This window comes from Phyllostomus discolor, chromosome 5 (genome assembly GCF_004126475.2).
Source record: "Phyllostomus discolor isolate MPI-MPIP mPhyDis1 chromosome 5, mPhyDis1.pri.v3, whole genome shotgun sequence".
NCBI classification, from domain to species: Eukaryota; Metazoa; Chordata; class Mammalia; order Chiroptera; family Phyllostomidae; genus Phyllostomus; species Phyllostomus discolor.
Window position 1 is genome coordinate 4791792 of NC_040907.2, and position 139150 is coordinate 4930941.

General features: G+C 55.5%; 4 protein-coding genes and 2 long non-coding RNA genes across 10 annotated transcripts in view; 2 read left to right on the plus strand and 4 right to left on the minus strand.

The window, feature by feature from the left end:
* Nucleotides 1–26130: 26130 nt before the first annotated feature.
* Nucleotides 26131–39999, minus strand: ENO1 (enolase 1). Its single transcript, XM_028513472.2, has 12 exons — nt 39553–39999; nt 37301–37394; nt 34705–34800; nt 33385–33443; nt 31705–31774; nt 31090–31223; nt 30516–30738; nt 29636–29833; nt 28736–28937; nt 27964–28072; nt 27681–27739; nt 26131–26566 (listed from the first exon to the last, which is right to left on the minus strand). Exons 2-12 carry the CDS (start codon nt 37383–37385, stop codon nt 26497–26499), a joined length of 1305 nt encoding a protein of 434 aa, XP_028369273.1. The 5' UTR covers nt 37386–37394; nt 39553–39999; the 3' UTR covers nt 26131–26496.
* Nucleotides 40000–51777: 11778 nt separating this feature from the next.
* On the minus strand, nt 51778–64057 carry LOC118500499. Its single transcript, XR_004903049.1, has 2 exons — nt 63706–64057; nt 51778–52533 (listed from the first exon to the last, which is right to left on the minus strand). It is a non-coding gene; the product is annotated as an uncharacterized LOC118500499 (long non-coding RNA).
* A 3664-nt stretch (nt 64058–67721) lies between these two features.
* Nucleotides 67722–86824, plus strand: CA6 (carbonic anhydrase 6). Of its 3 annotated transcripts, none has more exons than XM_036025263.1 (8): nt 67722–67891; nt 70087–70266; nt 74563–74711; nt 75360–75452; nt 79399–79468; nt 82714–82871; nt 84582–84705; nt 84789–84910. In XM_036025263.1, exons 1-8 carry the CDS (start codon nt 67816–67818, stop codon nt 84893–84895), a joined length of 957 nt encoding a protein of 318 aa, XP_035881156.1. In that variant the 5' UTR covers nt 67722–67815; the 3' UTR covers nt 84896–84910. The 3 variants fall into 3 exon arrangements, with proteins under 3 accessions (XP_035881156.1, XP_028369589.2, XP_035881157.1); XM_028513788.2 differs by lacking the exon at nt 84789–84910 and adding an exon at nt 86738–86824 and having other exon boundaries at nt 67725–67891; XM_036025264.1 differs by lacking the exon at nt 84789–84910 and adding an exon at nt 86738–86824 and having other exon boundaries at nt 67725–67891; nt 84582–84702.
* Nucleotides 86825–96955: 10131 nt separating this feature from the next.
* On the minus strand, nt 96956–112245 carry SLC2A7 (solute carrier family 2 member 7). Its single transcript, XM_036025109.1, is given in 13 exon segments — nt 96956–97528; nt 98147–98274; nt 100124–100199; nt 101377–101478; nt 103507–103617; nt 105047–105234; nt 105699–105794; nt 105797–105823; nt 107177–107329; nt 108321–108445; nt 110757–110917; nt 111017–111133; nt 112216–112245. Coding segments are annotated over 13 exon segments (1533 nt in total). The 3' UTR covers nt 96956–97309.
* Nucleotides 112246–119708: 7463 nt separating this feature from the next.
* SLC2A5 (solute carrier family 2 member 5) overlaps nt 119709–139150 on the minus strand; it is a 19501-nt gene continuing 59 nt past the window's right edge. Inside the window, exons 1-13 of one of the 3 annotated variants that reach the window (XM_036025266.1) lie at nt 138800–139150; nt 133091–133189; nt 132372–132532; nt 129507–129631; nt 125617–125762; nt 125401–125405; nt 122534–122661; nt 122230–122417; nt 122033–122143; nt 121465–121566; nt 121165–121240; nt 120609–120736; nt 119709–120506 (exon numbers count right to left, since the gene is read on the minus strand). The exon at nt 138800–139150 is cut by the window's right edge and continues 59 nt beyond it. In XM_036025266.1, coding sequence (XP_035881159.1) covers nt 120303–120506; nt 120609–120736; nt 121165–121240; nt 121465–121566; nt 122033–122143; nt 122230–122417; nt 122534–122661; nt 125401–125405; nt 125617–125762; nt 129507–129631; nt 132372–132532; nt 133091–133189; nt 138800–138832 — 1506 coding nt within the window. In that variant the 5' untranslated portion in view covers nt 138833–139150 and the 3' untranslated portion in view covers nt 119709–120302. Of the gene's footprint in view, nt 120507–120608; nt 120737–121164; nt 121241–121464; nt 121567–122032; nt 122144–122229; nt 122418–122533; nt 122662–123582; nt 123588–125400; nt 125406–125609; nt 125763–129506; nt 129632–132371; nt 132533–133090; nt 133190–138799 lie in introns of all 3 variants that reach the window. The other 2 variants (XM_036025265.1, XM_028513211.2) reach the window with 2 other exon arrangements.
* LOC118500500 overlaps nt 124896–139150 on the plus strand; it is a 17646-nt gene continuing 3391 nt past the window's right edge. The window contains exons 1-2 of the long non-coding RNA XR_004903050.1: nt 124896–125151; nt 138594–138597. This is a non-coding gene — a long non-coding RNA (uncharacterized LOC118500500). The remainder of the gene's footprint in view (nt 125152–138593; nt 138598–139150) is intronic.

The window sequence follows — 139150 nt, forward strand, 5'->3', positions numbered from 1 at the left end:
CCCAGAACAAACAGCGAACTTCACCCCCGGGGGTGTTGGACGTGTCTGGGGCACACACTTTAATGCCTCCCTCCCCTTCATCCAACACTTACGGCATCTTCATTTCAAAATATCCACATTCCCAGTCCCCTCAACCCCAAATGTCTCCTAATATAACAACTTCCAGAAGAAATTCTGCTGTTACTTTTTTTGTCTTAAAAAATAACAGCAGAACTTTAACTTGGAAGAATCCAGGCTGTCCTTTGATAAGTAAGTGGATGCACTGCGGTACATCCATCCCATAGAATGTTCTTTAGCACGACGAAGAAATAAGCCGTCAAGCCACGAAACGGCATTGAAGAACCTTAAAGGCGCTACCAAGGGAAAGAAACCAGTATGGAAAAGGCTGCATCCATCATGATCCCAGCTACCTGACATCCTGGAAAACACAAAACTACGCCTGGAAAAGACATTATGCAAAGGGAAGTCAAGGTCAGCGGTTGCCAGAGAAAGCGGAATGGAAGATGAATAATAGGTGGAGTACAGGGGACTTCAGGGCAGGCGGTGAAACCGTGCTGTACGAAACTGTACGGGTAGATACATGTCATGACGCATTTGTCAAAACCCACGGAATGTACAACACACAGTGAGCCCTATTGTAAACTGTGGGCTTTAGTGGATACTAATGTATCGATAATGGTTCATTGATTGTAACAAATGGACCATGCTAATATGCAAGATGTTAATGATAGTGGAAACTGGGGGTGGGGTGAAGAGGCATACAGGAACTCTACTTTTTGCTCAATTTGCATGTGAACCTAAAACTGCTCTAAAAAATAAAGTGTGCTTTTAATTTTTTTAAGATTTTATGTATTTATTTTTAGAGAGGGGAAGGGAGGGAGAGAGGGAGAGAAACATCAATGTGTGGTTGCCTCTCGCTCACCCCCTACTGGGGACCTGGCCCATAGCCCGGGCATATGCCCTGACTGGGAATTGAACCAGCGACCCTTTGGTTTACAAGCCCACATTCAATCCTCTGAGCCACACCAGCCAGGGCTAAAGTCTATTTTTTTTTTAAAGAACATTTTAGTTCTGTTCTTTGTGTTGTAATGAATGGAGAGTCACTCAACATCTCAAGTAACAGGAGATTTATGTAAAACTGTTCCTGTAAGGAAGACCAGGCAAAGCTGAACCACGTGACAGAAGGAAAGGATGGCACTGGGTGCGGGGGGGGGGGGGGGGGGGGTGCAGAGGACACGACCCCAGCGCTCTGCACCGTTATCACCCCTGGCCCACAGTGTCCTCACTCCCCCACCAGCGGGCCCCCTTGCCCTTTACAATACTGCTTTTCCTCATGCTGAGCGCCTGGCTTCTCCTCATTTCAACTCCCTCCCATCTGCTGCCTGCCTGTGGCTTCTCTGGTTTTCTGTAGCTTATGACTTACCAGCTGCTGCTCCTCCTGCTGACTGCCTCATGACCTGAGTATTTCCTGCTCAAAATTCTGCGGAGGGAGGAGCTGCAGGGGCCCAGTCCATCATTTTAGGGCCATCCTTGTCCTGGTCCCTGGGCCCCTGCAGGGTGCCAGCGGCCATGGGGGGAGAAGGGTGCCCTGCCAATGAAGCCTCCGTGCTCAGGGCAGCCTCCCTTTAGCAGGGCAAGTGTCACGGCATTTTCCGAGTGCTTTTGTTACTATAATTTTTTTTAATATTTTATTTATTTATTTTTAGAGAGGGAAAGGAGGGGGAGAGAGAGAGAGAGAGAGAGAGAGATATCAATGTGCGGTTGCTGGGGGTTATGGCCTGCAACCCATGCATGTACCCTGGCTGGGAATCGAACCTGGGACACTTTGGTTCCCAGCCTGCGCTTAATCCACTGAGCTACGCCAGCCAGGGCTTTGTTACTATCATTTTTGTAATCCTCACCCAAGGATATGTCTTCATGGATTTTAGGGAGAGAGGAAGGGAACCTCTTCCTGTCTAGAGAGAGAGAGAGAAACATCAATGTGAGAGAGAAACAGTGATCAGTTGTCTCCTGAATGTGTCCAGACTGTGGGGATCGAACCTGTAAGCCACAACCCAGTGCTGACCAGGAGTGAAGCCTGCAACCTTTCCGGTATACAGGACAATGTGCCAACCAACTGGGTCACCTCGCCAGGGCTCCGTGTGCTTTTGGAACAGCTTACATTAAAAAAAAAAAAAAGTGATGAGTAAGTTGAACCTTAGCAATGGAATATTTCAATACACTTTTTAAATATTTTATTTTATTTATTTATTTTTAGAGAGGGAAGGGAGGGAGAAAGAGAGAGAGAGAAACATCAATGTGCGGTTGCTGGGGACTCTGGCCTGCAACCCAGACATGTGCCCTGACTGGGAATTGAACCTGCAATGCTTTGGTTCGCAGCCCACACTCAATCCACTGAACTACACCAGCCAGGGCTTCAATACATTTTTTAAAAATATTTTATGTATTCACTTCTAGAGAGAAGGAAAGGGAGGGAGAAAGAGAGGGAAAGAAGCATCAATTGGTTGCCTCTTGTATATGCCCCAATCTGGGACGACCCCACAACCCAGGCGTGTGCCCTGCCGGGAAATCAAACTGAGTACCCTCCGCCTTGTGGGACGTCTCCCAACCATCCAAGCCACACTGGTCAGGGCTCAATACATTTTTTTAATAGTTACCTTTACAAAGGACATTTGGCTATTCTTAAAGAGAAGCCCCCCGCCCACCAAAAAAAAAAAAGCAATTCACAAGTTCTTTTGAACAATACAAATTCTGTAAGAATGATCCCTAAAACCCCTCCCCACAAAAGACCTTCCAACCAACATCCACAAGAGCCTCCTTGCCTTCAGACTGACATCAGATTTCCTACCACCCACAAGGAGAGGAGCGAGAAAGCCACACGAATCCCTATGGGTCTTCCCGTCACACTGAAGCACGCTCTGCCCTGCCTAACCTAGTAACAGGTGACTAATTTTAATCCCAGAGTGAAAGAAACAGTCTAGGCTTAGTGAGCCAGGAAGAGGTGACTAAAGTGACTTTCTCCCAGGACATAAAAACTTGAGGTAAGTTGTTTACCACAAAGAAAGGAAATGAATTTCAGTTTCTATACAGGAAATATAAAGGGAATGAATTTCAATTATTCTTTTTTTTAAAGATTTTATTTATTTATTTATTTTTAGAGAGGGGAAGGGAGGGAGAAAGAGAGAGAAACATCAATGTGTGGTTGCCTCTCACATGGCCCCCACTAGGGACATGGCCTGCAACCCAGGCATATGCCCTGACTGAGAATCGAACCTGCGACACTTTGGTTCACAGCCCGTGCTCAATCCACTGAGCTACACAGCCAGGGCCTAGTTATTCTATAATTAAGAAAAAAGTAGAAGGCCCTGACTGGTGTGGCTCAGTGGGTTTGGCGTCATCCTGCAAACCCAAAGGTTCGATTCCCAGTCAGGGCACATGCCTGCATTGTGGGCTAGGTCCCCAGTAGGGAGCATGCGAGAGGCAACTGATTCATGTTTCTCTCTCACGTTGATGTTCCTCTCCTACTCTTTTTCCCTGCCTTCTTCTCTTTCTAAAAATTTAATTTAAAAAATTTTTAAATTTTTAAAAAAGAATAAAACAGAGGAACAAAGAAAATAGAGCAACAGACTCATAGATCATGGCCAGGAGAGATAAAGACATACAAATTAACCTACCACAGAGCAAGATGCACTGATAGAGAAAAGCAAAGCTGATAGTTACCCAGTTGTGTTTCACAAAATCTTATGTAAAATATAATCTCAATTTTAGCCCTGGCTGGTGTGGCTCAATGGATTAAGCACCAGCCTGAGAACCAGAGGGTGGCCAGTTCAATTCCCAGTCAGGGCACATGCCTGGGTCGCAGGCCAGGTCCATGGTTGGGGGTGCATGAGAGGCAACCACACATTGATGTTTCTTTCCCTCTCTTTCTCTTTCCCTTCCCCTTTCTCTAAAAATGAATGAATAAAAACTTTAAAATATCAATATATATATATCTCAATTTTAAAAATATTTTTTTAAATTTTTACAGATTATTTTAAAACACTTCTTTAAGGCACCTGTGATAACATAGTAATGAAAATATAGTCCCAAACCCAATATAGAAATTTAAAAGTATAGGTTGAAGACATAAAAAGTGAAATGCAAAACTAAAGACATTTTAGGATAAGATATATGAGAAGTTGTTGAACAAGACCCAAAAAACACAAAATGTTCAAAGACATATTTGACTAACATTGAAGACTTCCTATACATTAGATCAAAATAAGTGAAAGTCACAAATTGGGAACAGATTGTTGCAATTTCCATAACCGTGAAAGGATTAGGGATCAGAACATGTGTAAAGAAAGCTTATAAAGCTATGTGGAAAAGACAACCCAACAGAAAAGTGGGCAAAGGTTAAGAATAGGCAGCCCACAGAAGGAACCCTACGTCAGGTAAACATGAAAAGATAATCAGCCTCTCATGTCTTAATGCTTGAGGCATAGATGATTCTTCTCAGCTTCTTTTATGTGTGTGTGTGTTAATTGTGGCAGAACACACACAACATAAAACTTACCATCCTAACCACTTTTAAGTGCACAGCTTGGAGCTGTGCAACCAATCTTCAGCACTTTTCCCCCTGCAAAACTCTGTATCCATTCCACAACCCCTCGTTCTCAGCCCTCCCCCACTGTGGGTATCTCCCAGTCTCCTTTCTGTTTCTCCCAGTTTGACTACTCCAGATGCCTCGTATGTGTGAACTCGAACAGTCTTTATCTTTTCGTGACTCTCTTATTTCACTTAGCATGATGTCCTTATACTAATGATACCGGGCTGCCGTAACAAAGTACCACGGACCAGATGGTGTAACGACAGAAATGTACGTTGCCACAGGAGGCTGGAAGTCTAAGACCAAGGCGCCGGCAGGGCTGGTTTCTCCTGCGGTTTCTGTCCTTGGGTTAAAGCAGCCACCTGCTCAGTGTGACCTCACACGGCTGTCTTCTGTGAGTGGGCATCCTTGGCGTCTCTTCCTCCTCTTATAAGGACACCAGTCCCGTTGGACTAGGGCCCACGGAAAGGAAGCCATTAGGGTGTCCTATCTCCAAATACACCCACACCTGGGGTTAGGGCTCCGACACAGGAATCCGGGTGGGAAATGCAGTTCAGCTTGCAACAGCCCTCAAGATTCATCCATGTTGTTGTTGCATGTATCAGAATTCCTTTCCTTTCTAAGTCTGCGTAATACTCCGTTGTATGCATATACCACATTTTGTTTATCCAGTAATCTGTCGAAGGGCATTTGGGTGCTTCTAACATCCAGCTGTGATGAACAACGCTGTGATGAACATGGGGTGCATGTGTCTTTTTGAGACCCTGCTTTCCATCCTTTCAGATATATACCCAGAAGTGGAATTGCTGGGTCGTAGGGTAGTTCTGTTTTTTTCTATTTATTCATTTTCTTCAATTTCAGTTTACATTCAACATTAACTTGTATCAGTTTCAGGGGTACTATCCGTAATTTTTTGAGGAACCTCCGTACCGTTTTCCCCAGTGGCTCAACCATTTTACACCCCCAACAACGGTGCCCAAGGATTCCAATTTCTCCACATCTTCGCCAACACCTGTTATTTTCTGCTCGTTTGCTTGCTTATTTTATAGCCACCATCCCAATGGGTGTGAGATAATGCCAACAACTTAGTATCTGACCTTGAAATGGCTCTCCTCCAATGATCTCAGCCTCTGTCTTTCCCCCAGAGCTGGTATTGCCCAAACCTGCCACTCCAACCTCGCTTCCCTGCCAGACGGGCCATCGCCCAGGCAACTCCCTCCAGCTATTTGGCCCTTCTTCCATGACACCGACTCCAAGAATCCGTTGACCCCGTGGAATATCTAACCCATTTATCTTCCCGCCTTTGCACTTTTCAGGATTGTCCAGGTCCTGCAATTCGAAGGGACGGGCCCCTTGGTGAATGTAAAGAGGTGAACCTACAAAAATAAACAGTCTGTGCTCAGTTGGGTGTCCACTTGCCCATTTCTTTCGCCTGAGTAACATTTGAAGCTGCTTGAATTAGTATGGGGGGGGACAAAAAATAACTACTTCGCTTGAAGTCACTGAAATACACCCAATCGGTTTCTCTTTTCTCCTGTAAAATAAGTGGTCGGCCCTATCATGTTTACATTAAGTAATGTTAATACAGATTATAATATGTAAATATCAGGTGTGCAAAGCTTCAGGCATTGTTTTAATTTTAAATATTTACTGAAAATATGTCCTGGCTGGTGTAGCTCAGTGGATTGAGCGTGGGCTCCGAACCAAAGTGTCGCAGGTTTGATTCCCAGTCAGGGCACATGCCTGGGTTGCAGGCCACGGCCCCCAGCAACATTGATATTTCTCTCTCTCTCTCCCTCTCTCTCTCTCTCCCTCTCTCTCTCTATCTCTCCCCCCCTTCCTTCCCTCTATAAAAATAAATAAATAAAATATAAAAAAAAAAGAGATGTGAAATGCAGTATGGGACTATTTAAAAAAGAAAATATGTAGTTGGACCATATATACATAATGGTGTATGTGTGTGTTTGAGAAGAATTCAGATTCTTCTCTCCCTAAGAGACACCTGAACCAGTTCTAGTAACGTACACTCGGTGACTCCATGCCCTCTCTCCCCTCCGCCCCTGTGTACCTTCCGTGGTCACTCAGCCAATCACTGCAGCCTCTGCCTGCCTCAGTCTCGGCCGCGTTCCCTCTCTCACTCCCTAACACAGCCCCGGCGATGATTCCGACTGCAACCCACTAGGCACCCGCACCCGCCCCCGCCCAGCCCAGGGAGGCTGGCATCGCACTTCCCTTGTTTCATTGTGTTTCCCGACCACGAGCCTCAAGTGGAGCCCTGCCGTTGTTGGCCATCACACGTTACTCAGCCAGGTGACTTTCTCCCCCAGTTTTCCAGCCAATTATTCTACATCCTCTTCTCTCTCCTTGAACCTCCAACACCTCCCTTCTTCTGGAATTCACTGTGGACATTATACGATCAGCAGAGAAATTCCCGTCCCCTCCCCACACCCACCCGCCCATCTCTATGGCCCCACACTCTGGCTTCCTGCCGGAAGTTGCAGGTGAACCATCAAGGGCCCTGTCAAGGCTCAGCTCTCTGCCTGCGCACTCAATCCCCTCCCCCTCCTCACTCAAGGGTACCGCTCAGCCATCCTCCCCTCTTTCTGCTACATCAATCTTCTGGCTGTCTACTGGGTCAGTCCCATTAAAATACAAATAAGATGTTTTTCCTTCCACTTTAACCCTTCTGCTGACTACCTACTGTTCGTGTCTTTGCTCCATTTTGCAGCAAAACATCTTCAAAGGAATAGTCTGTACATGCTATCTCCAATTCCTTTTTCCCTTTTTTGTTTTTTAAAGAGTATTTATTTATTTTTTAGAGAGGGAAAGGGAGGGAGAAAGAGAGAGAGAGAAACATTAATGTGTGGTTGCCTCTCATGTGGCCCGCAACCAAGGCATGTGCCCTGACTGGGAATCGAACCTGCGATGCTTTGGTTCGCAGCCCAAGCTCAATCCACTGAGCTACGCCAGCCAGGGTTCTTTTTTTTTTTTAATTAAAAAAATTTAAATTACAGCCCTCACCAGTGTGGCCCAGTTGATTGGGCATTGTCCGACAAAGCAAAAGGTCGCCAGTTCAGTTCCCGGTCGGGAGGCATGCCTAGGTTCCGAGTTCGGTCCCTGGTTGGGGAACGTACAAGATGTTTCTCTCTCACATCAATATTTCTCTCCCTGTCTTCCTCCTTCACTTATTCTCTTTCTAAAATAAATAAATAAAATCTTTTAAAAAATTTTTAAACCACAGCTTACATTCAGTATTATTTTGTATTAGTTCCAGGTGTTTCCATGCTTTTTAAAGTCCACTCCAGTCTTGCTTTGACTCAACCTCTCAGTCAACACTTTCCCTGTCAAGGTCACCACGAGCTCCACACGCCTGAAAACAAGAGCCACTCTTCCGTCCTCCCCTTCCTTGGTCTGGCGGTGCCACTTGATACAATGAATTATCTCCTCTTCCCTCACTGACTTTCTACTTGTCTGCCAGGAGGCCACACCCTCTTGGTTTCCTCTCCTCTCACTGGCCACTTCTCCTCAATCCCCTTCAATGACTCCCTCCCCTGTTCCCAGCCTCAGCATGTCGGCGACCACAGGTTCAGCCCTGACCTTTTCTCTGCCTCCACTCAGCCCGTCTCGGACTTCGTTCACTGACACGGTTTTCCAGACCAGGCAATGGCTTGTGGTTCTCAAATGTACTCGGACGCCTCCTGCCCAGACCTCACCCCCGAACCCCAGACTCATATCACCAACGGCCAACTCAACTCGGCTGTCTAATAGGTATGTCAAATTCACTATGTCCGAAAATGACACCTGCCTCCCCTGAAGTCTCCCCCATCCCAGTCCACAGCTCCACCCTTCCAGTTGCTCAGATGAAAACGTTCAAGCCTCTCACACCCACATCCAATCCATCAGAAATAGCCCATGGGCCCTGCCTCCAACGTCCAGAAGCCTCACCACCTCCACCACATCCAGCCTGGTCCAGGGCACGATCGTCCCTTGCCTGGATTACTGCAACAGCCTCCTAACTGCTGGCCTCCCTGCCTCCGCCCTCGTCCCCCTGGAAGTTTTCCTTGCAACACGGCAAACAGTGATCCTTTTAAAATACAGGTTAGATCACGTCACTCTCCATTCCAAAACCCAGGAATGAGCCTGTAGCAGTCGGATGACCTGGGTCATGTTGCAGTGAACAATAACCCCAACGTTTCAGTGACTTGAAATGACGACCATTTCTCTTTTTAACTTTTTAAAAAAGATTTTATTTATTTATTTTTAGAGAGGGAAGGGAGGGAGAAAGAGAGAGAGAGAGAGAGAGAGAAACATCAATGTGCGGTTTGCTGGGGGTTATGGCCTGCAATCCAGGCATGTGCCCTGACTGGGAATGGAACCTGCAATGCCTGGTTCACAGCCCACGCTCAGTCCACTGAGCTACACCAGCCAGGGGCGACCATTTCTTATTTGTGTGCTACATCCATCTCTGGCAGGCTGCTCGTTGCCGTCATTGCTCAGGGGCTTGACATTTTTTTTAACTTTTTAAGATTTATTTTTTTTTTAGGGAGAGGGGAAGGGAGGGAGAAAGAGAGGAAGAGAAATATTGACGTGAGAGAGAAACATTGATTGGTTGCCTCTCACACGCCCCTAAACGGGGACCTGGCCCACAACCTAGGCATGTGCCCTGACTATGAACTGAACCAGCCATCTTTGCATTCACAGGCTGGTGCTCCACCCACTGAGCCACAGCAGCCAGGGCAGGAACTTGGCTTTCAGCTCAGGACACCATTTTCAGCATTTCTGATCACATTGGCAGAGGGGTAAAAAGCTCTGGAAGACCATCACTGGCCATCAAATGTTCCTAAAGGGAACTCTCAAAACTCAGTGGCCAGAACTAGTCACATGGCCTGGCAAGTCCCTAAGAAAGCCAAAATGTGCCACCCTACTCTGTGCTCCAGGGCAGAGCGCCAGAAAGATCCTGTGAGCTTCACGCATGCCCCGCCCCACCCCGAGGTGCTCATAGCAGAAGCCAAGTGCTCAGGACTCCGGTGAGGTTCTGCCTTGGCCGCCCCCACCCTCCCCTGTGGGACCTCACGCTCTGCTCCCTCCCAAGTGGAGTTGTGCCCAAGGGCCCGCCCCTCTGCACGCTCAGCTCTTCCCTTCACACAGCTGCCTGACTCGTTCCCACACCACCTACACTGACCACTGCATTTGCCCCCCCCCACCCGCCCGCTCTCCGCACACACCTCTGAATAAAAATTCACGAGGGCAGGGATGGTGGGTGCTTCTTATTTTGTTCACTGGTAAACCACAAGAGCACAGATCAGGACCTGGGCAAGGTAGGGGCTTAGAAAGCATTGGTTGGACGAGCGAACCTCACTAGCAGCCAGGGAAATACAAACTAAGCCCACAGAATGCCGTTTTACACCCATCAGATGGCAAAATGCACAAGTCCGGCAAAAGGAAGCCCCGGTGGGAGTCGAGGGCAGTGGACGCTCCGCACTGCTGGAGAGCCGAAATCAGCGCAGCCGCTTCCGAGAGCTGTCAAGTCCCAGAAAGGCACAGACAATTCAGCAATGTCATTTCCCAGGATTTACCTTGGAGAAACGCTTGCACATGCGCTCAGAGACACACACACAGGTGTTCATAACGGCATTGCTTATCATAGAAAAAAACCCCCAGAAAACTGGAATGTCCATCATCAGGACAATTGATAAATCATTGTCATATGCAGGGGAGTCTCCCAAAGCAGTTTAAAGTGGGTTTAATTTACACCCATTGACTTCCAGTCTCCAGTCCAGCATGGAAGGAGTTTACAAGTTGCTCTCATTCACACAACGAGAAAAAAGCTGAGCAAACTGCAAATCAGTGACTGTTCTTAGATCCGTCAGAGAACTGAGGTCTCAGGGCAAACCGCTGACCCAAAATTTGGAGAGGCAGGCAAAAAGGTACAGAGAAGCAACACTCACTGAGCAGAAACTTCCTCGGGAACCAGTCCAGGCGAGGGACACCTACACTGTAATTGACGGATAGCTGGAGGCTCCGTGGGGACAAGTTTAGAGTTAAAAACTCTAGGGGGACCCAGTCATAGGGGGGGCCCTCACACTTCTGTGCGTTTTACCTCCAACAGCCCTACCAGCTTTTCACAGAACAGACCCAAGAAAAATCCCCCGTGCCTCCAGCAGGGGGAGGAAAAGAGCCCTTTTGGAAGGCACCCCAAGCATGCTGCTTTTGACATGCTCTGCGCTCAGGCGAAACCATTTCACCAGAGCCTGACCTGGGGAGGAGAAATAAAAACCCGGCCGCAGCCCCCTCTAGCCTTCCCGACCCACCTGCAGGAACCGAGGGGGTCAGAGCCCACGGGCACAGGCTCACAAAAGAACTGAGAGCTGATCATCTCAACGGCCCATATCATATACTAACGGCAGAAAATCAAAGACAAAGAAACATCTCGGAAAAAGCCAGAGGATAAAAACTTAATCGATAGCGAAGCAGGGAAAGAATGACAAAGAATTCACTTTGGAAAACACGCAGGCGAGAAGAGAATGGAGTGAAATACTTAAAGTGCTGAAAGAAAAAACCTACCAAGTTAGAATTCTGTATCCAGTGAAACTATCCTTCATGAGTCTAGGAGAAAAAAAAGACTTTCTTAGACAAACAAGTGTTGAGAGAATGTGTTGCTATAGACCTGCCTTGCCAGAAATGTTGAAAGAAATTCTCCAGAGGATAGGAAAATGATACTGGTCAGGAGCACGGGTCTACAAAGAAAGGAAGAGCATTAGAGAAGAAATAAGTCAAAGTAGAATAATATACCTGTAGCAATACCAAAAAAAAAGCATAAAGGAAAAGGCAATTTTCAAAATGACATTTAGTCCTGGCTGGTGTGGCTCAGTGGATTGAAGGCCAGCCTGTGACATGAAAGGTCACTGGTTCGATTCCTAGTCAGGGCACATGCCTGAGTTACAGGCCAGGTCCCTGGTTGGGGGCATGAGAGACAACCACACATGGATGTTTCTCTCTCTCTCTTTCTCCCTCCCTAACCATTTCTAAAAATAAATAAATAAAATATTTTTAAATTATTTATTTAATTTTAGAGAGAGAAAGAGAGGGAGAGAAACATCAATGTGTGGTTGCCTCTCATGTGGCCCCCACTGGGAACCTGGCCCGCAACCCAGGCATGTGCCCTGACTGGGAATCGAACCTGCAATGCTTTGGTTCGAAGTCCGTGCTCAATCCACTGAGCTACGCCAGCCAGGGCAAATAAATAAAATCTTTAAAAAAAGATAAAAAACCAAAATAATATTTATATGAATTCTAAAAACATGCCAAACAGTAATGTAGGCATTATATAGAGAGATCATAAAAACATTCACTAAAAAGGATTAAATCAACTTCACCCTTTAGGGAGGTGGCAGGAATCTGGCATGAGAAGAATTTCTCGGTTGTGTTTGTAATATTTTATTTCTTTTGAAAATATCTGAAGCAACTATGAAAAACAACATTTTCAAAATCTATTGTCCATTTTTCTCTCTATTTGTTAAGAAACAGGTTTTTTTTAATATTAAAAAAACAAATGGTAGCCACAGTATCCTTAGACTATTATGACATGTCACTTTCTCTTCCTCCTCCTCATTGTTTAAGCCGAAGCCCCGGCACCTCATGTGCAAAGCCCCCCTTACCAGTGGACATACGTTGGGCAACAGAAGCAGGGGTCCCGGGCGCTTTGCAGAAGGTCTCGTGTCCTCACGGCTGAGTTTAATAGGATTTAAGATCCAGTGGAAGAAACGGCTCTTTGAAATGCAGCCCTCGTTCAGCGTGGAGAAAATTGTCATCTGCTTTCAATCCCCATGAAAAGGTTGGGTGTCAGTGCTCCTGCTCACGCTGGGTGGGCTGCTGACAACCAATACCTTCCGTTGGTATCACTTCTTTAAAAAAAATAACCTGCTATTTTGATCCTTCGGAGATAAATGTGAACACGTGTGAATCAATAACATGGTATTCACAAAAGTAAACAAGAACTGTTTATTGCGATTGTCCCATTTGGTCAAGACCATTAACATGTTTCTAGGCCCATAGGACCCTGGAATCGCACAAATACCATTAAATCCAAGTTGAGAAAAATACGAAGTCCCAGAAGCCAAGTAGTTCAAATCCATTACAATATACCTTAGAGCCTTTTGACATTTCACCAGGGTAGAACCCTCAAAATCGCCTGGTCAGATTTTTTTTTTGGTGTCAGAATCTCAATGATTACTGGTGACCATGTTGGGCTGCATTGTGTCCCTCGAAAAAGGTATGTTGAGGCCCTAACCCCTACCCCTCAGATTTCGACCATGTTTGGAAATACGCTGGAGTAACACAGCCAGTGCTTGGAAAAGTCACGTGAGGTATGCCCTCCACCCGCGGGAGCCAGCGAACAGGAGGACGCGGAGCTGGAGGGGCAGCGAGGGCACCAGGAGGCAGAGAACCTTTTGCCCTCGTGTCCTCTCAGTTCGGCCCGGGAGGACCAGGTGTTCCTGTAAACAGGAACCCTGTCACAATCACATTTAAAATGTTGCATATTTTAGTACTTGGGGGGCATATATCGTACGGATTTTGATAGACGAAACTCAGCTCTCGATAACGAAAGTAAGACTTTTCTAATTGGAAATAAACAGTTTCATATATAGATACGAGTTTTTTTTTTTTTTTTTGAGAGAGAAAGAAAATCTGGTCTCTTTTCCTCCGACGAGCTAACGTTCCCTTTCGTGCTAACCCGCCCCTGCAGGTGCGCGTCTTCGCGTGCGCGTGCCCGCGAGGCAGCTGCGCTTCCCCAGACGCGTTATTTCTGGAGGATTCCGAGCGGGGAAAATGGGCAGACTGATTTCTCATCTAAACACCAAAACCTTGCGACCGAAAAAAACAATTTAAGAAACTTCAATGGAACGAATGTTAGAAATAACTCATCGCTGATTTTTTTTGGGGGGGGAGGTGTTGTGGCACAACAAAATGATTTCACGGCCGTTCCTGGAAAAGGACGCTTATCTTCCAAGAAGTGTGTCGGTTCGCCTGCAATTCCACCAAAGCTGAAACAGCTCTGGCCGAGGAAGGACTTTCCTGGGGGGGCGCTCTTTGCACTCCTGCCGCCCCCACCCTTACGTGGGTGTTCTGCCTGCACCTTGAAGCAATAAAAAGTAGTTCATTCTCGGCTTCTATCTAATAAAATAGTAGTTTAATAAATCATTTGGCCTGAGTCCAAAACAGTCCCTCCATGATGTCGTGGACTTGGGAGGGTTTCTGGTGGCTGCCAGACCGTGAGGACGCTACGTGAGGACCGTCGTGCACCCGTGTTTCGGGGTCATCTCTGCTTCAAAGTGCATTATTTAATAGTGCTCATCTAAAAGGTTAACGTCTTTATAGGATCGTTTGGCTCATTCTCAACTTGGCTAATATACAAATAATTTCACAAATATCTGTCACCAGACAGTCGTCTCCAAAGACCTGAGTCAGGATACGGATCTTTAGATCCTTAATGTGTCACCGCGTTCACCAGATACCCTTCAGCATCTCCTCATCCCGAATAATCGTCACCTTGTCAGATAAATGCGATGCACGTGAGTAATGTGGCAAACTGGTTTGTAAAACTCACTTCCCCTTCATTATAAATCTCAGGCTGATCAGCAGGCTAAGTTGTAGCTCTCGGTCATTAATGCGCATTAATGAGAGCCTCCATATAAAAAAAGGAAAGCTGAAGAGATGGGAAATATTAAAAGCTGTTTTTCAAAATAAAATAGGTTGTGTTTCCAATGAAGCCAATCAAAAGCACAAGAATTCGAAAGGGATCATATCAATGCAATAAATCGTCACAAAGGATAAAATGCTCGGGCTGTCTGCACTGAGGACACGTGCCGAGGCTCCGTCAGCCAAACCCTTGCCGTGCTGACTGAGGGCCCCCGTTTCAGCCTGGCCCTTGCAAAGGAACACACGTTGATTTTTTTTTTTTTTTTTTGCTCCTTAAAAAGAGCAAAGTGTCCCTGGCTGGTGTGGCTCAGTGGATTGAGCGCCGGCCTGTGAACCGAGAGGCTGCTGGTTCGATTCCCAGTCACGGTACAAGCCTGGGTTGCGGGCCAGGTTCCCCACGGGGGGCCTGTGAGAGGCAACCTATCAATGTATCTCTCACACATTGCTGTTTCTCTCCCTCTCTTCCCCTTTCTCTGACAGTAAGTAAAATCTTTAAAAAGAAGAGCAAAGGGATTCCTTCATGTGTATCTTAACTCAAAATTCAAACCTTTTTGTCTGTTCGACAAGGCTAGAACATGGCACCATCTATACTAATGACAGTTGGTCTGTCACAAGTATCTGTCCCTCCCGTAGGTGTTTGTCTGGGCGTGGAGCAGCACTTGGGACCTGGCCAGCGCCTCGGAAGCCCCACCCCCGCTTTGCATTTGCAAGGCTCGCCTTGGAGGCTGGTGAGCGGGCTGTGTCACCTTTGCCTTCCTGAGAACAGACTTGCAGAGACGCAAGTGCACCTTGAGCGACTTCTGCCCAGCACTGCGATTTTGCCAGTGCAGACACGAATGCGTGGCCGAAGGGTTCATCAATCATTATTAAGCCGGAGGTCTGACAGGAAGGGCCCTTCCAGATAAAGTAGATAACTATTATGATTATCTGGGAGTGGGAGTGGAGAATCAATGTAGAATCTTATTTCTCGTCATACACCAAATGCAATGTCAATCATTTAAAGACTAAATGTAACAAATAAAAACGTTTACACCTGGGGAGATTAGGTGGCAGCTTACCTTTTCGGTCTTCCAGCCTGCAAACGTTAGGACCGCCCCAGGGCCAGGCCTCAGCTTGCTTCTCCGCTCTCTGCACTCACAGCCTGGGTGCCGCCCCTGTGCTCACAGCTTGAAGTAAAACTGACACTGACACCTCCCTCCCGGTGCATCTCCAGCGCAGACCCCAGAACTCAGGACTCACGGATGTACATGCCGACCCAGGAGTCTGAGGGGCGCCTTAGCTCAGCAGGGCCCACCCCAAGCTTCTGCCTGCTCTGCCTCCCACCTGCTCCCTCCCCGGGCTTCCTCACCTTGGTGGGCGGCGGGCCATCCAGCCAGAACCCTGGGGATCAGCCCTGCTGCTCCTCCGGTACACACCCCACATCCAATCTGTGGGCGAGTCCTACCTCCGAGACAGACCCAGGCTGTCTCCACTTCTAAGCTCCTCCAGCACCTGTGCCCCGGGCCGGGACACTGTCCCCTCTCACCCGGATTATGGCACAAACCTCCTCAGTCGTCTCCCCGCCCTCACCGTCTAGTCTCACTACAGCCACCAAAGCGATGGTCAGAGGTGGCCTTCCTCCCTCCAAGCTCCTCCACTGGCTCCCAATTCATTCAGGGGGAACCCGGAGGCTCCACCAGGGGCCTACAGACCCCATGGGACCCGGCCCTGGTTTTTTTCCTCCAGGCACGCCGGCCTCCTCCTGGTGGTTATTCACACAAATCTCGCTGCTTAGCTGTGGCACCACAGGGCATTGGCATTTGTCATCCTTGGTTTGAAGGGCTCTGTTGTGGGTTGAACTGTGTGTCCCCAAAGGTACTAAGTTCTGGTCCCGGAACCTACGAGTATGACCTTATTTGGAAGCAGGGTCTTTGCAGATGCGATCAAGGTTAATGAGGTCGTACAGAGGAGAGGGGCCTTCCCTCCAGTGCCCGGTGACCTTACGAGGAGGGAGGACTTCAGAGACACAGGGAAGACACCCAAGAACGTAGGCCTCGTGGTGACAGAGCAGACACCGGGATGGTGCGGCTGCGAGCCAGGAGGGCCAGCCGCCGCCAGATGCCAGGAGAGACAAGGAAGGGCCCCCCCTGCAGCCTTCAGAGGAGCGCGGCCCTCCCAACCCCCGGAGTTCAGACGTCTAGCCCCCAGAACTGTAAGGGAATACATTTTTGTTCTTTTCCAGGGGTGTCCAACCTGCAGCCTATGGGATGGCTATGAATGTGGTCCCACACAAGATCGTAAATTTACTTAAAACATTATGAGATTTTGTGTGTGTGTGAGTGCATGTTGCCATGTATTTAACGTGTGGCCCAAGACAACTCTTCTTCTTCTAGTGTGGCCCAGAGACGCCAAAAGGTTGGACACTCCCACTAAGCCATCCAGCTGGTGGTCCCTGTGGCAGCCCCAGAAAACTGATACACGCCCCCCCCCCCACACACACACACTCTGTATTAGATGCTTTCTGCTGGTGCTCACGTGGGGGTGGGCTCAAGGGGCTCCCAGGGCTAACCGGTGCTGCTCCACAAATTCTTCTCAGGTCACCTGCAGGCCCCCGGCTCCTGCCACAACCCGGGCAAGGCTCCGTGGGCAGTCCCTTCCCCATTCTCTTTCCAAGTCTGTCGGGGTGACATAAAAGGCTCCCCTTCCCTAGGCTTTTGCTGCTGACTCCCAAAAGCGGGGACGCTGCTTCCTGACTTTTACATTGTGCCAGTACCCCTCGGGGTCCTGAAGCAGCGTGGATGCCTCGGGGAGGAGGCAGAGGGTGCCCGGGTAGAGAAGCACAACCATTCATTCTCCAAGACTTGCCAAGGTGTTATCTTGCTCCATCCACTGGCGGACCCGTCAGGTGCACCTGAAGGCGGTGCAGGAGGGCGCACAGACCGTCCCCCACTGGTAACTGGCACGTCCTCCCTCTCCTTTCTCGGCATTATTCAGCTCCCGCAGCCGTCCTCCGTGACGGAGAAGCAGAAATGGCAGGAACCGGTGACACCGAAGGGAGGAGTAACATGGTGAACGGGCTCCCCACCCTGCGAAGGTCTGAACGTGTGTGTGAGCCGGGGCGGCTGCTGTAACGGGCCAGGAACATTGTGACCCCAGCTCCGATGTTCGCACGGGGCTGCCCCCCCACCCCCCGGGGGGAGCTGCTGCCTCGCACCCCACCTGTGGGCTGATGACTCAGCGGGCAGAAGGTGGGTGGGAGGCAACAGATGGGAAGCTGTGAAGACAGTCCCAAAGACCAACAGAGGGACGGAGAGCTGGGTCCCTGTGGGGGCCTACTCCAGGAGCAGACTCGGAGAGCTCAGCAGAGCGAGGACCCCCTGAGTACTGGACACAAAACGGTGGTTGGCTTTTCTCTTAGCGGAAAATGGTTCATCTTACCCCTGGCTGGCATAGCTCAGTGGATTGAGCATGGGCTGCGAACCAAAGCATCACAGGTTCAATTCCTAGTCAGGGCACATGCCTGGGTTGCAGGCCATGACCCCTAACAACCGCACATTGATGTTTCTCTCTCTCTGTCTGTCTCTCTCTCTCTTTTTCCCTCTCTAAAAATAAATAAAATCTTTTTAAAAAATGGTTCATCTTCCTGTATGTTATACTTTGGCTCACATTACTATGCATTATACTTTGAGTATACTTTGCATATAGTTCTGTAGGAAGCGGTAATAAGCTAGCCCTCCCTGTGAGCGTTGCCAGGAAGGGAAGGGAGGGGGAAGGAGAGAGGGAGAAACCCTCACAGGGAAAATAGAACCAAGGTAGGGAGCTAGTCTGTGTCAGAGTCTGCATGAATTCCCAGCATCACGGTTGCCGTGACAAATGTAGCTGCTGTGCCGTGGGCTCCTGTGTGACACATCATTTTTTGGCAAGAGCTACATCCTGAGAACTCAAGTGCTGTCTGTGACCTGTCACCCCTCTACCCCACCCTCCCCAGCTCCTGGGTGATTCTGCTCCCCATACCTCCTGTGTCAACAGCCCCAAGAAGCCCCCCCCCCACCCTGCCCCACCCGGGGAACGGGGTTTAGGGTGTGGGGAGATGTAGTAAATAGAGAGGCCGGCACAGATGGTTTGCAGGTATCAGGACAAAAGACACCCAGGCAAGCAGGGGCTTGCTCTGTGGGGGCTCAGAGCCCGGAGGGCAGTGGTTCATTTCTATTCCAAGTGTCTGTACCTCTGAGTCACTTGAATTGGGGTGACAGAACCTGGTGCCCTTTTTTAAAACAGATTTTATTTGGTTTTTAGAGAGAAGGGAAGGGAGGGAGGAAGGGGGAGAGAAACACTGATGTGAGAAACAAGGATTGGTTGCCTCCCGCAAGTCCCAGCTAGGGGACTGGCCTGCAACCCAGGCTTGTGCCCTGACCAGGAATCGAACTGGCCACCTTTCAGTTTGCAGGCTGACACTCAACCCACTGAACCACACCAGCCAGGGCAGCACCTGGTGCCCTTTGGAGCAGGTGCACGCGGACTTGCGCACTGCAGTGTGGCTGCCTGGGTCCGGCTCATTCCGGGGGGAAGTGCTACCCAGCCCGTGGCGGCTGGCTTTCCTGGCAGAGCCAAACACAGCTGTGCCACAAGGAGGCCCCGCCTCAGCACCTGCCACCTGGCCTGTGCCCCAGGGAAGCTCGGGCCGGAGAGAGGAGAGTCACTGCCTGAGACCCCAGAGTGCGGTGTGAGGGGCAACACAGCAAGGATGGAAGACACCTCCTTCTGCCTCTCTGCCTCCATTTCCTTCCCGAGCCCTTTGTCCCTTGAAAACTGAACAAAAGGCCTCAACATGCACGAATGTGAGGGAGGGGAATGCTTCCTAAAAGGTTCAGAAACCTCAGCGAGCCAGGGAAGAGCTCAGTTGCACCAGCCAGTCCCTCTGAACCACGCCACAGCATCTGTGGTGACACGGGAGAGAAGCGCTGACAAGGACTTGCTGTCCAGGAATTTTCCCTTATCCAGTGACAGCTCCATTCATCTCACCGAGCTTCGAGCAGAGCTCTGGGCCGGCTCTGCCCTGGCCCGGAGCCCCTGGGAGCCACAGGGTGCTGTCGGCTGGGAAGGGCAAACCTGTGCCAGCCAGCTGGGGCTGGAGAGAAAGGCAGGGAGGCGAGCCAGCCTGGCAGAGCCAGCAGGCAGGGCAGGGAGGGCCCAGCAGGCAGGGCGAGGCCGGGAGGCCAAGGGACCCAGGGCAGCTCCCACAGTGCCTCCTGGCGGCTAAGGGAAGCCCTAGGCCCCCCAGCCTTCACTCCAGCCCAGGATGAACAGGGGCTGCTAGCTCACCCACCTGCTTACTGGCTCACCTCCTGCCCAGTTAAGGAGTCGAGGATGAGAGCCCAGAGCAGGGCAAGGATTAACAGGGTGGGCGCCTCCTTACCTCCTGTGCCCTGCAGGGCTCTCTTGCCCCGCCCTGGCCCTAACCCTGACTTGCGCCCTCTGGTGGCAGAGGAAGGGGCACCTTGCTCTCACGCCAGGGTGGGGGTGGCAGGAGTAAGGGTAGCTGGGGTTGCACCAGCACAAGCCTGGAGGGGGGCTTGGGGTCCTTTCTAGCCCCGTGGCCCCAGGCATGACACGCCTGGGGTCCTGCTTCCCACGGGCAGACCAGTTCTTGCTGACTGGGGAGTGTTTCCCGTGCGGCCCAGGTCTCAGCTGCGCAGAGGCCGCGCTTTTGACAGCCCTGACTGTGCACCGAGGGCTCCTTGCTTAAGGATAACAAGAGGCTGGGGGTGGCTGCAACACCTGAGCACATTCTCTGAAATCACCGCCTTTCCAAAACTCCTTAGGGTGACATGTTGACGGGTGTTATGACAGATGAAAGTGACATCTTTTCAACAAACGGTGCTAGGACAACTGGATATCCACGTGCAACGGCTTACAGAGAAATGAACGTGAATGCATCAGAGACCTAAATGTAAGAGCCCAATGATTAAACCCTTAAAAAGAAACATAGTTATAGCCCTGGCTCGTGTGGCTCAGTGGAGTGAGTGCTGGCCTATGAACCAAAGGGTTGCTGGTTCGATTCCCAGTCAGGGCACATGCCTGGGTTGCAAGCCAGGTCCCCAGTGAGGGGTGCACAAGAGGCAACTGCACATTGATGTTTCTCTCTCTCTCTTTGCCCTCTATTCCCCTCAATCTAAAATAAATAAAACCCTTAAAAGAAGAGAGAGCAAGCCCTGGCTGGTGTAGCTCAGTGGATTGAGCGTGGGCTGGGACACAAGTGTCCCAGGTTTGATTCCCAGCCAGGGCACATGCCTGGGTTGCAGGCCATAACCCCCAGCAACCGCACACTGATGTTTCTCTCTCTCTCTCTCTCTATCTCCCTCCCTTCCCTCTCTAAAAAATAAATAAATAAATAAAATCTTAAAAAAAAATAGCATTCGCCTCTGGAATTATAGAGAACATATTCCTCAAATTAAAAAAAAAGAGAGAGCGCACAAAAGCACAAGCAACAGAAGAAAAAAAATAGAAAAATTTGGCTTCATTAAGATAAGAAACTTTTGTGCAGCAAAAGCCACTATAAGAAAGTGAAAGAACAAACTAAACAAACTATGGAATGGGAGGAAATATTTGCAAACCACATCTGACAGTATCCAGAAAACATAAACAACTATAACTCAGCAACAAGGCAACTGACCCAATTTAGAAAATGGCCAAACAACTTGCAGAAATAAACAGCCAACAACACAGGAAAAGGTGTTTAATGTCATTAGTCACTAATGAGATGCAAATCAAAACCACAGTGAGATACCACTTCATACCTGCTGCAATGGGCATAACAAAAAAAAATGGGAAATAACAAATGTTATAAGAATATGGAAAAATTCTGCAACCTTTGTACCTCACTGGTGGGAATGTGGAATAGTTCAGCCACCACAGAGCACGGTTTGGTCGCTCCTCAGAAAGTTAAACATAGCAGTGACATATGACCTAGCAATTCCACCACTAAGAACATGTCTAACATAATCGAAAGCAAGCACTCAAACAGATATTTATATACCAATGTTCACAGAAATATTACTAATAGTCAACAAGTAGAAACAATCCAAGTGTCTCTCAACAAATGAATGGATAAACAAAGCTGGTATGTCCCCAAAGTGGAATATTATTCAGCCATAAAAAGGAGTGAAGTACTGACACGTGTAAAAACCTTGAAAACACTATGCTAAGTGGAATAAGCCAGACCCCCCCCCAAAATGATGACTATTGTACAAGACCTTTATATAAAATACCTAGAGTAGGCAAATTCATAGAGAAAATAAAAGTCACCAGAGGTTGGAGAGGAGCAGGAAATGGGAGTTATTGCCTAACGGGTGTAGTTTCTGTTGGGGATATCAAGTTCTGGGACACAGTTAATGTCACAGTTATACAATACTTCAGATGCACTTCATGCCACTGAATTGCCCTTGGACACAGTTAAAGCGGTAAACTTCACTATGCATGTTTTGCTGCAATTGAAAACAAAGGCCAGACCTGGCTGGCGTAGCTCAGTGTATTGAGCGCGGGCTGCGAACCAAAGCATCGCAGGTTCGATTCCCAGTCAGGGCACATGCCTGGGTTGCAGGCCACAGTCCCCAGCAACCGCACATTGATGTTTCTCTCTTTCTCCCTTCCTTCCCTCTCTAAAAAATAAATAAAATCTTAAAAACAAAACAAAGGCGTAGGGCATTGTCTTGCACAGTCACTGCTCCCCAGCAGGAGCAGAGACCCTACTGAGGTCTAAGCCGGGGGAGCTGCCCCACTGAGGCCTGCGCACGCCCCCCTTGCAAATGTGCAGGCGTCTCTGCAGCCTGGGGCCGCCCGGGGAGCCGGGGAGCCGGGGAGCCAGAAGGAAACTGTCAGCAGCGAGAGCCAGTCCCAGAAGCAGTGGCTGTGTGAGGCTGATGTTGCAGGGTTTTAATTGCTCCTGAATTAATGTGCTTATTTCTCACCCCTGGGGCACCTGGGTTTAATTACTGTCTTAGGTCACACATGCAGGCGAGTCTGCTATCATCCCTGGCCCCAGCAGACAGCAGGCAGCCTGATTGCCAGGCCCTCACACGTTGTGGCAAGATGGGCGGGAAGAAGCGGGGAGGCCACTGGCCAGGTGACCTCCCATTAAGAACGGAGGAGCATCATTAGATGAAGGCGGCACCTGGCCGCCGCATTCCTGGGTCTCGGATGAGCCGGAGAGCTCAAGGTCCAGCCTGGGGAATCCGCGCTGCCTTAAGGCACAGGGAGATCGGCTGCCAATGGCCGAGAAGCCCTGGAGTGCCGGACCCCACGGAGCCCTTCGGGATAGAGGGTTTTCATGGAAAAGAAATGGATAGGGAAGAGAGCTGGCAGAAGAGACTGTGGACCAGGGGCTGTAGGTTCAACAGCAAGGACTGGCCAGGTGTGCGAGGGAAGCAGGCAGGCGGGGCCACAGGAGCAGCCTGCGTCGCCTTCTAAGGAACGCAAGCCCGCTGTCTGTTTTCCAATCCTTTATCCTCCAGAATCTGTGATTTTTTTTTAACAGGAAATCTGTTCTTTAGATTTGGACAATATGAATTTTTTTAAAAACACTGTTGCTGGGGGTAGGGGGTGGGGATGGACTGGGAAGGGGCTCAAAATAGTCTTGGTGGCGGGGGAGGGGCTGGAAAGGGCGTGACTGTGGTGCTGGCTGCTCAGGTGTCTGTGACGACACGCCAGACCGAATGCTAAGTGGGTGCCGGTCACTGCGTGGCCGCTACACCTCAGTGAGGTGGTCACCCAGCAGGTCGGTCGGGCCAGTGGGCCCCAGGGCTGCACCCTGGGTCGCTGCAAACGTTCTGCTCCATGAGACCAGGCAGGTCTCGTATGCTCTGAAGACCTCCCTCCCCGTTCCCCGTGCACCTCACTAGCGTGTCAGCACCTGATTGTTGGGTGCACTTTGAGAGCCGAAGCCGATGTGATGATCTCTTCATTAATGACCCGAGGTTGTGCTATGCTATTGGTGCCATTTGACAGATGGGCCAACTGGGGCACACTCGCAGGGCCAGACTCCAATGCAAGCCCACGTTGTCGGGCTCCACCCATGCTCTCAGCTGCCACCCTGACCACGCTGTGGCTGCTGATGGGGGGCAGGTGTTGGCACTCCCACTGCTTGAAGGAGAGCAGACTCGGCCACGTCAGCAGGCCCTGGCACCCGACTCACAGCCAGGAACCAGGCCCCTGTCGGGCCCCCTCCCTGCAGCATGGCCCAGCTCCGTGGACTGTGTCATGGCATTCGCTTGCCATCTTCCAGCCTCAGCTGCTTTCACTGAAAAAAGTACCGGGGGGTTTTCAGGGAAAGCCTGGCCCTCGAGCTGGGCTTGGTCACCAGCAGCCCCGCAGCAGTTCCTGGCTCTGCACCAACGGTTCTCGAGCTCGGCTGCACGTGGGGGTCAGCTGGGGAGCTTTACACGTCGCTGATGCTTTCCTGGCACCCCGTGATGGGGGTACCCGGTCTGGCGATTCAGGCTCCAGAGGCCTCCCAGGTGACGGCACTGCACGGCCCGATCAGAGAACCACTGCCCGCACTTCCCACTGGGGGTTGTTTGAATGGCGGAGACGGAGAAATGGGGAAGTTGGAGGACACGCGAGACAGACGTGCTTTGTAGTAAAGCGTTTAAGTTAAAGGAAAAAACACACAGAGCAAGTCCAGAGATGGGGAACATGTGCTAATAACAAAGATGTTTGCTTTAAAAACAAAGTTCCTACCGTGGCTGCTGTGGCTTAGTGGACGGAGCACTGGCCTGCAATCCAAAAAGTCACCGGTTCGATTCCCAATCAGGGCACATGCCTGGGTTGTGGGCTGGGTCAGGCCCCCAGAGGGGACCACATGGGAGGTGACCACACATGGATCTTTCTCTCCTTCTTTCTCCCTCCCTTCCTCTTTAAAATAAATAAAATCTAAAAATAAAAAAAAAAAGTCCCTGCAAATGCACAGGATCCGGAGGCATGCCTAACGCCCCAGGAGGCACAGACTTGTTTCCGTCCTGCTCCAGGCAGGGTCCCAGGGAAAGGTCCCCTGGTCTGCAGTTCTTCGGGCTGACGTCCGCCAGCCCGCATGAGGAAGGCACACGCCTCACGAGCTGTCGGTCTGTGGCCCTCACCTGTCAAGCCCAGCCCGCGGCCTTCTCTTCGGGAGGAGCATATTGGAAGGGTCTCCTGCCCTTGAACCCAAGAGTGACAAAGGCCTGTATCTGCTGGCCCCTTGTTTTTAAAACTAAAAATGTTGACATTAAACCAAGCTTAGAATTATTGCCAACTCGCTGCTTTCAAGTTGGGATAAACACGCCCAGGTAAGACTGTCAGGCCCAGGTGGGTAATTGACTTCCCTCCGGAATCAGTTTTCAGGAAGACACCGGTCATCGGATCCCGGGAAGGGCTGGCGGTCCGGGGTGTTTGTGTGAGCTGCGCCACGTTGTGGGGCGGGGGGGGCCTCTGTCACTGCCGTGCCTCGGAGATCGATGTGTCAGCCTCACCAGAGTCCCGATGTTCAGATCCTCATCTAGGTCGGCCTGGGAGGCCATTCCGCAGCCATGGTTACAGCCACTCGTCAGGCGACCTTAGGTAAGGATGAGGGGCACGGCCCGACTGTGTCAGCTGGGGGGTCTTCTTAAATCAGGGCTCGAGGTTTCTCCCAGAGAAGAAATGCCACCTATGAACTTGCCCTTCACCTGTGCCTATGGAATTGTCCTGGTCACCTTGCCTATGGATCAACTGCCACATGGATTTTGGATCTGCTCAGCCAAACCCCGCAATCATGTAAGCCAAGTCCTTGCAATAAATCTCTTAATACAAGTATTTTCCCTTACTGGGTCTGCTTCTTGGGTTAAAGCCTGGTAGGTAAGCAATGAGTAAGAATGTCCACCAGGGGGCATCCGTGTGGTTCTGTGTGTGTGTGTATATATTTATCTCTATATATTTACTCTTGACAGAGGACATGCTCATTAATTTTTAGAGAGGGGAAAGGAGGGAAAGAGAGGAAGAGAAACATCGATAGGCTGCCTCTCGTATGGACTGAACCCGCAACCTAGGCATGTGCCCTGACCGGGAATTGAATCTGGGACCTCCAATCAACTGAGCCATACCAGCGACTGAGTGTATGTGTATCAAAACACAACTAGTAGACGTTCACCAAGTTACTTTAGAGGAAGAAAAACAAAATGCTAACAAAAGACCGAACTTCAAGGGGCAGATAGCCATTGAAGCATTTTACTTGTCTTAAAAGCAAACGTCTTGCCTCGTTGCTCTGGGACAGAGCCTTCCGCAACATTCATGTGTATATCGGCACTCCCTGCATACAGTGGGGTCGGCCATGTGTAACTTTTGAGCACTTGAAATCAGGCCAGTGAAACTGAGGAAAGGAATTAAAATGTAATTCATCTAAATAGGGTTCTATGACCCTTGAGGTGCCCTGACTCCCCAAGCCACCTTTGAGCCATTCTTTTACCTGCCTCCCCCGGAATGGGGGGCCTGCCTTCCAGCTTGCCCAGGATGGCTCTTCACTCCAGCAGTCCCTCTGGTGGGACACCACAGTCACGTGACCCGGACCCACTGTCCCCGGCTGATAATCCGCAGCAGCCCTGCATGTGTTTTCTCCAGGAACACGCACACACTCGAAGTCACTCCGCCTCCCAGCTGACCCGACCTGTACTGAAGGGCACAGCCCAAGTCCCCTCTCACCTAAGCTGCCCTCCCAAGGCCTCGGGCAACAAAGCCATTGTCCCTTTTTTCGTGATAGGGCCTCTAACCCTGAAGGGCAACGCCCACGAACACTCTAGACGCAGGCCGGCGAGATCACAGGCTGTCCTGCAGACACACACGCACACACAGAGCATTCCTACAGGACACCGAAGCCTCTTTATTCCGCACACAAAACCACCGGGGGTCTCCCGTGGGCCCCTCGGAGATTACAACGCAGATACACTGGGCTCCAGACGCTGGAGAAGCGAGGTGAGAACAATGATTTGGGCCAATCACGTGACTACAGGGCTAGGGTTTCCACCAGGGCTCCAGATGGTCGAGCCTGGCCTTTGCAGCAGTTCTAAGGAAGCAGTGACAACACCACAGGGAGGGGCAGGGCAGGAGGCCACCGGAGGCCCCCGTGAGGGTCGGTGGGGGCCTGCAGCTGCCCGTGCAGACGCCAGGAGCACAGGTCTACTTAGCCGACGGACGACTGCAGGGCTCAGGTCTCGCCTGCCCACAGCTTACTTGGCGAGGGGGTTTCTGAAGTTCCTGCCGGCAAACTTGGCCTTGCTGCCCAGTTCCTCTTCAATCCTTGGGAGGCAGGAGGGAAAAACAGAAGTCACATCCCAATGCAGTTAAGTTTTTTCACCCAGAGAAGCCGAGACCCCCGCACGCGTCCAGTGTGTGCACCGCATCCCCGAACCCTCTGGAACTGCGAGCCTCTGAGGGGCCGGGGCTAGAGGAGCAGCCGGCTGCCCCCCCCCCCCCCCCCCCCGTCCACCCGGCAGCCCCTTGTCCCCTGCAGCCCGCCCCCTCCTCTCCACCCCCTGCCCCGTTTCTGAAGGATAAGGCAGAAGACACATCACGACTGCTATCTCTCTGAATATAAGAACATTTTAAGGGAAAGGAAAACCCCATTTTTTCAAGGAGTGGCACAGGGCAAAAAAAGGAGGGGAACTGGTGTGCACACAGGGCCCTGGGGAGACTGCAGGGATGCCCGGACTCGGCTGTGGCTGCCGCAGACTGACTGCTGGCTCAGGTGCTGTGACGACAGGGCTCCCTCCCGGGAGGGAGAGGTCACCGGACATCTGGAATCTGCGCTGAAGTCCAGAGTAGGGGAAAGGGGCCCCGAGTGGGGGAGCGTGACCGCTGGTGAATCTGGGCAGCAGGGAAGGGCGTACATTTCCCTGTCCACTGTGTTTTTTTAAATGCTTAAAATTCCCCAGGATAGTTTTAAAGGAGCAATGTGGAAGGACTGATATTCCCCTAAAAGATGGGAAAAGTGACCAAAAAGAGGGGACAAGTCTCCCTGGGTGTGGGAGCCTCCTAAGGACACACGGAGGACACAACCAAGACAAAAAGTGGGGAGACCACGACAACCCAAAGGAAAACCCTGCCGTTTGCCCTACGGAGTTAATTTTCTTCGTCTCTCTGAGTCCCAGTGATCTCCTTGTCTACAAAACAAGGGTGTTAAATAATCACTGAGGCTCTTCAAATTTTATGCTTGTCCAACAGGGAGCCTATTCCCTCTTTCACCAGCAGACGGCAGTACTGTACGGCGCAGGCTCCAGCTCTGGGGCCACTGCCCCCTCGGCTCCAGCCGAACAACTGCTCGGGCGCCTGGCTCAGGCCCTTGGGCCCCGCAGAGCCAGGGCCTCCCAGCCGAGGGCAGTGCCCACACACTCAGCGCTCACGTCCTCTTTACCTGAGGAGCTGGTTGTACTTGGCCAAGCGCTCAGATCGGCAGGGAGCACCAGTCTTGATCTGGGAGGAGAAGAGAAAGGCCGTGTTTGCTTACAAGGGGCATCGAATCTTGCGAGTGAGTCTCGACAAGAGAGAAAGCAATTTCTGAAGGAGGATCTGACCCTAGGAAGAGGGATAGAGGGGGCACCCAGGACCCCACTCACGCGCCCCACCCCCATTCTATGTTTGGGAGCTGAGGTCAGAGGAGCAGTGAGGGCCAGCTTTCACCCCAGGGGGCTCCTTACCTGCCCAGTGCAGAGCCCCACCACCAGGTCAGCGATGAAGGTGTCCTCGGTCTCCCCGGAGCGGTGGGACACCATGACACCCCAGCCGTTGGACTGGGCCAGCTTGCACCTAGAAGTCAGCAAACACACCAGATGCCATTGGCTCCGCCTCCACAACAGCCCCTCCTGATGACACGACACCATCCCCGGCAGGACACCAGGGGACACTTCAGGACCCAGGAGCAGCTGGGCCGGGGAGATGACCTCTCCCCCTCCTCTGAACTCACGATGACCCAAGGACCTCATCGGCCTTCTAGTCACATCCCAAAAATGGGGTTCAGGCCCTGGCAGGTGTGGCTCTGTGGATTAAGTGCCAGCCTGCGAACCTAAGGTCGCCAGTTCGATTCCTAGTCAGGGCACATGCTGGGTTGTGGACCAGGTCCCCAGGAGGGGGCGCATGAGAGGCAACCACACACACTGATGTTTCTCTCCTCTCTTTTACCCTTCCTCCCCCTCTCTCTAAGTACATAAAGTCTTAAAAACAACAACAACAACAAAACTGGGGTTCAGCCTCAAGTGAGAGACCCGTCTCCTGATACACGCCACGTGAAGTTTAGCTACAAGTCCAGGGTCCCAGTGGTCAGGATTCGGCCACAACTGCCCAACACCCTAGTCCCCTCGGTGCCATTGCTCACAGGCCACCCCGAGTGCAACAGGAAGCCCCCCGATGCAGCTCCACAGAGGAGGGCCCCCACACCCCCAGACCCCGGCCCGGCTCCCCAAGGGCACTCACGCCTGCAGGGACTCGGTCACGGAGCCGATCTGGTTCACTTTGAGCAGCAGGCAGTTGCACGACTTCTCGCTCACGGCCTTGGCGATCCGCTTCGGGTTGGTCACCGTGAGGTCATCGCCCACCACCTGGATGCCCGCGCTGGCAGTGAACTTGCTCCACGCTCCCCAGTCGTCCTGGTCGAACGGGTCTTCGATGGACACCACTGAGGAAAGCAGAGCCGCGCCTCCTCAGGCAAGTCGCCCGGCCTGCTCCGCGGCAATGCCACGCTTGCTCCCCTCCCGACTCGTGGCTCGCGTGGCCTCACCCCTCCCCCGGACAGGATGGGGGTGGCTCCCCAGCTCTTGTCCTGGAAGCCCTTGCCCTCCTAGCCCGCTCCTGGGCCAGGGCACACGAGTCATCCGTAACCCTGGGACCCACAGTGAGTAAGCGGGGTATTCATCTGCCCAGGGTGGTTTGTGTCTTGGCTCTACCTTGAGGAAGTCCGTTAGCACCACAGTTAAATGCAGGAGCTTGGCAGCAGCCTTTCGGGTCTTAAATCTCGCTCAACCCACAACTCACTGGCCACCCTGTGCCTCCGGTTCCTCTCTTACAAGATGGTATCAAGGGTCCGTACCCACCTTGCACACCCAGTGAGCATGGGCCTACAGGAGCGCCCGGCTCACCTGCGACCAAACCAAGACCGCACTTGCTAGGGAAGCTGCTGTGACAGTGACAGGAGGCAGCTCCACTGCGTAAACAACTGTGACACAGTGTCCCTGCCTGCTGGCACTGCGGCACACCCCTGACCCCTCTGCCGCACCAGGCACCCGTGCGAGGCCCTCTGCACGGTGCGCATCTGAACCAGAAATGCCCAGTCAGGACGCGGGTGGTGCAGGAGGATGGCGCCCCGGAAGCACTCACCTGGGTAGTCCTTGATGAAGGACATGTACAGGTTGGCCAGCTCGTCGGGGCTGATGTACCTGCTGGGGTCATCGGGCGACTTGAAGTCCAGGTCGTACTTCCCTGAGCGGAAGAACTCGGAAGCAGCTACGTCCATGCCGATGACAATCTTGTCGGTGTAGCCGGCTTTGCCGATGGCATTCTTCAGCAGCTCTAGGGCTGGAAGAGGTGGGAGGGACAAGTTTGGAAACCGGCCAGGCAGAGACACCATTTTTCTTTACTAGAAACCATCCGATGGGAACCACCATCGCAAAGACCAAGAGGTGCTCTGGCCCCAGCCGTCGGATTCCAGGGTTCCGGTCACTTTTTTCCAAGTCAGGACAAGACACTGTCGGTCTGCACGCCGCGTGCACTGCCCAGTGGGAAACTCCCCCTTGACTCTGGGAACAGAGGCTCCAGGCCCGCTGTGCTGGGCGAGAGGCGGTCACAGGGACCGGCCGAGGCCGCCGCCCCAAGGGGCAGGCTTCCCAGAGCGCGAGGCTGGGTGCCAGGTGGAGCAGGCGGAGGCCCCGGGCGGCAGCAGGGCGTCCCCAGGCTCCGCCTCGCCTGGCAGCGCTGCCCGAGGGAGAGGGACACGAACAAGACACGTGGCTCCCGCTCCGCGGCAAACAGCCCCGAGCCGTTGGGCTGAGCCACCGAGAGGCCCGTTTTCACTGGTCAGATGCTGAATCATGCCAACCCCTGTGGTGGCCACAGGGCAGGGTGGACCCGCTCTTCCGCCAGGTGCCCGTGAGCCCCACTTTCCTTCCAAAACAAAAAATCTCAGCCACAGTTTCTGGTGCTGAGACTTCCCGCACCTCTAAACTCTCGCACCGAATTCAGGGTTCCCCTGCAGCCTCACCTTCTTTGTTCTCCAGGATGTTGGGAGCAAACCCGCCTTCGTCCCCCACGTTGGTGGCGTCTTTCCCGTACTTCTCCTTGATGACATTCTTCAGGTTGTGGTAGACCTCCGCCCCGATGCGCATGGCTTCCTTGAAGTTCGCGGCGCCGACGGGGAGGATCATGAACTCCTGCATGGCCAGCTTGTTGCCGGCGTGGGAACCACCGTTGATGACGTTGAAGGCCTGCGGAGAGACAAAGACAAGTTCAGGACCAGCCCAGGGAAGCCCACAGAACCCAAATAACTCCACCCGCACGGCCACATGTGCTTATGAAGGCTCCCCGGCCTGAGCACCAGCCACTCTCTCAGTGAATGGACACAGCCGAACAAGTATGATTTTCACCCCCATCAACCATAAAGGAGTTGGGGGAGGGGCCGGGGAAATGGAGGCACCTGCTCAAGGTCACTCTGGGCAAGAGGCAGAGTTGTGGTGGGCGTCACAGGGGATGAGAGCAGGACGTGGGCGGCCTCGGGTCCCCACGAGAAAGCCCGTGCTCCCAACTCCGCACCAGGGAAGTCCAGAGAAGCCACTCACCGGAACCGGCAGGATGACCTCAGCATTGCCAGCCAGGTCAGCGATGTGGCGGTACAGGGGCACCCCCTTCTCAACGGCCCCAGCCTTGCAGACGGCCAGGGACACTCCCAGAATGGCGTTCGCACCAAACTTAGCTGGAACGGAGCAGGGTGGAACAGAGGTAAATCGAGGTACTCCTTATTCTCGAACCCTGCCCCCGCCAGCCTCCCCACCGGTGGGTGGACCTGGACCGCATCCTGCATCTCCTCTCCCTTCACCGCATCCACTTTCCAGGTTCAAGCCGGAAATGCAAACCACATCCCATGCGGACGCACCTTCCTTTCCCCCTAAAGAAAGCCCTTTTCCTGCCGTATGGAATGCTGGCGGAGCCCGCCCACTGCCCGGCTGCTGTAAAGGACCCCTCTGCTGAGTGAGCCTCGGACTAGTGGCTGCCACCAGCCAGTGCTCCTGATACCGAGAACCGACGGACCGAGGGGAGGAGGGAAACCGGCAGGCCGGACGCGCACGCAGCCCCCCCCTCCCCCATCAGGGACCGCGCACCCCTCCCTCCCCAGGCACGGAGCGGTCCTCAGGGACACCAGGCTTCCCCGGCAAGGGCGCCCCCTCGCCACTCACACTTGTTTTCCGTCCCGTCCATCTCTATCATCAGCTTGTCGATCTTCTCCTGCTCCACGACGCTCAGTTTCTACGTGGGAGGGAGGGACGGACAGAGGTCACTGTGTGTACGGCCTTTGCACCGTCACGGATGCGACAGAACTTTGGGGCTGCGCACAGTCCGGATCAATGTTGGGTCACATACCTGTCTGACAGGCAAGGGGGGGAGGAGGGGGATTCCAGAGACAACGGGAAGACACAAAACTGCCCCCCTTTGCCGCAGTACTATCAGGCACGTCCCCGAGCCCCAGGGAGCCAACGAGACACGTGGGACAGGGTCCGTGTGCCGCTAAGGGCAGTCTCCCTCGGGGGCCACACACACACACACGACAGAATGGACTGGTGCATGCTCGTCAAGGTGTTACTACAGAGTAGTGTGACCTCTGGGACAATAAATGACATCACACTGTCCACTCAGACAAGTGACATGCGCTTGAGAGGTAGGCTATTCACTCAACAGTGCAGCTCTTGGCAGTCCTCCTCAATGACAGTGAACTTCGGAGCCACTGACAAGATTCTTGCAATAGTCCAAAACCATGTAGCGAAATAGCTGATGAATACTTTTGGTGATGTTATAAAGTAATAAAATTTGTACCTTGAAAACTGGCTCCACATAATTTTAAATAAAAGCTGGTGTTACTATAACCACATTGTAACAATGTATTTGGTTTACAGTGTTCACCCTAGCAGACTCAAATGTAAAACCTGCCATAGCACCATCACGCCGTGCCAACGATCGGCACTGTCTGCTCTTCACGGAGGCGTCCGTGACACAGCCAGCGGTCCCTGAAGCAGGTGGCTGCAGGGACCAACTCTCAGTGAGAGTTACACTGAGGTATGTCCCCCCCAGGGAAAAATGTCCAGGAAGAACCCGTTCACCCTTAGTCACTCCGGGTAGGGGCCCCCCGGCACAGAGAACGGGGGTGTGAGGAGGTGCCCAGGAGCCTGGGACAGAGGGTACGAGCCACAGGGCAGTAATGACAAGCCGCCAGGGACCAACTGCCGAGTCCTGCAAAGGCGAGGTCAAAGCCAGCCGGCCAGCCAGGGACAGCCATGGAGGAGCCCTCGGCCAGCGGCACACAGGCCCCATTCAAGGAGGGGTGGGACCACAGCCAAGGACAGAGGAGGCGGCAGTGGCAGGACTGTCAAAGCCCCCACCCCAGGCAGGGGCAGCAGGAGTTACGGGGGGAGAAGAGGGAAGCCACACTGCTGAGCAGGCCGGGCCGCCCGGGCCCCGGGCCCGCCTCCCCTACAGCGGCTCTACTGTCACTGCGCTAGACGCGCTGGAGCTCCGAGGAAGACGTAACAAGAGCTCCGCTGCTGGAAAGCCAGTGGGAATACAGTAAACCCCACAGTTGGTGACGAGTGAGTCGGTCACCGTGGACACTACGTCCAACACCCTGGACATTAACTTCCCGAAGGTCAAGGTAGTCGGAGGGGAAAGTCAAGGCTCGAAGGAGGCCTCCCACCCTCTGTTCCAATCCACGCGTGTTAGACACGGACACGCAGGGGCGGGTGAGCAAAGGCGAAACCACTATCGTCAGCGCTCAGAAGGGGCCCTTCCAGCAGCGGGGGAGCCCACCGGCCCGGGGGAGCCCTGAGGGCATTCACGCTCATTAGTGCTCGGGAGGCAGGTCCTACCTTGCCAATCAGGGCAGGCGCAATAGTTTTATTGATGTGCTCAACAGCCTTTGAGACACCTAGAAGGAACAAATCGCTGACATTAACGGACACCAGGCTTGAGCAGCACCGCTGGGGAGCCACTGACGGGGACCCGGACGGCCCGAGGCCCGCCAGGGGCTGCCGGTGGCACCGCCTGCAAGCCCCGCGGCCTGCTCCCCCGGAAGTCGGAGGGCTTTCTGGCCCAGTCTGAGAGCTCTCACCGAGGACCCCCGGTCAGAGCCGCACACAGAGCAGCGAGGTTAGTGGGCAAGACCATGCACTGGACACACCAGCCGTGGAAACTAAAGGGTGTGCCATGCGTTACCTGCGTGCACAGGGCTGGTGCCAGGAACTCATTAACATACTTAACGGGTCGGGAGACGCCTGACCAGTGCAGTGGACAGAGAAGGGAAAAGGAAAGAACAGAAGAGAAAGGCGGTGAAGGACAGAGAGTGGGAGAGAGGAAACAGAAGGCGGAGGAACACGGCAGGGACCCCAAGGTCACCCTCACTATAGTCAGGCATGGCGCGGTCCCGCCACAGACAAGCGCGCGCCTGGGCCCCGAGCCACCGAACCCCGAGGAAGGGCCTTTTGCAGGACTCCGAGCTGGGACTGAACCAGCGTCTCCAACCTCGTGCCAGGACCGCCTCCTCCCCCGAGGGCACTCTGCCGCCCTCTGTGGGCCACAAACTGGGGTGATACTGAGGTTTCTTTTGGCTTCTCCTGAAGAACCAGCTTCCACCCCCAGGGGCGACAGCGTCCCCCCACATGGAGAATGCATGGCCCGGCCCTCTCTGTCTCTCTGTGACCTGGTTCTGTGTACAGGTGGGTGGACACAGCCCCGGAGCCCAGCTCTGCCAGCGTGGGGCTCCTTCTGTGAATCAGCGGGCAAAGACAAGGTGTGACCACTGATCTGTAGGTCACCATCAGCAGGGAGCCACCAGCCAGCCCACCCTTCCAGACACTTCCCTTCCGGACCCCTGAAGAGGGCCGATGGTCCGGAGGGCGCACAGAGCCCTCCCGAGAGACCCTCCAGGTGTTCCACCAGTGTTCAAGCAACCGCACTTCCCATCCGGAGGGTCCCGGGCCCACCCAGGAGTCAGTCCTTCACAGACTGGAGGCGAGCGTCCATAAAAATAAGCATTAAAACACCAGCCCTGAGTTTCCAGGAGCAGGGACCCCCAGTCTTCCGAGTGTGGGCTGCACTTCCCACCCTCAGACATAAGCCACGTGGGGCGGGGGAGGCTGTGTCGGGCGGGAGCGGCCTCACCCGAGGCCTGCTGCGGTGCGGACTCTTACCCTTCCCCAAGTAGCGGGTCTTGTCATTGTCCCGGAGCTCCAGAGCCTCGTAGATGCCAGTTGAGGCACCGCTGGGCACAGCCGCTCTGAAGAGACCTGGACGATGGGGGTGGGGGGGAGCAACAGCAATGGTTAAGAAACACAGTCACAGCCCTCACCCGCCCTCCCGTGGCAGGGGCGGTTGGGAAACACGCTCACTTCCTCCCACCAACTGGGAGGCTCAGATGGTCTCTTCCTCCGGCCTTTCACACGTCTGCATGATTATGCAACGACGCAGAGCCTACAGCCAAGTTGACGCGCTTCTTCAGTTTAAAGAAAAAGCTCTGGGGCAGAGTTTCTCCAGCTGTAACGTGCGAAGGTGTCACCTGGGGACCTTGTGAGAACACAGGCCTCGAGACGGGAGGTCAGCAAGCCCGCGCCCGCGGGCCAGCCCAGCAGCCGTGCTGCAGTTAAAGACCCCAGACAGGGGAAACAAACTCAATGTATCTCATCTTCAACACATAACCAAGAGAAACACTATGAGGCATGCCAGACAGCCCAGCTCGAGGGCGCCGCTGCTGAGTCACCCTGAGCAACTGGGGGCGGGACAGGGGATGGGGGAGAGACCAGCTTCCAGGTCTGGGCAGCACGGCTCTGGCGCGGGAGGCAGCTCTGGTCCACGTGCTTGGGGTTAAGCAGTGAGTGCTCAGTGCTGCCTGGGGTTCTCTGCCGGCAGGAACCCAGAAACTGGGACGGACTGGTGGGGGCGGGGAGAATACAGACGGCGAGACGCACAGCCCCCTGACTCGGAGAACCATAAAGCACCACACCCCCGTCCCGCAGACACGGACCCCGGCCGTGCGGAGAGACCCTCGCTGTGGAGCAGAAAAGGCCAAGTCCCGCAGGGGGCAGCATGGAGAAAGGCCCCGCAGAGACCTGGCTGCGCAGCCTCCTCGGTCTCCCTGAAACTGCAGGCACCCCCCAGCCGAGGTCCGTGAAGAACTGGTGCGTGTGTGGGGTGTGAAGGCAAAGGAATAAAGTAAAATAAATAAATTAAAAAAGAAGAAAGAAAAAGCCAGGCAGAAATGGTCAACAGATGATGTGTCAGTGTGTCTGCGTCGCTGCCGTGACTGTGCGTGGGCAGCACACACATCCTTCTGGACACGGGCCCGGCTTTCCACACGCCCACCAGGTGCGGGACCAGGTGGAGAAGCGACAGACGCAGGAGCGACCTCGGGACTTCGGGGGACAAAGTGTCGGGGTAGGTCCGACAGCGCCCAACGGGCGGCTCAGGTGGGGGCTGCTGACAGCTGGGGACGCGGGAGCCCTGCACCTTCCACTCCGCTCTGCTGTGAGTGCAGAGCTTCCCCGAACAGTAGATTCTAAGAAAGAAAGAAGTGATGAAACGCTAACAAATCTATTTCCCTTGTATTTGAAAAGGATTAAGACACACAAGAGGGAAAATCCCAGTCATTTAAATTTCAAAAAAATAAATAAGATTTAATTTTACTTATTTTAAGTGTTTCAAAGAGTGGGGGAGGTGAGGGATGGAGGGAGGGAGCAAAGAGGAAAAAGGACCCACAGGCATGGGCAACAGTGTGGTGACTGCTGGGGGGGGGGTAATCAGGGATCTAAATGGTAATGGAAAAATACAATAAAGATCACAATTGAAATTTTAAAAAAAGTGTTTTAAAAAAAAGGGCCCCATGCCCAACAATCCTCTAGCGTCTTGGGTCTTTTTTCACTGTTGTTTCAAGTCCATTAATTTCCAAGTGGAAAGTTCTACCCGATGACTAAGTCAATCTCTATGATGCAAGAAAATTCTCAGCAGCCTCAAGGAGCTGTGCGTTCACTGAGCCCAAGCTTGAAAGGAGCCCCTACTCTGAGGGCGCCCTCCACAGTGAGCAACCACAGGCAGACCCTCGCCCGATGACACTTAGACTGGGGGGCCTTCTCTTCTGGGGACAGGCGGGCAGGGAGGGAAGGGCTGGAGGTTCCGCAGCCAGGCCTGTGACTCAGGCGTGACTCAGCTCTGACGGGCAGGTCTCCACGTGCTCAGCCCCGCTCCGTGACTCTGCCCAGCCCTGCTCCAGCCTCACCCGCTGTGCCCAGTTAGACGACAGCTGAGACACTAGTGGGGGTGACACGGGGCTACAGAGGGACTCTTCACCAGAGGCCCTGCTCTATTCTTTCTTTATTGCAGGCAAACCCTTCCTCGGCAGACCGACAGCCCGGTGAAGCCCAACACCCAGGAGTAAAAACCGTCCCCAGTCTGTGGTTTAGGAACGATTTCTGGAAACCAAGATGGCAATGCTATATTTACACTGCTCATTTCGTTGCAACAAGCGTGAAAGCAAACTAGTAATGGGCCCTCCTAGGGACAAGGACTGACCTTCGTCCCCTGCCTCACCGACCGGCCTAGGAAGCAGCGAGACAGGGAGGGGCTCCTGCCTTGCAACCCGAGCCCAGGCAGAAATCACGGCCTACCAGATGGGCACATGAGAAAGAAAGGCGTTCACGGTAACGCACTTTCCCCTGGCCAAGGCTCTGTCACCGTCAGGAAGTCTTCAGAAGGGGAACGCGGTGGAAGAACTAGAGAAACAGGGGTGGCCCGTACCTTTTGAGGTGTAGAGATCCACCTCAACGGTGGGATTCCCGCGGGAGTCGAAGATCTCTCTGGCGTGCAGCTTCAGGACAGACATGGTGGATTTCTGTGGGGCGAGAGTTCACATTACAAACCACGACCCAGCCTTGGCCTGTTCATTCAGGGACTGCTCCTGAGGCTTGCCAGACGAGAAAGAACCTACATGCACTGAAGGCTGGGGGTGGGAAGGCAGGCTAGACTCGAGAAAATGCCTGCTGAAGGCAGTGGGGATCGCTCCAGAAGAAGCAGGTGAGGCCCAGCTCTGCAAGGCCTTAAACCCCAGCAGCTCAGGCCCCATCCTATAGGCCAAGGATACCAGGAGAGGTGTGTGCCAGGCAATGATCAAATCCAGCAGGAGAGACGAACGCACTGACGGAGGGTGGCCAGGGAGTGGGCAGTTGGAAACTAATTATTGTCATTAATCAACACTGAGGGTTGGCATGAGCATGGAAGGGGACCATGTCAGGACCAAGGGGAAATGAAGGTCATGGGTAAAACCTTTTAGGACTAAAACTGGGGGGAAGGGGTGGACAGGCAGAAGACCCGATTCTTGGGGAAACAGTGGATTAACAGTTTGGTACATATTCCATCACATTAAACTTGAGGTAGCAGCAGGACCTTCCACTGGTGGATAGCAGATAACCAGTGAGCTCCCTGGTCTGGGCACCGTGATCTTGGCTTCTGCCAGTCTCTGGGGCTCCAAAACTCACAGTGCTCGGGTCTTCAGCAAGGTAAGAACACAGCAATAACGCCCCACTTAAAAACCTTAATTACGAAATGCCATGCTTCCTAAAGAGAGGAAACACCGGGACTCTGAGGGAAGTCTTCCTTTGAAAACACCGTTTAAAAAAAAAAAGTGGCTACAAATAACAAAGAGCAAGTCTTCAAAGAAAGCCTCTCGCTATTTTCTGAGGAAGACACTGAACCACTACAAGGACTGAAGCGTGGATGAGAGGAACTGAATTAGTGTTCAGAAGCCATTCTCTAGCTGGGCACATCTCCAACAGCTTCTGGAATGTTCTGAAGCAGCAAATGGTATCTTTTTTTTTTTTTAAGTTTCAAAATTAGATCCTGAAGTCACTCCTGTGGCTTTACTGCCTGTGTAACAATGAAGTTTTATTCATTAGCAGATAAAAAGGTATCTGGTTCTTAGCTACTATCTTACAAAAAGGCAACTTGTTTAAGCATAGATTTTAGTTTTAATGCACTTTTAAGCACATCTTCACTGCACTACTTCGGCATAGAGCTCAATTTTTTGTTTCATTTTAGTGATACAAGACAAGGTAAATTCCACTTGCCTTTAAATTGGATTTTGGGGAAAAAAGTCATTAAAGGTTAGGGAGCACAGGCAGGAAGGAAGATTGGTCTTACCAGGAGTCTTCACAGCTTTTTATCTGCCCAGGAATGAACCCCGGACCAGGGCGGATAAGTGGACCACGCGGTCAGGGCCTACGCGTGCCCCTGAGGCAGGTCAGCCAATGGACCGCACCGCCCAGGGCGGAGACCACATTGTGCAGGGAGGAAGCAGGGAACCGTCCGCTTTCCTAAAATACGTCCTTTTCCTGGCAGATCAGGGCTGACTGCCGATGGCCGGCCAGGAGAGACGGGTGCAGCCCGTGCCGGAGTGAGGTTCCTGGAAGGCTTCCCAATGAATTACCCAGGGGCTCTGCCTCGGTCTCCCCAGCGGTAAGCACCTTCTGAAATTGTATTAGTTACTGCTCATTCCGGGCTGGACTCCCAGCCGCCCAACTGCAGGCCGAGGGCCAGCCACCTGCGGGAAGCAGGGGCAACTGGTGGTGTGTGTAGGGGGGGGGGGGAAATGTAGCTCCCCGTGCATCTCCTCTTTCTCAGCCCCTAGTTCCATTTTAGAAAGGGCCCCCGGCTTTCATAGGCACGCAGGCTTAGGCCAGTTATCTCCCCCCAAAATCTTCCACTCTCAACGCCTTGTCCTAGTTGGCCTGAGCGTCCGATTCCTGACCTCCCATTACAGCTATGTGGCCCCAGAACTCCGTAAGCACAGGCGGGTCCCTCCGGAGAAATCCGGCGCCGCGCCCTGGCCTCCGGCCGCACGGCGGGCCCGGGGCCGCTTTGCACGCGCCGACCCGCCCCTTCCACGACCCCGCCGAACCCCTCGGCACGCGGTCTCACGGGCAGGAGCCCCGAGGAGGCCGTACGCGCGGCCCGCCTGGGCGCGTGTGCTGGGCAGCTCCTCCCCGAGTCCTTACCCAGCCGCTGGCGGTCGCCGCTCGGGAAAGAAGCCGGTCGCTGCAGACGAAGGCGAGCGTTCAGCCTCAAGGTCTGGGCGCTCCCTGTACCCCGAGCTTTACTCTGGGCCGACTGCCCGGACTTCCTGCCCAGCTCCGGGAAGCCCCGCCCATTTCCCCGCCGCCTCCCCATTGGCTGGGCGCACTGTCACTCGAGCCTCGCCTCCGGGAACGGGGCGCTCTTTTGGCCTTTGAGCCGGCGGGGTGGACGGGGGGCTACCCGCGAAGGTGGGGTGCTATGGTGCTGGGGTGCTCTGGCCCCCCCGGTGGCTGTGTGGGGTGCGGGGGAACCCCTGTCCCACTTTACTTCCGCCCCCCTTTGGGACCCCTGGACTCGCGGGCCCTGGCGCCGGTACCCCAGGGTAGGGGCGGGGTGGCGCGGCCGGCATGAGGGAGCCGGGATCTATCACGTACTCGGAGTCCCGCACGCACGCAGCGTCGCTCCGGCGCCGCACGGCGGGCCCTCGACCTTGATGACGACCTTCGCGGCCCGCCCTTCTCCCTCCGCAGTTCCCCTGGAGACCCCGTTGGCCTGGAGACGTTGGCGGCCGGGCGCCACGGAGCTGCGCCCCAGGGGCCTCGTGCGCCCGCAGGCGGCTGTGCGCTGCGCTCCCGACCGCCGGCCTAGGTGACCCCGTCCCAACAGCCTTGTCCTTTTGTCCTTTTGTCCTTTTGTCCTGTTCCTCGGGTCAGACTTGGGTGGCAAGCCCGGGGCCCGAGAGGAGGTTCTCGTCCCTTTCATTACAGCTAATACTTTTCGTGTATCAGGCACGTCTCCGTCCCGTGTTCGTTGGTTTATTCTCTAGCTCTTGCTCGTGTTCCTTCTCGAAAGGAGATTCATCTCTCTCCCTAACCCTCCTCGGTAGATCAAATCTACCGGACATCCTGTGAACCGTACATGGAAAGATTTGCACTGAAATTTCACACGGGTGCGGTGTTTTGTTCAAGGTTTCAAACAGGTAACATTCTGCAGTGGTCTGGCAGATGAAAAACAGGATGGTGTGAGTGCAGTGATTACACCTTTCTGATCAAGAAATAACTGATACACATTTAAAATCTGCTGTAGCACCCACTGGGAGGGGGGTGGGGCGTGCTGAGGCCATCATTTCCTTTTCTAGCATAGTGATTTTTGGATTTCTCAGCATTTTTCTTGGGCTGTAAGTCTGAACGGTAAAACAATGCCATACATACATCTCCATGTTTTCATAGAGACATTGAGATGTGTATTTGAATTTAATTATTGTTTCCTCTGGTCAGCTGCCAAAAATGCCTTCCTTCCATAATTCCTAGCATTTTTTCTTAATCCCTTGAGCTACTACTATTGGCTCAGGTTTCCAAGGTACCCAGGAAAGGCGAAGAACACCTGTTGGATCCACAGTGTTTGCTTTCCATTGTCTAAGAAGCAAGACCTTTAGGATTAAATTCAACAAACAAGCAACAAGGGGATTGTAAAATGTTTCCTAAAGAATTAGATGAATTTTTTTGCAAGCAGAGTTTATGATTTCAGCAGCAAGACACTGATGTTTCAGACTGCTTAAAACCAAGATCCCAGCCCTGTGACTCAGCACCTCAGTGAACAGCCAGCATCTCCAAATCGTCTGCAGAAATCAGACACTCAGAGCTCTTATTTTCTGAGCAGTTTTAGGGTGTGGCCCTGACATGGCTCCAAAACAATCTTAGAGAGAGAGAAAGATAGAAAGACAGGGCTTCTCTAACTGCTGTCTGGCCACAGCCAGTGATTCCTAGCAGCAAATCAAATGAAGAACATAATCATAGCTGCTCTTGCAAGATTCTCGGGGCCATGGCACAGCCTTCTGAGCCAGCACTTTGACCTGAAATTGTAGTTCAAATGTTAATGATTAATGCACGGCGATGCCCTCATCGTTCCCCAAATCCACAGGCTGTCAAATGCCCCTCTTGTCTCCATGACTCCTGAGGCTTTGTCAGCGGGGACATTGACCTTGTTGCAGGCATTTAGTTATTACTTACCGCTGATTAATAATGCTAGTTGGGCAATTTCAGTGCAGTGGCATACCAGTGGCGTTCTCCCCACCTGTGGGCAAGGAAGGGCAATGAGTGTCCAAGGCTGTTTTCAGAGGACCATGCCGTGAAGCACTGCAGGGAGTACCTGGGAGACAACTGCAGATGGATGCTGGGATTGAGAGAGGGTGAACCTGCAGCAGCCCGTGACCCACCTGTGGTTTGTGTAGTTCTGGTTGAAAACTGCTGGTGGGCTGAAAAATGGCAGATCTCTTACCACACAGGAAACTTCGGAGTTGCCCAAGTGGCCGAGGGAGGTAATAGCTCAGAGGGGTAACAGGACCTAGGTGGGGAGTCTGTCCTCAGAACAGACTGAGGAGACTTGCGTGTTCATCACTGTCTCACATACACCAAAGGCTAGATGAAGTGTGTCCGGTGTAAAGAATGACAAAGGGCGCCCTGGCTGGCGTAGCTCAATGGATTGAGCGCGGGCTGGGAACCAAAGTGTCCCAGGTTCGATTCCCAGCCAGGGTACATTCCTGGGTTGCAGGCCATAACCCCCAGCAACCGCACATTGATGTTTCTCTCTCTCTCTCTATCTCCCTCCTTTCCCTCTCTAAATAAATAAATAAATAAATAAATAAAATATTTAAAAAAGAATGACAAAGGAATGTCTAGGTACCCACCGCCACTGTAAGAGAGACATCAGCCACGCTGTTAAGGTCCCTGTGTATTCTCCTCTGGCCCGGGAGGGGCCGCTATCCTAAATTTTGTGTTTATTACTCCCTCGCTTTTCTTTGCTTTTTAAGTGTTTTTTGAACTTTACATAACTGACATTGTACTCTTTGTAGCCTTTTCTACGACGTTTCGCTGCACTCGATATTTGTGAGCTCCATCCCTACAGCTTTACAGTGTTTTCAGTGCTGTATAGTATTCCATTGTGTGAATGTCACATTTTCCTATCAAGTACATTCGAGTTGTTTCTTGGTTCTTTTTTCCTTGTAAATACCAACAGTACTGCTATGAATGTTGTTGCAAATGTCTCTGGAGCACAGGCACAAGGGTTTCTCTAGGTCACACGCCAAGGACATACACCAAGATGTGGAAATCCTGGGTCATGGGTATAAGCCTCCTCAACACTGCTTTCCTAAGTATCTGCACCTCTCTGCACTCCTGCCAGCAACGTTTATGAGCGCTGACCCAGTCTGAAAGAAAACAACTTAAATTCAGCTCTTCCCTTGCAGTGTCTTCTAGAAATGTGGTTGATTCTCAATGTACCACGCTTTCCAAGCGCTTCCTTTAAAGAAACTCACATGTCCCCTCTCCACTGCAGTCAGCAGTCTGCCTGCCATGGTTGGAGGGCGCCTCGCAGGGCCCCCGGCTGCACAGCTCCACACCCCGCCTCCTGCAGGGATGACTTCACAGAGTCTGCGGCAGGAAGGAGGGATTGGGCAAGCGTCAGGGGAACCGAAAGGAGAACACAGTGTGGTGTGTAAACCGTCACTGCGAGGAGGACATTTATCAGGGGTGCCCACCTGAGGGGAGCAAGGAAATGGGGGGTTAAGGAAGAAAATGACCCAGGGAGTCAGGGGAGCAAGGAGGGGGCTCCCGGTGAGCAGTGCTCCCCTCAGAGGTGCAAATAAAGTGGGGAGGCGGGCCATGGGGCTCTGGACCAGCCAGAGAAACTCAGGGAAGAGTATCCCTCTTGTGTCAAAGAGCTCTGCGTGGATCCTCTGGGCACCAGCTCCTTTGTCTTTGCAATCGGGGGGGTGGGGGGGGTGGGGGGGGGTGGTCACAGGGCCTTGGGAGGCGGGCGCTCTGGCAGCCAGGCGGCTCTCATCAGTGCGGGAATAATCACCCCCAGCCGGGCCAGAGGCCTGCAGGGCACTGAGCTCTCTAAGCAGCAGCTGCCGTGGTTCTGGAGCCTTGTTCTTCCCCCTGCACCTGGTCCTACCCTCTTTCCTCACAGTTCCGAGGGTTGTCGCTTGGACGGAGGCCCAGCGCACTTACAGCCAACAGCGTCAGCTGGGCCAGGAGCACTCCTAGAGGCAGGAGAGATGCAGGACCCTCGGACGGCCCACTCTGAAATGCCAGCCCCCGGGCAGAGCAGAGAGGTCAGACGACGCAGTGTGAGTGAGCTCCCGAGGGAAAAGCTGGAGCCCGCTCTGCCTTCAGGAGGCAGCGGCCCCTTGTGATGATGATTCATTGGCTGAGAACAGGGTTTCCACGGAGGCTCCCCTGGACCACGAGATAAGGAGAACTCGCCCCGCCCCGACCTATCACAAATCTGCAACAGTGCGGAGGCCTTGTCATCTGCCAGGTGTGACGCATTTGCTGCTGGCAACAAGGCCACGACTGGGTTGCACGGATCATCTCCACTTCTCAAAGCACAGGCTAGCTGAGCTCCCACGCCCGCAGCTAGTGCTGAGTGGAGGCGCCGGGCACCAACCCCCAACCGCAGAGCCTCCTGCTCCTCCACCATGAACTTCACCTCAGCCTGGGATTTGGGTGAGAGGCCACAACACTGAACTTCATCCCCGGAGCCCTCCCGGCCTTGGCACATCCGGGCCAGGACGGTAACCACACACACGGTTTAACTGTAGCAGCTTCGGATTAGAGAGCTGTGACTCAGGGAGCCTTCCTCTCTGCCGGATTCTGTGTTCTCTCCATAAAATTCTGCAGCTGGGAGGAGAAAGCCTCCCCCAGTGTCACAGGGCGGTCACACTGCATCGCAGTTCGAGTTACAATTACAAAATGTCCCCAACCCCACACTTGTGATGGCAGTTCCTAAACAAAGGGCAGACCCTCTCTCTGAGTTCCCGCAAACACCTCACGGTTCTCTGGAAGCCAGGTCCCTGGCCCTCCTGCGCTGGGGTTCCCTGACTGACCTGACTAGTCCGGTGGTGGTTTCCTTTGTTTCCTGACGGTCAGAGAGTGCCCAGCGGAGCGCGGATTTCAGCCCGGCGTTTGTCACAGCCCGTGTGAATACTCCTGGGGCTGGGAGAGCCATGCAGACCGGGCAGGTGTGTAACTGGCTGGTGGGTATCCTAAGGTGTTTTCTCCCAGATGCGGGCAGTGAGGACATGCTGCTAAAAATTCACAGGCCAGCAGAGCAGGGCTGGACAGCCGTCAGTGTGTGGCCGACTAAGGATTTGCACCAAACAAGCCAAGCAAGGTGACAGCTGACAAGTGCCTGCCTTCTGAGTGCCTGCCGCACCCAAGTGCCCGGGGATGGATTTCTCGGGCTGGGCCGGCCTTGGCTGCCCAGTTGACTGGACCCAGGATCAGCACCAGAGGAGGCCTGGCCTGAGGCTCTGCCCAGTCACAGTGGACTGACTGCGAGGGACTGGCCAGCCCATTGGAGCCTCTCCCTTGGGGAGTTTGGACTCAGGGTCTACGGAGAGAGTGATCTGAGGGCAGGAGCTGCAGCCGTAGGGAGTGTCCTGTAAGAGGGTCCAGGAGGCCGGACAGCCCACGAGGACACCAGCTCTGAGAGCTGGCGGGAAGCAGTGTCCGCTGGTGGTGTGGTGGAAGGAGACATAGGTGACGGCTCAGCAGACCTGCTGTGGGAGGCCAACCCGCAGCCTCCAGTGCTGGAGTGACTCCCTTGCCCTCAGGAGGCCCACTGCCCAGTTATTCCTGCCCTCGCTACTTCCCCGTGACCCCTCCAGGATCCGTGTGCCTCAGGCTCTGCAGCCCGCAAGAGCCCAGCAAACTCAGCCCGACCCGTTGGGATGAAGGCCACACCCAACTCAGTGAGAAGAGAAAGGCCAGTCCACTGATGGGGAAGCAGTGACTTTAATTTGTCACCACGACACCTGTTCATTGAGTCCCCACTTGCACCAGGACCTTGGTATAGCAAGGGAAAATACCAAGCCGAACCAAACCAAAAAAGCCCGAACCTCTGAAAACTACCTTCTAATGGGCTGGGAGGAGGAAGGCTGTCATTTAAAAACGCATAAGCATATACACATGCCCCGAGTCAGAGGAGACATTTCAACAGACCCGGGAAGCGAGTCACTGGGAGGAAGGTTCCCATCAGAGGGGACCTCCTGCCTGGGGAGTTGGAACAGCCCAGTGTGCCCGAGCGGGGGGGCTGGGGTCAGTGCCAGGCCTGGTGCCGTGGCAGATGGGGCGGGCACCTCATGGGCAATTCGAAGGACCATGAGTTTCGCCTGAGCGAGAGGAGGTGATGGTGGGTTTCGAGCAGAGCAATGACGTGCTCTGACACCTGTTTAAAAAAAAAACATCCTTATTTATTTTTAGAGAGAGGAAAAGGAAGGGAGAAAGTGAGGGAAAGAAACATTGATGGGAGAGAGAAACAGTAATCAGTTGCCTCTCACACACCCCCAACGGGGGACCTGGCCCATAACCCAGGCCTGTGCCCTGACCGGGAATCAAACCAGCGACCTTTTGCTTTGCAGATGACACCCAACCCACTGAGCCACACGGCCAGGACCTGGTGTCTGGTGTTGAAGGATCGCTGCAGCTGCTGTGGAGTGGAGTGACGCTAGAGCGTGCTTCGGACAGCTGGTGCCACAGCACGAGCCGTCCCAGAACGCAGTGGCCTGAGACAGCAGCGGTTTCCTTTGCTCTGGGGTGGACCTGGGCTCGGCTGGCAGGTCTTCTGCGGGTCTCACTTGCAGTCTCTGGCGAGGTGCTTTCAGATGGGGGTCTGGCGGAGGCCGGCGCAGCCCAGATCGTCTCTGCGTTAGTCCGTAGGGCTGCTGTGGCCAAGTGCCACACACTGGGTGGCTTAGAACGACAGACACGTATTTGCTCCCAGTTCTGGAGTCCAGACATCTAAAACCGTGGTGTCGGCAGGGTCGGCTCCCTTCGGAGGCCCAGGGAGCATCCATTCTTTGCCTCTCTCTGGTGTCTGGTGGCTGCTGCAGTCTCTGGCTTGCTGATGTATTGCTTCAAACTGCCTGTCGTCACGGCCCTCCCCGTGCATCTCTGTGTCCACATTCTCTCTCCGTCTCTTCCTCTCTCTCCTGCTCTCTCTCTCTCTCGTGATATCTCCTTTTGCCTAGATTTTTTTAAAAAAATGTTTACTCAATTTTCTAAACTTAAAAAAAAATCGCCTCTCCCTAATGCCTGGCTCAGGGTGACGTAGCCGCTAGGACTTGCGTGCATGGTTAGATGGCTCCGGTCCCGCGTGGAGGTCACGCTCTGAAGGGGGGTGCTCAGTTCTGAGCAGGGAGACCTCCGAGGGCCCCTCCAGGGAGGCAGGCTGGGGGGACGCAGCACGGGCCTCCCCGACCTCGGGAGGAGAGCAGGCCTCGGGGGACTGGAGAGCTGAATTCAAGCTACTGAAGGGTTGTCAGATTGTTACATAGCAAAGGAAATAGACTGAACCTTTGTGGCTCCAGGAATGAGTACAATGACTACAGAAAGGTTCCGGAGAGAATGCCGCAGCTCAGTTTAAAAGAAAAATAGAACAAACCGTCTGCAAAATGACACATGGTTCCCGCCACTGGGGCCTGCGCTCGCTCCCTTTCCGTCGAAAGGGTTGCATGGTGCGCGTGTATAAGGCAAATTAAAATTAATTCCTTCCACCATGGCAAGGTAGCTCAGCTGGTTAGAGAGTTGTCCTGATACACCATGGTTGCAGGTTCAATCCCCGGTCAGGGCACATACAAGCATCAACCAGTGCCTTGGCCAGTGTGGCTCAGTTGGTTGAAATGTCCCATAACCAAAAGGGGGCAGGTTCGATCTCTGGCCCAGGCAGATGCTTCTCTCTTGCATTGGTGTTTCTCTCTCTCCCTTCTTCTCTCTCTAAAAAAGCAATGGAAAAATGGTCTTGGGCGAGGATTAAAAAAGTACCAAAGAAAGTCAACCAGTGAATGCAAAAATCAACCAATAAATAAGTGCAACCACAAACTGATACTTTGCTCTGTCTCCCTTTCCCCTCTCTCTCTCTCTAAAAAAATAAAAGGCCCTGGTTGGTGTGGCTCAGTGGACTGAGTGCTGGCCTGTGAACTGAAAAGTCACCAGTTCGATTCCCAGTCAGGGCACATGTCTGGGTTGCGGACTGGGTCCCCAGTTGGGGGTGCTCGAGAGGCAACTGATCAATGTATCTCTCGCACATCAATGTTTCTCTCCCTCTCTCTCTCCCTCCTTTCCCCCCTCTCTCTGAAAATACATAAATAAAATCTTAAAAACAAAACAAAACAAAGTCAACTCTGAGACTTCCAAACATGATCAGGCGTATTTTAAAAATACACCTAATCATGGTATTTTAAAAAAAGCAAGTAGACTTTTAAAAATAAGAACAAGTCTATTCAAGAGCAGATTATTAGGTAAAATTGGACACAGAAATGGTCCCCAAAAGGACAAAGAAGAAGAAGTTAGAGGGTGCCCCAGAGACACAGAGAGAGAGACTCCGAGAGCTCGGGAAGCACAGACAGACAGAGGATTGAACGACAAAGTCTAGTTTAGGATTACCTGGAGCTCCACTGCAAAAGAGAGAGAGAGAAAGGGCAGAGGCAGTATTTGACAAGATCGTGCTTGATAATAATCCAGGTCATATGTAGGTTAAAGGGGAAAAACTATGCAATGATCCCAGTGAGCATGGATAAAGCATTTGAGAAGAGTCAGCGATCATTTATGGGTGAGAATGCTTAGCAAGCGCGGAATAGAAGGGAAACTCCTAAGACTGAGTGTGTCAGTTTGCTAGGGCCGTCCTCACGAAGTAGCACACGTGACTTACACAGCAGAAAAGTGCTTTCTCGGGGTTCTGGAGGCTGGACGTCTGAGCTCAAGGTGCTGGCAGGGTGGCCCCGTCACAGGACACCGCCAGGACCTGGAGACGTGTCCTCGTGACCTGAGGGGCTAGGAAGTCCAGAGGACAATATCTGAAGGATTCTTGCCTACAACGAAACCTGGATTTAGAGCTGCCCGTTCACAGGAAACGCAAGGGACAGAGGAACAATGAGACCGCACCACAGGGCAAGGATCCACACGTTCCAGGGGACAAATGACCCAGTTTCTCCCGCGGCACCGAGTCCTGAAAAAGCAACTAGGGAGGAAGGAAAGGGGCGACTGGTACAGGGAAAGGGCGACGGAAGGGACCTCACAACCTGACACAGTGTTTGGATCCAGACCCAAATAAACTAAATGGAAAAAAACCCCCAACCAACCAAAAATAAAAAAATTTAAAAACTCCAGAAATTTAAATATAGGCCGGACATTGTATGATATGGAAGAATTCCCGAAGTTTTGTTTACTACGAGTGCAGCGTGGTGACTCTGGCAGGCTGAGTGCCGGTCCCCAAGGACATGTCCCCGTCCTCACCCACAACCTGGGACGCGAAGTGGCAAAAGGGACTTCGCGGGTGTGACTAAGTGAAGGGCCTTGAAAGGGGGTGACTGTCTGGGGTTTTCCGGGTGGGTGCGGTGCAGGGATGGGGGTCCTCACAGAAGGGGGGCAGGGGAGTCAGAAGCAGAGAGGATTACACAGTAGAGGTTAGCATGATTCGGGGCTGTCAGGCAAGGACTCGTAAGAGGTTTCTAGAAGCTTGGAAGGGCGAGGACGGGGATTCTCCTCCAGAGCCTCCAGAAGGAACGCAGCCCTGACACCGTGGTTGTAGACCCACTTTGGATGCCTGACCCCCAGAGCTATATGAAAGTAAATATAACCCTGGCTGGCGTAGCTCAGTGGATTGAGCACGGGCTGCGAACCCAAGTGTCGCAGGTTCGATTCCCGGTCAGGGTACCTGCCTGGGTTGCAGGCCATGACCCCCAGCAACCGCACATTGATGTTTCTCTCTCTTTCTCCCTCCTTTCCCTCTCTAAAAATAAATAAATAAAATCTTTAAAAAAATCTTATATAAAAAGAAAGAAAGAAAGAAAGAGAGAGAGAAATATATACGGTTTTAAGCCAGTAAGTTTGTGGGAATTGGCTACAGCGGCCACAGGAAACTACGCAATCATTATGGTGTGTGTGTGTGTTTTTTTAAGGCCTTCTAAGTTAGAGATGTATAATGGCGCACTTAAGGGTGAAATGACACAGAATTTATTTTAAAATACCACCCCCCCCCCCGCAAAGTGCTTGTGGTGGGAGATAAAACAAGGTCAGAAAATGTTGATAATGGTTGAAGCTGAATGATGAGCCCGAGGAAGCTCATGACACCATCATCTCTACTTTCATGTGTGCCCGGAAGTTTCTAGAACAAACAATTTAAGGACATGTTAGCAGTGGTGGGACTCCAGAGCACATCTGCGGGCACGCGCACACCCTGGGTGCTCTCACTCGTCCCCCAATTCCGTGTCTCCGGGGCGGGGTGGGTGGGGACCCGCCCAGGAGCTGCAGACCCGCAGGGAGGGGCCCCCGTGCCTCTCCCCCGGGGGCTGATGGGCATTGCACCTGGCACGTCCGCGGAGGAGCCATCGCCAGGATACATTGTAACGCGAACAAAGCAGGGGGTTGTAACAGGGTTTCTCCTAGGCTGGCTTTTAGGTAGAGAGGGGGGAGACAGGAACACCAGCTGTGTGTCTGCGTGTTCGTTTGTTTCAGGAGAAACAGGGCGTGGTCCCAGAAGCGTTACCCCTGACTCGCCTCCCTGGCCGTGCTCCCTCGTTCTGCTGACTTGACTCGTCCCCCGAGTGAACCCCCGTCCCTAAGATCTCGCTGCAGTTTTGAGTTCAGAGGACCCTTGCCAAGACCCTCCCACGTCTCAGACCTGCTCCTCCGCTTTCTTCCCCCATCTCGGTCAACGGCAGCTCCAATTGCCTGGTTGTGCTGGTCAAGGCCTTGAGGTCCCTGCACCATTTTCTCTCGCATTCCACATCCAATTCGTCGGCAGTTCCTGTCGACTCTTCCTCAAAGTACAGGCAGGCTCCAGGCACCTCCCAGGTGAGGGGTCCCTCAAGTCTGTGACGTCTCGTCTGGTCCTGGAGGTCCCCTTGGGTTTGCCTCTGCAGGCAGATGGGGGTCTTTGGTGAGTTCATGCTCCAGGGCACTAGGCTGTGCCAGCCTGGGGGATGGAGTGGACAAGTGACTGGGTCAGGGTGACTCCCGGCTGACCCTGGCCCACGGGCTGGCTAACCCGAGAATTTTGCTGTTGCACTCTCTGAGGCTGAGTTGATTGAAAGGGACACAAAGATCCAGGGTGACTAAGGTCTCCTGAAGATTCTTAGCATTTTCAATGAATCTTTTAAAAACACGTTTTACGCCCTGGCTGGCGTAGCTCAGCGGATTGAGCGCGGGCTGCGAACTAGGTATCGCAGGTTCGATTCCCAGTCAGGGCACATTCCTAGGTTGCAGGCCCTGGCCCCCAGCAACCACACACTGATGTTTCTCTCCCTCTCTCTCCCTCTCTCTCTCTCTCTTTCTCTTTCTCCTTCCCTCCCCTCTCTAAAAATAAGTAAATAAATAAATCTTTAAAACAATTCTTAAAAAATAAAGAAAACACATTTTATTACTTGGGGGACCCCTCATCAACCACCGGGATGCTTCCTTGTTGGTTGGGTGTGTGTGCTTTAAACCTGCAGAAAACCTACACTCTGGATATTTTTGTCATGAGCTCCTATTATGTAGCTTCTAAAGACCACGGGGGCCAGTAACTCAGGGTGCCACCCCATCTCTGGTAACCCATTTCCACAGGAGAAACGCCCTCTCTGCCTGTCCCCTAACCTGGTGGGGAGACCCCGGTGTCGCAGACTGTGGAGGCTTGCCCCACGAGGAGGGAGCAGTCCATGAGCAAGGTCTCTGGAGGCCGAGTTGGGTCCTGGCGCCTTAGACCGGGTTCCCACGAGACAGAGGAGAGGCTGCCTGGGGCGTCTCTGGGGCGAGATGCCCCAGGGCTGTGAGGGGGGCGGGGCAGGGAGCAGGGAGAAGGCCACCCCAACGTGGCTGCAGCTGAGCCCACCCTGCAGGGAAGCTCTGGCCCCAAACGCAGACAAGAGGGCGGGGCCTTTGCATCAGCTGCTTCAGCAGCTGGAGGAGGGGCACCTGCCTCCAAGAGAGGACCTGGCGTGGCTGCTACATTATCCACAACACCTGGATGCCACCGGCACTTCCATATCACCTGAGAAAGTTTGCTTCAGTCTGCTCACCTGTTTTGTGGATCCAAAACTGCCCTACTTTTCAGGGTTGTTTTAAAGATTAGAAATATAACATGCACCCAAAACTCCTTGCACCGGGCCGGTATGGCTAGTAATATGCAAAACTGGATTTTCAGGACTTGGTACAAGCAAATTGATGTAAAATAGCTCATAAATAGTTTTAATGTCAATGACATACTGAAATGCTAACATTTCAGCTCTATTGGCTTAAGTAAAATGTATTATTCAAATGGAGTTCAGCTGCTTCTTTTTACTTTTTAAAAAGCGACTACTAGAAAATTAAAATTACATACTGTGGGCTCGTTCGATTCATTCGTGGGCAAGAGTGTTTAGAATCCAGCTTCTAGACAATATTCCTGGCCAGTCCATTGTTTCACGGATGAATGATTATTCTTCACACCCATTATGCTAATTAACGAACCACGGGGCGTGGACTAGACAGAAAGACAGCCAAAGGGGGCTTTTGACGTCTTTCAAGTGTGGGTTCTGACTCCCCGTGGAGTCTGGCATTTGCAGTTCAGCCGAGCTAGCTGCCCGCCCTTCAGAAGCAGATTGCAACTAAGTCTCAGGTACAGACTGGGCGGAAGGATTTTCAAGTTGTTTGCAGGCCCTGTAACACCCTCGCCAAGCCCTTGGCTCTCGAGAAAACCACTGTGTTTGCAGCTCAAACGTGGTTCAACAAATGTTCATGATCAGGTTCAACATTCTCTGTTGAAGAGGACAGGAAACTTGAGGGCTCAGGGTTAGAAAGCGCTTCATCCAACACGGTTCATTAACATAGTTACTGTGGGTCTTGAAGGTAACCTTCGCTTCTGCCAAGCAGCTCCCTCTGCAGCGATGCCCAATCCGCATAGTTTCCTGTAGAGGGCGCCAAACACACACCCACTGTGTGCTCCTTTTAAAGAAAACATGACAAATTAGTGACCTGGAAGGTTTGAATAAAAACCCCATCAGAGAAATCATTGTTTTGAGAAGTCTTTTCAGCTTCATGAATGCACTCTGGCTGCCCAAATTCATTCTGGGTCTGCGGGTGATTTTCAGACAAAACGTTATGACAGAGCTCATACCGAAGATTTGGAGCGAGGACTTCGGTTTGCCGAGCTGTCCTCTCAGGCTAAACAGTGTCGACAGAGAGCTCTTCGGCAAATTAACTTTGCCCTGAATGCTCTCTGTTCTCTTGTCCATCTGCATTCATTCCCGTGGGTACGGCTGAGTCTGGGCCGAGGAGTTAGATACACATGAATGATAGGGGAAAAAACCAAAACAAAACCCATCCGGGATCACTGGGGGAAAGTTGGCCTGGTCTAAATACACTTCTTTCTCTATCCATGTCGAGAAGTCTAAAAATCTATTTCAGTTTCTTCTACCGCATTTTAAGGAATCTAAACAATCTTTTTTTCTCAAAAATTTAAATAGAACTACTATGTGACCTAGCAATTCCATGCCCAAGAAGTGAAATCAGGAACCCAAGCGAATCCTCATACACAAATGTTCACAGTAGCACCGTTAACAGTCACCGAATGGTGGACACAACCGAAAGGTCAGCCACGGATGAATGACTGACAAAATGGGGCCACACGCACATGTGCACACACACACACTCACGCACACACACACAATGTAGTATTACTCAGCCATGGAAAGGAATAAAGTACTAATAAAACGCTACAGCATGGATGGACCTCAGCAAATTTTGCGAAGTGGAAGTAGGCAGACATAAAAGTGACACATATGAATGGAATGATTCCATTTACACGAAATATCCAGGACAGGAAGATCCAGAGGGTCAGAGCAGACGGGTGGTCACCAGGGACAGAGGAAAGAAGGAAGAGGGCGTGCCTGCCTAAGGGGTACAGGCCTTTCTTTTTTAAAAAGATTTTATTTATTTATTTTCAGACAGAGGGGAAGGGAAGGAGAAAGAGAGGGAGAGAAACATCAGTGTGTAGTTGCCCCTCACATGCCCCCAACTCTGGGGACCTGGCTCGCAACCCAGGCATGTGCCCTGACTGGGAATCAAACCAGTGACCCTTTGGTTTGCAGGCTGGTGCTCAGTCCATTGAGCCACACCAGCCAGGGCTGGATATAGGATTTTCTTGGGGGGTGATGAAGGTGTTTTGGAACTAGATAAAGATGGTGGTAACACAACACTGTGAAATACAAAACCCACTAACTGGTTCTCTTTAGAAAAAGTTAATTTTATGTTTTGTGACTTTCGCCTCAATTAAAAAACAAGCCTATCGCTTTCTCTATAACCTGGGGAATGGGATTTTCTGAATATCCTAACACCTTTTATGGGCATCTTCTCATCTTCCAACAGGCTCCCCAGGCCAGCCTGGACTGCCCTTGACAAGGCAGCAGGGAGACACCAAACTCATTCCTGTTTCACTGCAGACCCTCGATCTCTCTGCAGTCCAGCTGTTCGCCATCACACCCCGGATTTTGCACCAAACTTAAAAAAAAGGCTCTGCACAGTATTGTTCTGACCGCTGGACGCCATGAGTACACAATACACGCTTCGGCTGCTCAGCTAGACAGACTGCACCCTCCTGCAGCAAGGCGACAGCGGTCCTCCCCTGACCCGCACGGGGCCAGCGAGGCGCGCTGGCCAAGTTATTTTGTTTCTGCAAGCAGGACACGGAGAAGCAAACAAAATGCAGGCGACTGAAGATTAGCAACATTCTTATACCACACTGGCTACTTTGTGTTTTCCAGAATATTTCAAAGTGTTGCCAGCTGCAGGCAGAAATTCACAATCTAACCTAAGGCTTCCTTGTGGCCACTCCTGAGGGATTCTGGCCCCACAAGGCAAGTGACCTGGAACGCTTTGGCCTCAGGGGGCATAGGCTTTGCTTGTTCACAAATTAAAACAAGGGTGAGTGGTGCTCGTTGTCACCATCTGACTCTCCTCGGATGGGCCCTTTCACTGCAGACTAACTTCCCTGTAAGTCATCAGGACCCCTGTCTGACTGTGGGAGTTTTAGCTATTCCCAGTTATGGCATCAGGACTGCCTCACTGATAAGCATCACTCCCGGTCCCCTCTCTGAGCTGAGGTCGGTTCAGGGAGGCCTGAATGAGAACCAGCACCTCCAGTTATTCATTCCTCTTGGTTGTGGGAAATCATCTGAGATGATAGCATCATTTACATAGTTTTATTTATTTTTAAAGATTTTATTTGCTTTTAGAGAGAGGGGAAGGAAGGGAGAAGGAAAGAGAGAGAAGCATCACTGTGTGATTGCCTCTCAAATGCCCCTCACTGGGGCCCTGGGCTGCAACCCAGGCATGTGCCCTGACTGGGAATTGAACCGGTGACCCTTTGGTTTGCTGGCTGGCACACAGCCCACTGAGCCACACCAGCTAGGGCCCTGCTGTCAATTTTTATGGGACTCCATTTAGAAGCGGAATTGCTGGATCACATGGTAATTCTAAGTGAAACTTGTTAAGGAATTGGCAAACTATTCATTTGAACTATTTCTGTCATTTTTGTTGAAAATGGCACACATCATACATGTACAGTTCATCAAATCATCTCACACCAGCACCCCCGTGTAAACTCTCGCCCATATCAAAATTACGACCAGCTCTTCCGAAGGTCCCTTATGCCCTCTTTCAGTCACTTCTAACACGGGAGATCAGTTTCGTCCACTTTGGAACTTCACAGAAATAAAATCATACTTTATCTATTCCTCTACTGTCAGATTTATTCACTCTCATGTTCTTTACTCGTGTGGTGAGATTCGCATATGTTGCTGTCCACAACGGCAGCTAACAGGTGTACAAACACACCATCATTTACTTGTCTGTGCTGTTATTAATGGCTTGTCGGGGTCGTTTCCAGTTTGGGGCTCAAGTGAGTAGGGCCGTCATGACTATTGACATGTAGGAAACACGTGTTTTCTACACAGACGCACAGATTGCTGCTGGGTACATACCTGTCGTTAGCTCACAGGGCTTGTGGACACTCAGCTTCACGCCAACGCAAACAGGTTCCCGAAGTCGCCGGGTCCGCGGTGTGCACGCCCACGAGCAGTGGACGAGCGCTGACGGTATTTTGCAGCTTTGATGACACCTGGTGTCATCAGCCTTTAAAATGTTTGCCATCATACCCTGGCTGGTGTAGCTCAGTGGATTGAGCTCGGGCTGCAAACCAAAACATCGCAGGTTCGATTCCCAGTCAGGGTACGTGCCTGGGTTGCAGGCCACGGCCCCCAGCAACCGCACCTTGATGTTTCTCTCTCTCTCTCTCTCTCTTTCTCCCTCCCTTCCCTCTCTAAAAATAACTAACTAATTAACTAAATAAATAAATAAATAAATGTTTGCCATCAGGATGCGGGTGACTGTGTGGTGACACCTCGGTGTGGTTTTAGTTTTCATTTCTTTTGTTGCTAAAGAGGTTAAACCTTCTCAGATGTTAAGGGGCCATCTGGGCATCTTCTCCTGTAAGTGCCTCAAATCTTTGCCTTTTTGTCTATGAGCAGTTGGATGATTTTCCTATTGGTTTTTAAGAGCTCGTTATATATGCTGAACACGAGTCATTTGTTGGTTACGCGTGTTGAAAATATCATCTTTCACTTGGTATGGTCTGGTTTGATGACCTAAAGTTTCTAATTTTAATGTTGTTCAAGTAATCTTTTTCTTCATGTCTTATTTAAGATATTCTTGCCTATCTTATCGATGTCTGCCATTTCTCTCAATAATCTTTTATTAGAATTCTCTGAGGGTATTGGATGTTTTATGCTGCTATTATAAATGATATAATCTTTTGAGAATAGACTTTTTATTTTAGAATAGTTTCAGATTTACATAAAAGTTACAAAAATAGTGCAGACAGTTGCTGTGGTGGTATTATTTTTAAAATTAAAAAAATTTAAATTTCACTGTATAATCATCTATTGCTGTTATATAAATACATAATTTTATTTTGTACAGTGTCCTTATATATCAACTTTGTATACTTATTAATTGTAATAACTTATCTATTGATCTTTTTGGATTTTCTATGTACTCAATTATGTTATCTGTAAACAAGACAGTTTTATTTCTTCCTTTCAAATCTCTAAAACTTTCCCCCTTTATTGCACTGGCTTGAACTTCCAGGAAAATGTTAATATAAGTCATGGTAGCAAAATTCTAATCTCTTTCCCAATCTCAGGGGGAAAACTTGCAATATTTCACCATTAAGTACGATGTTTGCTATAGAATTTTTTGGTAGATATTCTTTATCATATTAAAAATGTCTGCTGTTGCCCTGGCCAGTGTGGCTCAGTTAGCTGGAGCATCATCCCCGACACCAGAAGTTTGCAGGTTCAACCCCTGGTTAGGGCACATGAGGGTTTAGTCCTGGTAGGGTCGCTTATGAGAGGCAACGAATGTTTCCCTCCCTCCCTCCCTTCCCCCTGCTCTAAATCAATGGGCATGTCCTCCGGTGAGAATTAAAAAAAAAAAATCTGCTCTTTTCCATAGCTAAACATTTTCTTTAAAAATCATAATTGGATTTTGACTTTCTCTTTTGGGTAGTAAATCTTATCAATTAATTTTTCTGCCTATGTTAAAACACTTTCAGTATGCTTTTATCCTTTATTTTTGTTGCATTAATTTTCGCATGTTAAACCAACCTTGCATTCCTGGGGCAAACCTGACCTCTGGTGACACATATCCTGTTGATATATCCCTGCTTTGGAGCTTCTGATGCTTTCAGAGAAATTCTCAAAACAATAAAATAAAAATGAAATATTTTCCAGCATTTCAAGTTTTCTCAGTGGAAGGTTTGGTGTAAAACAAGCTAGGCTGCCTTTGCTGAAGTGGAAAAACCATCCGTATTTTCAATTTTGGTGTATTTGTTGGTCGCGTCTTCCTCTTCACTGTAGATCAATACTATAGAGGTGTGTGTGTCTGCCCAGCTCAGGATTCTACATTTCTGCTGCAGAGGTTCCCCCACACGCCAGGCTGTGACCCAAGCTGACTTCCGTCCCCAGCAAAGCACGTTCCCGGGGTGGAGGCCCCGCCCACACCAGGGATATTGACTATACTGGGCCTTTGACCCCCTTTCCCCAGGGCCATGGACACTTTTCAGGTCACTGGGTTGCTGTTCCAGTCCAACCAGCTGACTCTGGTTCTACCGACGGGGCCATTAAGAGCTCAGAGAGGGGGTGTTTCATCTTGAAGGGTGTTCGTTGGTTTCTGTCCTGAAAGAGCTACATTGAGCGCCAGTCTTTGTACATGCCACTCACCACGGTCCCCACCACTCAGACCGACAGTCATCGGGCCCGGTCCTGAAGAGCAATGCGGGCAGGATATTCAAGTAGAATCTGCAGGTGTGCCGTGATTGTCTCTGGTGTTACAATTTTCATTGTTCGCGAGCTGATGGCCATGGACGAAAGGTACTGGGAGTCGGAGGAAACCACCGCCACCCAGCTAGAAGAACCAGCGGGGTGTTTCGTCAACAAGGACCAGCACGATGCCTCAGTAATGATCTTAAACCGCCAGACACCACCTCAGCATGATCTTAAATTAAACCTGGACTTCCGCCCTGGCTGCTGTGGCCCAGTGGATTGATCACAGGCCTGTGATCCAAATGGTTGCTGGTTCGATTCCCAGTCAGGGCACATGCCTGGGTTGCAGGCCGGGCCCCCAGTGGGAGCTCTCGGTAGGCAACCACACACTGATGTTTTGCTCCCCTTCTCCCTCCCTTCCTCTGTCTCTAAAAATAAAAATCTTAAAAAAAAAATAATCCCCCTGGACGTCTTTGGGTCTTTGGGCCTTTTTAAGGTCTTGGGCATTTTTAAGTAGAAATAAATTCTGACTTTAATGAAGAAAAGAGCTCAGAAAAGTGCCTGGCCTCTGTGTACCTTTGTGTATTCTCCTGGTAGATAGGCTGTTGTGCACCTGCTTCTCTGCAGCCCCCTTCACTCCTGGTGCGTTTCTTTTTCAAATTTTTATTTATTGATTTTAGAGAGAGACGGGAAAGGGGGGAGGGGGGAGGAGGAGCAGGGGTGAGCAGAGGTGGGGGGTGGAGAGAGAGAAATATCGACCACTTACTGATACACTGGTTGATTCTTGTATGTGCCCTGACCCCACAACCTGGGCCTATCAGGAGGATGCTCTAAACACTTGAGCTACCTGGCCAGGGCCCCTGGAGTGCTTCTGGACATAGCTCATTTGTTACTCTGTATTTAAAACTGTAAGCCCAACTGTCAGCAACTCACGGTTTAATGTAACTTGGTGGTACCCTCTGTTCTGTGATAGGCTGAATAAATAAGCCCGCCCACCAGCCCCTAAGACCATACCCTGATCACCCCAGAACCTGTGAACATTATAAAAGTGACTTACGGAGCTGATTAAAGGATCTTGAGATGAGGAGATCGTTCTGGATTATGTGGGTGGGCCCCGAATGCAATCACAAGGACCCTCTGTAGTCGCAGAGGGAGGCATGAAGATCAAGGGATGAGGTAGAAGATGTGATGGTGAGCAAGAGGCTGCAGCGATTGGAGGCGGGGCTGTGAGTCCAGGTGCACGGAGGGGGGCGGGCTACAGGCCTGAGAAACACAAAGGGGGTGGGTCCCGCCTCCCCCTCCTCACCCCCAGAAGGAACCAGACCTTCCCATGCCTTGACTGCAGCCCAGGGAGACTGGTTTTGGATTTCTGGTCCCCAGGTCTGTAAGGAAATAGGTTTGTGTTGTTTTTAAGCACTGAGTTTGTGGCAATTTATTAGAGTGGTGACAGGGAGTTAATGCAGTCCTCCACTTGCATAACCAGGGAAGAGTTAGGACTCGATGTAGATGTGGAATTTCGTATTGACCAAGTCAGGGTGGGGCTGACAGACACACACAGTCTGCCCTACAAAAGGCAGCCACGGGTGGAGCACGCGAGAGGGATGCAAGCAAGACTCCGGCCTGGTCCAAGAGGCGGCAGTGCGGCCAGCAGCAGCCAGAAGCACCACGTGCCGTGCCTCCCCGCAACGGGTCCGTTGGTGAGTTTGCGCAGAGAAGGAAGGGGCAGGGGGTGTTGACGGCAGGCGGAGCTGTGCACAGTTTTAAGTATTTGGTTCTTCTTTTGCTAATACCTAAATTAATACCAGGGAAGAGAATTTCTACCAGGGATTTGAACTGCGTATTTTTGGTGGGGGTTCCCGAAAGAAGGGTAGACATGACGAGGTCCCCTATGATACTGGGGAATTCGTTGTCACCAGGGAGGCCGGTGAGAGAAAGCGTGGGCGTCCCTGCTGAAGCGAGGCTGCTGCGTGGGGCTGGACATGCTGCAAGTGGGCTGTTCAACGTGACGGCGAGTTATGCTACCGCTTCACTTACACGGATATCACTAAAAGTCAGACAAGAAATAAAAGACTTTTGAGTAGTCAAAAGGGATGTTTTTGCTTCAGTGTACCTACTTTGGTTTTATTTATTTATTTAAACATTTTTACTTGATTAAAGTTACCGGGGAAACTTTGGTCAGCAACACTCTATCAGTTTCAGGCCTACCGCTCTGTGATACGGCATCTGCACGCTGCACCGCATGCGCGCGCGCCTCGGCTCCCAGGGTCTGGCCACATTCCAGGGTCATGTGTTTGACTCCCTGTATCCTCCCGCACCCCGCCCCCTCCGCTAACAATCACACGGTTGTCTGTGTCTGTGAGTGAGCTTGTTTGGTTCGTGTGTTGCTTTTTGTTTTACAGCCCACACAGGAGTTCAATCACATGGTTCTTGTCCTTCCCCATCTACTTTGTTCAGCGTGATACTCTCCAGATCCACCCAGGTTGCTGCAAATGGCAACATTCCATCCTATTTATGGCTGAGTCATACCCCACTGTACATATATGCACCACTGTATCCATAAATATATATATATATTTATGCTTATAATCTATAAATTATATGTATAATTATATAAACTAATAATTTTTTGAAATTTTCAGGTATATACTCAGAAAAGGGATTCTGGGTCATATGGTAGCTCTATTCTTAATTTTTTGAGAAACCTCCATACAGTTGCCATAGGGGTTGTCCCAATTTACATCCCACTAGCAAAGTATGAGGGCTCCCTTTTCTCCACATCCTTTACAGCCTTTGTAATTTCTGAGGGTATTCATTTATTGATGAGAGAGATCTATTCGTCGTTCCACCCGTCCACGCATTCACCAAATGTGGGTTCAATTCCCGGTCAGGGCACACACCTAGGCTGTGGGCTTGATCCTCGGCCAGGGCGCATATGGAAGGCCACTGACTGGTGTTTCTCTCCCACATCAATGTTTTTCCCTCTCTCCCTCTCTGCCTCTGAAATCGATGAATATGTCCTTGGGTGAGGATTAAAAAAAATTTGATCGAAGGGAAACATTATAATAATTACACCAAAGTAAAATTTGTCTTTTCTTAGAAAAGATTTTATTTATCTATTTTTTTAGAGAGAGGGGACAGAAGGGAAAAAGACAGGGAGAGAAACATCAATGTGTGGTTGCCTCTCACATGCCCCCATTGGGGACCTGGCCACAACCCAGGCATGTGCCCTGACTGGGAATCAAACCAGTGACCCTTTGGTTCATAGCCCGTACTCAATCCACTGAGCTTTACCAGCCAGGGCTTAAAATTTGTTTCTTACATGAGAAATTCTATGTTAAATGGCCTAGATTTAATGTTTCAGATGACATCTCTGAGGCTACACTCTTATTAAATGCCTTTACTCAATTTAACTTTTGTTATAATTAAGCATTTAATACCCTATTCTGAAGCAGAGTTGCAATTTCCTGCTTCTGTCCTTTAATCACCTCGCTCATGGATTTCCGGTCTTTTTTGTTTGATTCAAGTAGAAGAGTTCCTTTAGACATTTCTTGTAATGCAGGTCTTGTGGTGGTAAATTCCCCTAGCTTTTGTGTGTCTGGAAAAGCCTTTATTTCCCCTTCATATCTAAAGAATAATTTCATTGGGTATAGTATTCTTGACTGATGATTTCTCTCTTTTAATATTTTTGAGTATTTGATTCCATCCTCTCTTAGCTTGTATTCTGCTGAAAACTCTGATGAGTACCTAATAGGGTTTTCTTTATGGGATACAGTCATTTTCCCCATGGGCGCCTTGAGAATTCTTTATCGTTAACTTTTGACAGCTTTCAGATAATGTGTCTTGAAGAAGGTCTTTTTACATTGAGATAATTAGTTGTTCTGTTGATGCAGACACCGGCCTGCGGCGTTGTGGATGAGACAAGATAAATTCACACGGACTCCCAAGTCCTATGGAGGAAGAGGGACAGCATGGCCACTCTCTCAAGGGGAGAGCACCCCAACCCTTACCTTGACATGCTTTTATTGGCTTTCTAATAGTGTACATCAAAGAAGGTTTTCGTTCATTATGCTCAGCTTTGCTTTAGGTAATTACTTTTTACAGATAGCAATGGAAAGGATGCTCCTGATTACTTCTTACAGATTAACAAGGAAAAAAGGTTGCAAATGCAAGGGAACGATAAGAGTAATTGGTCTGGTAACACTTCAGTCCTTGGGAGAATTAGCACAGACTTCAGGGAGTTACTTTAAAGATATGCAGTAAGCATTTGCTGCCTCAACTCAGGGCGAGGCAGTTTTAGCAAGAGCAAGTCTCAAAGCAGCCCAGGTACAATGCAGACCTGATTTCCACAGGAGAACTGATCCATGGGTTTGGCTCCTGCGTGCCACAACGCGCCTACTGGACTTTTCAACAGGGCTGAGCTACAGTTGCTGTTGCCAGGCAGATCGGTCCCCTCCATTCTGTTAGCTTCCTGGAGTTGAGGATCCGGCTCTTTCCATAGGTTTGGGAAGTTCTCCTTGACTATTTGTTTGAATAGGCTGTTTTCTCGTCTCTGTCTTCTCCCTCTGGCAGACCCACTGTTCTTATATCGCTCTTTCTAATGAAGTCAAGTAGTGCTCATAGATGTCTGTCTAGATTTCTATCTTCAGGGTCACGGATTCTCTCCTCCATCTGGCCTTCCCTGTGTACCAAGCTCTCGTTCCGTCCGCATCTCCTTTACCGAGCTCTTTGGCTCCAGGACTTCTGTTTGGTTCTTTCTCGTGATCTGCGGGCAGGTACTCTTCTGTTGGTTGCTTTTTATCCCTGAGACCACTGAACTGCCTTTCTGAGTTTTTCTGCACCTCGCCGACTTTTTTCAGAGCAGCGACCTTGAATTCTCTGTCATTTAGGTTATAATCTTTCATGTCGTTGAGTTTGTTTCCTGGGGACTTTTGGGTTTATTTCTGAGCTACCTTATTATCTTGGTTAGTCGTGGTATTTGATAGGTTCTATACCTGCCTGGTCATTTGAAGGATTGAACTCTTCCCCTTTAAGTACTGTTTTTTGCTTTTAGCGATGTAGCAGGTTGGTGAGGAGAGGTAAGCGGAGGTCTTTCTCTTGTTCTCCAGTAGATGGTGGTATAGAGCAAGTTTTTGTTGTCCCTTACTTGCCGTCCTGCGGCTACGGGGATCTCAGTGGGGCAGTTTTGCCTTGGCTGTAGAAATTGCCCCATATTCCCCAAAGAGGCAGGTGCTCTCTCTCTGGCAGGGTTACCTGGGCCTCAGGGCACCTCCCCCTTGGTGGGCTGTGAGGGGCCAAGAGGCTCTGAGCCTGTGCTGTCCAGCACTGCTTCCCTGCAACCAGAGGCCGCCAGCCGTGCTGAGCTATCTCAGGTGTCCCAGGTCCCTCTCTTGGGCTCCATGCAATGGGCGGGAGGTGGGAGGCGGGCTCTCGCACCTGTGACTTCCTTTATTCCACTGCGTTTATGCTAAATGTGTACAGGCTGCTCAAGCTAGAATGGGGCTTCTGCCCCTTTGCGACCTGCCAAGTGAGGGCTGTGACCCAGCTCCCCCACCCGGCCACAGCTGCCGCACCTTTGAACTGCACCTCGCTCCCATCACTGCGCCCCGCCATGATGTGCACGGGCCACCCGGGCCGCCGTGCTGCCTCGGGCCCTCCGGTCCTCTCCGGGCTGCAGGGTGGGGGGGCTGCTGCAAGCCCACACTCCACCGCTACCGCCTCTGCTCATCCGGGCCCTGCCTGGGGCTCCCGTCTCTGCCCTTCCCCGCCCTCCCACCCCGGGCCACTCCCATACACCCACCTCCCTGATGCGCGGGTCTCCCAGACGAGTGTGTGCGCTGAGCAGGGAGCTCTTGGTTGAGCTGCAGGTGTCCAGCTTGTTGTAACTTCACGGGGAGAGGCCAGGAAGTCTTCTCACGTCGCCACACTGCCGCTGTCGCCCTCGTGCTTTGGTTCTCGTGCAGCCTCTGAGCTCTTGGTGTCAGCTCCGTCCATTCTTCCCGTGCACGTAGTTCTAAAAAGCGCAGTTGTCTGATTTCTGGCCAAACAGATCATAGAGCACATCAGAAGCCAGGAGAGGAGGGGAGGAAACAGACAACCCTACGTGGCAAGAGCGGGCAGCGCGTGGCAGCCATGCGAACTATGGGAAACCAGCAGCTGGTGTCTCCAGGCGCCGCCGCTGCCCAGCCCTGCCCAGGGTCTCCCCGCTTCCCTGCAGTCCACCAACTAAAGGGTTAACGCCCAGCAGCATGGGGGGGCTTCTGGGCCCCACCCCAGCGCCGAGTCTCCCTTCTGTCCTGACTGGTCCTGGGCGTTAGTAATTTGGATATCACACAGGAACCTAGGTGAACATTGCTTTAATAACTGAAGAAGCTAGTGTGTGTCCCCCTCCCACAATTTCAGATGTAAGAAATAAAAAATATGTATCAGTTTATCAGTTAGGGGCCGTTTCGTGGGGTGAGAACAGCCATACACAGTTGCAGGCCCTGTGGGCATTGATATATTACAGTGCAGGATAATAATGACCTTTCATGTTAACAGGCCTGAGTCATTAAGAAAAGTTTAATTACATTCAGCTTTATCTTTTTTAAGAAAGCAGGGAAGAGTGGAAGGAAGCAGGGATCGAAATAAACTGCATGTCTTGCTGCTTATATCCCATTGAGCCTTTAACCATCTAGAAAACTCGCCTGTCTGGGATGACTCATTCTTTGTGACTATGGAGCAGAAAGGCCTGAATGAAACAGAATGAGGTCCTGTCTCTTATTCTTTGTAGCTGAAACGTCCATATCCTTCTGTAGCCAGATTCCTCCTTCTATGCCAGTCCGGGGCGAGCCTGAGCATCGGCTCACCGGGGCTGATGGTGCCTCCCTGCTCACCTGGGATGATAACTCCTCCTGGCTCACCTGGACTGACAAGGCTCTGTGCTCACCTGGACTGGTCACCCCTCCCTGTTTAACTGGGCTGGTCACCCCCGCCCTGCTCTCCTGGGCTGCTCACCCCCCTGCTCACCTGGGCTGCTCACCCCCACCCTGCTCACCTGGGCTGGTCACCCCCCCTGCTCACCTGGGCTGGTCACCCACCCCTGCTCACCTGGGCTGGTCACCCCCGCCCTGCTCACCTGGGCTGGCAGTGCTTCCCTGGTTTGTCTTGGCTGAGAGCACTTCCCTGCTCACCTGGGCTGACCACGGCGCCCTGCCCTTGTCTTTTCTTTGCCTCCGTGGGCCCCCATCAGGGAGCTGCGGTGGCCCCGAGGAAGAACAAAAGCTCCTTTCTCGTTCGTGACATTACGTGGTGGTGAAAATGGCATGCCTGTCAGCCCGTCTCACAGATAGCCCCTCACACTGGGCCCTGGAAGAAAACAGGCCTTTGAACTGGGATGCAACCTTGACAGGCTGGAGGTGTGGTCGGATGAAGGCAGAGGAAAGTCTAACGTGGCACGCTAAAAAAAAAACGAGACAAAACCCCCAGACCGAAACAAACAATGTGCTTCACAAGTACCCGGAAACTCCTGTTCAAAGCCGATGGGAAATTTTAGGGTCGAAGAGGACGGTGAGTTAGAAGGTGGGCAACCAAAGCGACCTGACCCGACCCTGGGGGTCACGTCACAGGCGAATGCTGCCCAGGCCATGTTTCCTCATTCGAGATGGGCCTTATGCTTTATGGGCCTGGCCGGTCTGATGGCTTAATTAACTTAATGACTCACCCTAACCACCTACCTATTACCAGCATCAGCCGGCTGCACAGACCGCCAGCCAGCTCAGGCTCTTGCCTGAGCCGAGGACACGGAGAACCCTGAGCACGGCCTCGGGCCTGGTGCACAAATGTGTTGCAGTAGGGCCCCGTGGTGGGGCTGCCAAAAGGTCAGGGCCACAGAGGGACCCGTGCACTTACTGTGAGGATGCAGTGGGACAAGGAGGGCACCGGGGCTCCCTGGGTTTCCCAGAGCGTGGCCGCAGGACGGCAGTGTGCCGTGGGGAACGGAGGCAGAGAGCCATCGGACGTGGGACACGCCCCATCTCCCCAGCACGGGCACGCGGGGGTCCTGCTCCTGGGGCCCCTTCTGAGCATCTCTTCCCGCGCCTGCTCACTGCCACGGCCCCTCCTTCCTCTGCTCTGTGCAGCGTGGCACACCCGCGCTTGCTGGCTGGGGGCTCCTTGTCACTCCAGCCTCCTTCTGCCTCAGCAGATCTGAACCTCCCAGCTTCCACCACGTCCTGACCTTGCAGGCCCAGCCCCCTAATTCTGTCCCTGGCCCCCCCTCCCCCCCAAATTCAGATGTCTTAGCTTGTGTTTCCTGCCAGCTGGATGTCATTGGTCCTTGGCCTGCCTAAAGGTCACGGCCCATCCCTGCTGTCCTCAGCAGCGGTGGGACACTCAGGGCATCCACAGACAGGGTGGCCCTCTGGCAGGGCCAGGCCCAGCAGGCAGGGCGTGGCTCACTGGCAAAGGTGGCAGAGTGGGTTTCTGATGGCAGAAAACGGAGAAAAGTGCTCCACGAGTTGGAGGAGTGTTCTTCCTTTTTGCCTCCAGTTCCCTCACTAACAGGCTGGGTGACAACGATAAGTCACATCCTTTCTCCACAGAATGAGGGGTCCGAAGGGATGGAAATGCCATTTGCCACATCGCTGCTCTGAGTACCACACACGGATTTGCTGTTAATCCCCGGGGGCGCGGTGCCTCCACAGACCCTGCTAAAGACGGGAAAACGGAGGCACAGAGTGGCTGAGTAACTGGCCAGAAGTCACACAGCTAGGAAGTGGCAGAGCAGGGGCCTGAACGCGGTCAGCCTGGCTTCGGAATCCTCGCCCTGCACCGTGCTGAATCCACCGCCACGTGACCACGCCAGCGTCCCTCTGACCCCAGGACGCAAATGCGGCTGGGGGCTCAGCTCTGCTCCCCTGAGCGGGACAGCCCTTTGTGTCTGGCCAGGGGGGCAGGCAGCCTACAGGGACGCTGCTGCCCTTGGCCCGTGCCCTCTCTGAAGGTCACGTGAAATGCTAGCCTGTCAGCAGGTATCAACTCAAAAGCTTCTCCCTCAGCTCAGCGCGAGGGCTGTTGAGCCAAGTGACACCGGAGGATTAGACAGTCCACTGATGCGCCCTGTTTGGTCGGCTGGGGCTCGATGGGGCTCACCGCAGCTGTGGGAACATGTGTACTTCCTGGGGGAACACGGGTGCACATGCCAGTCTGATGGCCTGGATGCACGTCTTGGGACGGGGCTCCTGAGCTGGGGTCTCAGGGTGAGACGCTGAATTCAGGGTGAGGTTAAGAGCACCTGCCTCCAGGGAGGAGTCTCCCTCCTGTGCCCACATGGTGGGGTGTAGGGGGCGGGTGGGGGGCGGGCAGGAGGCAGGCCATTTCCCAAGGTGCCTGGCAGAGGTCTGCAGTGGTAGCTGGTGACAATTGCTGGGACAGACAGAAAATACTAGGTGGGATCTGGCAAGGGTTTTCTGGCCCTGGCGAGCCCCCCACCCCACCAGACCTCAGGGCGTGGCTCACAGGAGCGAGGGTGCAGGGTGTGCCCCTGTGCGGGGGCGGGGGGGGGCCTCCCACCCGCCTCTCTGTGCCTGGGGCCTTTCCTCTCCCCGAAGCTCCCCATCCACAAAGGCTGCCCTGTGTGGCCCTTCAGGTGAGATTTCACAAGACAGGGCACGGGGCAGCCAAACCAATGGGCTCACTGGACACAGCAACGACACGGAGGAGGTCAGGAGGTGGTCAGGCCCGTGCGCCCCGTCTCGCCCTATAAACGGAGTCAGTAGGGCCATTGTGGGGAGGTGTTATTGTTTCCGAGGGTGCAGCCGAGGGAGGATCGGCCTGCCGGGCTCGGTCCGTTGGGGCTCACAGGTAGTGACTGAGCCTCTAATGACAGAGCTCCCTGGATCGGTCCTGGTCCCAGAGCAGCGGCTGCAGGATGGCTCCGGTGGCACTGATGTCTTTGCTCCTCGTGGGAGCCCTGGCTCAGCACAGGACCGAGTGGACATACTCAGGTAAGCCCCCCACCCCAGGGTGCTGCAGGGTGCCCTTCCGAGGGCCACGGTGAAGCGAGGCCGACCACGCACAGCTGCGAGCCGTCCCTGGGCCGGGGTCTGCCCGGCGCCGGCTCCACGTCCCGGGTGTGCGGACGTCCGTCCCACGGAACCCAAACCTCGGTTAAGGAGGAGAGGACCTAGCTGTGCCCAGATCCCGGCTCACCTGCCGCTCTTCTGCTCTAACACCTCTTCTGCCCACGGAGCTGGCGTGGGGGCCGCTCGCGGCTTCTGACAACGGCCAAGTCCCTCGGCTCTCTGGGTCTGTGAGTGGAAAATACAGCTCTTAGGAAGGGCTGCGTGCAGTCCCGCAGAGGGCGTGCGGGGTTTGGGGGGGCGTTCCTCTCGGCGGTTTCCTGACGTGTGGTTCACCCAGAATGTCACAACAGGCCAGGAACCCGGGACTTTTCGGTAGACTCTGGCTGCCCTCCCCCAGGTGCCACGACCCTGCTGACCCTGGAATCCACACCTCGCTGAAACCCAACTCTTTTTTTTATTTTTAAGATTTTATTTATTTATTTTTAGGGAGGGAAGGGAGAGAGAGAGAGATAGAGAGAGAGAGAGAGACATCAATGTGCGGTTGCTGGGGGTTATGGCCTGCAACCCAGGCATGTGCCCTGACTGGGAATCGAACCAGCGACCCTTTGGTTCGCAAGCCGGTTCTCAATCCACTGAGCTACGCCAGCCAGGGCTTGAAACCCAACTCTTAAATGTGAAATCAAAGCCCCTGGGATTGAGCCCACGTGTGGGACAAAGACAGGAAGGCCGCTGCGTCTGTGGGGTTCGGCCGCGGCACGCCCCTTCCCCGTGGCAGTGCAGACCGCTTGCCTCCCACCCCCCATCCTTTCTGAGCAAACCCGGCGTGGAGCCCCCTCTCTGCACAGGCCCCCCCACCGCCCACGCCAGACACATGGCGAACTACATTCAGGGTGAGGTATGTCCTGTTAAGTCAAGGGTCACAGGGTTAGGGGCATCGCAAGGAGGCCCAGAAAGTCCAGCTTCAGGGGCGGCACAGCCGGCGCTGACCAAGGGCTCCGCCCTGGAGCCGAGGAATCCCGTGGAGGCCGCCGGCCCGCCGTGAGGGAAGGAGGCTGGGGGCGGGGGAGCAGTCCCACCGGGCAGGTCTCGTCCTCCCCAGCTCCGCCGGCCTCTGGGGCCGTGGGCCTCCTGGACAGTCGCCAAGGGCCTGGGAGAACCTGGGGGCAGCTCCTGCAGGGCCCTCCGGGGACACTCGACGCTCACCCACGCCCCTGACACTGGCGAAGCCTTTTGATCCTGACTGTGCTCAGGAAGTTTGGCCTTGATCCTAGCATCTGCCTCTGGGAAAGAGTTGTTTAAAAACTGGTTTGTACATTAGAGAGCAGAATTGACTTTTCTCTGGCAAACCCAAGCCACCCCGAGACGCCCCAATACAAACACATCTTCCTTAGAACGAGCTGAGCCCTTACCACACAGCTGCGCCCCAGGGGGAGGCAGAGCCTGGGTCCCGGTTGTGGGGTCTGAGCCCAGGCCCCCTCCCCACTGTGGTTAGTAAGGAAGGTGACCCTCCTTACGTTGATGTTTTTCACACTCAGCATTTGCTCATGTTGGAACCTGGCGCTTCCTCTCTTGCCCTGAATCCATAGGTGCAGGCACCCAGGGGTCTTTCCTGGGAACCAGTCTAAAGGGGCTGGAGCGAGGAAATAGGTGGGGTGTCCTGCTGCTCCTGCCCCCCCTGCCATTATTGGGGGGTGGAGGAGCGTGTCACTGTTGGGGGCTGGGAGGGACACCGTGCCCTTGAAAGCGGCACAGTGACGCTGAGCCCAAGGAGCCCCTGGTACCTTTGTCAGCTGACAGTCACCCACAGGGAAGAGTCACTCAGACTGGAGCTCTGTGGTCAAGACTTGGATCGTTTCCAATAGCCCCGTCGTGGTCCCTGGGCAGGGGGTTGCAACAGCAGAGCCGGGAGCCAGCACCCACGCTCCAGACACCAGGGTGCCTGCAGCTGACTTAGACGCCCCTCCCGCCTCCCCCTGAGGCCCTGCTTCTGCTTTCTAGAAGGCAGACCTCTGGCCTTGACCTTGGCATCCTGCCTGAGCCCTGGGGGAGGTACCCTGGGACCAGCTCCACCTGGCATCACCTCGCGCTGGGACCGCCTTGGCTCTCTCTTGTCTCAGGGGGGGCGCTGGATGAGGAGCACTGGCCCAGGGAGCACCCTGCCTGCGGGGGGAAGCGACAGTCGCCCATCAACCTGCAGAGGAAGAAGGTGCAGTACAACCCCTCCCTGAAGCCTCTGAACCTGACTGGCTACGAGGCCCAGGGGGTTGAGTTCCCCGTAACCAACACCGGCCACTCAGGTAAGGGGCGGGTGGTCAGCCCGGGGTCCAGTGCCCGCAGCCAGGGGGCTGGAGGGCTGACCGGCGTTAAGGCCCTGAAAGGAGGAGGCTCTTGCGAAGCCGCGCAGCCTCTGTGGTCGGGCTGAGTCCGCAGCTGGTTCCTCCCGTCCCCATTGGCCGGTCCTGAGCGCACTCTGACCCAGCCAGAGGCAAACCCAGGTGACGTGGCAGTCCTGCTGCGGAGGCCACGTGGCCGGCCCACCTGTGTGGCCTGCTGATGTGTGACCCCCTCTGGTTTTCCGTTTCCTCTTCCGCTGAGTCTGATGGGCACCAAGTGCCCAGCAGGTGGGCGCGGTGTTTCTTGGAGGTTTCAAAGCAGCTCTCCTCTTCTGTTCCCTCTGAGAAAGGGGGTGAAGGTCAGACAGGAAAAGCCGGGTCCCCACTTCAGAAAGCTGGACTGGACAGCTGTCAAATCCGTGCTTCATGTCCGCAGAACTCTGTGGGGGCCAGAAGCCGCTTCCTTTGGGGTTCCCAGCCCGCCCCACCCCACAGCAGCACATCAAGCAGAAAACATTCACAGTCCATGTTACTCATATTTTTTAATGTATTTTGAAAGATTATTATAATTTAGCCTTGGAAATGATTTGGCTACTTTTTCCAACTGGCTACACATTTTCAGCAAGCTCCATGCACGCTCAGGAATTCTACTGAAGGAAAAAACCCTAATCTACAAATTTTCAAGTCTAATGGCATTTTGATGAATAGCAAGTTTAACAATGAAGTTGACATGATGTAAATAAACATTTGTTAATTTTGATTATGCAGGGTTATTTTAGTATTTTGAAACCTAAGATATAAATATATACTTATTTACCTATTTATATATTATATAATATATTTAAATAGACTTTATTTTATTTTTTTAAACAGTCAAATGTTTCTTGTTTTTTTTTTGTTTGTTTTAAGATTTTATTTATTTATTTTTAGAGAGGGAAGGGAGGGAGATAGAGAGAGAAAGAGAGAAACATCAATGTGTGGTTGCTGGGGGTTATGGCCTACAACCCAGGCACGTACCCTGGCTGGGAATCGAACCTGGGACACTTTGGTTCCCAGGCCGCGCTCAATCCACTGAGCTATGCCAGCCAGGGCCTAAATAGACTTTATTTTTAAAAAGATTTTATTTATTTTTAGAGAAAGGGGAAGAGAGGGAGAAAGAGCGGGAGAGAAACATTGATTGGTTGCCTCTCAAACACACCCAACCAGGGACTGAACCCGCAACCTAGGCATGAGCCCTGATTGGGCATCGAACCTGCGACTTTCACTTCAGAGGACAAAACCCAACCAACTGAGCGACACTGGTCAGGACAGTGGACTTTAGTTTTTAGAGCAGTTTTAGGTTCACAGGGAAATTGAGCAGAAAGTACGGCCATCTCTCAACTACTTCCTGCATGCACAGCTTATCCCGTCGTGAATGGGACTCACCAAAAGGGTACTTTGTTTTTTAACCGAGGCTGAACCTACACTGACACATCGCAACCACCCAACATCCACAGTTTCCCTTAGGGTTCACTCCTGGGGTTGCGCACTCTGTGGACTCTATGGGCCAGACACGCGTGTAATGACATGTGTTCATCACTGTGATGTCACACAGAGTACGTCCCCCACCCGTTATTCTCTCTGCCCTGGCGATTCATCTCTCCTTCCACGCCCACCCCTGGCAACCACTGACCTTTCTGCTGTCTCCAAAGTCTGACCTTTTCCAGAATGTTGCAGTGTGGGAATGACACAGTATGTAGCTTTTCAAACTGGCTTCTTTCACTTAGCAACGTGCATCGAAGGTTTCTCCCTGCCTTTTCATGGCCTGATTGCGCATTTCTTCTGAGCGTTAAATAGTACTCCGCTGTCTGGATGCTCCGAGGGTCCCTTACTCATCAGCAACCCAGGGACAGCTCGGTCGCTTCCAGGTTTTGGCGATTATGAATAAAGCCGCTATAAACATCCGTGTGCAGGATTTGTGCGGACATGAGCTTTCAGCGCCTTTGGGTGACTATCAGGAAGTGTGACAGCTGGATCGCACGGTGGGGGTGTGTTCAGTTTTGTACAAAACTGTGAAACTGTCGCCCAAAGCGGCTGCCCAGCGTTGCTCTGTGTCCTCGCCTGCATTTGGGGTTGTCAGAGTTCCGGATTTTGGCCATTCTAACAGGTGTGCAGCGGTGTCTCGCTGTTGTTTTAATTTGTATTTCCCTGGTGACATGGGATGTGTGAAGCGTCATCTCATATGCTTCCTGCCGTCTGTGTATTTATTCAGTGAGGTGTCCAGTGAGATCTCCGGCCCACCCTCTAAGCCGGTCCTTCGCTTTCTCACTGTTGGGTTAGAAAGAGCTCATTGTACATTCTGCACGACAGTCCTTTACTGGATGTGCGGTTTGCAACCATTTCCTCCCAACCCGCGGCTTGCCTTCTGATTATTTTGATGCTATCTTTTGCAGAACAGGAGCATTAAGTTTGAATGAAGTCCAGCTTAGCAACGATTTCTTTCATTAATCAAGTTATGATGAATGCTGTAGTTAGAAAGTCATCACCACACCCGTGGTCATCTAGGTTTTCTCTGACGTTGTCTCCCAGGAGTCGCATGTAGTTCTGCGTTCTACACTCAGGCCTGTGATCCATCTGGAGTTAATGTTGGCGAAGGGTGCGAAGTCCGTGTCTAGATTCATTCCTTGTCATCTGGGTGTCCAGTGTCCGACCACCACTTGTTGAAGGATCTGTCTGCTCCATTGCGTTGCCTTTGCCCGCTGGCCAAAGATCAGTCGACTGTGTCTCCATGGGTCCGTTTCTGGGCTTTCTGTTCTGTCCCACTGACGTGTGTGTCTGCTCTTCGGACAGCTCCACACTGTCCTGAGTGGGTGGCTTCGCGTCTGGGAGTCAGGGAGTGTCGGCACCCTGACGTCGTTCCTTCCTGTTCAGGGTGGAGCTGGCTGCGCTGGGTCTTTTGCCTCTTCGCGTGAACTTGGAATCAGTCGGTTGGTGTCCACAACGTTCCTTGCTGGGGTTTCGAGTGGGATTTCATTGAGTCTATAGATCAAGTTGAGAAGAATTGATACCTTGGCAATATTAGATCTTCTCATCCAAGAACATGCAATATTCCTCCATTTATTTAGTTCTTAGATTTCTTTTTTTTTTTTTAAAGATTTTATTTATTTATTTTTTAGGGAGGGAGAGAGAGAGAGAGAAACATCAATGTGCGGTTGCTGGGGGTTCTGGCCTGCAACCCAGGAATGTACCCTGACTGGGAATCGAACCTGGGACACTTTGGTTCCCAGCCCGCGCTCAATCCACTGAGCTACGCCAGCCAGGGCTAGTTCTTAGATTTCTTTCATCAGATTTTAGTGATTTTCCTCACATAGCTCTAGTATGTATTTTGTTAGATTTCTGCCTAAATATTTAATTTTGGGGGTTGCTCATGGGAACGGCATTGCATTTTTCATTTCAAATTCTACTTTATAGTTTTATGTGCCCCGTTTTTATTATATTAAATGGACATAACTTACATTTCAATAAGAAGAAACTGAAAACACACCTAGATGTTGAGACACATTGCTACAAAAGTTTCTTAAGCCTATTCTCAATTTCTCTATTTTGTTGCAGGTTAGTGACAGTTGGTGGAGCAGTACTGGCTAATAGACATATTTTTAATGCCCCCAAAGGCCTATTCATAGACTCCAGGAAAGCTCACAGGCCTGAGGCACTGGACTTTCAGTGGTCAGTGAGACTGACCACACTGTTCCCTCGAGAGGTGCTGTCGGCCCCTCCGTGCGTGGGCTCCCTGGAGGAGGGACTGTGGCTCACTGACTGGCCCATCCCAGCTCCTGGCTCAGAGCCTGACTGACGGTGCTCACTCTGGAGAGTAAAAGGAATCAACTAGTCCCAGAGACCCCACCCCCTCTCCTTGCACCCCAGGCGAGTTCCAGAACAGCCAGAGGTGGAGAGTGAGACCCTGGTTTGCACACCCACGGGCCACGGTATTTCAGGGCCTTGGCCTTCCCTGGGGCCAGCAAGCTACACCTGCTACTTTGCGGTCCTGCTCCCGCCCTTCCGGGTCAGGGTGGGCAGGTGGGCACGCTGGGAGAGGCACCTGCCCAGCCCCACTGACTCAGTGCCTACTCCTTATGCCGCCCTGGGTGCCAGCCGCCTCTGCCATGGGCGGCCTGCTCATGTCCCAGGAGTGAGTGGGTGACCAGGGAGGCTGCCTAGACAGCAGGCCCAGCCCACCCACGCCCACCCACGCCCCTCGTTGCCCCTCGCCTTCCCTCCCAGTGCAGATCAGCCTGCCCCCCACCATGCGCATGACAGCCCCCGACGGCACGGAGTACGTGGCCCTGCAGATGCACTTCCACTGGGGCAGCGTGCCCTTCGGCATCAGCGGCTCCGAGCACACCGTCGACGGGCTCAGATACGTGGCAGAGGTACCGGGAGGCCCCCCGCGGGGCCCGCTTTCTGCAAACACCCTTCTTGTTAAAACCGCCACACAGACTTTGCATGGAGGTGGCATCATGTCCCCCATGGCCAAATTTGCTTTTCATTCATCACAACTCCTCACTGATTGCTGCTGTGTTCGGGGTGCAGGCAGGGGCCTGCCCTCGCAGAGGTCACAGTGAGGCAGGAGGGCACACCCCCGCCCACAGCCGGGCAAGCCCCCTTCACCTGCGGAGGGGTCTCTACCTGTCAGATTTTGCAGGTTCCCTCTCTTGCTCAGATCTGTCCTTAGGATGCTCACAGGTCCACAGCGGCCTCGTGGGGCAAGGGGCTCACGTCCACTCCACGGGGACCTCAGGAGAACCCCGGAGCCTCCCGTGGTCACTCTGGACTCCGCCAGCTGGTCCACCCAGAGGGAGGGAGGGAGGTGCGGTCGGACACATGCCCTTGAGCTGCCATATTCCCAGACGCCACTCGCACTCTTTCTGTTCCTGGAGAGCTTTCTAGTCTTGACAGAGGCCGTGGCCTAGGTGGATGGAAAGGGCGGTCTGAGGGCTCCGACAGAGCCTCTCTGTTCTCCTCCTTCCCCCAACAGCGGCCAAAGGAACTGCCCCGACTCACCTCTCTTGTCCCCACAGATTCACGTGGTCCACTACAATTCTAAATACGGCAGCTACGACCTTGCCAAGAGCGCCCCCGACGGCCTGGCGGTGCTGGCAGCCCTGGTGGAGGTAGGCGGAGCCCCCGCGGGCGGGGGTGGCGCCCTGGCGCCCACACGAGGCCTTCGGTGTAGGAGCCGAAGGGCCTTCCTTCCTGTCCCCTCCCTCCTGTGTCTGAGCTCACGCTCCGTGCACACGCCGCTTCTGGAAGGTTCACCCTTTCCGAGCCCACATTCCTTCTGTGTCATCGCACTCGGAGACGTTGGGCAAGTTGATTTAAGAGCTGGGGCCACAGAAGGGTTGATGGACATCGCCTGGTCTGAGGGGAGGGGGAAGCCTGGAGGGTGGCACTACGGCTGGGGGGCTGGTCACTGAGTCCAATCCCCCCCCCCCACGAGTGTTAAATTGGATAAAAGTGTCACAAACAACCTCAGCAGTGTTCTGGAAGCGGACCAAAGGCAAACGACAAATGCAGGCATTTATCTGTGCAAAACAGCTGGACTTCGAGTGAGAACCATGGTAGTCTGGGGGCTTCCCGCCCTGGGCTGGTGCTGCCCCCACACTCCAACTCCGCCAGCACGGTGGTCTCTCAGCGGGGCTGGGCAGGAAGCTAGCAGCTTCACCAAAGGACTGGATTTGGGGGATCAGCTGAAAACCCACGGTGCGGGGGCGCTGTCAGTAAAAGCAGCGAACTTGACGGAAAACAGAGGGTACACTCCCCCTCTGATAGTCTGAGGTTCATCCCAGCTGGGGTGAGTGGCAAGTGGCAGACCAGCGAGAAATGTATCGAAGAGATTCCGGCAACGAGAGGGCCACGGAGGACCTACAGGCTTCCCCAGAGGGGCGAAGTCAGAGGTGCAGCCAACCTGAGAGCCGGCTGGACTGCAGGCGCTTCTGACCCCTCACCCAGATCCGTCCGCGGGCCGCGCGCGTCCGCGGGGCTGCGGGCGCTGGAGCACGGCGTCTCCAGCAGCGCGGGCTGGCCGCCCGGCTCTGCTGCCCCTCGGTGGCCCCTCGGAATCCGGGCTGAAAAAGAACAAGAATCGGTAAGAACTGAGCAGAGTCAGACCGCCTGGGCCACGTGACGGTGGAAGTGGGGCTGGAACAATAGATGCCCCTGCCGGCTGAGAGCACCGGGGGTCGCTGACCACCTCCAGGAGCCGGGAGAGGCAGGAGGGATCCCCCCGCCCGAGCCTTCCCAGGGAGCCGGGCCAGGCTGGCACCGTGACTCCGGGACCATGAGAGAAGAACTTTCTGTCGTTTAAGAAAAACAAAAACGCCCTGGCTGGTGTGGCTCAGTGGATTGAGAACCTGCTTGTGAACCAAAGGGTCGCTGGTTCGATTCCCAGTCAGGGCACAAGCCTGGCTTGTGGACCAGGTCCCCATTTGGGGGCGCACAAGGGGCAACCACACATCGATGTTTCTCTCCCTCTCTCCCTCCCTTCCCCTCTGCCTAAAAATAAATAAGTAGAATCCTTTAAAAAAAAAAGACTAGAAACAATTCCATGAAATGCCCACCCTAGCATTATACATTCTCTTGTGTGATATCAGTCCCATTTAGAATGTGAAATTAGGATTTGGATGGAAAAATGTACTTTAGGAAGATAAAAAAAACAAAAACAAAAACGGAGCCGAGCAGAGACATCCGAGGCCTCCTGCTGAGGGAGACACACCCTGCGGGTGAACCCCAGGCCGGTTACTGAACGGGCACCCACGAACCGCTCGGCATGAGTTTTAAAAATCAGGATTCATGTCTGCTAGCAGATATTACCTAAAAGTGTCCAGTTTTCAACGGAAAAGTTGGGCATGCAAAGAAATAGGAAAACGTGATCCATATTTAGGAGAAAAAAAAACAGTCAATAGAAATGGACTCTGTGTGGCCCCAGAGTGATTCAGCAGACAGTATTTTTTTTTTTATCCTCACCCAGGGAAATGCTTATTTATTTTGAGAGAGAGGGGCCGGGAGGGAGAGAGAGAGGGCGAGAAACATTGATATGAGAGAGAAACACTGACCAGTTGCCTCTCCTTTGCTCCCCAACCAATTGGGGACCGAATCCTCACTTTGGACATGTGCCCTGACTGGGAATCAAACCCACCACCTTGAGGTCTACGGGATGATGCTCCAGCCAACTGAGCCACGGCGACCAGGGCTCTCAGACAGCACTTTGAAACAACTGTTGTGCCCTGGCTAGTGTGGCTCAGTGGACTGAGCGCCTGTTTGTGAACCAAAAGGTCGCTGGTTCAGTTCCCAGTCAGGGTGCATGCCTGGGTTGTGGGCCAGGTCCGCAGTGTGGGGCGTGTGAGAGACAACTGATTGATATTTCTCTCCCTCTCTTGCTTCTAAAAACAAATAAATAAAATCTAAAAAAAATTTTTAAAAAGACTACTTTCAATGAGTTAAAGGAAAATATGAAGACAATGATCCAAAATCAGACCCCTCAGGAGAGAAACAGGAACTAGAACAATGCACCACGTGGAAGTCTCGAGCTGAAAAGGGTAAGAACATGGGAACATTCATGGCATGGGCTCGAAGCAGACTGGAGGCAGGGAAAGGAAGAACCGGTGCATCTGAAGCAGGTCAAATAAACGACTCAACTCGAAGAACAAAGGAGATAAGACTGAAGAAAAACAACTATGGCCTCAGAGACTCGCGGGGGACAAGGTCTCTCCCCCGCCACCCCGACATCCATGAAGTGGGGGTCCCAGGAGCAAAGGAGAGAAAGTGGCAGGAAAAAATGAAGAAGCAATGGCCCCCAACTCTCCCAACTGGGGAAAAACATTAATCTACCAGTCCGAGACACCGAACAGACCCCAAGTCTGATGAACAGCCACACCCATCAACCTTGAACTGCTGACAGCGACAAGAGAAAAAGAATGTGTTATGCTTACGGTCTGGCAGTACAGCCAGTGGCTGATTTCTCGTTAGAGACACATCATCAGAGGGCAGTGGAAGGGGCGTCGCCCAGGCAGCCGATATCCCACCGAACCACCCTTTGAAAATAAGGCAAACTAAAGACATTCCCAGATGAACAGAAAGAGAGGTCCCTGCTAGCAGACCTGTGTTACGAGGAGTACGAAAGGAAGTCCTTCTGGCTGACAGGAGATGACACTGGACAGTAGCTCAGGTCCACAGAGAGAAGGCAGCGGACCAGGAGTGGTGGCCCAGTGGGCAAATGCACGAGGTCATCTACGCATACTACTTTTTCTCTAACCGCCCCCTGCAAGACAGCCTGAAGCAATAATTATACCACTGTGTTACTGGGTATATATATAGGTATATACCTATACCTATATATAATTATAGATGGCAAACGGTGAGGAAGACATGGAGCTGTATTGGAGCAAAGTTGCGTATTTTACTGGAATTAAGTCAGTATCGACCTCCGTTAGGTGGCGCCTGGTAATCACTGCAGCGACCACTCAGAAGACAACCCCCGTGGCTGGGCGGTGCGCTGAGTTTTGTCGAACACGAAGGTGGCTCAGAGGAACAAAATAAACAGACACGGCCCCTCTAGAAAACAAACGGCAAACGGCAGGTATAGATCCCAGAAATCTGAATTCACACGCAGTGGCAGGAGCACTGGGTCAGCCCCGCTGACTGAAGGGGACCCTGGGAAAGAGACCTTCTTCACGAAGAGCAGCTTTTCTGACTTTTAAGACACCGACGCTCAAACAGGAAAGGAAGAGAGACCTGGCGGTGGGCGGGACTGGGGCAGTGGAGCCCTGACAGGGTCCCCCAGGGGGAAATTTTACAGTGACTTTTGGCCACTCCTTGAGGATATCCTCTGTCACCAAGAAGTTGCCAAAAGGCTTCGGGGCTTGTCTCCCTGGAAGAGGCTGGTGAGCCCAGGCACTTGGTGGCAAAGGACCGCCAGGCTGCCCTCCAGACAGCCGGGGCTGCCTCCTGCCCGCCCTCGAGGCTGTGCCCAGCGGGCCAGCCAGCCCTCCGAGAGCCGGGCCAGTGGGGATGGGCCGGCAGTCTCTCCCGCTTACGGAGCGCTCCGTGCTTCCCCTGCAGGTCAAGGAGTACTCCGAAAACACTTACTACAGCGACCTCCTTTCTCACCTGAAGAACGTCACGAATTCAGGTGAGGGAAGCCAACAGCGGCTGCAGGAGGGAAGAGGAATGAGCATAAGGGGGCGACAGGGGGGCAGGGAAAGGGGGCTGCTGGGGAGGCTGGCGGATAAGCCCTGCCAGGAGTGTGCACCCCTCCCTGGGCGAGGTCTGTGTTTCCAGCAAAGTCCGCTGCGGGCTCAGGCCTGGAACGCCGCTGAGAAGCCTGTCCACGAACCCTGCCTGTGGGTTCCCACAGCTGGAACTTCCCGACGGCCAGAGTTATCTCTCACCTCTGGCCCCTGCTGGTGTGAGGACCCAGGTTCCTAGAGAAAGGTCCTCCTTAGCTTCAAGTTGAGAAGAATCACAGGGTAGGGGGGTGGGTCTTCCTTCCCTTGGCCTCCGGAAGGTCAGTTCTTGCCAGAAGCATCGCCTGCTCCAAGGTCGGCTCTTGACCTTGAGCGGTAAGCACTGTCAGCTTTGAGGCCTGGGTTTGGAGCCTGCCATTTTTGGCCACACCTCCCAGACTCCAGTTCCCGGACTTCTGTTCTCGCCCCTCCCCCAGTTCTCCTGACCTCCAATCCAGGGGCCCCACGTCCTCATGACCAGTCACACCTCAAGCCTCTCACCTCTCACCTCGGAGCTTAGATTCCACAGGCCATCAGTCTGGGGAGCCCAGGCAGGCGCCTGCACCCCTCCACCCCTCCACCCCTCCGCCAGATCGCCAGCCCAAGTCCCAGACCAGCTCCCAGCCCGAGTCAGGTGACTGCATGTGGCATGTGGACAGAAACACAGACATCTGACTGCCACTACTTTTGTTCATAACTACAAATATGCACAGACACTGACACTGCCATGAAATCTTAACATACAGTGCTACCCTGGGCATTTGCTTTTCCCTCTCCAGAATTATCACCCCGCCTTTTCTCTTCTCTCCTGAAGAGCCCCCACTGCTGCCCCGGCCTCAGCTGCTCCAAGGAGCAGACGCCTGCCTTGCCTCTTCATCGGGAGGAGACACCTCTTCTCAGCCAGCCCGCCCGCCCCTGCCCCACTCCAGCTCCCAGTCTCTGACCGGGGAGAAGTCCCTGATCTGGCCCGACACCGCCTCCACGTGGGCGCGCCCCTTGTGCTCGGGGTCCGCCCTCTGGCCCCTGACCCTTCTCTCCTGCAGAGAAATCTCACTGACTTCTTACCCCTCAGGGCGTCAGTCCGCTCAGCACACGGTTCAGCTCCGGTACCGCCCGCCCCACGGCGCAGGCAAACACAAGTGTCTCTGGGCCCCCCCCCCCCCCCCCCGTCCCCCACAATGGCTCCTCAAACAGCCCCCCTTCCAACAGTTCTCTTTCTCGCCCACCCTCCCCTGGGCCCCCCCCACTCTGCACAGCCTTGCAGGTCTCCCCCGTGGTCAGGTCTCCTGGCCCGTTTCCTTCTCTTCTCTTCTCTTCTCCATACCGACCTTGAAACAAAGACGCATTGCACAGGGCTCTCCTTCCGGCCCCGCCCCCACCCCCAGCGCTGCTCTTTCTCGGGCGCCTTCTCCAATGTCCGAGGGGCCCAGCCCGTCTTTCCTCGGACCCTGGTTCAGGTCTATGGCCTGAACTGCCACCTCCAGGCTGTGGACTCCACACGCCTGTGTCTGGTCCCCCACGCAGTGATGGTATCGGGCGGGCCTGGGTGAGGCAAGGGGGACGCACGACCCTCCGGCTGATGTGCTGGCTGAGACCAGGGCCAGCAGGAGAGCCCACTGGCCTGGAGGGCAATGAAGCCCACCGACCTCACACAGTGCACTGCTGCTGACGGCCCTGGGGCCAGGGCCTCCTCCAGTTCAGCAACCTCTGCCTCTGCTGGGCACTGCCCACAGCCCCGCCTCTTTCTGGACTCCGCCCCCTTTTCCCGACAGGTTATTTGACGCTGCCACACAGACCTAAAACTCAGCCCTGCCCGCACATCACCCTGCACTGCCGTCTCTTTTCCAGCTTGTTTCTGAGTGACTTTCTCCTCTCAGCAAAGGACGTCCTCTGTCCTGCTGTCCAAGCCCCCTCCCCCACCCCGATCCTGGAAGGGGTGCTGATATCCCTCTCCCCATGACTCCCCACGGCCAACCCGAGGCCAGGCGGTGGTTCTCACCCCTCTGCCGTCAGGCCTTCCAGGTGTACCCCCAAGAAGCGGAGTTGCTGGATTACACAGGAACTCCGTGTTTGATTTCTTAAGGAACCGCCATAATCCCGCAGCAGCTGCGGGGTGGCTCTGGAATTCTTGACCCGCTTAGACGTGACAGCGTCGTGAAGCTAAACCTGTGTGACCGAGCCCTTCGGAAGGTTGTGTTCTGAAATCTTTCCAGGAACAACAGAACAGCAGTCTCTTGCTTACTCGTGGGACCTGCACCACTAGACTCCCCGGCTTTGGCTAAACAAGGCCTGTTGATGTCTGTGTCGGAACAGTACCCTCTTTGCCCTTAAAAAGTGCAAAACTGCTCGGAGAAAGCGAAGCAAAATTCAACTCAACTCCATGTTGCTTGGCGAACCTCATGCTGAGCTCGGACTGCTGTGGGCAATGGGGGACATTTGCAGATGCAGCGATGGGGGGGGGGCTGGGGAGGCCTCAGACACCTGCTGCACCCCTCTCCCATCCCCCACCTGTGGCTCAGGCTCAGCGTGGCTCCCAAAGGACGTGGCAGCAAGGGGATCTCGGGACCAGAGGCCTGAACCCGGACCCCAGAACCCAGCCCCCGGCCCCCCGGCTTGGCTCTGATCTGCCTTTCTAATCTCTCTCCATCCACTTCTCAATGAAGCCAAACCCGGGGATTTTGTTCCTTCAAGGACGCTTGCCCAGAAGCCTCTGGGAGTCATCCTCAATTTCCTCCGTTTATCGTGAGACATACCCTTGGCCTCACAATGACGATGATGACAACTACACTGCCAGGTCCTGCCCTGGGTGCCGGCCCCTCGCCAGCTCTTCATGAACTTGTCCCCCTTTGCCCCCACGGCGGTCCTGCCGGCCCTCCCCTGTCGAGGACCAGGAGGGAGCCTTGCAGGGCTGCGCACCCGGCCAGGGCCACTCAGCCAGGAGGAGGGGGCTGCGCGGGTCCCTCCGCAAAGCCTTCGCTCTTCACCCCTTCTGGGAAGCAGAAAACTGGGGAGATGTTCCCCAATAACCAGCTTCTGAGTTCTTCTGCTTAAGTCAGGAGATTTGCATGTGGTGGTGAGCTGAGCTGGCTTCCCGAGGGGCAGCTGCAGTCGCTAACACTTTTTTTTTTTTATCTATTGTCCCCTCTGATAGGAGAAAGCACAGTTCTAAGTGGTCTTCACATCCAGGACATGCTGCCCCAAAACCTCCAGGACTACTACACCTACCAGGGCTCACTCACCACTCCTCCCTGTACTGAGAACGTCCAGTGGTTCCTGCTGGCGGACACGGTCCCTCTCTCCAGGGCACAGGTAATGCATGGCATCAGCTCCCCCAAGCCTCCCCTTTCAGCTGTCTGGTGGACAAGAGGCCCCGCAGTCCCACCTAATGCCTAACACCTGGGCGCCTACGGTGCCTTCTGTGGACAGGGCTGCGCAGCCGCACCTGTGTTGCCATGGTGATCTTACTAGTGCAGTGGCAGGGATGGGCAGGCAGGCATCTCAGGGTCCGAGGCACCATAGCTGATGCAGCGAAAGCGGGGAGCGTGATCCAGGTCAGCGGAGGGGGTTGCGCAGGGAAGGTGAGCAGTTACTGAGTGTGCTCTCAGAGGCCCTGGCGACACTGCCCCCCTGTCCTCACGGAGCTCACACTCTAACCTCGTAAGTGGCTTCACGCAGGAAGGACAGCTGGCATTTCAGCCTGTGCCACGCTGAAACAAACGCCTGAGGCTTCTCGGGAGAAGAGCAGTGTCAGGCGTCTCTGTCCTCCAGCCCAGCACGGGCACGGAACGTCTGCTGGGTGAGAAAGGACCGGTGTGCAGAGCTTGCAAAGCAAAGCTGGCATTTCCTGCTGGGTGGTATTCTTCCTCAGGAAAAAAGGTTTCTTTTTCTTAGACTTCTCACTTCCCTGCCCCAGGGGGAGGTGGGGAGACCCCCACACAAGGGCACCCACACACGGAAAGGCTGCCAACCAGGCTGCAAGGGCCCCAGATACCACCTCCCCAGTGACTTGGCCACACGATGAATGGCGTTAATACCATCTTAGACACGGTTCAAGAAAGAATTAGTGAACTGGAAGACAGAGCTGAGAAAATGATCTAAAAGGAAGCACAAAGAGACAAAGAGATGAAAATATGAAAAAGAAGTAAAAAAAAACAGAATATAGTGGAGAGATCTAACAAATATTTGGCTGAAGTTCTAGGAGAATAGAAGTAGCATAGAGAAAAGGTACAGTTTGAGACATATTAGCTGACCAATTTTCTGAATAGTTGAAAGACACCAAGTCGTATATTCAGTAAGCCCAATGAGTTGATGTAAATTAAAACAACAACAACAACAACAACAACACATTAAACATACCACAGTGAAACCACAAAAAAAATATCAAAGATAAAGTTTACAAATCAGCCAGAGAGCTGACAATCTTTTAATGATAATCTGAGAGTTGACTCACACAGCAAGTGAGGTCAGAAAGCAGCAAATCATATATTTTTAAATATTTTATTTATTTATTTTTAGAGAGGGAAGGGGGGAGAAAGAGAGAGAGAGAAACATCAATGTGCAGTTGCTGGGGGCCGTGGCCTGCAACCCAGGCATGTGCCCTGACTGGGAATCGAACCTGCAACATTGCAAATCATATTTTTAAAGCACCAAGAGAAATGAGGAGCAGGTCTAGAATTATACATGCAGCAAAAATGCCTTTCAGTGGACATTGACAAAATATAGATATTTTTAGAAAAATAAAAATTGAGCTTGCTACTTGGTATGTCTGTTGACTTCTTACTCTCCTTTCTACTGTTGACCAACTACTCATAAAAAAAAGATGAAAAGAGATTTTTGGAAGAATAAATGGGTGACTATCCCATGCCTGACACGTCTTACCCCAAAACCTCCTCTGGCCTTGAGCTCTCCCAGCTGCTTTATCCGAGTCCATCAGCCACGATCCGGCTCCCTTTCTAACTAGACCCATTTACATCACCCAGTGCCTCCTCCTCTCGGTAACTCCCTCCCTGTCGCCGGCAGATCGGGAAGCTCGAGGCCTCCTTACTGAACCACCAGCACAAGGTCATGCAGAACAATTACCGCAGGACCCAGCCCCTGGGCGGCAGAGTGGTGGAAGCCAACTTCAAGTATCAGCCTAATCCTGGTGAGATCAACTCGTTTGCTTCTTGCAGCTGGTTGACTCCTGTCTTCTTCCCTCTCTGGTGGACCCGTCTCTCCCGGCAACAGAAAGGGGAGGAGGGTCATCTCAGCAGCAGGAGGCTCCTTGCAGACCAATCCGCCCAGGGCCTGGCCAAGGGGATGACTCACTTTCCCAGTCCGGGCAGCGATGCTAGTGAGTAGAACGGAGGAGGCAACGAGGGTGGATGACTGACTATGTGGTTCACTGCCCCCGGGGCCTGGCCGAAGATGGCAGGGGAAGCAGGAGGTCAGCAATCCCGACACGCCCTCAGTAGTGTAGGCTCACGCCAACCTTACTTAACCCGACTCCAGTGATTTCCCACGCACCTTTATCTTGGCCTATAGCCCAAGCTCATTGCAACTCCTCCTACACATTCCCTCAAGGGAGGGTTAACCACATGTTCTCGGGGGTCAGGCCCTGGCACCCGGGCGCTGGCTGCAGGGGCAGGCAGTCCAGTGTCCTCTGGAACCGCTCACCCACGGGGTCAGGCTCCAGCTGTGTTCTCGGCTTGCCTCCCTTCTGTGGGTTTAAGAATGTAGATACTCTGGAATTCTCCCATCTGTTTTTCTGCTTCTGTGTCTTTGCAATCTCTCTCTATTTACCATTCCCTACATCTTCACATCCTCTGGCACGATGGAACTGGTCTCCAATCGCTATTTCCTCACCTTTATATATCTCTTTCAAGATTTTTAAGTCTCCATGCATAAACCCCCCAAAATAAAGGCCCATTGCACTTTCCTTCCCGTATTCTTCCAGGGTTCCTTTATTGTTTCCCCTTTGCACCAATTTGCTCCTCCAGTGCAATGCTAAGGAAAAAAACTATACTAGCTATAATTATGATTTCCCCATACTGGTGATGACCAGAGGGAAAGGGGGTGGGGGGGGTGGAAGAGGGTAAAGGGGGAGATAAAAGGGGGGGATAAGAAGGGGGGATAGAAGGAGACTTGACTTGGGGTGATGAACGCATAACACAATATACAGATGTTGTATTTTAGAATCGTACCCCTGAAACTTATATAATTGTATTAACCAACGTCACTCCAGTAAATTCAATTTAGATAATTCTCCACATTGCACTATGTATGATATTGGCAGTAACTAGCCAGAGAGAGCTCAGACCCCATCCGTCTCCTTGTTCTGATCTGCCCACATTCCCCCGGTTTCCCAAGTGAAACCACACGCTCTCCTTGCAACAGGCAGATTGCGTGGTTTCCCACGTGCCACACCTCACGTGCCTTTTCCGCGTGGCCATGGCGGGGGTGGGCATCCCTCCGACTCCCCTCACGAAGGAGCTCAGCTGTTCCAGATCCCGGGACCCCTCGGGCCGCAGTGTTCCATGCCGCTGGCTGCTGCAGGTCCACTGCGGGCCTTCCGAGTCTCACGGTGTAGGGCTGTTCCTGTCACTCCCAGTAGACAGGAAGAGGGCTCCTCCCCGCCCCCCAGCTGAGGGATCCGAGCCACCCCTCGCTGATAACACAAGAGGGAACTTGGCATCACCCCCTCCACCTGCCTGCCCTCAGGCCCAGGCTCCAGGCTCCAGCTGAGCCTGCTGGGTGATGGTACCTCCCCGTTCCGTACCTCTCAGTTCTATAACACGACCAGACCGTCAGTGAGGAATGCCCTGAGGGACCCAGGTCAATTGGGAAATCAAGACAAAGGCCAAATACAGGCCTCTAGCAATTTATTTATTAGAAAACACCCATGTGTTCTAAGGTAAGGAAGGGCTATTGCGCATCACCTTTGAAGCTAAGGTGCAAGAGTAGAACCACCTGCCACATGTCGCCCTGGGTCTTGGCAGTTTGCAAGCCTAAATTCCGACACAGGGAAGATGCCTGAAAGCCAGTCGGATGGAAATGTGGGCATTCTGAGGACTCACACACGCTTCCCTCGAACCCACGTGTGGGGCGGGTGTCTGGCTGCCCCACGTTCTGTGGTCGTGAGAACCTCCAATGTTGTGACTCTTTCTACGACCTCTTCTTTTTATAACGTTTTCTAGACCCTGAGCTCCACTTTTACCTACACAAGATCAACAGGAACCTCGAGTACCTGAGGAAATATATGGACCAGAAGAAAGCCTAGAGAGCGAGCAATCACTACTGAGCCGGCGGCATGAGCTGGTGTGGGAAGAGGTGCCCCCTACCCCCCATCCCCAAGCCCGCGCCCTGCCCTGGCTCCCGGGTCTGTGTGCGGCATCGCACCACTCCCCCTGAGGCCAGGCACCTGCTGAATTTCGGATTAAACCAGTGGAAACCATCAGCCACGAAAGGAAGTGAGACAGTTATGATGTATGAGAAGGGACTGGAGTCAGACACCACCAGTGGCAGCTGACTGGGGAAGGTGTCTGCAGGACCAGCTCTCCTCCTGTGAAATCACACACGTTGATCTTCGGAAATCACCAGCCAGCCCAAACTGCCCTGTGGCATTAGATGCAATCATGTCATGAGATGTAATAAATAACTCTGGAAATTGGTCATTTGAAAACGTCTCTTTTCTCTTCCTTTGTAATATTTCAAATATCCCTTCCTCGTCCCACCCCAACGGCCCTGGATGATGGGACAGAGGCCGAGCTGGGAGGGACTGCTAGGACCAAGATTGAGAAAAAGGAAAGAGCCATGGCCAGGTGTCTCAGCTGGTTGGAGCATTGTCCTGTGCACCATAAGGCTGTTGGTTCGATCCCCACTCAGGGCACGTGCCCGGGGTTGCAAGTTCAATCCCCAGCCGGGGTGCCTACAGGAGGCAGCTGACCCATGTTTCACTCTCACGTGGATATTCCTTTCTCTCTCTCTTTCCCCCATCCCCCCATCTTCCTTCCCCTCTCTCTAAAATCTATAAACATGTCCTCCTGTGAGGATTACAAAGTAAAAAGGAAAGAGATTGGTACTTGGGGACTCTCAGGGGGTGGGGAGGTTGGAGCAGGGATCATGCCCAGTGAGTAAGGGAGGAGGGTAAGGATCAGCTCCCGGGAGAGGCGGAGCAGAGCGGGTCTGGCCTTGTGGTCGCTAGACCCAGGTTCAGGTGCTGTTCTACCACTCACTAGCCTATTGCTGTCCAGGGGCCCTGGGAGCAGGGCGGGGCCGGCAGAGGCCTTGGGCCTGCTCCCGTGCTGCCGCTGGAGACCCCTTGGAGACGGAGGAGGTGAAAGGCAGCGAGCCCCCCTGCTCAGAGGGACAAAGAAGACAGGCACCCAGGGATGTGTCCAAGAAAATGACTGTCCAACCTGTGACACTGGAGGGTAAAAAAAGTTCTATTAAAATGTTAGAACTTTTACCCTGACCAGTGCGGCTGAGTTGAGTGGGCGTTGCCCTGCAAAGTGAACATTCGCCGGTTCGGTTCCTGGTCAGGGCACATGTCGGGGTGCCTAGGATGGGCAACCAATTGATGTTTCTTTCTCACATGGATGTTCTCTCCCTCTCCCTCCCTTCCCAAATAAATAAATAAATAAATAAAATACTAGAACTTTTGACCTGGCTGGTGTGGCTCAGTGGATTGAGCGCCTGCAAACCAAAAGGTCGCAGGTTTGATTCCCAGTCAGGGCACATGCCTGGGCTGTGGGCTGGGTCCCCAGTTGGGGGTTGTGTGAGAGGCAACTGATCGATGTATCTCACGTATTGGTGTTTCTCTCCAGCTCTTTCTCCCTTCCTTCCCATCTCTCTAAAAGTAAATAAATAAATAAAATCTTTTTAAAAATGTTAGAACTTTTTAGCAAATTTTAGTTCATTCTGCTTACTCATTACCAGTCTTTGAAGGAACAGAGGGGGGAACTTTGTAAATGTCTGACTACAGAGAACTGGTTTGGAGGTGAGGCCGGCATGAGTGTGTGTGTGTGTGTGTGTGTGTGTACAAAGAGATCTGGAAGGTTCCACACCAAGGACTTAGACAATCATTTTCTGAGTGGGTTAGATTATGACTTTCATGATGAAAAGGTGTTGCTTCTGTAAAAAAAAAGAAAAAAGAAAAGAAAGAGTGAAGGTCAAAGATCTACAATCTTCTAACCTTTCAAATTTTCAATTTTTTTGGAGTCAATTAAATTAGTTCTGTTTTAACTTTATGGAAAGGCTGAAAAATGAGTTTCCAATCATCAGTGGACATTTTTAAAAAGGTTTTATTTCTTTATTATTAGAGAGAGGGGAAGGGAGGGAGAGAAACATCCAAGTGTGGTTGCCTCTCGCGCGCCCCCTACTGGGGACCTGACTGGGAATCGAATCAGCGACCTTGTACTTCGCAGTCTGGCTCTCAATCCACTGAGCCACACCAGCCAGGGCTTTCAATGGACATTTTAATAATTTTTATGGGAAGTGTAACCGTTACTGTTTAATTGTGCTATTATTTGCTGTTAATTTCTGATTTCAACTTTCCACCATTACAAACCACACAGAGAAGCCCTGGCTGGCGTGGCTCAGTGGACTGAGTACCAGCCTTCAAACCAGAAGGTCACGTCACCGGTTTGATTCCCAGTGAGGGCACATACCTGGGTTGCGGGCCAGGTGTGCAAGGGGCAACCAGTCGATGTATCTCTCACATGTCGATGTTTCTCTCCCTCCCTCCTTTCCCCTCTCTAAAAATAAACAAACCCTTAAAAAAAAAGAAAAAAAAAACACAGTGAAGTAGGAATTTGGATGCATTTAATTCAAAAACTAGAAGAAAAAAATTCAAGAAAAATAATTAAAAGGGTTTAGGTGGTATTAATCTGGGGCTAATGTTAATTTCCTTCACATTGTCATTGTGCACACGTCTTTAACCGAATTGCTGGAGTCAATTAGAAGTTTCCAGAAGTTTCCTCCCGGGAGACGCAGGAGGTGGGGGCAGGCAGCGGCTAAGTCCTCGGTGAGAACGGAAAGAATCTGTCCCTTTAGCCGCCGGAAGGGCAGAAGCGCGGGGTCAGCCGGACGAAAGCCACCCGGCCTGGGACGCGGTGCCCTGGAAGCAGAGCTGGGAAGACCCCTTCGCGGGTGGGAATTTCTACGTTCCAACACTTCAGAAAAGGCTTGAGAATCATAATGTCCCTCAGAGACGCCCATCAGCTGTTCCAGGCCAGAAATGTCCCCGAAGGCCTTCGGCGTTGGTATCCTTTTGTGAAAGCCTAACGCAAAGCCCACGGTTACCGGGGACAAGTCAGCGGGCGGGGCCGCCCACCGCGTTTGTAGGGAAGGTGCTGCCCTCCAGTGGCCACTTCGAGGATGGCGGGGCCTATGCCGTGTGGACTCTACAGATCCATCCACCCTCCCCCCCATTTTTCACATGGGTAAACTGAGGTACACAGGAGGACCTATAAAGGTCTCACGACCAGTACAGGCATGTCAGGGACAAAGAGCGCAGTGTGTGTCCCTGGACCGGTCTTTTTCAGACAGTAAGGCCTGGGATTGCGCTGGGCTATGGTCCCTCTGGCCTCCAGGTCCTGCTTTTGGAAATTCATAGCACCTTTGCACCTGCGTGATGAATCCTACCCCTTCCTGTCCGCCCTCTTGTTGCCAGGGGCCTGAGCCCCCCACCCCCCAGCTGAATGGACATGCCGGCCATTCATGGGCCTCCTTGAGAGACCAGCGGACATCTGAGTGAGGAGGGGACCAGGAGTGGCCCCGGCAACCCTGAACCTCACACGGTGGCCATCGGGGGAGGGGACACCAAGTTCCTCCAGGAGCAGCTGCTGTACAGAAAAAAAGAGGCAGGCGGTGAAGGCTGGTGACCGCTGCCCTGGGCTCCCAGAGATACCCCCACTGGCCCCGGCGAAGCAGATTTTGTGGCCTTTCTGCTCTTTACGACCACAGTCTCCAAATGAGACACAACACACCTTTTACTTTGAGCCTCAGCAGCAAGCAGGGAGGCTGGGGGCCCGGTGCTGCCAGCACCCGGTTACAGCGGAGGAAACGGACCAGAGATGCACTCCGACCCCTGGCCTCGGGTGGGTGGGGGTGTGGACACTCAACTCCAAATCCCGTGCCCCGACCGCCTGTCCCTGGGGACTGGCGGAGGGGACAAGTCAGCAAGAGGCATTTCCAGGGGCATTTCCCAGGATGCAGCCCAGGGCCTCTGGCCCATAAAGGAAGACCCGTGGGCTGCGTCATGGGGTGTTGGGACCCCAGCATCTTCCACACGCCCCGTGGGTCTGCTCAAGAGTTGCCCCACCCCCACTCCTGACAGCATAGTGGGCTCCCTCGGGTGGGGGCTGAGAGAGGAGCGCACCCCCGTGGGCTGTGCAAGAGTGGGACCCTGTCTCAGCGGGTGTGTGAGAAAAGCCTGCTCGTGCACGGCCTTCCGAGGGGCAGGGGAGGTGGCTGCACAGCCACCACTGGGCCCTGGGGCAAAGGCACCAGAAGGGGCCGCTGGCCCTTGCCACGAACGAGAGGACCCCGAGTCCACGGAGGGAGTCCCGAGGCAGTGCCCCACCCCTCCCATGCAAGAACGGGGGTGTCATGAGCTGCTCACTGTCACCCCCTCTGCACCTGGTGAGCTCCACTTCATCCTTTGGGATGCAGAATCCCCACCCGTGGGACAGTCAGGACCCCCATGCGTGCGCACATTCGAGAATGAGGAACTGGGTGCAGGGAGTTACGAGAGCTGCTCCAGGTGCAGGGGGCACCAAAGCGAGGTCTGGAGCCCAGGGTTGCTGCCCGAGGCCAGGAGTACCCCCACTCTGCTCCCCGCCTGAGGGGCACTCCCAGGGCTCCTGACAGTGGCTCACCGTCTTTCTGCTCCACGAGCGTCCCTTGGAAAACTCGAACACCCCAGGGAAAGGTCAAGGACTAGGCCCTCGCCAGTCATTGGAATCCTGGCGCGAACTGAAAGGCACACGCACATACATGCCTGCAGGGAGTCCAGGCCCCTGCTCAGGGTGGGGCCCTGGAGGGAAAGCCTCCAGCTGGAGGGGGGCAGGGAACACGGCGCCCAGGAAGAGGAGAGAGCCAGGAAAGCCGGGGTCCGACCCAGGAGACGGGGGACAGCCGGGCCTGCTGCCTGTCCCTGGACGCAGGGCTGGAATTCACATCACCCGTTGTTAAAAAAACACATTTTAAAAACCCATGGGGTGGGAGGAACTGAACAAAAAACTAGACTGAACACTCACTGGCACCTCCTGGTGCCTGAAAATAGCAAATGCATCAATATTTGGGGGGCCCTGGTAGATATTTGAATACGGCAGGAATATTAGATGGTATTTACAATTTTTGTATGTGAAATAAAGGTATTATACAAAAACATGACTTTATTTTAGCAAAGATGGGGAGAGGAAAGAAATAGAGCAAATTGATAAGTTTTTTTTTTAAATCATAATAGGGCAGGTCTACGCATCCGAGGACACAGGGCCTTTCTGGACCCGAGAATGAGGAGGGGCCGTCACAGGGGGAGACCGGGAGCCAGGAATACGGCCCGGGACCCTCAGATCGGCCACTCTCTGCCCCTCACAGGGAGGCAAAGCAGGAAACCTAACCGGAGCCCTGTCCTGTCCACTGCGGCTCCCAACCTGCTCCCTCAGAGACCAAAGCTGGGGAAGCTGAGCTCCCCAGCAGCCAGCAGCACCCCAGCAGCCAGCAAAGCACCCGACAGTGAGCAACGACCCGACAGCTAGCAACACCCCAGCGAGGCTTCAGCTCAAACATCTTTTCCTCAGTGGGCTCCCATCAGGAGGATAGAAATGAGGTCAAACACGTTTCCGGTCAGTGGGGGTCCCCTCCTGCAGCAAGGGTGCACCCCAGGGTGCGTCTCTGGGGACAGAAGGCGGCTGAGACGGCAGGATCTCTCTGGACGGAGAAACACAAGAAACTGAATGACGAGTGGAGTGTGACGTCCGGGCCCGCCCTGGTGGCGTGGGGGAAGGTGTCCAGGACAGGACGTGGGGCTGGGGCCAAGGCAGCAAGGAGGACCGGGACAGGAAGGTGTGGGACCCCGGCCGGGAGAGCGTTGTATCTGACCAGCCGGCCGTGACAGGCACCTCGAGCTGTGAACAGGCTGTGTGCGCGGCCACCACCAGTGTGCAAAGCGCCTCGCAGGCAGCCCCCGAGTGGGTTCCTGGGAGGGGAGACCGAGGCGAGGACTCCAGGCCCCCGGTTTACTTGGAAAGTGGACGAAAACAGGGGTCCAGGAGGGGAGGAAGGAGCCAACCTGGGGGGGCGGGCGGGTCACGGAGCCAGCTACCGAGAGGTGCCTGGGGTCTCACCCCCCAGACTCGCGAGGAAACGTGTGGAACGCACCCGGGCACCTGCACGCCAGCTCCGTCAGCCCGAGGAGCGGGGGGCGGGGGCGGCCACTGCCCAGGTCCTCCGGCTCCGCCTGGGCTCAGAAACACCTTCACAGGGCGGGGGGGGGGCAGACCGGGACGCTGAGTCCGCCAGAGCGCACGGAAGGGCGTCCGCCCCACGTACACCGACACCAGTAACCCCCTCGACAATCCTACAGGCGTGAACACAGCCATTATTTTCGTTCTTCGGGTGGGAACACGAGACAGAAGTGACTCACCAAAGTGCTGGGCCAGAGTGCCAAGCCAGGCGGTGTGGCTCCCCCTTGGGAGGTGGTGAGCGGCCTGTCAACGAAGGCATGCAAGCAGAGGCCTGGTACCTGTAGCAGGGGTGAGCAATGGATTCCTACTGCGGGGACAGGGACTAAGATACAGCTAAGGTCAACCATAATCCAGGATCTTATGAGCAAGTATCTGACAAACAGGTGCAGGCAGCCAACCTGGGAAGCTCGGGCGGGGGGGGGGGGGGGGGGGGGGCGGGGGACCAGAAGATGGGGGAGGGGCTAAAGACGATCTCTGCTGAGTGGGCTTCACAGTGGTCACCTGACCTCACACCTGAGCCGCTTTTCCTCTCCCCAGGGGCTGCTGACTGCCCGGAGGCCCCGCCCCCGGCCCTTTCTGAACCCCAGGAGCTGAATTAGCCACAGGGAGGCTCCAGGCTGTGGAGAGAGACCCCTCTGGAGCAAGGCCAGGTCCCCCCACACACCCCCGCCCAGGGTCCTCATCTGCCAAACGAGGGTGGCGATGAGACCCTCTCCGAGGCCCCAAGTTCTGTGACCGCGGGTCCAAGCGAGGAGGCCGGGCTGGGCTTCTAGAACAGTCCAGCCACTCTCGGTGTGGCTGAGAACCGCACAGTCTGAATCACGAAAAAGCCTGGATTTGGGCGTAATCACCACGTGCTGAATGCTCTCCTCCTGCACGCACACGGCACGCGGCAAACGCCCTGTTCACCCGGTGTCCGGGAGGGGAGGCCCTTCCGGTGCCCCTTTAACAGGAACGGACTCCCGGCTGTGGACGCGTGAGCGCTGAGCTGTTCCAGTTCCTTAGGTCCGTTCGCTTTTCCCTCGCACCCCACACCACCAGCCTCGGCACCCCGAGTCCAAGTGTGACTGAGTTCCCCAGAGTGGGGTGTGGCCACGTGGTGTCCCCCATTGCCTCCCTGGGGACCTTGGCCCGGGCCTCCCTCCTTATCTGGGGAGTCACCTCTCTGCGGCCCTGGGGCTGGGCGCCCAGATTAGGGGAAACGTGCCGGCCATGCAAAGTCCAAAGACCTACTGTTCGTTCTCAGGGAGGACCTGGGACAGGGACACGGGGAGGGACTCAGGGTGAACCCCAGACCTCGGAGCGATGACACTGATGGGGCCACACGGGGGCGAGGCCGCGGCTGTCACAGCTCGGAGCCGCGGGCCGCCTGACCGGGAGTTAAACCCCATGGACGGGCCTTTATGGACCCCCTGCGCCGAGTGCTGAGCGGGCCCTCGGTGAGGTCCGGGTGAGAGCTCTGCTCTCGGAGGCTGCACGCGGTCCCAGGGCCGAGGATGGAGCGACGGCCGATCCCGGGCAGCGGAGGAGGGAAGAAACCCCGGGACCCCCGGGGGCCTGCCCTAAGGGCACGTGTCTACAGCCCGAGGGGACCGGACCTCAGGCCCTGCTTTCCCAGGTCACCACCTCCCCTTCGTGCACCACCACCAGGGGGCGTGCGGCGTACCGACACGGCGCTTAGAATACTTCTTGGTCATCATTCCTTTTTTTTATTGAAAGGGGACGATTTGGTGTTTTGACGTTTGGATGCCCCCATACTCTCGCCGCGGTGAAGGTAACACACATTTCCATCACTCCGAAAGCTTCCCCCGGTGACCGCTGGTCCGTTTTATGTCCCTATAGATTAGTTGGCGTTTTGTGCACTTTTTTTTTTATCATTAAAACAATACGGTGTGTACTTTTTGGTGTGGTTGTTTCCCCGAGCAGAGTGACTATGAAGTGTCGGCGTTGCTGAGTCGTGGGCTCGCGCGTGGGTCGGCCGCAGTGGGCTCACTCATTCCCCTGGGGGAGGGGGGGGCACTTTCGTACGGTGTCCGGGTTGGTCCATTCCAAATAAACCTGCTGCGAACATTTGCGTATACGCTTGTTCAGTGCAGGCATGTGCTGCCATCCCTTTGGTTCAGTGCTCAAGACTGCAGTGCGGGACGATACGGTAGACGTACATTTAAGGGAGGAGAGAACTGTTTCTGAAAGTGGCTGCACCAGCTTCCTTTCCTGACAGCGGTACCCGGGAGCTCAGCTGCTCCGCATCCTTGCGAGCACTCGAGGTGGCCCGGCGACTCCGGGCCCTCCCACGGGTATGCAGGGGTGTCTCACTGCGGCTTCCGTTTCTGCTTCCCTGACGACCAACAACACCGAGCACCTTCTCACGTGCTTACTCATGTCTTCTCCGGCGAAGTAGGTCTTCAACGCTTTGGCCCATTTTCAAACTGGAGTTGCTTTCTTATTCATTACACATGTATTCATTTACATATGAATTTTTCTCAGACACATGGTTTGCACACACACGTGCCAGCCTGTGGCTTGTGTTTTCACTCTCATAACAGTGTCTTACAAATAGAAGTTCTTAATGGTGTCAAAGTCCAATTCATCAATGTTTTCTTTTGTGGCTTGTGCGTTTGGTGTTGTTTTTGTGTAACCCATGCTCACAAATAGTCATCTCCTGGGTTCTATAATAGGAGTCTTAGAAAGGTTTGATTTAGGCCTGTGATCCGCTTTGAGTTATGGGTAAAAGCTCTTTTTTCCGCATACAGATGTGATCACCCCAGTGCATTTGTTAGAAGTACTCCCCTGTCCCCATTTTCCTGTCTCCTGCTTCTGTCAAAAATCAGTATGTGTGTGTGTGTGCGTGTGCTTCTGGGTTCTTTACTGGGCCCCGTTGATCTGGCTGCCACGCCACACTGTTTTGATAACTGTAGCTTTATGATGAGTATTTTTTAAAAAGATTTTATTTATTTATTTTTAGAGAGGGAAGGGAGGGAGAAAGAGAGAGAGAGAGAAACATCAATGTGCGGTTGCTGGGGGCCGTGGCTTGCAACCCAGGCATGTGCCCTGACTGGGAATCGAACCTGCGACTCTTTGATTTGCAGCCTGCGCTCAATCCACTGAGCTACGCCAGCCAGGGCTATGATGAGCGTTGGCATTAGGTAGGAAGTCCTCCCACTCCATCTTTCTCCAAGTCGTTTGGGTTATTCTAGGTTCTTTGCATTTCCACATAAACTGTAGAATCAATGTGTCCCTTTCTACCCTCCCCCTCCCCAAAAAGAAAGCCTGCTGGAATTTTTATTGTAATTGTGTTGAATCTATAGATAAATTTAGGAAAGATTCAGCTAACCTTGCATTCCCAGACTAAGCCGCTTTTGTTCAAGACGTATATTATATTACCCTTCTATCATTGCATTCTATTTGCTAAACTCTGCCTAATTAACGTTTGTATCTATGTTCATCAGGGGTACTGGTCTGCAGTTTTCTTGAAATGTCTTCAGTTTGGCTTTGGAATCAGAACAATGACGGCTTCCTACCACGAGCTGAGAGGCACTCCTTTCCCTTTAATTTTCTGGAAGCATTTGTGTCAAATTGCTATTATTTCTTCCTTAAATGTTCGACAGAATTCACCAGTGAACCCGGCTGGGCCTGGAGTTTTCTCTGTGGGGAGGTTTTTCACTACAGATTTGATTTCTCCCGTTGATGTGGGACTACACGGGTTACCCACTCCCTCCACAGTGAGCTTTGCTACTTTGTCTCTCTCGACACAGTGCTCTCCTGCTTCCAAGGCGGGTACCCATGCACCAGCCCAGGGAGGGCTCTTTCCTAAACAGGCCCAAGAACACTCTGACCTCTGTTGCCCAGTGGCCCCGTGTCAGGCTGTGACACTGACCAGGGAACGTGCAGCCCACAGCCCTGGAGGGGGAGCGGCAGTCTGCCCGGGAAGGCAGTGGCCTCCAGTTCCCTTCACCCTCAAACCAAAACACTGACCAGGATTCAAGCCTCCATACCAGCAGCTGCACTTGAGATGTGTCCACACGCCATTGGAGTTTAGGTGCTCATGTAGAGAGTCAGAGAAGCAAGTCCTGCCAATCAAAGCTCAGGGACCCGCCCCTCCTCCTGAGTCTCTTGGCCCAGTGGCCAGGCCTGAAAGCTAATCTCAACCAAATCAGAGTCTAATCTTTCCAAAGCTTTCTGCTGGCCACTGGGGGCGCAAAAAGCTCAGAGCAGCGACCCTCCCTTGAGCCCTGGGGCAGGAAGTCCCGTCTTCAGAGAAGGAACCCTTGAGGTGGCACCTGGGGACACGCAGAGCCACTAAAAGGAAGTTTCCTTGGCGGGTGGAGACGGTGTGTGAGGCCCGACAGCTGGGATGTCTTCTTTCTCCGGAATCTCCACTCTGTTTCTCTTGGCGAAAATCCGGTTTATCTCCACGAACGTGCGGCCCTTGGTCTCGGGAATGACCACGTGGATGTAGACAGCGGTGACAAGGCAGATGCAGGCAAACACAAGGAAGCTGTAGGCCCCGATGGCCTCCTGGGAGGGGAGACAAGGAAGGAGGAGGCAGTGGAGGAGGAGGAGGAAATGACAGGGGGAGGCCTTCCTGAGTCCTAAGGAGTTTCTTGGTGGCCAGTTTAGTGTTCACTACAGAGGAGCGAAATGGCTAGAAAATCAGGTCCCGCCCTCACCGCCAAAGGAACCCCTTGGCCTTTAACAACAGGGACGCAGTGCCCCGCGGCCTCGAGGTGTGGGGCAGTGGTGCTGAGCTGCACACCTTCAGACACAGGAAGGTGGTGGCAGCAGCAACGCAATTTCTCCCCTCACCCTGGCTCCAGCTTGCTGCGCATTGCCGGTGTGACCTTGGCAGACCAGTGCCCCTGGAATCTAGCCCTTCTTCACCCTTGGAGTGAGGGGTCCCGTCAGTAATGGGACGCCGGCACATTCAGAGTTTGGCCACAGGCACCCGTGTGTTCCCCGGGCCTCCCACGGGCCTGCGAGCCGCCCCCTCGTCCACGGAGCAGGTGTTCTCGGTAGCAGGGAACTGGTGCTCATTTCCCGAAGCCCCTCTGCCTCAGGGGCCGGCCCTAGGGGGTGGGGGAGACAGGGTGCAGGGTGAGGGCAGCCCCCGGGCTCCCAGCCGAGGGCCCCACTCACCTGGATGGAGGGGAACACGAAGCCCACGATGAAGTTGGTGAGCCGGTGCACAGCCCCGTCCACCATGAAGGCGGCCGGCCGGGAGGACTGCAGGAAGATCTCGGTCCTCACCACCGAGGGGACGGGGCCTCGAGGGCAGAGAGCACAGGACGGGTGTGGCGGAGCGGGGGCTCCCAGGGCCCTAGCCCCGCCTCAGGCCCTCCCATCGATGGCCAGGTGTCCCAGACCGTGGAGGGAAGAAGCTGACATCCATTAGCCAGTGCCCCGCTTCTTCCCCACTCTGGCTCCTCCTGAGCACTCCTGCGGCTGCGCAGAGCAGCGCGGAGGACAACCGCCCTCCCTCCGAGGGCCTCCAGGTCCCACGGAGTCCGCTCTCTCCTGGCGCTGGTGTCGTTTTGAAATTCTCCGCAGAGCTCAGCGAGCACCTGTGCCTGGGATGTGCTGCCCCCCCGTGGTCGGTTTGGGGGATGGCAGTCACCTGCTGCGGGCACCTTGCCTTGGGCCTGTTTCTCTACTTTTTCCCTGAAGCCACTTTTTCCCTAATCATCATCCTCTATAAAATTTTAAAATATACACTGTATATCTGTTTATTTACTGTAAGTCTGTCTATGGCTTTACACATGAAAAAACATTCTGTCCGTCCCCCCAGCCAATTTCCAACTCTTGGGGGTGTCGGGGCCACGTGGGAAGCACACAGCCTCAGTGGGTAGAGATGGAGAGGCGCCGAGAGCCCTCAGTGAGCTGCCCTGGGGACAGCAAGTGAGAAGCTCCCACGCTCCAGGGAGGGGCCTTGACCGGGGTGGGGGAGGGGCCTTCACAGGGGCGGGGGAGGGGCAGCTGCCCCGCCACCCGGCCCAGCCCCCCCTCCCCTCTGGGGACAGGGCCCACTTGTCACCCCAGTCCAGGGCCTGACCCCCACCCCTTCCAGCTCATCTGATTGCCCATGTCCTTCAGACAGGAGCCTGAGACCCGGAGAAGCTCGCTCCAGGTGACACGGGCAGTAAGGGACAGAGAGGCCGAGATCTCTGACCCACGACAGCCCTCTTCCTCCTGGCCCTCCTGCACTCGGGGCACGTGCCGGAAATCCCACCGAAACGTCCTTCGACGCGACCGTGTCGGTCACACCCACAGCCGCGTCCCCAGGGCCCGGCACTGCATGGACTAAGCAGGCGACCCTCCCATGCGCGTTGAATGGGTCACTCTTTTGGCTTATGAACAGCTTTCAAAACCAAGATTCTGCAGGGAACGTTCTAGGCTTAGGAATCAGAGGCGCTTTCCCCCGGGCGGTGAGAACAGGGTCTGGTCCTCAGAAGGACACTCAGAGGAGGGGGGCCCCGCCCGGTGCAGGCCCGAGGCTGCTGGCATGGGGACGTGGGGAGAAGCCAACGAGGGAATGTGCGTGGAGGTCAGGGGCCCAAAGGCAACCGAGCCTCAGGTGGGCCGTGTGCTCGGAGGCTACAGGGAGCATGGGGAGGGCCTGGGCATGAACCCAGGCGCCCCCTAGTGGGGACTGTCTGGCATGAGCTCCGCCTGCAGTGGCTCAGCTCCAGGTCAGGGGCTGGCCCTGAGGCTGGACACCCATGGGAGCCACAGGAGCTTGGGGGAGGGGACACTGGCCTGGCTATGGCACTGGGTGGCACCTGGTAGATGCCTGTTGAGTGGAGGAAGGTGTACTGGAATCGCCTCTAAGGAAAAGGTACAGTCAAGCCTCGGTTCCGGAACACCTGCATCTTGGACAACTCGGTTCTCGAACGGCGTTCAGGGATGACTTTGAGATCGAGAGCGGAGGTCCCACTGCACGCTGAGCCCGGGCTCCGAGCGTGGGCGGGGTTTGGCCCGGGGCAGAGGAACAGGTGCAGTGAGCATCAGAGCCGCCCGGGTCAAGGACGTCCACCCACCCATTCCCCAGGCATTTACGGAGCTCCTTGGACGGTGCTCTCCCTGGAAGGCTGGGAGGGCGTGCGCACAGGTACTCACTGGGCCTGATGGAATGTCCCGAGATGTAGGCGAAGACACAGATGACGCTGAGGTAGGACAGCTCCGGGACCGTGCTCTGTGGGGAGAGGCGGGGCAGTCAGTGGTTGACAAGGGCCTGGCCTGGGACCTCTGAGAGCTCGAGGCCAGGAGTCCCAGGGACAGGGAGTCCCCCTGCGCCCAGGCCGCCCTTCCTGCCTCAGGCAGGAGCCACACCTGGACTGCTGAGCACCCACCTGGACCCCAAGGGCTCTGTGGGCAAGAGCGGGAGGCAGCTGACACCAGGGTCTGACACCTGCGCTCTGGTTCCCAGAGGGCTCCCGCCGGCCTTCCCCGGCCGAGAGGAGGGTCACAGGAGGAGAACCTCCCTACTGCCCATTCATTCTCTGCTCGTCCCCTGGGCCTTCCCGATGCCCGTGAGCAAGGAAGTTACTGTTTCGATCCTGCCGATACGGACTCGGAGCCCAGAGAGCCGGGACACAGGCCCGGAGGACCCGCGGGCCTCAGGGGTCGAGCGGAGACCCAGGTCAGACTGTCGGCAGGATCAGTGCTGGGACCCAGCTCCCACTGGCTGAGAGAATCCTCCCAGAAGCCTCGAGACCAGGCAGACCATCTGTGGTCCCCGCAGCCAGGACAGCGGCCGGCACACCACCAGGTGACCAGACGTCAGCCCACCTCGCCGCGCAGGTAACTACTTCACCACAACTATGAAACACGCTGCGGAGGAGGAGCCGGCGCAGCGCCGGCGGTGCAGGTGGGCCAGGAACACCTCCTTCCACGCACGGGCCTCCCAGCTTCAAGGTGAAAGATGTGGGGGGGGTGGACAGCAGCCTCCCCAAACTGGAGGTGACATGGGGCAAAGAGCCAGAGCAGTGGCAAGCTCTGACTCACGTTTCAACAGAGACAACCGGGGGGTGGGGGGTCCATTGCCGCCCCTGCAGCTGAGCCTAAGCCTTTTCACATCGAAACACACATTCCATTGTAAATTCTCCTTTACGCCAAGGTTAGGGCATTGCATTCGTTCACCTGCATGTCTGTGTGCAGGTGAGTGAAGTCGCCCACGATCATCCCTGCAGGGCTGGGCGTCACAAAGCACTTGTGTGGAACGGGGTGCGGGGCGGGACACGGCTAAGACACGCCTGGGGTTACTGGTGCCCGGTCTGTTAGGGGGGCCTCCCACCCCGCTGCATGCTCCGAGTCCCTGGCCCCCGCCGCTGGCCCCCTCCCATCTCCAGGGCAGGGAGAGGAGATCAGACCTGGAAGAGCAGCGCCAGCGTCAGCGTGAGGCAGGCGGAGCCGCAGATGCCGTAGCCGACCAGCAGGAGGCGCCGTCTCCCCAGACATTCCACGGTGCCAGCCTGGAGCAGGAGAGGGGACAGCAGAGTGACTCTGTGGCCCCGGGGGGCGCCAGGAATTCTTGGACTGGTGCCACCGCTCCCTCCTCCAGCCCCTCCCTCAGTGCCCCGTCTTACACTTTCTAGTTTCTCTGTTTGGTGCTTCGACAGCTTGGGCCCTGCTGACCCCGGAGGGCCTGTGTCTGCCATGGTTAGCTGTCTCCAGAGGCAGTGGACAAATCACCAGCTTTCACACGAAACCCACCCACGCAGGGCCCACTCTCCATCCTCCTCCTCTAGGGGGTCTCACGCTCAGGGCCACAGACCCCTGATCACCCAGCACAGGCACCGGACAACCCAGGGCAGCCCCTGCGCCCCAGAACCCCTGAGAGCATTCAAACCGGCCACTTCTGAGCCTGCAGCGCCAGCCTCGCTGGTTCCTCCCCCGGAGGCCACAGTGAAGACTCCTGCCCATGTCCCCCCTCCCCCCACCGCTGCCTCTGCCTCCTGACTGCCCCTGGAGCTGCCCCTCCCTCCCTCCCTCTGTCCTCTCACAGTTCGGACTTTGGGTGACAAACTACCTCCTCCAAGGCAGCCACCCCGGCCACACCAGCCCGCCCCCACACCTGGACAATAACAGCACCCACCTTTTCAAATAGCCACCCCCTACCTGCTGCCCTCCCATTCTCTCACGACCACCCAGAATCCGACCTTTTGTCGGGAGGGGCCCAGCCCTCCACACCCCTCCTTTCCCACCCCTTCTGGGACCCATGCCTCTCCCTTAGCCAAAGGTGAGCCACGCTCCTTCTGGCCGGCCCCCTCCTCAGTTCTGACGGCAAGGCCAGCTATGTCCATCTGCACACCAGCCCCCACAGCAGGGCCACCCCAGAGGGGCCAAATCAGTGGCAGGTCCCCTGTGGTCACCTCGTGTGCGTCTCTCCCAGCCCCCCCAGCCACGCTGCAGACCGGATGGCCACTGCTGCCACTCGATGAGGCTGGACAGGAGCAGCGCCACACCGCCCACGCAGGTTAGACACGAGGCCAGCTTCCCGCCCCCTCTTCCCGTGCTCACACCCACACGCTGCCCCCAGGAAGGGAGGGGGCTCCCCTGTCTTCTGGACTCGGTTCCCCTGGTACAATGACAGTGGGGACCAGGGTCCCAGTGGTGACAATGGACCCAGGAGGGTGGATCTGCCCAGGGGACTCAGCAGGAGGCAGGGTGGACACACCCCAGGAAGGGTGAAAACTCCCTGGGTGCCCCCTACCCCCTCATCTCCCTCCCCCGCCGTTTCCCTTCCTTCTCCTGCCCCCGCCCTGCGAGCCCTCGGGTTGCTGGCTGGGGCTCCCGCTGGCGCTGGGGGGAATGTGAATGAGGAACAGGCAGCTTCGTACAGCACCTTCAACCTCGCGGGAGCTCGAGAAGCAGAAATCGGAATAATAGTGGGAGAGCTCCCTGTGGGGGGAGCTCCAGAGCAGGGGTCCGACCCACAGCCCGCGGGGCACATGCAGTCCAGGATGGTGGTGAAGGCAGCCCGGCACAAAATCATGAATTTACTCAGAACCTTCCTTTTCGCTCATCGGTTTTCGCTGGGGGTTGTGTATTTAACGTGTGGCCCAAGACAGTGAGCTCTGCTTTTTCCCGCGTGACCCAGAGACGCCAGGAGGTTGGACACCCCGGAAGGTCGGGCACCCCTTAGAGAAGGGGGCGTCAGGGCATCTGGCCTTGCCCGTGAGCCAGCGTTCCTGTTGAGTTACTTTTTAACACCGTGTGCGGCGAGGCGCAGCCGGCTCGCATCTCAAACGGAGAGCCGCTAACAGCAGCGCCCCACGGAGCGGGAGCCACCCCTGCCGGCGCCCACGGGGCGCTGCAGTCGCCGTGGCCACGTCCCAGAGGAAGAAACGTGTGTGTGTGTGTGTGTGTGTGTGCGTGTGTGCGTGCACCCCCAGGTCCGGGCCCCTCGGTGGGCTCCCTGGGGCTCCTGTCTGCCCGCAGGGCACCCGCTCCGGAACCCACCCCGCCCCCCGGTGGAAGCGATATTCCGGGTCGCTCACCGAGACGACGGTCATCACGATGTTGACCACGCCGGCGCCCACGGTCACGTACTGGGAGTGAGCGGCATCCACGCCGGCCGACGTGTAGATCATGTCCGCGTAGTAGTTGATCTACAGCAAAAGCCCAGGGGCTGTGAGGCCGGGTCCGAGGCCGGGGCCCCTGCCTCACCTTCCCTGACTCTCCTCCAGCTGATGGTCTGCAAAGCCCGGGGTGGGGGGAGTGGGGGGTGGGCCTGGACAGGAAGGAGGCAGCGGGTGGAGGGGAGAGAGCTGTGGCTCGGGGCGAGCGGGGTGAAACAGGGCCGGCTCCGCCCGGGATCCAGGGGATCACAGCTCCTCCGCCCTCCAAGCCTCAGCCTCTGCACCGTGCAGTGGGATCTGGACCCGACACCCCCTGCGGCCTTTTCCTCGGCCGCTGGGTCCATCTGCCCCCCCAGGCCCCTCCGAGTGACGCCTCACCTCACACTCTGGGCCCAGCTCGGCTCCTGTCCTGGCCCAGCCCCATGGAAGAGGGCGCACACAGCCCTCCCCAAAAGCCACACGGGCTGCGGCCCCTTCGGGGGCTCCTACCAGCGTCACTTGTTCAACATCGCCGAGTGCCTGGTGCCGCTCGTCCTGACACTTCCCTTCAGGGCCTGCGTTACCCCTCCCACCACGAGGTTTCTGGGAGCCATCCTCCAACCCCACCCGTTTTTTTTGTTTGTTTGTTTTGTTTTGTTTTGTTTTTTTCAGATCTCTGCTCTTCCCTCCACGCCACCGACAGGTCCAGCTACGGCCCAAGAGCCAGGTTCACAGAACGTGGTGCCACCAGTGGCCGAGGCTGAGCAAGTCCATGCTGGCTCCTGACCCAGCTGCGCCCACCCACCACCCTCCCCTGGAAGCCTGAGCTTGCTTCCGGGGGACCTGCAGCCCCCCACAGCCGGCTGGTCTCCTGCAGAGAGGGTAAAGGGCCACGGGCAGGAGACACTCCCTCCTGGGGAGTGGGAAGCCGGCTTCCTCTTTTCCTGAAAAGAGGCAGGCACATGGGGGAGCAGCCTGGGGAGACAGACAGAACCCCCCAGGCTCCCCACTAACGTTCTGCACCCCACTTTCAGGCTACCCACTGACGCCCGGCTGCACTGCCCAGCTGCTTCTGTAAACTGAGTCTGGGTTTGCTTTAGCCGTTTCCGGGGGCGCCTCTGTGTGCTTGCCCCCGGCCAACACAACGAGCCGTGCAGTGGGGGGCGGCTGCCCAGAAGCCCCGGGCTTCTGGCTCTGCCTTCTCCCGGCTCCGGAGGAGCCCCCTGTGTCTCCCTCTCCTTCCCTCCTGGACGCAGAACGCGACTCTGCACCCTTGAACTTGGCAATAACGTGCACGCCACAGCACCGATGCCACCAGTACCCATGGCAGTTCGGTGACCGTTGGCTGGGTCTACCTGAATCAGGCGGCTTTCAGGGGGACCACAGGTTCTGAGCGGGGACCCTGCCCGACACTTCTGCAGCCCGGCTGCAGGGAGGACCGCCCCCCACCCACGCGGGCCGCCCTCCCGGCCCCACGGACCGCGTTGACGCCGGAGAGCTGCTGGCCGGCCATGAGCACCACCATGGAGACGAGCTGCCACCGCAGCGGCCGGAAGGTGAGCAGGTTGAGCACGGACAGGCGGCCCTCGGCCCGCTCCGCCTGGTCCTCCGCGCGCATTTCCTCGATCTCGTCCTCCACGTCGGCCCAGCCCCTCAGTGTCCTCAGAGCTGCGGGGAGCCGGGGGAGGGGGGCGTCTGTCGCTGGCGGCACCCACCTACAGCGCAGGGAGGCAGGGGCAGCTCCCCACCCCTCGGCCCACCTCTGGCCGCAGGCTCACCGGTTCCCCAGAGCGGGGTGTTCTGACCCCAACTGGGGCCCAGCGACGGGGTGATGTCCCCAACCCCAACCATGCCTGACCCTGGCTTAGTTCTCAACTCTGGACACTGGTCGGCCATGACCCTGACCTGGTCCCCGCTCTCTGCCGGCCCACGGCCCGGTGCCTGCCCGCGGGCCAGCACCAGCCGCATCTCCATGCGATCCCACCAGCGCCTGCCCCTTGGGGCCCTTCTCCCCCTCCGCCCCCCGCCTGTCCTGGGCTTTGGGCGCCACAGAGGGACGTCAGGCAGGCGCGGGAGGTGGCAGGGAAGTGGGGGCGAGAGGGTGTCGGCGGAGCAGCCGGCACCTGCGGTACCTTGTCGGGCCGTGTCCTCGTCGCCTTTCTGGATCAGGGCGCACCGCGGGCTCTCGGGGAAGAAGGGCAGGGTCAGCAGCTGCAGCAGCGCGGGGACCCCGTGAGCGCCAGGAGCACCGGCCAGCCTGGGGGGGCCCGACACGGAGAGCTTGACCCTGGCCGGTCAGGGTCCCTGGGGGCTCTGGACCTCCCCAGCCGACCTGCCCCACGTCATCCTGACTGTCCTCTCGCCCACGACGCGCCAGCCCTCGGGGAGAGCCCAGGGCAGCGGGGGCCTCGTCCTTGCCGACAGGTGGCCGGGTGCCCAGGACCCGCCCACACAGGGGTTCCCCACTTAATAACAGAGAAAATCATTGTACTTTTAAAAGACGGGTTACTAATTCCTTTACAGGAAAAGCACTGCTTTTCTCAGGAAAAGCACCGGACTCCACGGCGTGAGCCCCGGAGCAAATAAAACCGCGCCTCGTTTTTTACTTTGTTGCCGGACGGGGCAGAGCGTCTGCCTCCCGGGGAGGCTGGGGCGTGCACTCGGCCTGGGAGGTTTGCGGTGGGCGGGCGGTGGGGGGGGGCGGGGTCGGTGAACACCCGCCGGCTGAGACGGGCACCGGATGGGCTGGTCCACCTCACTGAGCCCCGGGGTGTTCCCATCGGTGAGACCAAGACCGGGGTGTGATGGTGACGGCAAAGTGCCACACCCACACTGGTGGGGGCTTCCACTCGGGCCCCCGTCCGAGATCAGTGCGTGTCTGTCCGCTGCACGGGGCAGTGGGGGGACAGCCGACCAAGTGACCTTGGATGGAGCACCTCCCACTGGGGAACGAGTGCAGCTTGAAAACGTGTGGAGTGAAAACACCAACAGGAGACCGCCCCCCCGAGCTTACGCCGCCAGACGGCCACCCCACCCTCTCCGTCTCCTCACTGCCCACCGTCCCCCCATCCCCAGCCCACTCCCAGACAGTGGCCTTGCCTCCTATTTCACTGAGGACACAGAAGCAACCAGAAGAAAACATCTACAGGGGCCACACCCCTCCCGCACAGCAGTGACCTGGGCCTGGGCGTGCTTGTCCCCCTCCCGTGTCCCGAGCTCCTGGGCCGTCCTCACAGCCCAGGACGTTGTTACCTTTCCCGGCTGACAAAAGCCGCTCCTCTCCAGCTCCTCCTGCCGGCTTCTGGCCCTCCCAGCAGAATGCCCACCCCTGGCCTCCCGGCCTCTCCTCCCCACAACGCACCCGACCTGTGCTCACCAAGGTCGCCTCGTCCACCAGGCTGTGTACTGCACAGCCCAGAGGTTCTGTCTCTGGGCCTCAGCGGGCTGGACCCGCCAGTGACGTGGGCAAGACTGAGCGAAGGATGGGACCCAGTGCCTGCGGCCCTGGCACGGCCCCTTGTACCCCATGTGGCCCCACGCAGCCCCCCGCAGCCCCACATGGCCGGCCCCAAGGACCCTCCTCCCGGTGACCTCGGCACGCCGTGGGTACCTGTGGGGTTGCCCAGGATGGCCTGCAGGCTGAAGATCTGCGCCAGGAAGATTCCCACGATGACGAAAACCTCGGTCATCGTGCCCAGCGTGCCCCTGAGGTTCTTGGGAGCCAGCTCTCCCAGGTACATGGGAAGGGCGCTGTAGGAGATGCCTGGGTCCAGCAGAGCGAAAATCAGGGCAGGAGAGGAGCAGCCACAGCCTCCTGGGGCCCGGGAGCCTGAGGTCTCACTCAGCTCCAGCTCACACCCTCCGAGCTTGCCCGTGGGGTCGGCGTCCGCAGGCAGCTCACGCAGCCCCTGCCTCCCCCCTGGGCGGGGCAGTGGGCCCTGCGGGTGTTCAGTTTGCACTGAGGAGGGTCCCTCCCGGAGCCCTCAGACCCCAGGGGCCACCGTGGTGCATGATGACAGCCAGGTCCCCTCCTTCCTGGCTGCAGAGCCGGGGCCCTGGGTAGAGAGACCTTAAGACGACTCTTTTGCTTTGACCTATTTTATGACTTTTCTAAAGCACTGAGTATTTGTATCACTTTTTAATATTTTTTTAGCAGAAGAAGCCACCGCGGCTAAGAAGCCTGCCTCCCCTGTGGACCGAGGCCCCGGCTCTGCAGGCCTTTCGCTCGAAGCCCCGCCCCTCGGCGCGAAGCCCCGCCCCTCGGCGCACGGCACGCCCCTCCCCCCTCAGAAAACACCGCGGAAAGCCTCTTGGTTACCGATGCTTCAAGGCGAAAGTGTGGGTTTTCTGAAAAGTCTTCAAGTTAAATGTATTCCGGTGACATTGGTTAATCACATTATATAAATGTATACTACGACATCTGTATACTCTGTCGTGCGTGCGCCCACCACCCAAAAAAGTGCTTTTGAGGACCGTCCCCGATAGAAGACTTTGTCAGCTCAGGGGAAGGGGCCAGAGAGCAAGGGCCCGGGGCCAGAGATGGGGGGCCGGGGCCAGAGACGGGGGGCTGCCCCAGAAGGGACACGGGCCAGGCAGGGCCAGGACCACCCTGGTCTCTGCCGTCTCTGGCCTTGGCCCACGGCACCGGGCGGATCAGCCTTGGACCATCCTCCCTTTATCCCCCCCCCCCGCCCCCCCGCCAACACCGGTGAACCTGAGTGTGGCCCGGGGGCTCCCTCTCTCCCTGCAGGTACCTGCACAGACTCCCAGCACCACTCGGGAGAAGATGATCAGCTCAAAAGCCTTGGCCACTTTGCTGACTCCCATCAGGACGGCGGGGACGATGGCGAAGATGTTATTGATCAGCAAGGTGCCCTTTCTGCAAGGACAGCGGAGCCCGGGGGGCGGGGGGCTGAGGAGGCAGGAGCTGTCCCGCCAGGAACACCTGCCTGGTCCCGGGGCAGCCACTACAGCGGCTCGGGAAAGTGCCCGAGGGGGCCGGTGGCGGGGAAGGAGGGGAGGCTCAGGCGGATGGACCGAGGCCCGGGAAGGAAGGTCTGGGTGGGCTGCGCCCAGCTGGGGCTGGCAGAGGGCGGTGGGGAGGGAAGAAGGAGCAGGCTGTGGCTGCCTCCCTGGGCAGGGAGATTCCTGTCGCCTGTGCCGTGTCAGCAGGGACCCGACGAGGCGAAGGCGGTCAGGGATGTGACCAGGAGGTCTCCAGGACAGGTGGGGTGCAGAGCTAGACTGGCCGGGCTCTCAGATCCCCGCCAGGCTGAACACCCCTGAGTCCATGAACCAGAGGCACAGGGGGGCCATCTGAAAACGCACCTCGCTGCCCTGCCCCCAGGGCCACCCCCACCTTCGAGACTGCGCTCTCTGCCCCTTGCTGACGTCCCCCCAGTGGCTGTCTTGCAGCCCCACCCCCACTTTGGCGTGGGTTTTGCCAAAGGAGAAGATGGTGGAGGATCGGGAGGAAGGGGTCACCCCCGCTGTGCGTGGCTGCTGGCCGCACCAGCCTGTGTGGTTTGCCCACACTCCGCCCCCCTTTGAGGACACCCCTGTGCTGAGTCAGTCAGCCCGGGGGGTGAGGGTGGGGGGCCTATGCCAGGAATGCGGGTGGGGGTTCCTTAAACAGAAAGACAGAACACCCTCCTAGGCGGCAGCCACAGAGCCCCATGAGGGTCCCCGGCGGGGCAGCACGGGGTGAGCAGGTGTGCAGAATGTGGCCCTCAGGCCCCCTTTCTCTCCTGGGGCAGCTGTTCCCCCAGGAAAGCTGCCCCCAGGGCCCGGCTGAGCGCAGAGGGTCAGCCAGCCCCGAGACCCAGAGGGAACAGACAGCGCCACCTGCTGGGCTCCCCCCCACCCCTCCCTGCGCAGGGCTGGCCGGACCCCACGGGCACCAGGCCAGCTCCACCGCCCACGCCGGGCTCAGGGCTTCCCTCATCTGCCAAACGAGGGTGGCGATGAGACCCTCTCTGAGGCCCCAAGTTCTGTGACCGCGGGTCCAGGCAATGAGGCCGGGCTGGGCTTCTAGAACAGTCCAGCCACTCTCGGTGTGGCTGAGGACAGCACAGTCTGAATCACGAAAAAGCCTGGATTTGGGCGTAATCACCAGGTGCTGAATGCTCTCCCCCTGCACGCACACGGCACGCGGCACGGGACAAACGCCCTGTTCACCCCGTGTCCGGGAGGGGAGGCCCTTCCGGTGCCCCTTTAACAGGAACGGACTCCCCCCTGCGGACACTGCCTCCCATGCGTGAGCGCTGAGCTGCTCCAGTTCCTTAGGTCCGTTCGCTTTCCCCTCGCACCCCAGACCACCAGCCTCGGCACCCCGAGTCCAAGTGTGACTGAGTTCCCCAGAGTGGGGTGTGGCCACGTGGTGTCCCCCAGGGCCTCCCTGGGGACCTTGGCCCGGGCCTCCCTCCTTATCTGGGGAGTCACCTCTCTGCGGCCCTGGGGCTGGGGCGCCCAGATTAGGGGAAACGTGCCGGCCATGCAAAGTCCAAAGACCTACTACTGTTCGTTCTCAGGGAGGACCTGGGACAGGGGCACGGGGAGGGACTCAGGGTGAACCCCAGACCTCGGAACGACGACACTGATGGGGCCACACAGGGCGAGGCCGCGGCTGTCACAGCTCGGAGCCGCGGGCCGCCTGACCGGGAGTTAAACCCCATGGACGGGCCTTTATGGACCCCCTGCGCCCAGTGGTGACCAGGTCCTCCATGAGGTCCCATCAAGAGCTCTGCTCTCACCCTGGCTGGCATAGCTCAGTGGATTGAGCTCGGGCTGCGAACCAAAGTGTCGCAGGTTCAATTCCCAGTCAGGGCACATGCCTGGGTTGCAGGTCATGAGCCCCAGCAACCGCACATTGATGTTTCTCTCTCCCTCTCTTTCTCCCTCCCTTCCCGATCTAAAAATAAATAAATAAAATCTTAAAAAAAAAAAGACCTCTGCTCTCAGAGGCTGCATGCGGTCCCCGGGCCAAGGATGGAGCGACCACCGTTCTGGGCAGCCGAGGAGGGTAGAAGCCCCGGGACCCCGGGGGGCCTGCCCTAAGGGCACGATGTCTACCGCCCCCAGGGGGCTGGACTCTTCAAGGTCACGTCAGGGCCCCACCACACGCACAACCACCGAGAGCATGCGGTTTCCGAGCGTGGATCGCAGGTGAGAGCCGTACACCTCCAGGTTACCTGCCGCATCTGTCCACCAGCGGGCCCACAGCCAGCGACCCCAGCAGGCCGCCCAGGGGAAACATGGAGACCGTGCAGGACCACAGCAGCAGCGCGTCCGTCTCGCCCGGGACGGTCCCGTGGCGCTCGAAGTAGGTGTCGTTGTAAAACGCCTTCAGGACCTGGAAAACAGGGGCCCGCCCGCGGCCGGCGGTATTAGGCGACTCACGAGCAAACTCCAGGAGGCTGGCGGCCGCCGCCCGGTCCCCGCTGGGGCCCACCTTGTGCGGCGTGTTGACCACGGCGAGGTTGTAGCCGTACTGGAAGGCCGAGCCGAAGGCCGCGCTCAGGGTCGCCAGCACCAGCGTGGGCCGGAGCCTCTGCGGACGACGGGAGGCCTACAGTCAGCGGCTCCGGGGTTAGCCCTGGGACCTCCAGACGCGGGGCCCAGGCTTTGCCGTAACTAGGGCGGTAGGGCCCACCCCCCCAGGCCACGCCCCGGGAAGGTGGGGCAGCCACCAGGTGGGGCTGGCTGGGGGTGGGGCTCTCTCCGGGGCTCTGACATGGGGGCAGGGGCTGCGTGGGGAGTGTGGGCAACCTTGTTTCTCGTTCCTCCCACGCATCAATCCCTCCTGGGAGTTCTAGCTGAGCTTCAGCCCCGTGCCTGGCCGTGGATGAACTAGGGGAAGCTTTGGGAAAAGGTCCGGCATCGAGCTGGACAAACAGGGTACTGGGATAGAAGCCAGCGGGGGGCAGGGGCCCTCTTCAGTCGGGTGGCCAGGCCTCCCTGAGTGGGGGGCCTTGGGGCTGCGCCCTGAGTGGCTGGCTGAGAGGGGTGGTCTGTGAGCGGCGGGGAAGGAGTAGGGGGCGGCGGAGGGAGCCGGAGCTGAGCCCCGCCCCCCACCAAGAAGCCCCCCTGAGGCGGGTGTCCCCTCCCTGGCAGTCCCTCAGGAAAGGCCAGGGAATCGCCTTGCATGGCCGCCACAGCTCCCGGGGCAGCTCTGGGGGACCGAGGCGGCTGCCTGAGTCGGAGCTTCCCAGGACTCCTAGAAACCCGCTGATCCGGAGCCATAGCCCTCGGGTACCCAGACTCCCATCCCCCCCCCCATCAGCTGGGTGGCTGCCAGTAGACCTCGGCCCCCGCACACCCACCAGCGCATGCAGAGAAGGGGGGGTGCAGGGTCCTGGCACCCTCAGAGGCTGGGGAATGGGGCCGGCACAGGACCTGCCCTGCAGGGAGGGGGGGCATCTCCAACCTTACCCAGCCCCCCACGATTCTGTAGAGCCGGACTCAACCTCCCTCTCTCGCGTCCGAGCTGGGCTGTCCCCACGCTGACCTCCCAGGGCAGGCGACCCCAGGCAAGGCAGGGCAGTTAGGGTACTCGCTTTGCCACAAGCATTTCAGGAGCCTGCTCGTCCCCCCCCCCCCTGCCCCCGCAACAGGGCCCCCTTCTGGGGGTTTCCTAGACTCCGCACTTACCCCCTTCCTGGGTGGGCTGGGCGTCTCCATCCGCGCAGGTGGGGAACCGGGGCGCTCTGCCTCCAGCGCCGCCCTGGTCTGTGCCGCACCAGCCGTTTCCCCCGGGGCCGAGGTGGCTTTATTGCCTGTTGGCCTCTGGACCCTGCGGCTCTCCCCGGAGCAGGTTTTTTCCTCGGATGGGGTGATAAGATACCACGGGCACGCAGCATGGGCTCCGTCTCTGCCCCCGCCAAGCCCCAGACCGGATGCTGCCCCATTGCACCCGGGAGGGGGAAACGCCACCTGCCTCGGGCCCTGGAACCGAGCCGTCCCACCGGACGCCGGGCGGGGCCCGACTGCCCGGACCTCCCGCCGGGTCTCCGTGCTTCTGGTGTGTGAGTTGTTTGAGTTTCCTCTTACAAGTGTGCACTGGCTGTTCATGTGGGGGTGGGGGGGAGAGCAAATAATATACTTGAAAAAAAGATTTTATTTATTTATTTTTAGAGAGGGAAGGGAGGGAGGTAGAGAGAGAGAAACATCAATGTGCGGTTGCTGGGGCCGTGGCCTGCAACCCAGGCATGTGCCCTGACTGGGAATCGAACCTGCGATGCTTTGGTTCACAGCCCGCGCTCAATCCACGGAGCTACGCCAGCCAGGGCTAACAACCTACTTTTGAAGAAATACAACTTAATCCTTTCTAACGACACCTACGGTATTGAATGTCAGTGAAATCCTGAGGTGTTCGTTTCTGAATTACCTCTATGAAGAAAAAATAAAGTAGGAATGACGGAATCAGTTGTGGCAGGCTGCCGTTTCAAAGGATAATCATGAAAGTTACGTAAGAATGTGGCAACACGTTAAGTCACCAAAGCAGAAGACACTCGGGCAGCTGCGTAAAAAAAATGCGTGGGCCTGGGGACGGTGACGTGGGGGTGCCCCACCCCACGGGATAAGGGAACCGGAAGCCCTTGCTTCTCCCTAATGCTCTGCTCGTCACAGCTCCCATATTCCGCAAAGCAACGATTTTCGGCCGTTTTCATCTCGTGGCACACATAAGCTAATTACTAAAATTCTGTGGCACGAAAAATGTTTTTTGCCAACCTGACCAAAGAAAAAAAAAAAAGGTACAACTTTGGTGCATTTGCACCGAACAAATGTTCGTTGTTGTGTTGGCTGTTGTCAATTTCCGTGTGATGATGTAGGGAAAGGGGCCGGTGCCCCCGCTGAGAAGCCTTGCGCCACCTTGCGGCGCCACCTTGCGTCACCACCTTGCGTCACCACCTTGCGGCGCCACCTTGCGTCACCACCTTGCGGCGCCACCTTGCGTCACCACCTTGCCGGGAAACCACTATGCCCTGCACCGCGTCCGGGGCCAGGCTAGCACGGTGTTAACTGTACGAAAGGCGTGTGTCGTAGCTCTGTCACCTGGGAACGGGCTGGGACACTTCTGCCGGAGCCGGAACGAGCCCCGAGGGGCTGTGCGCAGCGGGTCGCCCTGTGAGGGGCCTCTTTCCTGCGTTCAGGCTGAGCCTGCGCTCCTGGGCTCTGCTCGAAGCGCGTGCGCCTGCCCCCAGCTTTTTGTGGGGAAAGTCAGGGCCCTCTCACAGCAGCGGGCAGCGGGGTGTGCAGCCACACTGCCCATCACGGCTGCCCCCTGGGGGGACCGACTCTCTGCGAGGGGCTGGAGCTGGTGCACGCGCTTGCTGCTCTCTTGCTGTGAGTAGACACGGCGTCGCCAGAGCCTGGTGTGAGAACTGCCTGTTGTCGGCGACCTGTTCGCATACGCCGGTCTCTCCCCTCGGTGGCACCTACCGGCCTCTTAACCTCGGCGGCACAGCCTGGCCACCCAGTGCACCGTGAAACATTGGCATTCAGATCTCCACTAACAGTCTGTTCGAGGCGATCGAGGCTTTTCCCATTGTGCTCCTCAGATTTCTCCCAGCCCCTTCCCGTTGCCCAGTGCCACAGCCATTGCCGTATTTCTAGGTACTTGCTACGGTTTCTCCCACTCCCAGCACCAAGGTCTGTACGGGCTTCCTGTGGCTGCTGTGACACATTACCGCACACTTAGTGGCTTAAAACAGCACATGTTTATTACCTTATGGTTCTGGAGGTCATAATGGTGACACAGGTCCCTTGGGGCTAAAACCGAGGTGTCCCCAGAGCTGTATGCCTCCCTGGAGGCCCCGGGGGGGGGGGGGGGGGATCTGTTTCCTGGCCTTTTCCAGCTGCTGGAGGCCCCTGCACTCCCTGGCTCGTGGCCCCTTCCTCCCTCCTCAGAGCCGCAATGGGAGGCTGAGTTTTTCTCATGTGGCTGTCTTCCCGGGTCTCCCCTTCAGTGTGGCCACACTGGGTCCCATTGAATAATCCACAGTCATCTCCCATCTCAGAGTCAGGGGTCAGCAACCTTAATGCCACCTGCAATTTCAATTCCCCTTTGCCACGTCACCAAACACAGTCACAGGTCTGGGGATCAGGACACAGGCACGTTGTGGGGGTGGGAGGGGCCACAGCCACCGTGCCGTTTGCTCCTAAGTCTCCTGAGTGCTAGTCCACCAGGCCCATCGGCTTCCCCGGCGAGCGGAGCTCTGCATTCCCCCGGCGTGCCCCCTGCCTGGCTGGTCCCATGGCTCACACTGGATGGCGGGTGGCGCTGACTAACTCTGGGTGTCTCCCCCGCCTTTCTGAGTCACCAAGTCAAGTGAATTGCAAAACCAAGCTCCTTCCTGCCGTTCCTTCAGCTTGAAACATCCTCCCCCAGGTCCTGGCTGAAACGGTGCCCCCTCGGGGAGGTCCCCTGTGAAGGAGGGGGTGTTCCGCGATGGGACTGCTGCCGGACCCACGAGCCTGCCTGGGCCGGAGTGGGGGGACCACTGTCCACAACACTTGCCCCTGAGAGACTGGTTGTCACTAGTGTTCATTCGGCATAAACCAGCGCCCCTCCCGAGCCCCCGGCTGGGCGCGGGGCCCTGGGACAGGCTGCAGTCCTCACCTGGTCACGCATGCAACTTCCCGTCCCTGGTAGTGCTCACGTGCTAGTTAGTACCTGTGCCCACTCTCCGCCCCCTCTACCCTGGGTAAGGGCACGAGCCAAGCAGCCCGGGGGCCATTCCGTGTCGCCGCCACCCAAGACATGCCTCATGTGTAACTTCCCCTTAATGAGCTTTATTCATTGACCCTGGTCGGGTGGCTCGGTTGGTTGGAGCATCGTACTGTACACAAAAAGTCTGTGGGTTTGATTCCTGGTCAGGGCACATACCTGAGCCACGGGTTCAATTCCTGGTCAGGGTGCATGTGGGAGGCAACTGATCGATGTCTCTCTCTCTCTCCCCCTGTCTCTCTAAAATCAAATCAATAAACAGCCTTTGGTTGCTGTTTATTTGTGGCTCAGTGGACTGAGCGCCAGCCTGTGAACGGAAAGGTTGCCGGTTCAGTCCCCAGTCAGGGCACATGCCCAGGTTGTGGGCTGGGTCCCCAGTTGGGGGTATGAGAGAGAGATATCTCACACAGAGAGATCCCTGTGAGAGAAACATCTAGCAGATGCCTCTCTCATCATCTCTCTCTCTCTTTCTCCCTCCCTTTCCCTCTCTCTAAAAATAAAATCAATAAACCTATCCTTGGGTGAGGATTAGAAAATATCAGAAAAGTTTCAAACTCTATTCCTGACCGGACTGGGGTGGCCAGTGCCTTTCTCTGGTCTTCCCCTGCACTCGGCTTCTGGGGGCGGCTTTTCAGCCTCAGGGCCTCCCCCTGGGTTGGCACAAGCCAACATCCTCCTCCCTACGACCACCCTTTCCAAAGTAACCCAGCGCTTGCCTGGCAGTCTCCCGCACTTTACCCCGAGTGCTACCTGCACTGACCTTCAGTGTTTGTTCACTTGTTCTTGGCTGTTAGATCCACTGTGTCCACTGCCTGGCACATAGCAGTGCTCAGAAATATTGGTTGAATGAATGAATGAATGTCCTTGAGTTATGATGCCCCCTCTGCTACCCTCCAAGACACCCCAGCTTCTGTTTCTGCACAAACCTCACTGTTCTCGACACCTCGGCTCACGGTTGGTTGGTTTGCATTTTCTGGAAGGCCACTCCGTTCGCATGCATTCATTCGACATTGTTAACGGAGGCCCAGCTCCCTGCAAGACACCAATCAGCAGCTCAGCTGGTAAAGATGGTGCAGGGCAGGGGCAAAGCTGGACACAGTGGGCTTCCCTGTGGTCAGTTCTCACTGTCCCGTGGTTCCTTTTTGCGTATGGTTCTCATGTCCTGGCTACACTGGAAGAAGCCAGAAGAAGCTGTGTGTGCATTATTGCCGCATCCCGGTACTGAGCCAGACCAAGGGCACCGGGAGCCGCTTCTGGTGAGCCCCCAAGCAGCGGCCAGGAACCGTGAGAGAGAAAGATCAGCATGTGTTGGTGGGTGAGGGCACCAGCTCACCCACGTGTTCACGAAGAAACACATGCCAGTCGGGGGGTCAGGGTGGTGTCCACCCACGGCCTCCTTCTTCCTCCAGGAGCCGATTTCGGGTGACAAGACTCTTCCTCGTTCATGTGCCGGCGCGGGACTTCCAACTCCGTCCCGCATGCCCTCCTGGGATGAAAACGGCCAGTGCTGCCGCCTTCCTGCCCCCGAAGCCAGTCCCCCCCGTGGCTGAGTGGCATCAGGAGGGAGAGCCATGTCGTCAGGGCTCCGCAAAGGAAAATCTATTCGCTTAAAGGAAGGAAGTGTATTCCGTGGTCACGTTCTTCCGACGTAGCAAAATGCCCTTTTAAAAATGGTCTGTTTCTCATTCTGATGGTAGTTGGGAGCTACTGATTTATTCACTTTTTAGTGATTTTGCTTGCAAAATGAAAAGTGTTAGAGCACCCAGTGTTAGGTCACCCAGTTTGGGTCAGTGACGTCCAGACATGTGGAAGCCACTCGTGAACTCTGCCTTCCAGCTGCCTTCCCCAGGGGGGCGCTGTGTCACCTAGGGGGCCGGCAGCGCCTCCCGGGTTACGCCCGCTCCTACAGCTCAGCCTCACTCTGCTCCGCCTTCGCCGTTCCCAACCAGCCGGGAGGGCTCCTCGTTCCACACTTCCCAGAGCCCCAGCTGGGCACCAGCACTGCTCTCTGCGTGCTGGACACAGCGGTGAACAATCCAGGTGGGTTTGTAGCCCCCCCTCTTCTCCAGCTCCCTCTGGGGCTAACTGCCCTGACCTTGACTGACCTTGATTCGCATCCAAGGGGCCTCTCATGTCCTGACATGTTTCAGTTCTCCCAGAGTGGCATTTCTGTTGGGGACCGCCCTGCCTGGTATCAGGAGCTGTAACCCCCGCCAAGGCTAAGGCTGAGGGAATGACCTTGGACCGTAAGCCACCAAGGAGACAAAAGCTTATCTCCCTGGCAGGAGCACTGCTTCTGCTACTTCATACCTCACCCTGCCTGGCCCCCAATGCTTGGTGGGTTAGCCAATGATGGGTAAGATCCCCCAAGGGGGGAACGATCTAAGACAAGCACGATCACGTGGGAGTCCCCCAAGGAAGGACTTTGGGGGCTACAGCAAAAGGGGATGATGAACCCTTGCCCCTTGGCTTTGACACAGCCTGAGTCCTCATTGTCTGAGAGAAAATCTTCTAATCTCTTGGCTGCCTTGCTTCCCTTGCTCCACCTAAGCCTGAAACAATGACAGAGGGTGGTGCCGCCCTGCACTGGAAAGGGTGGGTTCCCTGGGTGATCAGGCCTCAGAAAGAACATGTAAAATCCTGTGAAACCTGCTTTGTTTAGAATGCTCTCACTTGAATGATGAGGATTCAGGGAAGAAGTTTGTTCCTTAAGGTTTTTTACAGCTCTTTGACCCTGACTCACAATAGGCCCTCAGACTTCCTTGTTACCTATTGTTTGACCCTTACTTCCTGGCAATGAGTAATGAGCTTTACCTGAATTCTTATGCAAACGAAACCAATAAAAAGCCTCTCTGGCAGGGGGTGGGGCGGGGGGAACGGCACACTCCCCACCAGAGAGAGTGGCCATTCCGTTCCTGCTTCCCCACCGGACCTGGTTGTCTCTGTGTATGTTTTTCTCGCGTGTTGACAAGCCATCCCCAGTGTTCCGCGGTCACTGCCGGCCGGCATTTCTCCTTCGACCTCACTTACCTTTCAGTCAGTGTGGCCGCTCTGGTCTCCAAACCTTTTCCATTGCCTCATCCATCAGTAATAAAACTTTGAACACAAACCTCCAGCATATGCATATTTGTTGCTTATAAGGGATACGTGTGTACGTGTTGTATGATAAAACACACACTCAACTGGGAATTGGGGAGGGAGGGGGGAATATAGATAAGTGTTGGCTCTAGTGTCTTCCCTGCTGTCACCCCGGAAGTCCCCTCCGCCCTCATGTCACTCAGACGGGCTCTCCTGAGGGTGCTGCGTCATCGAGTCCAATGGACACATCCTTTTCTGGCCTCAGAAAATGCCAGAGCTGCAGCTGGGTCCTCTTTGGTGGCCCCGGTGCCCCTCGCTTGGCAAAGTCCCGCCCACCCCCCCATCCCCCACCACCGTCTCCCAGTGTGCACCAGGCACTCTCAGGCATCCCTGGGGCTTGGACCCATTTGGGGAGCGTTGGGAAAGGGTCTCATCTTCTCCCGGAACGCCGGAATGACTCCACATCGCAGATCAGCTCAGGACGCTCCAGCCTAGAAATCTCCTTCTGGTCCCCTCTCCCTCTCTGCCCTGAGTCCTCCTCACCACCCAGACCTTGGCCAGCCCCCTCTCGTACTTCGGGATGTTTGCACCTGCTGCCCCACCGGCCAGGCCCACACCTGCACAGGTGCCCTCCTGGCCGGCCCCGCTCCTCACCTGTGAAATCCAGAAGTGTGGGAACCGCTTGTGAAAGCGGCCCTCCAACTGGGCGGAGGAACGCTGCCACCCCCACCTCCCTGTCACCCCTTCTGCTGCTCCCTCTTCCCTTCCCGCCCCTCCTTCCCCCACGTGGTTTCCATATGTAGCCCCCGAGCTGTTTGCTTCGTGGGTGCCCTCAACACCTTTACACGTTATTTAACTCTTCATTCTCCTCCCGCAAAAGCCGTTTCCAATCCCCTTCCGTCGCCCCCAGTGCCAGATTTTCCATTCAGCAGGCGCTCCCCCCCCGAGCCCCTTTCCCACGCCCCAGAGTTTTCTCGGCCGCGTTGAACACGCCACTCGGACACGCGCAGGTCTTCGTGCAAAGCCTCTGGCTCTGCTGCATCCACGGGGAGCACTCCCTCCCCCTCCCCCCTCCCCGCCTCCCCTTTAGGACCCCTCACTGTTCGCTACGCACCGGGGCACAGGCAGCGGCTTCCCCAATCTTAAATTGTAAAAACTCGCAACTTGGCAACCGCCTCGTCGCTCACGGCTCCCCTTCTTTCAGAAGAAAGGGCCCCCGTGCCGCCTCCTTTCCTGCTCTGGACCGTGGGGACTCTGGGATAAACTGGCCAGACCCCGTGCCCTGCAGGGGCGGCCGCTCGGGCGCGGCCACCCGCTCCCGGAGAAGCAGCGGGTCTTGGTGAGAGTGATCACGTGGGTTTTATTGGGTACACAGGGGCAACTGCATTGTCCTCTGACAATCTAATTCAGGGTCAATCATCTCTGACTTGGTTACCGTCTAAGCAGGGACCCGTTCCCTAACTTCCTGGACGTCCTCACTTGCCAAGGGTGGGGATGCCGGAGCCGGATCTCACCGGGGAATGAGCTCTGCTCTGAACACAGGCCCGCAGGGCCCCCCCCCCTGCCCCCAAGGCCCGCGGGACTGGAGGAGGGTTTGTTTCTCTGGCCAGATTCGGTCCCTTCTATCTGACCACCGCAGAAGTGGTTTCTGTCACAGGAGTTGGTGTCACGGGAGCCGCACGCCGGCCGGCCCGGCTGCGGGGGAGGGCCAGCAGCTCACTGACCCGGGGCTGGTGGTGGGTCAGGCCGGGGAGAGGCAGCCTGGCTTTTTGAGAACCGCACAGAAGCCGTCCGGGCAGTCCCAGTGGGGCCTGTGCTCCGCCGCACTGGACGGGTCCTAGTTCTGGGTGTTTACAGACAGCCGTCAGCCGGACGGGAGCCCGAGGAGGGAGCGCCACACGGACCCACTGAGCAGGCTCCGCCTCTTGCGTTACTCCTCCAAAGTGGAGGGTGGCAGGTCCTTCAGTTCCTCCTTCTCGGGGTGCACCTCTGACACCTTATTCTTCTTGGCGAAAATCTGGTTGATCTCCATGAACGTCTTGGCCTTGGTCTCAGGGATGATCAGGAACGTGTAGATGGTGGTGAGGAGGCAGATCCCAGCGAAGAGGATGAAGCTGTAGGCACCGAGGCCCTCCTGTGGGGTGGTGGGGGGGTGAGCCGGGCTCACTTTCTTGAAAAGGTCTCCCCTCTACCGCCCCAGGGTTGTGTGAGCCGGGGCCCCCGGGGTCACACTTACCTGAATGAAGGGGAAGAGCAAGCCCACGGCGAAGTTGGAGAGCCAGTGCACGCTGCCCCCCACCATGAAGGCCGGTGGCCGGGAGGACTGCAGGAAGATCTCGGTGATAAGCAGCGCGGGGATGGGACCTTGGGGGGCGAGAGGGACAGCTGAACTCCCTGGAGGCAGAGCAAGCCCACCAGGGGTGCTGGAGCCCCTGCTGTGTGCAAGGAGCCGAGGGGGAGGGGGCGGCACATCTCCGGGACTCCCTGTCTGTGCAGAAGCGGCGTGAGAAGGCCAAAGGCAAGAGTGACACCCTGTGATGTCCCTGAAAGGGGCCTGTGACCACCCGTGAGGCTCTCACGGCCAAGCCCAGCACAGCACGCTTCACTCAGCCCACAGGGACGGCTTGACCGCTCTCGCCCTGGCCATGCTCTGCCCAGCCCCCGCTGCCTCAGCAAGACGGGCCTTCCCCGAGCCCCTCCGAGGAGCCCAAGCCAGGAGTGTCTATGGCGGACGGCGCAGGGGGTTGGGGTGGGGGAGAATGGAAGCATAGAACCAGCCCCGGGGTACGTACTGGGCCCAAGGGCGTGTCCTATGACGTAGATGATGACGCAGGCGATGCTGAGGTAAGGCATCCAGGACACTGTGTCCTGTGGGGGAGAAACAGAGTGCGGTCACACCTGGCGAAGCAGAGACGACCTGGATGGGGAAGGGGAACGCCGGGAACCCAGCCTCCCAGAGGGCCAGTTCGCCGGCTGGCTCCCCCTGCAGCTGGCAGTGCCGCCTGGTGCCACTGGGAGATTGGCGGGAAGTGGGCTCCTGGGGGCGGGTCTGGGGGGCCGCGTGTGGTCCGCCTGGGCCCCACCCCCCTCACCTGCAGAGCCAGGGCGACCGTCAGCACGCAGCAGGCGGTGAAGCAGGTGGAGAAGCCGAGGAGGAGCAGGGATCTCCTTCCCAAAAGCTCCACCACAACCACCTGGAGGGGAAGAGGCCCCGGAAAGGGGGGGAGGTTCAGGAGCCCCACCGGGCCTGCCCCTGCCCGCAGGCCCCTTTGCTGGAAGCTCCTGGCCCGTCCCGCACCCCTCTTCTGAGGGGCAGCCATGAGGGGAGCCCATGTGTTGTGTGAGCCCCAGAATGGCCGGCGGGCCTCAGCACCGCTCAGTCCAGGGGTCCCATTTTCTCCTGCCACGTTAGGGCCCCGGCACGGGGAGCGGCTTCCGAGAAGCCAGAGAACCGCCCCACACAGGGGGGCCAGGGCTGCTCCCCCCCCCCCGCCCCGCCCAGAGGCGCTGTCGTCTGAGTAGGGCCCAGAGGCCGCACAGGAAGGAACCGGGAGCCGTGTCGCTGCCTCAGACCCGGGCTCCTTTCTCTGCCAGGACCTCCAGCCCTGAGACGCCCTCCGCCCTCGGCAGCCGCTGGGCGCCAGTCCCCGGGACACTTACGGCGCACATGGTTATCACCACGTTGACGGCCCCCGTGCCCGCCGTCACATACTGGACGTCATTCTCCTTCACCCCCGAGCTCCGGTAGATCTGGTCTGCGTAGTAGTAGATCTGGAAGGCAAGCCCAGAGTGAGAGGCTGGTGGGGCTGGCCCCGCCGCGGCCCGGACGCCGCCCGCTGCCCCCGGCTGCCCCCTACCGCGTTCACTCCCGACAGCTGCTGGCCGGCCATGAGGACGATGATGGAGATGACCTGCCACCGCAGGGACTTCAACCTGAACAGCTTTAGCACGGAGATGAAGCCCGCGGCCCTCTCGGCCTCGTCCTCCCGTCGGATCTCCTCCATCTCCGCGTCCACCTCGTCCCAGCCGCGCAGCCTCTGCAGTGCTGGGGGAAGGGGCCAGGGTGGGGGTTGGGGGGGTGCCTGAGTCTGGGCCGCTGCTCCCCCGGAGCAAAGACGCAGCGACGCTGGCCCTGGCCCTCCGCCCACGGGACAGCCTTACCTTTCCTGGCAGCTTGCTCGTTTTTCTTCTTAACCAGCAGGTATCTGGGGCTCTCGGGGAAGAAGGGCAGCAGCAGGAGCTGTATGACGGCCGGGATCCCGGTCACGGCGAGGAGGATGGGCCAGCCTGCAAGGACGCCAGTGTCCCCCATGAATGCGGCTGCAGCGCCACCTGCCACAGAGGCCCCCTACCCCAGCCAAGAGTCCTGCCCCTCCCTGCCCCCTGCCCCGGCCCCCACGGTGCCCAGCCGGCCGCACGGTCCTATCGCCCTGATCGGGGCTGCCACCCAGGCTCTGAGGGGGCAGGGCCTTGGTCTTCCTCATTCCCCACGTCCCCAGCCCCTAGGATGGTGCCTGACACACACACTTACAAAACAGACAGTGACTCGGGGCCAGTGCCCGCCTACCAGGTGGACAAATGAAAAACTCCGACACCCCCAAGTGCTGATGAGAATGTGGGCAAACGAGAAGTCTCCACACTCTGGTCGTGTGGATGTGTGGCATCTTTAGAGGACAGTCTGGCAGGAGCTGGGGGTGCCGGACACCCTCCCCGCTCTGACCCAGCAGTCCCGCCCAGGCACGTGCCCGGGCCACCGGGATGCCCGGGCTAGCACGCTCAGAGCAGCCCTGACTCTGGAGTAAAACCCGGAACAGGGCAGGAGCCGTGGTGGTAGAGGAGCTGTGTAAACTGTGGCGTGTTCACAACATGGAATTCTACACTGCAGCGCAAATGACGCAAGACGCCAAGGAGCCTGTCTTGCAAATGCGGCGCCGGGTGCCAGCAGCTACTCGGAGGGTCCCGCTGGGGAAAGTCCAGAAAGAGGAGACGAACTCTGTCTTTGCAAACGTGGTGAAACCGCAGGGCAAAGCGAGGAGGCGGCAATCACTAACATAAGCACGGCGGTGCCTTTGGGGGTCGGAAGGCCATGTCCCAGCGGCGCACCACGGGCTTCCGGGGGCTGGCTCGGTCCCAGCTCTGGATCTGGGTGGTGGTCACGCAGGTGGACGGTTTCTATGTGACCAAATGCACATCTATGTTTCACGCGTTCTTCCTTCTGATAGGCTTTGTCTCACGGTGGAAACATTTCCGTGAGTGAGTGGTTCCTTCCAGGAGCTATTAACGCCCTGACTCATCCCCCCCGACCCCCTCGGGCTTGCCGTCCAGGATGGCCACGGACATCTCTGTGCTGGTCGGCTCTTCACGTGTTACCCCACTTCTCCAGCCCAGCGATGTCTCGAGGCAGGGACCAGGCCCCACCCCATTTTGCATGTGCAAACGCCAAGGTCCTGAGGGTGCAGGCCCCTTGTCCCAGAGCAGTGATTTAGGAGCAAAACCAAGATTTGAGCTCAGGCATGTCGAACCCTGCGCCCCCTAAACCACGGGTGGTACAGACGTTCAGTCAAACTGAGGAGGTAGGTGGCTGCCTAAAAACCAGGGATTCACCGCTGTCTCTCATGAACTAGATTCCAGCCACTGAAATGGAAGCGAAATAAACGAAGAACACCCACAGTTTAGGCATCATCTGTGGCAAGTCATGCTTCCACCTCTGAGCCTCCCCCCAGCCCATAACTGCATTGCTCTTCATCAAGAAAAGGACTGCTATGCAATGTCAAGTTCAACTCCCGCCCTGCCCCAAGGCTGGACCATCTCTTCCTGATCTCAGCTGTGACCCTGGGCCTCGCTAGTCCTGGATCCTACTGCACCACCTTCATGGCAAATGTGCATTCACCTCCCACACGGGCCACCCCCGTCTGGCCTCTGGTCCCCACGCCCGCTCACCCCTACACCGAAACTCTTCTGAGACCTTGAACTACCAAGTCCAGACCCTGCGTTTCGGCCCTGACCCCCTGACTTTGCGCCGCGACCGCTGCTCCCTCTCTGAGGCTGTTCTCTTTGGGCCTGCCCCCTCTCCGCCTCCCTCTCTTGGTCCTTGAGCATCTGTTCTGCGCCAGGGGCTGTGCGGGGAAGTCCGAGATGAGTAACACCAGGCCCTGCCCTCTGTGACCCTGGTCGTGTCCGAGTCTCAGCAAGGACGGGGGGCGAAATGCGGCCCAGCACCACGTTTCCAGTGCCCGGAACGCACAAAGAACCATCACACGTTCACACCCCCTGCCCCTGCCCGGAGCCCACGCCTGCTCCCCGCGGGGACAGGCCCTCTCTGAGGCCCCTCCCACACACCGATGCCGGCGCGGTCGCTCTGGGCCCTGCTGCTTGTCCCCGCGCCATCACCAGGAGACAGGGACCTACCTCCTCCACCCTGGTCCCCGCTTCCTCCGAGGGGGGGCTACAAGGTGGGAAAGGGCGGTGATTAAACCTGGCCTAGGCCTGAGCTACCTGGCTTTGCGTCCAAATGAGACCTCGAACACATTACCCAATCTCTCCATGCCTCAGGCTGCGCATCTGCTAAATGGGTACAACGCCAGTGTGTACGTTGCTTGGGGGATTAATGGGCTGAGACAGAGGGTCTTGTGCCTGGCCCCCAACGAGCACTGAATACATTCTGACTGGTGTTATTGACGCTGATTTCCCTTTCAGAGGTTCGAGCCCCGACAGAGAGAAAGGGGAGGTCACACAAACACAATGACGGTTATGAGTTACTGTGCACCTACTATGTGCCAGTTCCTGGGCTCCTAGGAAGGGGGGTATGGCCCTGGAGACAGGGTCTGGGTGGCCCCGTGACTCCCCGCCTGGCCCACAGGGCTGGGTCACATGGAAGGGGACCACACGCAGCCCCCGGCAGTGGCACTGCCAAGAGGAGGCGCCTGGAGGCCGTCGGCACAGAGCCCGGGCCTGTCGTCACCGTGGCCCCGGCCCGTGTGTGGACAGACAGTCACCATCTGGCCCAGAGACAGTCAGACAACAGCGCTTCCTGCTCACACAGAGCCACCTCGTCAGCGTCCTAACAGGGACTGACAAATGTCAGACACTCCAGCCCCACCCACGTGTGGGGGCGTGGCCATGGGGGCGCCCAGGAGGACAGCCAGCTGGTTCCAGGGGAAAGCCTGCCTCCCAGGGACGTGCAGCCGGGCGGGGGGGGGGCGGGTGGGCTGGGGGCCCGCAGGTGAACCGAACCTACCGTCGACGTTTGCAAGGACAGACCGAAGGCCGAAGATCTGGGCCACGAGGATGCCGACGGTGATGAAGAGCTGGGGCACCACGCCCAGGGCCCCCCTCAGGTTCTTGGGGGCCAGCTCCCCTAAGTACATGGGGACAACGTTGGAAGACAGACCTGGGAGGAGGGAGAAATAAAGACGCGATCAGGACGCTGAGTCCGGCAGGGGCAGGCCGGGCCTGCAGATAGACTCATTCTCACTCAGCGAGCACATCCTTTGGGCTGAATCTTTCTCAAAACCGAACGGCCGAAGCAAGCAGACACCTCGGAGGAAAGAGAATGCAGTCCAACCAAGGAAGGTCATGGACAGGTGCCTTTGTGTCCCGACCGGTGTCACCTGGGGACACCTGGTTGCAGGCCTCCCCCACACACCGGATGGTCCGGGAGAAGGCATGCCTGGTGTGGTCCAGACACCCTCTGCTCTCTTGCTCCCTGGGGGGGTCTGCCGGTGAAAGGTCAAGGTCCCCCGCCCACCAGCTTCACCTTCTGAGACAGCGTATCACACAGTAAACTGGTGCATAGGCCCTGAAGCTGTATTCATCCTAAGCATTAGGAACTCTGTTGTGGAGTAACTGCTGGCCGGGATGCGTGCAACGCCCAAGCTGCTTCGGAATCCCCAGGATTTAAACGGACACTTTCCTAATCTTACTGGCATCGGACGCCTTTAGGAACAGGCGGAGTTAATTTCGCAGACTCCGAGTTTCGGTATGTACACTACCCCGTTGAATGAGCTCAGAGCCCGGCGAAAGGTGGAGAACCTCTGAGGAGGGTCAGGTGGGTCATTACTAGTCCAGGTGAGGCTCAGGAAGAGGCGGGGCCCGAGAGCCAGGCTCCGGCCAACGCCGGGGAGGAGAGGGCGTTGGGGGGAGTGGAGGGCGGAGCTGCTGGCAATGGAAGGGATCTGGTGACCCCGAGGAGGCAACCGCAGACCAGGTCGACAGGCTTTGCGATTCCGCCCAATGATGTTTCTGCTTAGTGTCTGAAAAGAGACATCGCCGTCCATCGCCACCGAGCCCTCCCGATTTTCAGAGCACGGAGGTGCCGTCTCTAGAGCAGCTCTTGGTTGTTTAGGGTGCCCTCGGGCCCAGCACCTGAAAGCCTGGGGGGTGGGGGGCTCCCCGGTCACCGCGCTCAGGCCCCGGTCGGTGGCCGAGTCCCAATGCCAGGGCCTTCCCACCCTGATGACGATGGGCACCGAAGAGTGAGACCCTGGGCAGCTCGTGAAGAGGTGGGACCCCCTTCCTGTGGGTGGAGGTCGATCTCTATTTTGTCTTAAAAATGACTCCGCGGGGTGACCCCCTCCAACCTGTGCTGGAACCGGGGTCAGAGAAAGTGGCCTGTGAAGTTCCAGGCACAGCAGCCGGGTTCTGGCCAAGGGGCTGCTCAGGAGCCGCCGGCCCGCTGGGGCCGCCGGAAGCCCCAAGTGGTGGTATTTCTCTCCCCCCCGTCTCGGTCAGAGAGGCTGCTTGCTTCCTTTGTCAGGGGCTAAGGAGCTTGGTCTTACACTTCCCCGACGTTCTCGGGGCGGGGGGGCTGGGAAAGGATTCACCACAGACAACGGATGCACCTGCACCTGCTGTGTCTCCCAGGCGTGGTCCGAGGGCTCAGGGCCTGCTCCTGACACCTCCCCAGGGGCTCTGCGAGATCAAAACCAACTCTCAGGACGGTCCTGAGATGTTCGCTGCGATCCCGCTCTCTCACCAGCACATTCAGTTCCGTCCCATAAGGTAGGTGTTCTGGGGGGGCGACGTGCCCCGTGGGATCGGAACCCGCAGGACACAGGAGCAGGTTTGAGAACGGGCTGTCCTTCGTGAGGCCAGACATTAAAGAACTAACTGTAAATCTGTAAAGCGACACCCACCTTCCTCGCACAATGTTTGCTTTAGAAAATACAGCTATTTTCATCAAGACATGTAATGGGCTTATGACTACTATTTAAAAAATTCTCAATTTCTTCATTCTAGGGAGGGTGGGGCGAGAGAGCGAGGCTGATTAGTGGCTCTACGTGCTCATGCTCTCATTGGTTGCTTCTTGTATGTGCCCTGACCGGGGATCGAACCCAAAACCTTAGCTTACGAGGACGACACTTCAACCAGCTGAGCTACTGGCCAGGGCGTATTATTGCTATTTGTAAAGGAGTTAATATATTTCTTTGTTGCAATTCCCAACACGGTGAAGACTGCTCAATAGACCCCACGTGAGCACGAGCTCCTGGGAGCCTGCAAACGCTGTGAGAGCATAAAGGGGTCCCGAGGCCCAAGAGGCTGAGCGCCGCAGATGAAGAGGAATGCAAACTTCCTTCGGCGCCGAGGCTGGGATTTTTAGCCGTGACCTGTCACCTACCGGAGCCGAAGGCTTCTCCTCTGGGAGACCCGACCCTGGCTACTGGGTGGCTACTGGGTGGCCAATGGGAAGGTGGCTGCCCCTGGGCCCTGCTGACCACTTCTAGGAATCATCTATTGCACGTAAGGCGGAGTCCCGGTAGGAAAGAGCAAAGTGTGTGGCGGGGGGGAGTGCCAGGTGCCCTCGGGGCTCAGGCCAGGATGGCAGGGGCCCGCCCCGCTGCCCCCTGGGAAAGGCAGCCACACGTGAGGTTTGCCAGGTGGTCACCGTTCTGGGCCTGAGATGACCTCTTCCCTCTTCAGGTGTCGTCTTCTCCCCGGCCCCGCGAGTCCTTGTCACTTCCCCCAACACCAGCCTCCTGCCCAGCTCCTCGGCCGTCAGTCCCCTCAGCCCAGAAGTCCGCTCACATCTGGCCAAATTGGCCAAGTGTCCCTACCCCACGTTTGGAAGGAGAAACTGAGTTATTTGGCAATGCCGGGGCCATGTGGAACAGATAAGTGAGGTACCCAGGGGGTAGTGTTTCCAGAGCACACACCCTTGGGTGCCTGCCGGCAGGTGCACGCCCCCCAAGGAGCGACACCCCCTAACCCTACACCTGGGCACCTCGCTCCCTTGAACGGCCTGGCAAATCCTGCCCACAGAAGAACGTGAACTTGACGGAGGGCCATGGCCAGGCTTCCCCGGCTCTCTGCAGTCTAAAGCAACTGGCGGGGGGCAGGGTGGGGGGTCCGAACCGCCCAAGGATGGAGAACAGCCTGGGGCAGCCCAGCTCTCCGCCAGGCTTGCCAGTCAGCTCCAGGGCTTGCCAGGGGAGAGGCCTCAGGCGGGCCCTCGCCCTGCTCAGCAGGTGGGCAGGGCGGGAATGAGGGAAAGGAGCCGCGAGCAGCCCTTGGCAAACTCTAAATGCCCCTGTGACAGTGGAGAGGTCGCTCTCATGAACTCCTTCCTGTTAGGGGGACCCACCTGCTGGGTTGTTCCTCAAGCGTTTTGGCCCACGGCCCCCGGCAAAAGCTACAGACGTACACTTCACACGGCAACTCGAGTCTCCCATACGCACACAGACGGGTAGCCGAAACCAAAGTTCCCAAAGACGACCCTTTCCCTTAGCGCACGTGGCACAGCCGACTACGCTATTTTACAGAAGAAGGTGCCCTCGCTGAGTAGCCGCCACCCCCCACTGTCTGGTCCCGACCGGCTGTTCGGAAAACACGGAGATAAAGGACGGGGCTGGAAAGACCCCCGCCCCCCCCAACCCCCGCCCCCAACCCCCGACACTGAGGTTCTGCCCGGCAGCCTGCCGGAGAGCGGCTTTCCCCACTGGAGACGTCGCGGGAAGACGTGCCCGCTGTCCGTACCCGGGACGGACGCGGGGGCTCGAGCGTCAGTCACTCGCGATGGCAGCTGAGGGACAGCCTGAGCGTCTGTGCCTCGGAGACCCCAGCCTGGTTCGGACCGCACCGCGGCGCCGTCCTCCCTGCCCGCGGCCGCTCTCCGCCCCGGCGCGGCGGCGGCGCTCACCTGCACAGATGCCCACCAGGAGTCGGGACACGATGATCATCTCAAAGGACTTCGCCACTTCGCTGCACCCCATCAGGATGGCGGGCACGATGGAGAAGATGTTGTTCAGCAGCAGCGTCCCTTTCCTGCGGGACAGAAGGGCGGCCGGCTTGGTCTAAGGGTCCACACGTCCCCGTAACAGACGCTCGGTGACGGCAGCGTGCAGGGTCCGGGGTCCGGGACGCGGCACGCGTCTGCTGCGGGGCGGGGCGCGAGCTGACAACCTGCAAACCCGGACTGGGTGGGACCATTAGAAGAGAGTGTGGGCCGGCCTCGAGGATCAGCACAGATGCAAACAAAAGTCCTCGATGAAACAGCAGCAGATGGAATTCTGCAGCACGTATACAAAGGTCTCTCAACGTTAAAATCACCCTATTAAAGATTACACTGCGGCCCTGGCTGGCTTAGCTCGGTGGACTGAGCTCCGGCTGCAAACCAAAGTGTCGCAGGTTCGATTCCCAGCCAGGGTACATGCCTGGGTTGCAGGCCATAACCCCCAGCAACCGCACATTGATGTTTCTCTCTCTCTCTCTCTATCTCCCTCCCTTCCCTCTCTAAAAATAAATCAATAAAATCTTAAAAAAAAAAAGAAAGAAAGAAATGTAGTTGATGTGCTGAGAAAGAAGAAAAAAAAGATTACACTTCGGAAAAACGTAAGATTATCAATTGAGGCTACAAAAGAAGTCAATAAAATCTGATCTCCATTGTGATTTAAAAAAAAAAAAACAAGCTTAACAAATTATAAATAGAACTTACAGAAGCTGATGAAGGTGACACCCCCTAAACCCTGCGATAACCCCAAAGCAGTGCCAGGCAGAATCTTTCTTTCAGGGGTTTTGATAAACTGACTTAAAAATTGACACAGAAGTGTAAAAGAACATGAACAAGATAAATGTGAAACAGCTGACTTTTCACATGGAAAACAGTGAGCTTTTTTCTCATCTCCCACTGTGTACAAAGTTAAAATTCCAGATCTGTCTGGGAAAAGCAAAACCGTTAAATTATTTTTTTAAAGATTTTATTTATTTATTTTTAGAGAGGGGATGGAGGGAGAAAGAGAGAGAGAGAATCAATGTGTGGTTGCCTCTCACATGGCCCCCACTGTGGACCTGGCCTGCAACCCAGGCATGTGCCCGGACTGGGAATCGAACCTGTGATGCTTTGGTTCACAGCTCGCACTCAGTCCTCTGAGCTACACCAGCCAGGGCAAATTACTTCTTAAATTATAGATACTATGCTCATGACTCCAGGCAGGGAAGCCTGTCTGATGACACAAAAAGCAAAAACTATAAATTAGAGTTGAAACTGACCCCTGGAACAGTACAAATTTGACATAAAAAAAGATACCATTATACATACGATTAAAAAAACAGGCAAAGACTGAGATGTTTGCCCGCTGACCCCCACCCCCCCAGGACAGGACAGGGGGGTGCTGATTTGCATGCATGCGTTCCCCAAGGTGGGATTCCCCACCCCCTTCCCCGCTGTGTGACCTCTTTGTGGTTACACTGTCTCTCTCGGATCTCAGAGCCTTGGGGCCTCATTTCCTGTTGGGGCTTTTGTGAGGGTCAGGGACCCATCAACACAGGTTAGCTGCTGCTGCTGCTGCTGCAGTTGTGTTTCGTCATTGTCGCTTTACCAGAACCAAGGTCTCTCCTCTTTGTCCGTCTTTGGAAGAGTCACACACCAGACGACAGGGCCGGGAGGCACGTCCCAGGTGTTTTGAACTCTGCCTCCTAAACCAACACAGACTAATGCCTTGGTTCTTTCACCTTGAGACTAAGTCACATGCAGAACTGGGTCCGGGTTAAATTCCTGTGGACGTTCCAACATGGCTGGGGTCACCAGGCACCACCCTGTGACACCCTGGGGTGCCAGGGGCACTCCCACTGTGAGCTCAGTGAACGTCAAGGGCAGAGCTTACATCCATGACCCTCATTCTAGAAGCACTGGACATTCTCCATTCGATTCCAGAAAAGGTCCTTACGTCATCCCACTCCCCCGTGTCAATTCGATGGGCGTGAGAGACCAGGCTTGTTATAAACAGCATTCAGGAGCCCCTCTCCTCGCCCTGACTGGTGTGGCTCCATGGGTTGGATGTTGTCCCGAAAAGCTAAAGGTTGCCGGTTCGATTCCTTGTCCTGGCATTTGCCTGGGTTAAGGGGCCAGGTCCCTGGTTGGGGGTGTGCGAGAAGCAACTGATTGGTGTTTCTCACATTGACGATTCTCTCTTTCTCCCTTCCTTCCCCTCTCTCTAAAATAAGTAAGTAAGTAAATAAATAATCTTAAAAAAATAGAACTCCTCCCTTCAGCCTGTCTGAGACTGGGAACACACAGCCTCTGGTCTGGGGTCCAGGCTCCCAAGGTCCTCCTGAGAAGTCGGTATGGGGGGGCCAGGCCGGCCCCAGCCAGACCTGCAGGACCCTTCCCCTTGAGCGAAGAGCTTGCGGCTCAGCCCACAAGTGGAGCGAGCAGTTTCTTGTTCAGCTGTCTGCTTGGGAATGTGACAAATGTGATTTCATCATTTATGGTCTTTCTTAACGATTTGGAAGTGATTTGTAAGGGCCGGATCTTTGAAGCACTCTGCCCTTCCTGTGTCCACCCCAGGGCCTGGGACCTGCCACCTACCCTTCTAGCCCAAAGGCCTAGCCTAGTCCCCGAACCCTTGGTCAAGTTCTGGTCTTAAGACCGCACTGGAACACAATTCATGTCGGCGGTATCGCCTAGTGTTACAGGAAGGATTCCCGCTGCCGGCCTCTGGTTAAACTCTGACGGGGTCTACACGGGGCGCAGAATTTGCGGAGTCGAACCTTCACGTTCCCTTACCTGCCGAGTTTGTTCACCAAGGGGCCGACCAGGAGGGACCCGATCAGGCCTCCGAACGGGAACATGGACACAGAGATGGACCACAGGAGGGTCAAGGAAAAGTCGCTCAGGTACTCACTGCTTCTGTCATAGTAGGTCTCGTTATAGAATTCTTTCATGAACTGCAGAACAGAGCAAAACAGAACACCCAAATGGCGCGACCTGGTTTTGAAGAAAGAGCCACATGCGTTGTTGTCGGGCCGCCCTGGGACAGCCTGGGCACTCGGACAGCCAGGGCGCTTGGACACCCAGGTCAAGTGGAAGAACGTGGTAGTGGCGGCAGTTAGCCACCAGGGGGCGCCCCGGGGAAGGTCGTGAGGCCTCTGGTAGGCACCCTGCCAGGATGTGCAGAACACCGGAGGGGACTGACTCCCATCTTCCCATCTGTGGGGTGACCCCTGCCCCCTGGGTTCCTCCATACATTGTGAGATGGTAGCAGATTAGGGCCCACCCTCTGTGTGTCTGGCCAGGACCTGGTTCATCCCCATGACCCTGTGCCTGCCAGTCCCCTGGGGCCCGCTCTGTGTCTCGTGGGTGTTCCCATCCCTTTGCTCGAGCACCCGTGGTGTGCCCTCCATGTGCGCCCTCCCACCCTGGCGGCCGCCCCCTGGGGCCCCGGCTGCTCCAAACCCACCTCCCTGTTTCCTGGGGACCGAGCCTCACTCGCCACAGCGACCTACCTCCGCAGGGGAGTTGATGGCGGCCACATTGTACCCGTACTGGAAGGACGACCCGAAGGCAGCGATCAGCGTGGCCAGGGCGAGCACGAGCGTCAGCCGCTGCACGGGGAGAGACACGGCTCAGTCGGGAGGCAGAGGGCCCCACTCACGGCACCGTCCCGTGGAAGACGGCGTGGAACCTGAAGACCTTCGTGGGCTCCCTATCTCACAACCTGCCCTCTACACCCCACCCCACTCCCCGCCCCCCGGGCTGAGGACAGGCTTTCTCAAGGGCAGTGCTGGGAAGGACAGTTCTGTCACGGAGGCAGGGGCTGGCCTGTAAGCCCCTCCCCTATTCTAGGAATAACTCCTCCCCTCCCTGTGACAACCCAAACGTCTCCAGACGTTGCTAAATGTCCCCCACCTTCCCAGGAAGGAAGGGTCCCCCAGTGCTGAGAACCGCTGGGCCAGAAAGACACAGGGCAACCTGCTCTAACGCCCCATCCAGCGTCTGCATTGCTCCGGCTGGGTTTGCTTGCCGACTGCGGCGAATGCTCGCGAGCTCCCCCCCGAAACACCGACAGACGCCCCTCAAAATCAAAGAGGGGGAACGCAAGCCATTTGAGTTATTTCAGGCCACTGATGACCTCCCTAGCCTCGGACTCGCACTGTAACAGGCAGAAGGCACCGTGAGAAACGGTTTAAGTATAGACTCCTGGAGACCCTTGACCGCTACGCATTCTGTGATAATATTCCTCCCCTTCCTTCGACACATCAGGAAAATGAGCATTCACTTAAAACAATCCCTCCTGACAAGTGGGAGAAAAATAAAAGTGGAAATAGTTTTGCTTTTAGAATCTACAGATCTCATTTTGAATTTGCCCACTGCCGTCTTCTAGCTTAATTTCTACGATCTTCAGTTTCCTCCTCTTTCAGATGGGGGGTCGTGGCTGGTGTGGCTCAGTGGACTGAGTGCCGGCCTGAGAACCCAAAGGTCCCGAGTTCAATTCCTAGTCAGGGCACATGCCTGGGTTACAGGCCAGGTCACCAGTTGGGGGTGTGCAAGAAGCAACCAATCGATGACACGCAACCTATCCATGTATCTCCTGCACACTGACGTTTCTCTCCCTCTCTTTCTCCCTCCCTTTCCCTCTCTCTAAACATAAATAAATTAAATATTAAAGATGGGGTGATAACAACCCCCAGAGTTATTACAAGGACGAATTATAGAAGCCTCCAGCTGTAGAGAGAACCCGCTGACCAGGCTGGGCCTGGACCCGAGGGTCGGAGCCCACCATTCCAGCACCTTCATTCACGGACACCCTGCCCCATGGGGCACGTGCCCCTCTGGGGGCACACTGGGGTGCTCCCGTCTTCCTGTGGGCAGTGTCCCGTGCAGTCTAAAGAGGACCACTTGAGAGAGGCCAGGAGTGGGACCGGCAGAGGGACGAGTCACTCCTGCCTCGTTGTGATGCCCTGAGAGTACCAACGAGTTCGTGGGCCTCCGCAGGGCAGGGCAGGCCTGTGTGGGGAGGCCCTGGCTCTCCTTCACTGCCGGACGGTTTGCAGTCGGCTAACCCAACAGGAAGCTTCCAGAGAGAAAGACAAAGCAGGGGGCTTGGGTGTCCGGTCCTCAGCCCCCACCACCCTCTGGGACCAGCATGGGGAGAGGGTGAGTGGCAGTGGCAGGCAGCTGACAGTGCCCGGGAGGGAAGGCGGGGCCCAGGGCAGTCACCACACCGCTCCCTGTTGCCTGAACGCAGAAGGCACGTCCACGCCCCTGCACACACCCACACACACCCCACCGGAGGTGTAGGGCGGGTGGGGCGCTCCTCCCTCGTGTGGGTGGTTGAACTCTCTAAGGCCCGTAACAGGAAGTGTTAACAAGGGTGTGGACTACATCGGAACCCTCAGGCATTCTGGTAGGAGGAGAGTGAGATGAGGCAGCCACTTTGGGAAGGCCTGGCAGGTCCTCCCAAGACTGAACCTAGTGCAAACATATGACTCAGCAGTTGGCTCCTGGGCACACGCCCAGGAGAAATGAAAACACGTTCACACACATCTGAACATGCATGCCGTAGCAGCAGTGTTCATAGGAGCCCGAAGCGGGGACAACCCACACGGCCAGGAACTGATGAATGGAAGAACAAGCACGGCCTGTCCACCCCAGGGAACACTGTCTGGCCGAGAAAAGGGGTGCAGCGCTGGCACGCGCTACAAAGTGGATGAGATTTGAGGACCCGGTGGGGGACAGAGGCCGGTCTGCCTGCTGTCAGATCCGTCTGCGGGGACTGCTCCGGGCAGGCGAACCAGGCGCGGAGGGCCGGCCGGTGGTTGCCCACGGGCGGGGGAGAAGAGGACGGGCGTGGGGAAGTGGGAAGCGACGGAAAGTGAGGTCAGATGGTTGAGGGGTGATAAACATGGTCTAGACGTGACTGCAGTGGCGGTTGCGCCATTCTGTGAGTATTCGCTGAATCGCATGCTTGATGAAACAGTGAATTCTATGTTATCGTCTCCGTAAAGGTACTGCATACAAAAAGGCATGTAAAAGAAAGCCAGGGTTAAGCTTTCTTTTTTTCGTTTCTCGTTTTTCTTTCCCTTCTTATGCTTTTTGGATTTGGGAGAAAGCAGGAGCGACATCCCTCATGCCCCAGGTAAAGCGGCCCCCTGTCTTCCCAACACTGAGGGCACTGAGACCCTGGGGAAGCGGCCATCCTCGGGGCTGACACCCCCCTCCCCACCCCGCTTCCACCACCATGGAGACTCTCTCAGTACAGGGCTCCTCCTCGTAGTCAGGAATTTCCAGGCAGAACGCAGAGATCCCTCCCTGGAGGAGTGAGTTTTATCTGCACTTTGTCACTTTATCCCGCTGGGGGACCCCACGCTTTACACACAGACGTTGCCTTCTGAGTGCAGAGCGGGGAGAGGAGAGAGAGAGAGGCACCCCATCTCGGGGCTGGAGGGGCCCTGTCTTGTCGCTGTGGGCCGGGGTGGGGGCCGGCCGGCTGAGGCCCGAGAACACGGGATCGAGTCCCGGCTCTCCTGCTGCCGCCTGGGTGGCCTTGGGCCGGGCGCTGAACTTCCCTATGTCTTGGTTCCTCCAACCTGGAAAGTGGGGACGCCGACACTCCCTTCCTCACGGGACTGATGTGAAGAAGACATAAGTCCATGCCCTGGCTGGTGTGGTTCAGTTGGCCAGAACATCATCCCGTACACCAGAAGGTCTCGGATTCCATTCCCAGTCAGAGCACCCGCCTAGGTTGCGGGTTCGATCCCCGTTGGGGCACGTGTGGGAGGCAAACAATGGATGTTTCTCTCTCACATCTGTGCTTCTCCCCCCACACCCCCCCCACTCTCTTCTCCTCTCTCTCTAAAATCAATAAGCATGCCTTCACGTGAGGATTTAAAAAAAAAAAAAAAAGAAGAAGAAATGAGTTCCTATACAGGGGTGGGCAAAAGTAGGTTTACAGTTGTTCATACGGAGAAAGGCACGCAGGTCATGACCATTACCGCTGATTTATTTGATCAAAAGGACGTCACAGTGGCGCCGTGCCCTTAGGCACGGGCTCACACGTGCCCAGGTCACTGGCCTTCCTTGTTTACACACTCTTTGGTCCATTCACTGTACTCAAGCACACTTTGGCACAGAGTTCTTTATTGTCACCAATAAACCCACGGCTGCCACCCCTGTGTTTAAAACTTGGAGAGCCACATCCGGCCTGGGGTCAGTCACCCACGGGTCTGCAGGAAGGACACAGAGGCAAAGGCACTTGCTCGATGACACTGAACTAGTGGGTGGCAAGGGCACACCACCACCACAACAAAAAAAAACCACCACACACTTTCATTTCCAAAGCGTTTTGACATTTGTATTCCAATCCCTTTAAGAGCCTCTTTCCTGGAGGAAAGGCCTGGGTGTGTCCTGGACAGATGCTTTTCTCTTTATACATGAGGGACACACAGGCCACTGAGGCCCGGGTCACACAGTCCCCAGGGGGCAGAGAGCGGGCCTGGCCCGGCCGGAGCAGCCCCCAGGCAGCCCAGCCCTGCCCCCTGCAGCCTTCGCCAGCCCTTTTTCTTCTCCTCGGCTCCCAGATCTCCCCCGGGGTTCGCTTAATGATTCCCAGACTCCTACAGCCAGTCACCAGTGGGGTTGTTCTGTTCCATGTCTCCCAGGAAACCAAGGGGCAGGCCTGCCTGCAGGACACCTCAGGGGAGGCCTGCGTTGGGCTGGGCGCTGCAGGCTCCCTCCCCTGGAGAATCCAGGGGGCAGGTAGCTGTGGTCGGCCCCTACCTTTTGCATGTGCCTGTTTTAACCCTTCCTTTTAAAAACGGACTGCTCATTTGCAGGTACCACCACATGGGGGCATTTCCATTTTCCTGCAGTCACCAGGGCACAGCTGTGGGGGGACATTGCTGTTTGAAGAGGGGGCACTGACCAGATCAGGGCCTCCCCAGACGGAACCCCCACGAAGCCCCTAAATGCATGTTACCCCCTGGCCCCTTTTCTATAAAACAGAGGGGCTGACGCTGGACTTGACCAACACTGCCTCAGTAGCTGTGAAAATCAAAGGCGATGGTCCAGGTGGAGCGCTCAGTCGCCCTGAAGCAGTGAAGAGCGCCACCGGCAGCCAGGGAGGGGCGGCCAGGGAGGCGGCCGAACACCGCGCAGCACACGGGCCAGCCCCACAGCAAAGGGTTACCCGGCCCAAACACTGACAGTGCCCGCTCCGAAGGATACTCAGAAAGTAAGGCCACTGACGGGGGACTCACCGCCTGGCATGTAATTGACATGCATGATCTCATTTAACTGTTCCGGCAGCCCCATGAAATGGCATGGTTATTATACCCATTTTATAGATGAGAAAGCTGAGGCCGCAGAACCGTTAATACCTTGCCCAAGTTCCCACATTCCGAACAGGATGGAGCAGGGATGACTTCCAGGTACCTCTACCTCCCAAACCTGCTCCTAATCTATGAGCTACAGCGCATGTTCTGAAGGTGCCTATGGCACGGGCCTCACACCCGTGACTGAATAAAGAATGCTTTGCACAGATGTGTGCCGCTCCTCCCATAGACACGAACGGACGCTGTTGTGATGAGTAAGATACAAACTGCTGAAAAGTGTCAATGATCCCTATTATCTTTCCGTCTTTATGCACTTTCCTCAATCCAGGGACTCTAAAGGTGTATCAGCAGGTCCAGAAACATCTTTTGTCTCCAAAAAAGAGCGAATCTGATCATCTAGGAGGTGGGGAATCGCTGCTACAGATGTGACTCACATGCAGATCTCGCAACATCTTTTCTGAGTTTACATTCTTGCTGGCTGAGCTATGTTACTCGCTAAAAAGTTTGGTTTAAAACGTCTGAAGCCAACGTCGAAACAAAGGGGTAAAAAAACCCCACCTCACGGGTCGGGTCTGCTGCTGGCTTTGGAAGCCCTGCACCCCAAGTCCTTTCGGTGAAGGAAGTGTGGACCAGCGACCCCTCGAGTCCCTTCAGTTTGACTACGGGCCCTGGTCAGGGCTGTCCCGGCAGAACGGTTCCCACAGAAGCTCTCTGGGCAAATGCGTGGAAGTGTCTGCTTCTCTAGTCCCCGCCGGAGCCCAGCTGCTGGGCAGGCCACGAGGGGCAGGCCACCCGAAACGGGAGCTCCTGGGAAGTCCCCCTAGCAATGCTGCGCAAGCCCGGAGTGGGCTGCTCCCCGCCCCTCCCCGGGGCCCCACTCACCCCTTCCTTCTTGATCTCAGGCTCTTGCTCCATCCTTGCGCTGGGAAGACGTGCCGCCGGCTTCCTCCCCGCCAAAATAACGAACGCGCTGAACGGAGACAGAAGATATCCGGCCTGCACTTTGGCCCCGCCAAGCAGTGGCCAATAGCACTTTTATAGCCAGTCTAAGGCGGAATAACCCTTTCGGGCGCCTGGAGATCTGTCATCCTGTCACTTCTTCTAAATATCCAGGGTTCGGCTCTGCAGGCGGCCCCTCCCCGAGCCCCCACGCAGACCGCAGGCCCAGGGCCTTCCTGACCTGCCACAGCCCGAGCTATTTCCTCACTGCAGACGCCTCCGCTGTCAGCCCCC

Coding starts and splice junctions, on each gene's coding strand:
- ENO1 (XM_028513472.2), bottom strand. CDS start 37,385: ATGTCTGTCCTGAAGCTGCACGCCAGAGAGATCTTCGACTCCCGCGGG. Junction 30,739..31,089: donor AGGTCATCCTGCCGGTTCCG/GTGAGTGGCTTC, acceptor GTCTCTCCGCAG/GCCTTCAACGTCATCAACGG. Junction 29,834..30,515: donor CATCCTGGAGAACAAAGAAG/GTGAGGCTGCAG, acceptor CACCTCTTCCAG/CCCTAGAGCTGCTGAAGAAT.
- CA6 (XM_036025263.1), top strand. CDS start 67,816: ATGGCTCCGGTGGCACTGATGTCTTTGCTCCTCGTGGGAGCCCTGGCT. Junction 74,712..75,359: donor GGCTCAGATACGTGGCAGAG/GTACCGGGAGGC, acceptor TTGTCCCCACAG/ATTCACGTGGTCCACTACAA. Junction 84,706..84,788: donor CAAGTATCAGCCTAATCCTG/GTGAGATCAACT, acceptor TCCCGGCAACAG/AAAGGGGAGGAGGGTCATCT.